The 144179-nt window shown below is 35.3% G+C and overlaps 1 protein-coding gene across 6 annotated transcripts; it reads right to left on the minus strand.

Annotated features, from left to right (window-relative positions):
* Positions 1-50081: 50081 nt before the first annotated feature.
* Positions 50082-116487, minus strand: LOC149556787 (uncharacterized). Of its 6 annotated transcripts, XM_089831320.1 has the most exons (5): positions 116141-116306; positions 111207-111267; positions 68949-69071; positions 54685-54764; positions 50082-52050 (listed from the first exon to the last, which is right to left on the minus strand). In XM_089831320.1, exons 4-5 carry the CDS (start codon positions 54713-54715, stop codon positions 50384-50386), a joined length of 1698 nt encoding a protein of 565 aa, XP_089687446.1. In that variant the 5' UTR covers positions 54716-54764; positions 68949-69071; positions 111207-111267; positions 116141-116306; the 3' UTR covers positions 50082-50383. The 6 variants fall into 6 exon arrangements, with proteins under 6 accessions (XP_089687446.1, XP_089687441.1, XP_089687444.1 ...); XM_089831315.1 differs by lacking the exon at positions 54685-54764 and having other exon boundaries at positions 68949-69081; positions 116141-116487; XM_089831318.1 differs by lacking the exon at positions 54685-54764 and having other exon boundaries at positions 116141-116475.
* Positions 116488-144179: the final 27692 nt, after the last annotated feature.

Consider the following 144179-nt stretch of genomic DNA (forward strand, 5'->3'; position numbering starts at 1 on the left):
GCCTCAGACCAAGTGGTTTCACACAAGAGATATTGGCTTTGTCATAGAAGTTCCATAAGCAAAATAAAAGGAACATATATGGTGAGTGTAAAATCTTGGGGTGATCTAGGTAGACCACTAGGATCGATCCTTGCACCAAGAAGTTGAGTGGAAAAATAGGGTAGCTACTAACCTAGGGTGTTTAGAAAGGGCTTCCATTTGTAATTCTCCTCTTGCACTAAATTAAGGGACATCCCACCTTGTGGTGGGTAATAGACCTCATGGGCACAAGAGCACCTCAAGTGTTCTTGCCTAGTGATCTACTTATGGTTTAAAACCCATAAACAATCACACTAAACGAAGACAAACACTATGTCTACCAATATTTTGTGTCCTAGGTAGCCTTAAGTTTATAGTGGGTTGGAAGAGCTTAGTAATTTTGTTTTCCCCACTTGGTTCATTCCTCTTAGGTTGTCTGAGGGCAAGCCCTCTAAAGGATCGTAACTACCAAAAATGGATACACTCTCAAGGGTCAAGATTTCTAATTCACCTCAAGGGTGATGAGCATAATCTCCTACCTCAATTTATTCCCCCAAACATGCCAAGAAGATTGAATTACCCCCATGCTTTTGAAATTCAAAGGTGGGTCAAGATTTCTGATTCACTGCAAGGGTGAAGAGCATAATGTCCTATTACCAAAGAATCTCAATCACAAGTTTAATGTGCCTAGAAAATGAAACAAGTAGTTGATGCCGCACATGAAAGTGGATTAATCCTCCTAAGTTAGGCTAGATTTTGAAAATGATTGCCAAAATTTAAGCAAAAACAAAATTTTAGGCTTACCTTTTTCGAAGCTAGCAAAGGCTAGGCACATTTTTAAGGGTCTTTGACATGTTTTTTTTTAAGTCTTTAACATGTGTTTATAGAACATGTATAGAAATCCAAATTTTGTATGAAATCTTCTTGGAAACATCCCAAACCTGCAATAAAATATTCAAATTAAACTTCCATGATTTGGGTTATAAGTTTTATTTTATGAAAAATTATAAAGAAATTATTTATGATCATAAAAATTTGAAATTTTAATTGTGAGTTGAATTCAACATCCACAACATGAAAAAAATAAAAATTAGATTAAAATACAACTATTTATGGCCAAAATTAATTTTTTAATGAAAATCATTTTTAAAATTATTAAAAAATAATTGCTGCTTCAAAAAATCTTCTTTTTTTTTTCCATGGCCTAGACATTATCTAAATCTTGCGATAAAAAACACAGCCCAATTCTGCAATAAAAACATCAGAATAAAATTTTAAAAATTTTGAATATTCAAAGAGGCTTTTACAAGCCCCACGGTGGGTGCCAAAAATGTACACTAAAGAAAGTGCACTTCTCTAAACTCTTCTATCCAAGGTTTTCTATAGATTGGAAAGCTTGAGATGTAAGCTTAGAGCTCCCTAGCCATGGAGTGTAAGGGCCATACAAATTAGCACAAAACAAGCCCTTGGCTAAGCCTTAGATACACAACCCTTGCTATTAAACCATGAGATTGGATATTCTTTGAGAAAAAGCAAGAGTGCTAGTGTCAAAGAAATCTTGTGTATGCAACGCAAGAATGAGAGTAACTAAGTTGAAATGCACAATGCAACTAAATTACATCCACACTAATTAGACTATGTGAGCTGAGATATTGTAAAAGAACTACATTAACATGCAACTATGCTAAAATGCTATATGCTAAAATGCCATGGATGAGAGAATGTAGACAAGAAATAGAAGTTCTACACAAGCATAAGTCTTCAATCCTTTAGCATAATGGTAGCAAAAGAGTGGATGTAAGAATTAGACAAGAAGAAAGAGACTCTCCACAAGCAAGAAGGTCTTCAAATCTTGCAGCATAATATTAGCCAAAATGAGATCTTTCTTCCCTCTTGGAATGCCTCCTATTGATAGATTTTTTTCAAAGAGTTTGGGGTAGAGTTTAGGATTTACCATGGTGAGATTTAGATGAATTAAAAATCATTTGTATTAGACACACTTTGAATAGAATATTCATAGTGGGGAATCCAGTAGATTTTATAATTCAAAGTGGGGATCTCACTTTGAATAAAAAAAGTCATAGTGGAGATCCCATTATGATTATCTAGAAGATCAAATTCATATTAGACTTTATAATTCAAAGTGGAGATCCCACTTTGAATAAAAAAGTCATAATGAAGATCCCATTATGATTATCTGGAATATCAAATTCATAGTGGAGAGCCCATTAGAGGTTTATAATTTAAAGTGGGAATCCCACTTTGAATAAAATAGGCATAGTGGAGATGCCATTAGGGATTTTATAATTCAAAGTGGGGATCCCACTTTGAATAGAATAGTCATAGTGGAGATCCCATTAGGGATTTTATAATTCAAAGTGGGGATCCCACTTTGAATAAAATAGTCATAGTGGAGATCCCATTAGGGATTTTATAATTCAAAGTGGTGATCCCACTATGAATAGAATATTCATTTATGGACAGAGGGCCCCTTATCAATATAAATTTGATTTCAAGGATAATTGCTCATTTCTTTTTATTGATAAATTAATATTCAATTGTCATTTGTGAATGGGTTCAAATTTGATTTAAATTAGAATGTCTAAGATTTCAGTAAATTCAAATGTATAGCCCTCCTAGGTATAAATGAGAGATTAATGAGTATGAGCTAGAATTTGATTCAGTGATTGTTCAATTTTTCTTGATTTGATCATAAGAATTGATGAATTTAACAATTTGATTTTGTAGAGCTAATTTTGGGTGATTAAGCTCTTCAAAATCTTTTCATAAATTTTCCATAATGACTATTTTATTCAAAGTGGGATCCCCACTTTGAATTATAAAATCTAATGGATTCCCCACTATGAATATTCTATTCAAAGTGTGTCTCATACAAATGATTTTTAATTCATCTAAATCTCACCATGGTAAATCCTAAACTCTACCCCAAACTCTTTGAAAAAAATCTAAAAATAAGAGGTATTCCAAGAGGGAAACACCATCTTATTTTGGCTAATATTATGCTACAGGATTTGAAGACCTTCTTGCTTGTGGAGAGTCTCTTGCTTCTTGTCTCATTCTTCCATCCACTCTTTTGCTATTGTTATGCTACAGGATTGAAGATTTATGCTTGTGGAGAACTTATATTTCTTGTCTACATTCTCTCATCCATGGTATTTTAGCATATAGCATTTTAGCATAGTTGCATGCTAATGTAGTTCTTTTACAATAGCTTAGGTCACATAGTCTAATTAGTATGGATTGAAAACCTTCATTTGCTTATCTTAGTTGAATTGTGCATTTCATCTTAGTTACTCTCATTCTTGCATTGCATACACATAAGTTCTTTGACACTAGAATTCTTGCTCTTGCTCAAAGAATATCCAATCTCATGGTTTACTAGCAAGGGTTGTGTTTCTAAGGCTCAGTTGAGGGCTTCTTTTGTGCTCATTTGTATGCCCCTTGCACTCCATGACTAAGGAGCTCTAAGCTGACATCTCAAGCTTTCCAATCTATAGAAAACCTTGGATAGAAGGGTTTAGAGAAGTGCACTTTTCTTAGTGTACATTTTTTGGCACCCACCTTGGATAGAAGCCTCTCTTGCATTATATTATCCAAAATGAGATCTTTGTTTCCCTCTTGGAATACCTCCTATTTATAGATTTATTTCAAAGATTTTGGGGTAAAGTTTATGATTTACCATGGTGAGATTTAGATGAATTAAAAATCATTTGTTTGAGATACACTTTTAATAGAATATTCATAGTGGGGAATCCATTAGATTTTATAATTCAAAGTGGGGATCCCACTTTGATTAAAATAGTCATAGTGGAAATCTCATTATGACTATTCAAAATATCAAATTCATAGTGGAGAGTTCGTTAGATTTTATAATTTAAAGTGGGGATCCCACTTTAAATTAAAAAAAGGCCATAGTGGAGATCCCATTAGGATTATTCAGAATATCAAATTCATAGTGGAAAGCCCATTAGAGTTTATAATTCAGAGTGGGAATCCCGCTTTGAATAAAATAGTCATAGTGGAGATCCCATTAGGGATTTTATAATCCAAAGTGGGGATCCCACTTTGAATAAAATAGTCATAGTGGAGATCCCATTGGGGATTTTATAATTCAAAGTGGTGATCCTATTATGAATAAACAATGATATCCTAGATCCCACTATGAATAGAATATTTATTTATGAATAGAGGGCTCCTTATCAATATTAATTTGATTTCAAGGATAATGACTCATTTCCTTTTATTCAAAAATTACTATTCATGTGTCATTTGTGAATGGGTTAAATTTAATTGATTTGTTTGATTTTTTTGAACCTATTCTTTAGAATGTAATTCTACATTTAGAGATGTGACCAATTTTGCATTATTACATTTGCCTCTCTTTGAGTAATGTGTGATCAATAAGGGAACAAATGTGGTCAAAGAATAGTTAAGAAGCTAAGAATTCCTCATCTAATATGTGATCAATATGGGAACACATCAAATGAAGAATCCATGATAGCAAATATATATGTAGTTCTAACTTCAAAGTATGGAGTCATTCTCTAACTAATGTGTGATCGATATGGGAACACATGTAGTCAAAAAACAAAGATACTATAATAGCAATAGCAAGCATTGAGTGATCAGACTGATAGCGATCGTTTAGAACACTAGATAGATCAAGAGCAAATGGAAATGGTCAAGCATATGCCTTTAAAAGAGAACATGTTGCCAAAAAATAGCAATGATAGATTACATATGCCCCCTTGAGATTAAAATCAAAATGATAGAGGAAGTGTAGAAACTAGCAAGATATGATCAATAAAGAACAAGAAAAATTAGCAATGAAATGAAAGTATGCCCCAAGCAAGGATAAAATAGAAGAAACATGATATGAAGTGAAACGATAAGTGAATAGAGAATGCAAGCAATGTGAAAATGAAGAAGTGAAGAAAGGCCCTAGTGAGAATCAAAGATAGGCTCAAGAAAGTCAGTCAACTGTATAAAAAGAAATGGATTTTAAAATGCACTTTTAACCTTAATCTTGAACTCAAATTTCAATTTTGATCCCAAAATGAATCCAGGGTGTCAATTTTAGAAATAGGTGCAAGTAGGTCAAAATAAGAAATTTGAAGTTAGATAGCAAAATGACAAGATTATGAAAGATATGAAAATATGCTCAAGAAGAAGGAAGAAAAGATCAATGCAGCTCACTAACACATCCGCAAAAGATAAAGAGAGAGCTTTCTCAATATGCAAGATTAAACTAAAAATGAACCTATAGTGCAAGCTAACATGCAAAGTGGTTTACCAACAATGAACGCATAAATTTTAAACTCTTATTTCATCAATGAGCATTTATTAGGGACATCATGATATCATACAATCATCACTAGTATAACTATGAGGATATGAATATGATCTATGTTGGATAGAAATGTGGGAATCTAACCTATGCATCAAAGACTAATAGGTCAAGATGACTATGCAGTTGGATTTTTTAAGTTTAATATGGCAAGATTACACCTGTATCAATGAATAAGCACTAGGATAACCCCCAAGTGTGGTCTTACAAAAAAAAAAGTCAAGGATGATACATTTATAAGAAAGTGTCAAATAGGACAAGCATGAATGCTTTCAACACTATAGACCAATAAAGTATACCCACAAGCAGAAATCAAGAAAACATGCCCCATGCCCCCAGTCTTATAGTCAATGACATCCTCAAGAGACTATTAGGGAGGGAACACATAGTAAATAAATCATCATAGACAACACAAAAAGTAGATAAAGATCATCATAGCTCAGTCATTTAAGTTTTTAAGTGCATGTGTGTAAGTCAATTGGCCATTTCTTCCAGACTTAATTTTGATAGTGAGAAATATCATGACATCAGAGATGGTAGGTAAACTATCTGAAATGTGTTGAAAAACACTTGATGTCAAGTTGGGGGGGTGGGAGTTGTTGAAAGATACTATTTTGTGAGGTACCAAAGAAACCCTAATGCACAAGGATATCTTAATAGACTAAATAGCTATGCCCTAGAGATGAGGACAAGAAACAATCCCAAGCTAGGAAATGTGTAGCGAAATGGGTAATTGAGATTGATAGACATAGGTGCAAGGGTCTCAAGCAGCGATTATTTCTAAGTTCTCACCACTTGGTAGATTTTCTTAGGACTTTTTTTTTAAAAATTATATTTTTTATTTTTTTATTTTTTGGTGATACATCAAAGCACCTATTCCTAGGTTTTCACTAAGATGATAATATTTTCAAGACATTCTTTGATTTTTAGGATTTTTTCAGAATCATATATGATTTTTAGGATTTTTAAGAATGATTTAGAGATTACTAGTTCTTAAGAAAGATCACATCATTTTTTCCTAATGTCTAGCAAGGTGTAGGATATTATGGATAAGCAAAGATGGAGAGGCAAGGAGTATGAAGTGAGTGAAAGCGATCCTCAAGGACTGACTCCTCAAGAGTACCAAAGATAGGTAAAGATAGTCATATGGAGCATATTTTGGATAAGTAGTGGAACCAAGGATCAAGAGATAGCATGAGCATAAGCTAATGAGAGGGATAGTGTAGAGGCGTAGAAGCCAATAGCAAGAGCATAATAACAAGACATCATGAAAGCAAGCAGTCAAAAGAGTGAACATGCCAAGAGAGTGTAGTGATCAAGATTAAGGATTCAAGTGGATAGGATAGCAATAAGATAGCAATAGGAGTAATCCTAGATATGAAGGATATGAGTGAATGAGAAATATAGGGTAAGTGATACAAGAAAAAGAAGAAATACAAGAATCCATCTAAAATTGATCACCATGTCTCCTCTAATATACATAGAGGCATAAATTCAAAAGATATATCTAAGAAAAAACTACAAAACAAGTATGGGTTCCAAAATCCATCATTGAAGATATTCTCTCTAAATAATAAAAAAGAACTGAAAAGCATATGGCTATATGGATTCTAAAGTCTCAATTGAAAGAGTCTAATGTTGAGAAACAAGTGAAGTTGGCATTCAAGCTTCCAAAGAATTCCACTTCATCTTCTTACAAAAGCATTCCTCTATTCCATGTGCCTAAACTGGAAACTCTTCTATCGATTCACCATATTCCTTTATGTATTCCTTCATTTACATTTCCTCCATCCTCTCACCACCCTTCAAGGTGTGTGTTGATGTTGATCTTGCCTTCCTTTCTATCTACCCTTTCACAATCCTACCATTCACTATCCATCTACCTTCTATCCTTTTTCCTCATTTTCTTATTCCTCCTATCTTCCAACCTCACTTGCTTTGCATAAAACCTTATCCTCCATTTTTCTCTTCCATCTTCCTTTCCCTATCAACATCATTGAGCATATCATTTTCAATCCTTGGCATATCATGGTTCATCCTTTCAAGTAGCATTATCTAAAAAACTTTCCTTCTTTCTAAAAATTCAAAAAAGCAAGAAGATAAAAATTCTATTAAAAAAAAAGAAAAGAAAATGTGCCTTGGTGAAAACCACTTCTTCTGGCACCTTGGTAGCAAAAATAAAGAGAAATAAAATTCATCCTATGGTGAAAAATACTTCTTGTGGGCACCTTGGATAAGTACCATGATGAAAACATGGTAAATAGGCATCATGTGTAATTCTTCCATCATCCATCTATCCCCTCTTCTCTCTTTGATCTTGACATTGTTGACCTATCCAAGTGCATTGGCTATCTTATCTATCACTCACCCTATATTGCTTGTTCGCTCATATCCTTCATATCTAGCATTATTCCTATTGCTATCTTATCGCTATCATATCCCCTGTATCTTGATCACTAAATTCTCTTGGCATGTTCACTCTTTGGAATTCTTGCTTTCATGATGTCTCGTCATTATGCTCTTTCTTTTGGCTTCTATGCCTCTATATTATCTTTTTCATCATCTTATGTTCATGCTATCTCTTGCTCCTTGCTTCCAATACTTATCTAAAATATGCTTCATATGGCTACCTTTACCTAGCTTGGGTACTTTTGAGGAGTTAGTCCTTGAGGATCACTTTCATTCACTTCATACTCCTTGCCTCTCCATCTTTTCTTATCCATAATATCCTACACCTTGCTAGACATCGAGAAAAAATTGATTTGATTTTACTTGAGAGCTAATAATCTTAAGTCATTCAAAAATTCACAAAAAAAATCATATATGATGCTGAAAAGAATCCAAAAAATTAGAAATTCCTAGTTTCTATACAGTTTCTTGTTTCCCACATTTTCTTCTTTCATTTGCTACTTCCACTTATGCATACGCTCTCACACTATTCAAAAGATGACCTACCAAGTCTAAAGGGTCATATCTTGATGCTTTTTAGGAGTCTCTTGTGCATCAGTCACTAGTTGTTCCAATTTTGTCTGTCTACTATCACCATCTTACTAAAGAGATGCTCTTACTCAAGAATCTCTTGTGCATTAGTCACCAGTTGTTAATTGTGTCTGCCTACTATTGCACTACTACTAATGAGATTTCTACTACTTTAAGTGTTATAAATTCTTGAACACTTTGCATCAATCCAGTCAATGCTATTTGAGCTATGCTAAGCTTTAAATTCAAAAAATCTAAAAAATTACAAAAATGCCTCATAAATATTTAAAAAAATTAAAAAAATCATAACAGTTTCAAAAATACTCATAAAACTCATAAAATTTCAAAAACATCCATAAATTCCATAAAAATTGAAACATTATTTTATTTTCTACCAAGTTAAGTATTCACAGATATTTTCTTTCCAATGATCTAATGTTTTCATATTTTTTTGGTGTCCATTTAGAAGTGCCACCTCCAGATTGGAAGGCCATGTATACCTCAACCAGGTTCATATGAAATCATTGGTGAGGTCCCAAGTTAATATTCTCAAAATACTTCACTACAACAAACCCATATTTTCAGCACATCATATGCCATACAACAAATGTTTTGAGAACAAAAAAAACTATCAATTTTATTTCTTTAATAAATGAGCATTGCTTACAAACCATCCAAATGACAACACAAGAACATCTATTTCCATAACTCCACATAATGAAGAAAAAAAGAAAAAAAACAATAGTGGATCCTCATTGAGCTCCTCCTTATGCAGGTTGGACATTTGGATTTCCAATAGGGGACACACCTGTTTGTGTAGTTTCAGATAATGAAGCTCTTGGTGTCAATCTTACACCTTCCCAAATTATATCTATAGGGATCGAGATATGGCTACGTCTCAACTTAGTGTTCATTTGTGTCATAAACATTCTATCTGAGAAGGATATTCCTCTCCTGTGCTCTGGAGGGGCTACCTAATAATACAATCCCATATAATATATCAGTTCTCATGAAAGCTTCTCTAACCACTCTTGGACTTCATTCATATTTCACTACAATCTCGCTACCCTAGGTAGCATTGTGTCATGATGAGCAATGTCTTTCTTTTGCCTTATCCATGTTTGTAGTCATTTTCTAGGACTCCCTCTCATGCTTCACCTCATGCATTTGATTCATGAAGTGTGTAATCCTTGCATTTGCAACATTTAGTTGATCTTGCGATTGATATGCTATGGCATTCATCTTTGCCATCATTTCTTTGAAAGCTTCCATTGCGCTCACAACAAGATGAATTCATTTTGGATTTTCTCCATCGATGCTCATTCTACAGCTAGAGATGCCTTTGTGGTCTCTACTCATGCTCGCTCTACTAAAAGTATTGCTTCTAAATGCTTGGCCTCCTCAACAACCCCATCCTCTCAATCTCTCTCAATCAAACCTTGAAAGAACTTAGTGTCTTTCATTACATTATTGGCTCACTTTGTCTCTACCACCAATACTTTCTTTAGCTCTGCTTCTATTGCCATGACTACATCATGAACTGGTTGCAAAACAACACTAGGTTGCACTTCTTTAAATGGATGAAATGAAGACTTGACAACACACTTGTGTTCTCCTTGGGTATGCTGATAACACCTCCTAGGATGCTTTTTCCCTACCTCCACAGTGATGCAATTGGCTTTATCACCGATCCTTGCTCCACATCTTGGGAAGGCTCTCTATCAACATTTGCTCCTCTACCTGGCTATATGTAAAGAAGACACACACATTGCTATCTTCTAGTTGTGTCTGCCCACCTAGAGATCTAGTCTCCTCTGCTATCTCATCTTGCCTTGCAATTGGCATTTCACTTTCAGATAACATCTATAGCAGGGTAGGATCCTCCTCATTTTCTTTTCTTGGATCCTGGGGCAGTTCACCTTGACTTGCCTCTATGGCTTCCCATTCACACCGACACACATTTCAATGAGAGAATGTTCCACTCACTTCTTTGCGACTATGTTTTTCTTTTCTCCTCTGCCTCCTCAACCACTTTCCATCCACCAAACTTTCACTATTATCCTCGATCCATCCTTCAGTTCCTACCTCTACTGACTCATGCTTTTGTTGTGCATGCTCTTGTGAGTCTACCATTGCTATTTTCAAATAGACAATTATTTTCTCAAGCTTCTCTTGCATCTATTAATCACTCAAATACACTATGAGTTCAATCGATATCACTCACCTATTTATGGAAACAAACTCTCAATACCTTTTGTTACATACTATCGACTTATTAGGAGCACATGAGTTGTCCACCATCTTTTTCACAAACGATGCGCAATAATGCCTCTCTAATTGATTTTAGCCACTTAAGAATACAATGCCTTTTGATTGTTGCATGACAATACTAATTCTTCCAAAAGACTTTTCCTACCTATCATCCACACATGCTAACACCAAATACACTTTAACAAACACTCTAAATGCAACACCTTTTGTGAGTTGTCATACACTAAATCAAATCCAATGTGCATCCACAAACATATGGATGCTTTAGTGAGGTTGGTTCTTCTCCTTGTCTATTTGAATGAGTTATCTATGCTATAGTACATATTAATACTTGTCCTCTTAGTGAACATATGGGTCACTATGAGTATACTTAGCAAACTTCTATGTCAAGTTATGAATGCAAGGGTCATTGTGGATAGAATACTTCCTAATTACTTAGCATGAGAAGGATCTCTTGTGTATTTGGTGTGCTTCTTTGCAAGAAACATTTTGGTCATCCAAGCCTTTATGCTTTGATGCTTATGTTCCCTTGCTAAATTAAAAGGGATATGTGTTCTGGTCATTCCAACTTCTTGTGCCTTAATGCTTACACCTCATTCCAAAATCTAGATAAGGTCATATTCATATCTTCATAGCTCATGCTAGTGATGATTGTATGATCTTATAAATGCTCAATGATGAAATAAGAGTCTAAACATTATGTGTCCCTTGCTGGTAAACCACTTTGCATGTTAGCCTATATTTTAGGTCCATTCTCTAGCATAGTCTTACATTCCTACATATGTGGAGAACTCTCTCTTCATCTTTTCATGGACATATCAACTAATTGATTTCATATCTTTATTGCTCTCTTCTTGATAATGTCTTTCCATCTTCTTGATCTTCTACTTTCCTATTGTCACATCTATATAACCTTTTGACTCCTGGCTAATTTTGATGTCTTGGATCCATTTTCAGGATCAAAATCAAAATTTGAGTTCATCTTGATAGTCAAAATCACATTTTAAAATTCTACCTTTTTATAAACAGTTAACTACTCTTCTTTGGTCTAAACTTCACATCATCACTGAGGCATTTTAAATTTCTACCTTCTTTTAAGCAGTTAGTTGGTCTTCTTTGGTCTAAACTCCACATCATCACTAGGGCATCTTCATTTTTTCATATCTTCATCATTTATACACTTCATATCTACTTCAATTCATATTTTCATGTCTAAAATCACATTTCTACTCAATTTGACCTAATTTTATGATTTATCCTTCAGGGCCAACTATGGTCAAATTGGGGCATTTTTTCACTTCTTCATTTTCACATTACTTCTATTCTCTTTCCACTTACCATTTAACTTCATATCATGTTTCTTCTATTTCATCCTTGCTTGGGGCATACTTTCATTTCATTGATATTTTTCTTGTTCTTTATTGTTCATATCTTGCTAGTTTCTGTACTTCCTCTATCATTTCAATTTTGATCCCCAAGGGGTAGAAATAATCTATCATTGCTATTTTTTGGCAAAATTTCTCTTTCAAGGGCATATGCTTGACCATTTCTATTTTCTCTTGATATATCTAGTGTTCTAGGCTATCGATATCAATCTGATCACTCAATGCTTGCTATTGCTATTATAGTCTCTTTATTTTTTGACTACATGTGTTCCTATACTGATCACACATTAGTTAGAGAATTATTTCATACTTTTAAGTTAGAGCTATATATCTATTTGCTATCATGGCTTCTTCATTTGATGTGTTCCCATATCGATCACATATTAGATGAGGAATTCTTAGCTTTTTAACTATTCTTTGACCACATGTGTTCCCATATTGATCACACATCAGTCAAAAAGGGGCAAATTTAATCACCCAAAGTTGGCCCTACAAAATCAAATTGCTAAAGTCATCAATTCTTATGATCAAATCAAGCAAAATTGAATAAATACTTAATCAAATTGTAGCTCATACTCATTAAAGTCTCATTTCTACCTAGGATGGCTATACATATGAATTTATTCAAATGTTAGACACTCTAATTTAATTCAAATTTGAACCCCTTTGATAAAAATACATGAATATCCATTTTCAATAAAATCAAAATGAATCATATTTCCAATCAAGTTAAAAACACAATGTGGAATAAGGGAGCTTAATTTGATAATATTCTATTCATGGTGGGATCTAGGATATCATTATTTATTCATAGTGGGATCACCACTTTGAATTATAAAATCCCTAATGGGATCTCCACAATGACTATTTTATTCAAAGTGGGATCCCCACTTTGAATTATAAAATCCCTAATGGGCTCTCCACTATGAATTTGATATTCTAAATAATCATAATGGGATCTCCACTATGACTTTTTTTATTCAAAGTGGGATCCCCACTTTCAATTATAAAATCTAATGGACTCTTCACTATGAATTTGATATTCTAAATAGTCATAATGGGATCTCCGCTATGACTATTTTATTCAAAGTGGGATGTCCACTTTGAATTATAAAATCTAATGGATTCCCCATTATGAATATTCTATTCAAAGTGTGTCTCATACAAATGATTTTTAATTCATCTAAATCTCGCCATGGTAAATCCTAAACTCTACCCCAAACTTTTTGAAAAAAATCTATAAATAGGAGGCATTCCAAGAGGGAAAAAAGATCTCATTTTGGCTAATATTATGCTACAAGATTTGAAGACCTTCTTGCTTGTGGAGAAATTATTTCTTCTTGTCTCATTCTTACATCCACACCCTTGAGTATTTTCATGTTGTAGGTTTTTTATTAGGATTCTTGAGAACCTTTTGTGGAGAACTTCTATTTCTTTTCCACATTTCTTTCGTCCATGACATTTTTTCATATGGAATTCTTGTCTAGTTGCATGTTAATATAGTTCTTTTGCAATAGTTTAGCTCACATAGTCTATATAGTATGGATGTAACACTTGCATATTGCTTAGCATAGTTGTATTTTGCATGCTCATTCTAGCTTAGCTTCTTTTTGTATTGCATCATTGATGAACTCCTTGTGGACATTTGCATTCTTGAATCTCATCTTTGGAACCTCCCATTGCATGGTTTACTAGCAAGAAGTGTATTTCTAAGGCTTAGCTAAGATCCTTCTTATGCTTGATGGATAGGGAGCTCTAATTTGACATCTCAAGCTTTCTAATCTATAGAAAACCTTGGATAGAAGGGTTTAGAGAAGTCCACTTTTCTTAGTGTATAGTACTCAAGGTACATTGACACTAATTAGAGTTAATGTCTTTGGCATGTGTTTTCAAAGAGGGAGAAGTTTACTATCATATCTTTTTGAAATTTTGTAATTCCAAGAAGGAGAAGTTAAGAAGTTCCAATTCATAGAGGGAGAATGCTATAGGAGACCTTTTCTATGTAAAACCAAAGAGGGAGAAACTTTCTCACAAAGGGAGTCTTGTTCTCAAAATTTCATTGTGCTATGACATGTTGTGTTGTCATCAATGCCAAAGAAGGGGATTATTGGATACAATTGAATAATTGTGTGTTTTCTTTGATGTTACACAAATATCATATTAGTTCATAATTAGTGCATGTTGAGCTCACTTGGTCAATGAAGATAGTTTTCTTGTCTACCAAGCATTCCTAAGTCTACTTTATACAAAAGGTAGTATCTACTGAGCTCACTTAGATGTCGAAGGAATTTAAGTGAAAAAGAGTATTAACTGAGTTCACTTGGTTAACAAAGGGAAAATTGAGCAAAGCTAGTATAGACTAAGTTCACTCAGTTACCAAAAGAATTTTGTAAGTTCACAATGTTAACTGAGCTCCTATTGGTTAACATAGGAAATCACTTCAGAATTAGTTTCTACTGAGTTGGGTTGGCTACCAAAGGATTTTCTTATTTTGGCATGTAAAGCTTAATTATTTTACCTATTGATTTTAGACGATTGTGATAATGAATATTGGTTTCTCTAATTTGTATTTGAGCCAACTTGACAATCTGGAAGGTATAAGTAAAAGGTCAATTTGTGATTTCAAAGTATGCAAGTTGAATGAATTTAAGAAATAAGAAGAGAGGAAGCAAACTTGAAGGATAAGCAGGTATCCTTGTGGAGCAAAAAAGTGTTATTCAATAAAAAAGGATCAAGTATAAGCCAAAATAGAGATCTATAATTAAAAATTCAGTTGCATCAAAATTAGGACATTTCATTGTTACTCTCTAACCATTGTAGCAGTGATCTAAAATCTCTTAACAGAGTTGGTTTAATAGCCATTTGTAAATCCTCTAACAAGGTGGAAATTCCATTGAATTGCTTCAAGACCTCTTGCAAGGCCACTCCTAATAGGGTGATTAAATATTTTAACAGGGTCACACCTAACAGTGTGTTTTGTAACCTTTAATAGGGTTGGCTCCTAACAGGGCTCACTTTAGAAGAGTGAAAAATAGTAACTAGTTCCATTTGATGGTTTTTTCTAAATTGGATTTTCATATTAAATCCTTGTGTCATATGTGTTCATGTTATTTCATGCTTGCAAGAAAATTACTGACAATATCTTAAGATCTACTAAGATAAACACATTCCACATTTACCGAGTTACAACAATTTTTATATGCTTACTGAGTATCAGTAATAATCAATTTTATCAGTCTAAATTTTATTTGACATCTAAGGGATCTAGGATTTATTTTAGTAGTAACTGATTCACCCTTCCCCTCTTAGTTACTCCTCTTTTATTTCCAACACACTTAACATCACCTTCCTTAGCTTTAGATTTCAAACAACCAATAGCATGAAAATCTGGTTTAGAGAGCATATGAATAGGATACTTAATACCATGTTCGTTAACTCCAAGTCCTAAACCTTTATAACCTTGTTTAGTTATCATATTATATCATGTAGTGTACATATCATGTAAATATTCTATAGGAGGTGATTGTTTATCATGCTTATAAGAAAAGGTTGTATAAGGTGAAATAATAGGTTTAGATGAAGTGTCTTTACCCTTTCCTTTAATATTATCATGAATTAGAGGAGAAGGTAAATCAAAGAAGTCATGCACAACTGCATCTTGAACTATAGCTTGAATTCCATCATAAGTATGGAAGAACGAGGATTAACAGATAGAGATCTAAGCATCAGATTAGGAATAACATGATTCAGATTAGACAGATTAAGAGATAGTGTATCATCTATCAAATCCTTCACATAATCCAAAAGAATAATAATTCTACCACATGAATCTTTAATGAAATTTTTGAATGTAGGAAGACTAGTATCAGTTAAATTCACAAAAGCATAAGTGAGAATAAAATGAAAGATCATGAACACAATAAAATGAATGATACTCTCATAAACATCATAATTATGGTAAAGAGATGCTAAATGAAGGGTAATAAGGAACATAACCACACACCAAAGTATCTTCATAATCTTCATAGTAAATGAAATGCAAGAAATGTTTTTGTATTTTATTGAATATATAGATTTTCTATATTTTTTAATTTAAAATACAAGAGCATAAACTAAATCTAATATTAATGCAAGAAAAAACCTAACAAATATGAAATGAAATTTAAGCAACAAAATAGGACATCTAATGTTGGAAATAAAATAGGGAAAGAAAACTCTAAGAGTTGGGGGGGAGGGGTGAATCAGTCCTTCAAAACTTTAACCATAAAATCATTCACCACACAACCATCTCACAATGTATGCATGTAAACTGAAATAGCTAGCTAAACATATTCATCTATAGTATGAAAGCAAATAACATTCAACACATGTATGACACAAGATATTTGGTTACCTAAAAACCTCCAATGAGAAGGTAAAACTGGGGTGGGGATGACACCCACAAGCCACTACTACAGTAATAAAGTGCATCCAATTAAGGTTAATACAATGTTTGATCATGAAACATGATCTACTATCTAAAAGGTCTACCTTGTTAAAGGCTTACAAGATTCTTAGATCTTACCCTGTTAAAGGATTTCAACACCCTATTAGAAGTGTGTCATGTTAGAGGACTTTAACTTACAATGAAGTAAGCAACCTATTAAATGATTTACAATAGCCTATTAAGACTACTCTATTAAGACATTTAACTAATTCAACTATTATAATGTCTTAGCAATGATCCTCCAGTTAGCACTCTACTGCTAGATAATATATCACATCTTTCTTGATGTGTACCTGATCCTCACTGATCAGATGTATCTCTTATGTCCTTTAACCTTCTTTCCTCTATTCTCCTCTAACTCATTCTGCAATGTATCTCAATTCACAATACCTTAGTCACCATGAATGCTTTGTTTACACATGCAAACTTCTCTCTTTCCTCCTTCTTCATACATAAAAAGTTTAGGGTTTTTCCTCCTTAAGAAGACCTAGGTGACTTTGGGTTAGGTATGAATCAACAACTGTGATTCACCCTTATTGTCACTTAATCCTTCTCTTTTTTTTGTTGGCTACATGTACTACATAGGGATTCTCAATAGATATTTTTCCTTATCATCTAGGATCACAAAAAAATCCTCAAGTCAGCTCCAAAATGGTTTACATAGTAGTTTGTACCATTACAAATAACTATGTCAAAAATGTATTACTCAACACTTGAAGTGTCTGATGCTCAGCATCCATTATCTCTTCAATGTTGTAACTAGGCTTCTAAATAATTAGCATCCATTGATCAATTGGCATCTAAACGATGTGGCACTTACTATCTCCTTGGCACTTGAGTGACTCAACACTTACTAAATACTCAGCATAAACTGTATATATCTCTTTCTTGACATATACTATTTGAAAACTTATGCTTGGCATACATTACTTGTTTGGTATGAACTAAGTAAATGACTTAAGTATATTGTCACTCATATGTCAAAACCAATCTGAGATTAACAATCTCCCCCTCTAACATGAGTGGAAAAATACTTGGTCATGCATGAATAACTGTAGCCTTTCAAGCATAACCCAGATAATATCCATTAAGTATTTTTCTTACATACAAAATTTCAAAAAAATCAAAATTTTGCAAAATTGATGACTCGTCAATCATACCTCAAATGTCAATAACTCCTACTCAGTTGATTATTGTTTTGTGCATTCTAAACTAAAACTGAATACTCCTGCTTAATAGATCTATTGTGTTGACTTTGTCTATTTGGCTTGCCCCAAAAATTATCTCTCCTTTCATGCATTCTCCCCCTTTCTTCATTCTCTCCCTTCATTTATTCTCCCCCTTTTGACACTTATGTCATGGGTTGTACATGAATTGTGTGTTTTTCAAAGAAAGTTTTATGGACTTCAAGTATTATCTTCAGAGCTACATTCCAGTTATCACAAGCTACCTCCAATGATTTGATTTGGATGGCTAACTCGACAACAAAATGAACTAAGTTTTCAAGTGTAGAAAGATGGGGATCTTTCTACATTAATGTCTCTACAAAGGCTAGCTCCTTATGAACTATTTCCATGTGTGGGGTCAACATGGATTGGATGCTTATCAGTGTAGCCCAAATATTTGTATCTTGACATGCATGGCTGCTACTTGACCTCGGGAATTCACCAAATTCTTGAAGTTCCTTCTGACTCTGAGCCAAAGAATTAAGTATAGTTGTACCTATTTTCTTCATATCTCCCTCCAAATTGTCAATATGGTGTTACACTTCTTGTGTGAATAGGGTTGTTTCACATGACTTGGTGTAAAGTAAGAAAATATTCTCTAAGACTTTCTTTACACTTTCAATCTTGGTTGCTAACTCAACCAGACTAAGTGCAATAGCACTTGATATCTTTTCACTAATTTTTCCTTGAAATTTTCTTTTAGACCATTCAATTAATTTTACATTGGAATCTAGGTCTACATCATTGATCTATTCTACAATGTTTACCAACTACTCTATGATAGGCTTGTCTTCTTCAAGTGTTGGGAAGTTTAATGCATCAAGAAATATATCCTTGATGTCATGCAATGTTTGCTTCTACCTGTGCTCCCTTTTGAGTAGTTCTTGATGCTTTTTCCTTGCAGGTGCATCTTGTAGTATGCTCATTTGTTCAATAGTGATTGTTGCAAGGTCAAACTTTGGTAAAACAATCACTTCATCCAAGTTGACATCACCAAATAATGTAACCTTGTCTACCTTGGGTGTACTAGGACTAGGCCTTGATGACTATAGTGATGTAGCTTCTACACTCAACTTGTGAAATGCTTGACTCAAAGGAGTAGCAATTGTTGGCAAAGTAACCAATATTTGTATTGCTAATTGATCCTCAAACTTTTTAGTCAAGACTAACTCTTTAGTCCTATCCCTCTTCTTCTCTTTGATCTCTTCACCATCTTGTACTTGTGGTGAAGGTGTAGGACTGGCTTCCTAACCTATTTGAATTGGTGTCCTTTCTTTTTCAATAATTATAATTGCAAGTACCTTGGTGCAAATCCATGAAGGTATGGTGTCCTTCCTGTGGTATACTACCATATGCATGGTAGATTGTACCTCTATAGATTGAGAAGGGGCATTTGATGATGCTTGAGTTTTCTCCCCTACAAATGCCAATTTTTCCTTCTCAACCTCATCCACACTCACCAACACAGGATGACTGGATAATTGTTCCTTAGTGGTAGAATCAATCAGTATGTTATGTATATCCTCCTTTGTAAGGGGATTGATGTTCTGAGTCACATTGTTAGAAACATCCTTGATCTTTATAATTTTAGTGTCTACTTTTGTCACATGTTGTAGACTAGCACTCAACATCTGTATATCTAGTATACTATGTTTTGTTTGTTGCTCATTTTCAGTTATTTCTTGTGTATCTACATTTTTCTTAGTGCCTTCCACATGTGCATATTTCCTAGTATCAACTTTAGTAACCTTAGTTAGTTCTTGTTCACCTTTTTCATCACCTACCTCAACAGGTGTTTGCTCAATTGCCTTAGGTGTTTTCAGCCCATAAATTACCTTCCATATTTGGGTACTCTATTGAACAACATCTTCAATCTTGTTTTCTAAAATGTTAAAAGCTTGTTAATTTGGAGAAAATTTCCCTGTGTACTTCTTAATAGCATTTATCATCTCATAGTTATCTAAATCTAGCATCACTCTTGCAAGTGTAGCTTCTCTTATATTTCTCTCTATTGTGAGAATATATTTCCATCTTTGCTCAACACTGTCATATAAGTTCTTTGGTAGAGAGTTGGAAACCTCAATTGGATTCATGTTAAATGTTTCCATCATGCCATATACTGACTCTTCTATCTTATCCATTTCTAGCTTTCCAAGATTATCAAATTCAATATGTGAAAATCCACTTAAATTTGCATTATTCTTTACATTTTCACATAGATTATCCAAATCAGAAGAAGGACTATGACTTACCATTTTGAATTAGCTATTATCATTAGATTTTTTCCTTTGTCTTTTCTCAGGTTCATCATCTTGTATAGCTTTCCTGGCCCTCTTTTCTTTTGGCTTTACCACTTCTTGAGCTTTCTTAGCAGTCGCTCTTGTGTTGGTTCTGGTAGATGGAACTGTAGGCTTTGATTTTAGAACCTTCTTTGGTTTGTTGAATGTTGGAGATTTAGATTTCCTCTTCTTCTTCTTCTTTGTGGCTATAGGTGCTTCACTAGCTTCCTCTCCCTTAACACCTTCTTCAAGCTCAGCTTCCTCTTCACCTTGATCTTCTCCTTAACCTTGGGTTAGGGCTAGTGGTGCTTGAGCAAGGACTTCTTCATCATCATCATCTTCATTGTATTCCTCTTCTTCATCTTTGTCTACTTATTCACCAAAATTTTCTTTAAGCTTCTTAACAATTTTGTTATTGTTTCTTATTACTGATGTTGTCTTCAAGTCCATAGTTATCTTTGATTTTCCAACATCATAATTACCAAAGGAAATAGTCTTATTATATACTTTTTCTGCAAGAAAAGCTATAATTTTTGTGGATGCCTCATCCACATTAGTCTCACATCCTTGAGGTCTAAGCCATCTCACCCTTGGAAGAGTAGCTTTAATATATGTGAAATCAGGATCAACTAGAAATCAAACATCATTAAAATGTTTCTCAACTAGTGACATTGGAATCCTATGTCTTTGTTCCATTGACTTCTTAAAGTCCTCAAAGTAACTAGTCATAATAGACTCAATATTATCTCCCATTTATTCAATGAATTCACCTATTTGTAATGCACCTAATCTATTTTTCTTCCAAGATACTTTATCAAAGGAAGGAAATGTGTTCTGCACATAGAAAAATATATATATAAGTATTGAATCAAAATTTCATTATGCGCTCTTGGTTTTCCTTATGGCTCCCAAGTTTTTTGATAATTGTTGCAACCGTAGCTTGACAAGGTCATAAGTATTGTCCTTCTTTACTATCTTGTAGCCTATGTCAACAATAATACATGGTATATTGTTCAACATGCTTGATTGAAAGAATTTGTGTGCAATAATCCTTAAGACAAAAGAAATTAGGGGATCTATGATGGTATCAATTGTCATTCCTCTCTTGTTCCACATTACTCTTGTATTTTTCTCAATAACCTCTTTTGCATCACTTCTCATGGTTTTGCGGTTGTCTAGGGTTGGATACCCTATTACCCTCTTAACAATATTCCTAGTAATCTTGATAGGTCCATCTTCTAACCATACAGATTTATCATGAATTCTTCTCAAAACAATCTTTATCCACTCTATCTTTAAAATGTTGGGGAAATCTAGGGCACAAGTTAACCCTTTTCTCTCTATAATATTGTATTCCTCCTTCATTATTCTATTTTTAAATAGTTTTCCATATAGGTCTTTCATTTCCATGTCACCTATGCTACCCAACTTTCATGTGTAACAACATCTCACATCCTGAATCATTAAGGTTTCTGATGGTATCATGGATAACGCATCAGACAAGTCTTGTTTATAAGTGATGTCAAGAATTGCCTTGAAATTTGGTTGTCTTATCTCATTGTTTATTAATTGAACATTTAAAACTTCCTTTCCCTCTTTGACCTTAATAACAAAAGAACTAGATGTCATATTTAATACCTAGGGCTTACATGAATTCAAACAGTGTAGCTTGGCACATGATAAATACCTTCACAAATATGATGAATGGTGTCGAGTAGTGGTTGAATTCAGTTTGCAAACACATAAATCCTTATTTCCAATTTTCTTTCATCTCTGTGTGCTCTCTTCAAATTTGAATGATGTCAAATGAATCAAAAATTGATCATATAGACCTTGAAATTTTGTAATTAATGCTTAGTGCTTACATAGTTGTAAGCTTGGCTTGAATAGAAATTTCAACTCACTTGGCTCATGTGTAGTTTTTCTTTACACTTGGAAACTACTATGAGCTTGGCCAACACTATCACTTACAATAGATTGGAATTAACTAGATTTCACTTGGCAACCACGGTGAAACTTTTCATGCTTGGTAGCAACATGAAAACTTATAGATTTCTTCTAAGTTCTATCCGATACTTTTCATCTTACTTCATGCATATATGATCTTTTTAGAACTCAATCCTTGGAGCTGATGTATAATTGAACTTTGAAATATCAATCTCGTACATACCTCTTGATTGCCTAGTTGGGGATGGTGTGATCACCTAATCCATTGGATAAAGTGATCCCATCTGAACTTGATGTGTTGTAATCTTTCTTCTTCTTCCATGTCTTGTTCATGTGTAACTTGACTTCTTCAACATCTATCTTTCCTTTGCCTTTTTTGAACTCGCTACTTGGTGCTTTTGACTTTGTTGGATAGTATCTACTTATGTGACCAATCTTTAAGCAACTAAAACATGTAGTTTGACTCAACCATCTTTTGTAGTCACTTCTGAAATGTGTTCTTATGCAATTCTCAGGAACATGTCCATACTCTAGACAATAATGACAGTTATTCCTAGTATTATAATCCCAATTATAAGATTTTCCATTAAGCTTTACCTTTTTTTTCTTGTTTGATGACTACTTAGACTTGGATTTGCATTCATATTCTCTATGTCCATACTTCTGATAGTTATAATAGCATCCTTCAAATCTTTGTGTGCCTATGGTCTTGGTTTTGCATTAATGTGTCTAATGTCCTTGCTTGTTGCACTTGTGGTAGTGATCCACGAATTTCTACTTAAGATTTCGATGTGCAATCTTGCTCCTGAAAACTTTAGCAGTATGACCTATCTTACCACAATTATGACAAGTAGGTTTGGAGTTCTTATGATTTACATTCCTTTGTTCACCACTTTTAGATGATCCTCCTTCTTTAGTACTAGTGTAACCCAATCTAGTAGTATCACTATTGGATCTAGGAGATCTCATCAACTGTTCAAAATATTTGATGGCTTCACTAGGTCTATTGAAACTTTTAGCAAATTCTTTCTGTCTTTTTAGATCATTTCTTAGTTGTTCATTCTGCAACTTCACTGTTGTGATCTCAATATCTTTTCCATTCAATGCATGATTGGCAATCATCATTTGATTCAATATTTCTAGTTGCATGTAAGTAATCCTATTCACCTCTAATGTCTTCTCTTCAATTCTATTGGTCAATATCCTTTTGTCATCTTCAATCATTAATTTTTCTTCTTTGGCTTTCTTTCTCTACTTGGTCACTTTACATAGCAATATCGATTGGACGTCTTGTTCTATCTTGACATTTCTGACCTCTTTAGTTAGGGCCCCATTCTTTTCCATTAGATCTGCAACTGCTGCATCAAATTCACTTGTGTTTCCATCTACAAATAATCCAATAGTGTCAATCTCTTGGTAATGTGTGTCATTCTCTTCAATAGCTCTGTCTTTTCCTCTCTTCAACTCATCTCTTGCTTCATTTAGTTGATGTAAGGAAAGTTGTATTTTAATCTACTGGTTCTTAATAGTCTTTCCCAACTTATAAACTTCTATCTTCAAGGTCTTTCCTCAAAGCTACAAAGATTTCCTTTCTAGGGAACCCAAGCTTCGATACCAATTGTTGGAAATACAATAGGAAAAGTAAACTCTGAGAGAGGGGGGAGGGGTGGGTGAATCAATCCTTCAAAAATTTAACCATAAAATCATAATATATGCATGTAAACTAAAATAGCTAGCTAAACATATTCATTCATTGTATGAAAAAAAATAACATTCAATACATGTATGACATAAGATATTTGATTACCCAGAAACCCTCTAATGAGAAGATAAAACTGGGGTGGGGATGACACCCACAAATCTCCACTTCTATACTAATAAAGTGTATCCAATGAAGGTTACAATGTTTGATATTTGATAATGAAACATGATCTACCCTATGAAAGGTTTTCCCTATTAAAGGCTTACAAGATTGTTAGATCTTACCGTGTTAAAGGATTTCAACACCCTATTAGAAGTGTGCCTTGTTAGAGGACTTTAACTTACAATGAAGTAAGCACTTTATTAAAGAATTTACAATAGCTTGTTAAGACTACTCTATTAAGAGATTTAACTAATTCACCTATTAGAATGTCTTAGCAATGATCCTTTGGTTAGCACTCTACTGCTAGATAATATTTCACCTCTTTCCTAACGTGTACTTCATCCTCACTGATTAGATGTATCTCTTATGTCCTCTAACCTTCTTTATTCTATTCTCCTCTAACTAATTATGAAATGTATCTCAATTCAAAATACCTTAGTCACCATGAATGCTCTGTTTGCATATGCAAACTTATCTCTTTTCTCCTTCTTCATACATAAAATTTTTAGGGTTTGTCCTCTTTAAGAAGACCTAGATGGCTTAGGTTTAGGTATGAATTAACAACTATGATTCACCCATATTGCTACTTAATCCTTCCCTTTTTTTGATTGGTTGCATGTACTATATAGGTATTCTCAATAAAGATTCATCCTTATCATCTAGGATCGCAAAACAATATATATATCCCTCCTTATATATATTATTATATATTATGATAGTATAACACATATGCTTCATATACACATGCACATAAACATATATTAATTGTTATATACTATAGGTTTGATTGCAACATTTTTATTATATAATTATTTGTCTGTGCATAGTTTTTTATGTTTTAAGGATTCGTTAGTTGTGTCGTTGGATTGGTTTTTTACTTTTCCTCAATTTCCTACATTTAATTGATTTATTTCCTTTATCCTCACCTTGATTTCTCATGTTCCTTCTTTTGTGTTGTTTGTGGAGTGTGTCCTTGATGGTTCCTTGTCCAACCATCTTTCTTCCTTTACTTCCAACTTTGGTTAGCATGCAATCTCTCTTCCATTGATCCCTATATCTTTTGAGTTAGTCAACTTCTACAACTTATTTTGTTTTGCATCTCTTGCTCTCTTTTCATCCTGATGATGGATCACGTAGTGTGATTTGAAACATTGATGGTAAAAATCTCTACACAATCAAATCCAAAAACAAATATATCATGCAATGGATTGTGGAAATTTGATCTCTTTATTAAAAATCCTCAAGTTAGTTGCAAAATGGTTTACATGGAAGTTTGTGGCATTACAAACAACAATATCAAAACTATATTACTCAGCACTTGAAGTGTCTAATGCTCGAGATCCACTGTCTCTTCAATATTGTAACTCGACCTCTAAATAACTCGACATCCACTAATCACTCAGCATATAAATGACTCAACACTAACTATCTGCTTGACACTTGAGTGACTTGGTACTTACTAGTTACTCGGCATAAATTGTATCTCTCTTGCTTGGCATATACTATCTGATAACTTCTTGGCATACATTACTTTTTCAACATGAAATAAGTATGTTGTCACTCATATGTCAAAACCAATTTGAGATTAACATCTAATTCCACAAAATATAGGGGGTAAGCATGTTGGGTTCACCAAAATGAATAGGAAGAAAATAGGACCTATTCTCAATCCAAATTCCCAAAAGGAATGATCCACAAGAAAGTGATCAATGCGCAAATGGATCAAGACAATGGAGAATAGGGAGAAAGGAGACCATATGGTCTTTCTATTTCAGAATTATGTGTTTAAATCCTAAAATAGATAAAAGACAAATACTAATCTTGAAGTAGGATAAATCTAGAAAATATTGATTTCTGATGCCAGTGTACAATTTTGGGGAATTCATCAACCTATTTCGGACTGGATATGTCAAGATGAAGAAAAAAATTGTCCTTTTGAAGGGAGGTCAGCCTTGACCTAGATAGAGAGGGGCACAATTGTACCCCAAAAAATTGACCTTGACCTGCAAAACTCTGACGAAATTTATGTCTGCAGATCCCACAAGTTTGATGAAAATGGTATCCAAATCTTTACTTTAATTTATTATTCCACATCTGTATTTGTAAGAAAAATTGTTTTTTTGTTTAGATGAGGGGTTTTCCTTAGTCAAACCCCTATTTGGAATCAACCTTAATAATGAAATTGAAATACGGAATGCTAGCAAGTAGTATAAGTAAATCTAACAATGAAGCTATGATATTCAATAGATATGCAATTGTATTTGAAATGTAAATAAGTATATTGATATGAATGCTTGAACATAACATTAAAAAATGTAAATAAAAACCTCCATGATTGTATGCTTAGAATCCGCCTTGATAGAAGAATTAATAGATCTTCAAGATTAACAAAGGATCTTGAAGGAAGATCACACCACCATGATGACTAGATCTAGGGTTTGAATTATGAATCTTGAATTCTTGATAATATCTCCTTATGAAAAGTAGTTAATTTCTCATTGTAAGTAGATATTTTTTCGTGTGTGATAGATTATGGATGTGAAAATGAGGGAACAAGGCTTCCTTATATAGAGATCTAGGGCACAATCTCCTAGAGAAGGCTGACATGGGAGCATTAAATCCCAATTAACCTTAACCCCTATAAATGGACCTAGATTAAATGCAATTTAAGAGTCTACCATTCTAAAACCTGAAACAACCCACCCAAAAGTAGGAAAAATAAACTTTCCAAAGCCTAATATCTTGGAACTTTTGGAAATTGAAAATTTGGACCTAGGGTCAAGGATGAGGTTGATGTTGCCCTAGGTTAGGGTTGAGGTCATCCTTGACCTAGGTTAGGGTCAAGGTTGACCTTGACCTAAAAGGTTGTCCTTGATCGAGAAAGTTAAATTCCTCAGTTTCATAGAGAAAGTTGTCAAAAATAGGCTGGAAATAAAGAGAGAGAAGCAGAATAGGGGAAAATACCCAAATCCATGCAAAAACTTACTCAAGGCACTTGACATGACCCCAAACCACTTACTCGAAGGGATAAACACTCTTAACATGGAAGTGCTTCTATTTTAAGATGATACAATTACAATGCTTCATTTTCATAACCATTACAATGCTGAATTTGTATAACCATATTATGGTGGGAACTAAGAAGACCAAAGACATCTAGTTGTATGAATCAACGACTGTGATTCACCCTTATTGCTGCTTAATCCTTCCCTTTTTTTGATTGGTTGCATGTACAGTGTAGGGATTCTCAATAAATATTCATCCTTATCATCTAGGATCACAAAAAAATCCTCAAGTCAGCTCCAAAATGGTTTACATAGTAGTTTGTGCCATTACAAACAACAATATCAAAACTATATTACTCGACACTTAAAGGTTTGATGCTTAGCATCCACTATCTCTTCAATGTTGTAACTCAACCTTTTAATGACTTGGCATCCATTGATCACTCGACATCTAAATGACTCAGCACTTACTATCTGCTCGACACTTGAGTGACTCGGTACTTACTAGTTACTCAGCATAAATTGTATATCTCTTGCTCAGCATATACTATCTAATAACTTATGCTTGACATACATTACTTGTTCAACATCAACTAAGTATGTTGTCACTCATATGTCAAAACTAGTCTGAGATTAACATCTTATTCCATAAAAGATAGGGATAAGTGTGTTAGGTTCACAAAAATGAGTAGGAAGAAGATAGGACCTATTCTCAATCCAAATTCCAAAAGGAATGATCCACAAGAAAGTGATCAATGCACAAATGGATCAAGACAATGGAGAATAGGGAGAAAGGAGACCCTATGGTCTTTCTATTTGAGAAGTATGTGGTTGAATTCTGAAATACATAAAATACAAATACTAACCTTGAAGTAAGATAAATCTAGAAAATGTTGATTTCTAAATGTTTGTGTACAGTTTGGGGGAATTTTGCAACTTGTTTCGGATGAGAAATGTCAAGACAGAGAAAATTTGTGTCCTTCTGAAGGGAGGTAAACCTTGACCCATATAGAGGGGCACAATTGTACCCCAAAAAATTGACCTTGACCTACACAGCTCTGACGAAATTTATGTGCATGGATCCCCAAGGTTTGATGAAAAGGGTATCCAAATCTTCACTTTAATTCATTGTTCCACATATGTATTTGCAAGAAAAATTGTTTTTTTGTTTGGATGAAGCATTTTCCTTGGTCAAACCCTTATTTGGAATCAACCTTAATAATGGAATTGAAATAAGGAATGCTATCAAGTAGTAGAAGTAAATCTAACAACGAAGTTATGATATTCAATAGATATGTAATTGTATTTGAAATGTAAACAAGTATATTGATATGAATGCTTGAACATAACATTAACAAATGTAAATAAAAACCTCCATGATTATATGCTTAAAATCCACCTTGATAGAAGAATGAATAGATCTTTGAAGATAAACAAACGATCTTGAAGGAAGATCACACCACCACGATGACTAGATCTAGGGTTTGAATTATGAATCTTGAATGTTTGATAATATCTCCTTATGAAAAGTAGGTAATTGCTCATAGTAAGTAGATTATCATTTGTGTGTGATAGATCTTGGATGTAAAAATGAGGGAGCAAGGCTTCTTTATATAGAGATCTACGACACAATCTCCTAGAGAAGGCTGACATGGGAGCATTAAATTCCAATTAACCTTAACCCCTAGAAATGGACCTAGATTAAATGCAATTTAAGAGTCTTCAATTCTAAAACCTGAAATAGGCCACCTAGAAGTGGGAAAAAGAAAATTTCCAAAACCTAACATCTTGGAACTCCTAGAAATTAAAAATTTGGACCTGGGGTCAAGGACGAGGTAGACCCTTCCCTAGGTCAGGGTTGAGGTCATCCTTAACCTAGGTTAGGGTCAAGGTTGACCTTGACCTAAAAGGCCATCCTTGACCCAGAAAGTTAAAGTCCTCAGTTTCATAGAAAAAATTGTCAAAAATAGGTTGGAAATAAAGATAGAGAAGCAGAATAGGGGGAAAATAAGTAGATCCATGCAAAAACCTACTCAAGGCACTTGACATGACCCAAAACCACTTACTGGGAGGGCTAAACACTCTTAACATGGAAGTGCTTCTATTTTAAGATGATATAATTACAATGCTTCATTTTCATTTGCATAACCATATTATGGTGGGAACTAAGAAGACCAAAGATATCTAGTTTTATGTGGAGGTAATTCATGGTTTCAAGGGTCTGTTAAGCTAATACCATAAGGTAATGAGCATCTATCAAAATACAAAGAGATCTTAAAATTTTATAATTGCAAGATATGTATGTTGCAACATGTATTAATAGAAGGATTCATCATCAAATGAAATCCCTAAAGCTTTAATATATTTAAGCCACATGTACTGACCTAGCCTCCTGCTACTCTCACGGGCCCTAAATGTTGTTGTATGTACACTACCTATAGTACGTTGTGTATACAAAACCATTCCTTTTCCTTTTTGTTTTATTCCTTTTCCATTGAAAAATATCACAGTAAAGACATGGATAAGAAGGGGAAGATTGTGTTATAACACAATCAATCAAAATTTAATAACTTTTAGTTTCCTTAGCATTCTCCCAACTCAGCAAAATGACGAAGTTACCTTGAACAATGCTAAGAAGATCATTGACATGCTTAGGAACAGTATCGAACCCTCTCACCCACACTTTTTTGCATGAATATAAAATGAAGTTTTACTTCTTCTTTTTTCTTTATACCCAAACAACGTCAAAATTCTGACGATAAACTTAAGTGTCATCAAAAATTTAGGTAAAAAATGCAACCCAAATGTACTAATGAATCATCCAAAACGTTTTGAACCCTGCAATACACTTCAGTCTTCTTAAGCCAATTATCTATTTTTTCTACATCCCATTTACGACTATGTATAGGCAAATCAAATTTTACATCAAGCTTTAAGAAGGATGTCTTTATAGATTTCTTTTTAGAAGTAGAAAAAGAAGATGAAGAAGATGGGGATGGAGGTTCAGGAGGGTCACTACCACCTCCTACTCATTTTCCTTTTAGCTTGCTCCTTCTTCCTATCCTCGTCTTCCTTTCTCAACTTTTGTTCATGCCTCTCTAGGAGAAGAATGTCCACCAATGCCTTCATTTCCACATAATCTCTTTGGAAGGCTTATGCATCAAACTTGAGAAGATTTTGTTCAGATGCCATTACTCGTGGAAAAGTTCTTTTTCCAAACTCTAGATTGAACTATAAAAGTTTGTTTTAACCTCAACTTGGTTAAAATTTACCACCTACAATTCCCTACTAAATGGGCTCTAATACTAGATTTGATCTTAAACTAGGATTTATAAGTTTTATAACTTAATCCAAAATATAGATTTAATCCTAGATCTAGGCAATAATTATATGGCTATGTATTTTTAACCATTGAAATTACAGGAGTTATGTTTTAAACACTTAATTTAACTATGTTTAATTACATAAAAGTGATCAATAAAAAAAACATAAAGAAATGAGAGAATAAGAGAAAGGAAGAAAAATAGACACAAACAATTTTATAACAGAGTTCACTCTATCAAGACTATGTCTCTAAGTCTACTTTTCAATTTGGGGACCTCTTTATTAAATTTGCCAAGCAAAATTTACCTTGTTATGAATTCCAAGCTTCAAATCCTCCTTCAAAGCCTCTCTCTCTTATGCAGTTAAGACAGTATCCAATGCCTTCATGCTTAAAAAATCTCTCACAAGGTAAAAACTCTCTCTCCCTAAGTTACAAAAATTCTCTCCAATAAATTCCTCCAATGCAATATTGATTCCTCCATGGTTTTAATTACAACTTAATTTAATTATTTCTTCAAGTCCCACTTAGCTTCAAGTACCCAAACTCATCCCCTTTATCTACAATTACATGGGCTATAATATGATTAACCATAAAATTTCAAAAATTCCCCATATATCCTATATAGAGTAAAAATATATGAAAATCCCTCATAATCACAACTATAAGACCAAAATCCTTTAAAATAATTACAAAGCCGTATAAAATTCTTATCTAATTAGCTTTAAAAAATAATGAATATAACTTGGGAATTTTGGTTTAAACTAAACTCCCTTCTTTCACTCTTTTCCCCCAATGGATTAAGTTAAATAAAGAAAAGCCAACCTTAATCCCTAAAGAAGCACATGGATTATTGGTTGAGCAGTTTGGTGCAAAATGGGAAGTTGCAAGTTCAATTCTTGTGACTTTCACTTTTGACTTATTCTTGTTTTGTCATTTCTTCACAAAATCAAACAAAAAATAACTCTTTCCATTTAATTTGAGTTGAATGCAAGTGGTATAATGGTAGACAAAGTGATTTTTAAAGGAGAAGTTTTGAGATCAAACCTTAAGACTCATTTTCCAGAATTATTCAACCATGTCGAGGTGTCACGTAACACCAACTTATTTACCCACATACATACACATGGAAACATACCAATGGTCCATTTACCACCTCATCATGCATATATACCTTTCATGTCATCAGTTTGACTACCATGTCATTTATTTGATTGTCACATGTTGCTATAGGCTTGGTGTTGATATAAGATTGTTTTGAAGTGAAGAACATATAATGGAACAATCAGTATTTTGTCAATGATGTCAAACCTATAACCTACTAGTGAAACAATTGCTTTTTGGTTTAAAAGCTACCATTTAGTTGATTAATGAAGAGGATTTGAAAAAAGGAGATAACAATAGCACCTAGAGAAAGGTTTAGTTATTTGGTATGAAAATAAGCACTAGTACCAAGTAATAAATTGATACTATAGTGTATTGTCTATCTACTTAAAGTCTAAAATGAAAGATTACTTAAGTCAAGACTAGAAGAAGATCAAGTATGAAAAGTATCTGTGAAGCCTTGCCAAGCAATCAGTGCAAGCCTAGTAGAAATTAGTAGAAGTCGAGTGAAAATCAAGAGGTGCCAAGCAAAGATGAAAAATAGTTCAAGTTGAGTGACCTATCAATATATGCCAAATAAAGTTTAGTTGATGTCGAGCATTAGTAAACTTTAGTGTTTGTCAAGCAAGCTAGTGTTGGCCGAGTGAAAGAACAGTATAGAAGCCGAGTGATAGCATGTTGATATTGAGTACTAGTATTTATGTTAAATCAAATATTTTACAAATCTAAGCTTACTATTTTATTTTCTTGAATTGTGTGAAGCGTGTGGAAGATAACTATGATGAGCTGGTGGCATAGAATTCAAGGTAAACCATTTTGAGATGAATTCAAGGAAGATTGTAAAAGAAGTTTCTAGAGGAACCAAATAGAAAAGTGGGTAGATTCATTGTATCCTACCTAATCCTACCTAACCCTAAAATGGAGGATTGTGGTTAAGCAAAAAAAATTAATTTAATTCTCTATTTATAGAGAGAGTTGGTCAAAAGAAAAGGTTGTCATGTGCGAGAACCTAAGGAAGAAAAAGATTCTAGGGTATTGCTTCATTTGGTGGCCGAATAGAAGAGACTACAATTGGCATGCAAAGAAAGAAGGCTTAAGAGTATGAATTTTTGAAGGGTGAACAAGCTATTAGAGTTGAAGTGTGTGAAAGCCAAGCAGAATGGAGGACTAAAATAGAGATATGTAATCTATAAGTGAGTTGTAATTTTTTATCAGATCAAGCCTTACTATTACTTTCTAATCATTGTATTAGTCTAGGTAAATTCTTTGAATTAAGGTTGACCTAATAGTCATTTTTAAATCCTTTAATGAAGTGAAATTATAATCGACTGATCTGAATTCCTATAACAAGGCTCACTCCTAATAGGGTGATTGAAATCCTTTAACCAGGTCACATTTAATAGTGTTTATTGTAACCTTTAACAAGGTTGGCCTTTCATAAGGTGTCACTTCAGAAGAGTGAGAATTAGTAGCATGTTATTGGTGGCTTTTCCCAAATTGGGTTTCCACGTAAAATCCTTGTGTCAAATATGTTATTAAACATGTTATGTTTCATGTTTACATTTTTGCAAAGTTGGTTTGACCTAGGATAGTAACCTACAAAGTTTAAGTATTGTATGATCTAATGGATGCATGCATGACAAGGTTTTATGGATATGGGTCTACTAAGCATTGAAATTTTTTATTTATACATCTGGACTTTGGATAACTAATTCACACCCCCCCCCCCCCCCCCCAGTTATTCTAAATAATTCCAACAATTGGTATCAGAGTGCCATAGTGCTTAAGAGGACTAGTTTGAAGGTACTAGAAGCAAAAGATCAAGATATCTAAAAGAGAGGTACGCAAGCTTAATAAGGAGAACTTCCTTGCATAGAAAAGTTTGATCAAGCTACACCTAGGAGGTCTTGGGGACCATGCATAATCTACCATCACCAGTGAGCATGTTAATCCTGCTAAAGCTTCAACTATTGATAATCTAAAAAAGAAGAAAGAACATAATCAACCAGTGTTGGAGATCACCTCTACACTAATTTATTATGAGTTTGATGACATCAAAGGTTGTCATATTGCAAAGAAGATGTGGGATGATCTTCACACTATTTATGGAGGAGACACAAATGTTTGAGAGCCAAATCTGAAAGTCTTAGAGGTAAGTTAGATGACATGAGGATGCAAGAAGGTGAGAACATTGCTCAATATTGCTCTAGAATAAAAGATGTTTTTAATGCTATAAGAGGAGATAATGGTAAGATAGATGATGAGATCGTATTAAGAAAAGTATTGAGAAAACTTCTGCCCATTTACGTTATTAGAGTTTCTACCATACAAGAATTAAGATGTACACTAGGTCCTAATCTGACTTTTGAAGGTTTGGTAGGTAGGCTCACTACCTTTGAACTCTCTAATTTTGATAACCGCAAATCTAAGAATGATGAACCTACTTTCAAAGTTAAACTATCATTAAAGAAACCTAAAGAGAAGAGGAAAAAGGTAAAATGTTTTTTTAGTGACAGTGATATAGATAAGGAGGATGTAGAACAACTTGAAGCATTGCTAGCAAGGAGATTTCATAGAGGCAAAGGAAAATTCAAAGTTAAGTTACCTATCATATGTTTTAATTGTAATGAGGTTGGTCATATTGATAATAGATGTCCAGAGAAGAAGAACAATAGTAGTGGAGACAAATACATAAGTAAAAGGGATGAGGATAGCAAAGATTACAAAGACAAAAGTAAGAAGTCTTGCTAAATTGTAGAAGAGGAAACCAAAGATGGATCTAGCGACCATGATGATGAAGTGGTGTATGTTGCAATGAAGGATGATTCTTATGAGGATGAGGCAACTACACTAGTGTCTTATGTGAACAAAAATGACAAATGGATCATTGACAGTGGATGTTCACATCACATGACTAGAGATAAAAGTAAGTTCATTACCCTGAATTATTATGATGAAAATAGTGTAAGGTTTGGTAATGATGCACCATATCTGATAAAAGGAAAAGGATCTATCAAACTCGCATAAAAGGTTATGTGTGACAATGTTTATTATGTAGAAGGACTTAACTATAATTTGTTGAGCTTGTCACAACTGAATAGTTTAGGTTGCAAAGTTGAGTTTGAGAACAAGATAGAAAAAATCGATGACACTAATGGGAAATTAATTGGGAAAGGTGATCACATTGGAGGTAATCTATTTTATCTTCATATGAATGATGCTACTTATCTTGTTGTAGAATTTGATGATGTATGGTTATAGCACAAGAGGCTATGTCATGTTAATTTTGATAACTTAGTCAGTATCAATAACATGAATAGAGTCAAAGGTTTTCCTAAATTGAAGAAACCTGACAATATAATTTGCAAACAATGTCAGTTAGACAAGATGACAAAATCTAGTTTTAAGAGTAAGACTCACACCTCTATAGAAATTCTTGAGATTGTTCATACTAATTTGTGCGGATCAATTGATGTGCAAAGCTACAAAGGTGACAAGTACATTATCGTATTTGTTGATGATTATTCTAGGATGATGAAAATTATGTTTCTAAAAAAGAAATCTTATGCTTTCCAAATTTTTAATTGGTACTTAGCTAGAGTTAAAAAGGAGACAGAAAAATGCTTGAAATGTCTAAGATCTGACAAAGGTGGAGAATTTACATCAAATGAGTTTGAAATGTTCTATGATGATAGAGGAATCAAAAGACAGACATCTACACCTAGGACCCCTCCACAAAATGGAATTGTTGAAAGGGGAATAGATTTGTAATGCATTGTGTTAGGACACTCATGATGGAGAAGAAAGTTGCTTTGAAATACTACAGAGGTTGTAAGTATAGTTGTTTATACCTTGAACCATGTGCAAGTCAAGAAAGGTACTCATTGAACACCTTTTGAATTATGGTATGGATACTCACCGAATGTAATATATTTTAAGGTATTTGGAAGCAAGTGCTATATTCTTAAGGATATTAGGAATGGTAAATTAGATGTTAAAAGTGAAGAAGGTATATTCCTTGGATACTCCACAAGAAGCAAAGCTTATAAGTCCTTAAATACTAACATTAACAAAGTTGTGAAAGTGCAAATGTGAAGTTTGATGAATATATAGAGGTACATGAGGCTGAACCTATGAAGGAACTTGAGGAGTAAAAATCTTTTGTATATTTTTATGAAGGTATGCTTTCTGATGAAGATGTTGTAAACCAAGTTGCAAATCAATAGCAATTTTTAGTGACTGCTGAATCACACACAATGAATGTTGAGTTGCATTTAGGAACTGAGTTATAGTCAAGTGTTGAGTTACATTCAAGAGCCGAGTTGTAGATAGAAGTTGAGGCACATTTTGATTCTAAGATTAGTGAACATGAATGAGATGTTAAATTACCTAATAGAGAAGTGCATAGTGATTCAAAATTTGACAAACCTAATGAGGAAAGAAGAGCAGAACCAAGATTGTCAAAGTATGTCAAAAGACATCGCCCTACTGAATAAATTATTGGAGATAAAGATGCTAGATCAATGACAAGAAGCAGGCTAAGAAGTGATATATTTTTGTTGAGCATGCATGAGCTTAAGATAGTGAAAGATGCTTTAGAAAATGAGGACTAGAGTAAAACCATGAAAGAAGAGATTGAGAAAACTAAGAAGAACAAGACATGGACTCTAGTTCCCAAACTAGGGGACAAGAATGTGATTGGAACCAAAAGGGTGTACAGAAACAAGTTAGATGAAAATGATGAAGTCACCAGAAATAAGGCAAGATTAGTTTGCAAGGGATATGCACAAGAAGAAGGAATAGATTATGGAGAAACATTTTTCCATGTTGCAAGATTGGAAGGAGTACGAACTCTGCTTGTTTACTCTACATACAAAGGTTTCAAAGTTTATCAAATGAATGTGAAGTCATCATTTTTGAATGGCATATTAGAAGAAGAGGTTTATATAGAATAGCCAAAAGGATTTTTTGATGATAACAACAAGAACATGGTATGTAGACTCCACAAAGCTTTATATAGTTTAAAGAAATCCCCAAAATCATGATATGAAAGGCTTCACAATTACCTTTTGAAGATTGGTTTTAAGAAGACTAATGATAACAACAATTTGTATTTGAAGATAGAAGGAGGTAAAGGTATTTTACCGGATGATTTTTTTTTTTTATGATATCATATTTGGAGGTCAAGATACTTTATGTAAGATATTTGCAAATGAAATGAAGAAAGAATTTGAGATGTGTATGTTTGGAGAGATCAAGTTCTTTGTTAATTTGTAAGTATATCCGATAAAATATGGTATATACATCACCCGGTCTAAGTATGTGAAGGAAATATTGAAATTTTTTGGATTAGAAGATTCTAAACTAGTTAGCACACCTATGGTGAAAGGACACAAGTTGTCAAAGAATGATGATTCGGTTGATGTGAATCAAACATTGTATAGGTCTATGATTGGTAAATTGCAATATGTAGTGCATAGAAGACCTAACATTGCATTATTTGTTGGGATTGTTACAAGATTCTTTGCTAATCCTAAGGAGAATCATTTGATGGTTGTTAAGAGAATTATGAGATAGCTAAAAGGAATAGAAGACTATGGTATATACTACAAGAAAAATAAAAAATTTGAGTTGAGAGCCTACAATGATGTTGATGGGGATGGAAATATTAATGACAGAAAGAGCACAAGCGGTGGAGCATTTTTCGTAAGAAAGAGATTGGTCACCTAGACTAGCAAGAAACAAAATTTCATATCTCAATCTACTATTGAAGTTGAATATGTGGTTGCTACAATAAATTGTACAAATAGTGCATGGATCAAACAACTACTGAAAGGTATGAAGGAGAAAATCATTGAACCTATGGTACTTTATTGTGATAATACAAGTGCTATAAATATATCAAAGAACCCTATGATGCACACAAATACTACACACATTGCAATCAAGTATCATTACTTGAGAGAGTTAGTTCAAGACAAAGAAGTGAGGATTGAATATATGAATACAAAATAGCAGATAGTTGATAGCTTCACAAAAGCTTTACCTAAGGATGTTCATCAGTATCTAAGAGGTAAACTAGGGATGATACCCCTATCTAAAGCTACTTAAGAAGCATGAGTAGTGTCCTGCATCAACTGAGATGAATGTTGTATCTTACAACTTGATGTAGTGGATATTACTTTAGGAGCTACCTAAAGAAATGAAGGAGCTGAATTAGAAAATTTACAAAGAAATCATCTAGAATTTGGTTATATCTACATACAGAGATGGCAGGTCTTTGGTGTCAAAGAGGGAGAAATAAGCCTAAAGGAAATGAAATATATATCTATCTAGTAAGAGGGAGAAGATGCAATAAAGGAACTTGACAAAGCTCACATTACCCTACATAGAGGAAGGACATATACTACACTAATAAAGGGAGAAATTTCAAATATTTATTTTCTTTTTGGTATTGTTGTTGGTATTGGTTTGTCATCAATGCCAAAGAGAGAGATTTTTGATATGAGATTCTTTAGAAGTGAAGAACTTGTAATGGAACAATCATTATTTTTTCAATGATGTCAAACCTACTAGTGAGACAATTGCTTTTTGGTTTGAAATCTATCATTTAGTTAATTGATGAAGAGGATTTAAAAAGAGAAGATAACAATAGCACTTAGAGAAAGGTTTAGTTATTTGGTATGAAAAAAAGCACTAAGACCAAGTAAGACATTGATACTATAGTGTATTGTTTATCTACTTAAAGTCTAAAATGAAAGATTACTCAAGTTAAGACTGGAAGAAGATCAATAATGAAATGTATCTTCCAAGCCTTACCGAGCAATCAATGCAAGTTGAGCAAAAATCAGTAGAAGCCGAGTGAAAATCAAGAGGTGTCAAGTAAAGATGAAAAATAGTTCAAGTCAAGTGATTGTCAGTATATGCTGAGTAAAGTTTAGTTGATGTCGAGCATCAATAAAATTTAGTGTTCACCGAGTGAACTAGTGTTGGCCGAGTGAAAGAACAGTATAGGAGCCGAGTGACAACATGTTGATGCCAAGTGCTAGTATTTATGTTAAATTGAAGATTTGATGAATCTACACCAACTATTTTGTTTTCTTGAATTTTGTGAAGCATGTGGAAGATAAGTATGATGAGATGTTGGCACAAAATTCAAGGTAAATTTTTGAGGAGAATTCAAGGAAGATTGTAGAAGAAGTTTCTAGAGAAACCAAATGGAAAAGTGGGTAGATTAATTATATCCTACCTAATCCTACCTAACCCTAAAATGGATGATTGTGGTTAAGTGGAAAAAGATCTTAATTCTCTATTTATAGAGGGAGTTGGTCAGAAGAAAAAGTTTTCATGTGTGAGAACCTAAGGAAGACAAGGAGTCTATGGTATTGCTTCATTTGGCAGTCAAACATAAGAGATTGCAGTTAGCATGCAAAGCAAGAAGGCTTAAGAGTATGAATGCTTGAAGGGTGAACAAGCTATTAGAGTTGAAGTGTGTGAAAGCCAAGTAGAATGGAGGACTAAAACAGAGATTTGTAATCTACAAGTGAGTTGTAATTTTTAATCAGATCAAACCTTACTGTTACTTTCTAATCATTGTATTAGTCTAGGGTAAATCTTTTGGATTAAGGTTGACGTAATGGTCATTTGTAAATCCTTTAACCAAGTGACATTCTAATGGAATGGTCTAAAGTCCTCTAACAAGGATCACTTCTAATAGGGTGATTGAAATCCTTTAACCAAGTCACATTTAACAATGTGTATTGTAATCTTTAACGGGGTTGACCTTTTATAGGGCATCACTTCAGAAGAGTGAGAATTAGTGGCATGTTACTGGTGGTTTTTTCCAAATTGGGTTTCCACATAAAATCCTTGTATCAAATGTGTTATTGAATCTGTTATGTTTCATGTTTACATTTCTACAAATGTTTTGACCTAGGACAGTAACCTACAAAGTTTAAGTATTGTATGATCTAATGGATTCATGCATGACAAGGTTTTATGGATATGGGTCTACTAAGCATTGAAAAGTTTTATTTGTACATCTGGACCTTGGATAACTGATTCAATCCCCACCCCTCTCAGTTATTCTAAAGAATTCCAACACTTGGGTGAAGATCCTGACTAGGCTATTGATGTCATCTGGTCAACCATTTCCCTAGGTAACTTTGACCAGCTATAAATTCTTCATATGGACTCAATTTCTTAAATTCTTCATATGGACTCAATTTCTTAAACCAAAAATAATTCTTGAGTTATCATGATGAGAAATACAACTTGGCATAGATTTTGTATGGATTTGAGAGAATTAAAAATTTTCCTTTTTTTAGTCAACTTCTAGTTCACCATTCTAACCAGACCTTTGACCATGTTGTCTTGCATTTTGTCACCACAAAATGTAGGTAGCAATGTGAAACTTTTCCAACTTAGTTTCCTTTTTTCTTTGAGTTCGTTCAGTTATTTAATTAGATAACATTGATCAATCAATCGAACCCAATCGATCTAATGAATTCTTTTACTGAAAGTTTTCATTAATTCTTTTTAGGTTTTTTGTTTGTTGAGCCTATGCTTGATTTTTGAAGCCTTCATCGTCCTTTTTCTCATTTTTGAGTGTGTGTTTGTTATTTTTTGGTCTTTTGATTTTGCTCAAATCATTGATTTTGGTTTTCCCTTCGATTTGATCTATCTTATGACTTGAATAGAGTTGGAAACGAAAAGATATGATCATTTTAGTACCCAAAAAGTGGACTCTCTAAGTACAACTACACGATTTAAAATATCATGTCATACGTTAAAGTTGACATTCACTTTTTGAGAAATATAACATAAATCCACTTTATGTTATGTTTTTAAGTTACTTTATCACTTAAATTATCACTTAAGTGACTATAGTGCACTTTATGTTATATTTTCATATTGAGTTGCTTTTCAAATTTCTCACTTAAGTGGCTATATTAACTATATAGCTTGATTTATTTTATGAGTATTAATTCAAAACATCTCAATAAATATTCTTTTTTGAATGATATTTGTACACCATATATTAAACTATATAGTTTAAATTTTATTTATGACCTAATTAAGTGATATTTCTTCAAAAATCAATTAAACATGTCCTTAATTGGTCATTTAAGTTGTGAAAACATGTCTTTTAACCAAATTGCATGAAAATATGCAAAGGCTCCTAGAGAATGCATTTTGAACTAAAGGTATGTAAATGTCTTAAACTTAAAATGTGCAATGATCCTTCTAGAGTGAGCAATGCATATTCAAGTTCTTAAAATGTGCAATCAACCTCATAGAGTGCATTTTGCACTAAATGACCTATCAACTTCACACTTCAAAAATATGCAATGCTCCTCCAAGAGTGTGTTTTGCACCTTGAGGTCATATGGCATATTTTAAAATGTATAATGGCACTCTTAGAATGCATTTTACATAGGCAAGTGATTTGCATGTTTTTAAAACATGTAACAGCACTCCAACAGTGCATTTTAAACCAAATATATGTTTTTAAAACATGCAAACACCTCTAGAGAGTGTGGTTTACATGAGAAAGCCAAAAGACATATTTTAAAACATGTATTGCCTCTCCAAAAATGTGTTTGGACTCCTAATCCATTCATTTGCATCTTGAGTCCACGTTTTGCTTCCAAGAGCAAAAACTTTCATGCTTGCGCCCTTGAAGAACATGTTTTTGCCAAGATTGTTCAGATTTGTTCCTCCCATGGCATGAAATCACTTCCATAAGGGGCGTTTTGAAATTTCCATGCTTTTCCATGCTTAAACCATTGAATCCCCTTGCAAAAATGTTGTTTCTCATGGTGATTTGGAGCCACACTTTTGCAAAAAATGCCTAGATTTGGGCATTTTAAAGAATTTTTTTGCTTGTAAGGGAGGCATTTTTACATACCAAGGCATATCATTTCTATCTTAGATCACATTATTTACCTTCAATGGTAAAATTGATTCATGTAATGGCGGATTAAGACCATGGTTTTGTCAAAAAATGGTGTTTCCTATGAGTTTTGGGTAAAAATGTGACATGCACAAGTGATCTTTAACCATTTTTTTGGAACACCCATGCCAAGTTTAACCATTCATTTCTCATTAATCATTCCTAATTGCAAGTTTGAAAGAATCTAAATAAGTTGTTTGTGGATTTGAATTTGGAGGAGAATTGGTCTTCAAATCTATAAACTTTCCACATTTGGCTACTTAATCTTCAAGTAAGTGGACATTTTCAATCTTGCTCATTAATTTGTGTTTATGTTTCTATTCCAGTGCATATTTTACCTTGATGTTGCACACTTATCCAAAATCATGTGTGGAATAGTGCATTCTCCTTTAAATATGATGAAAATTTTCATTTTCACACATTTGGATTTTCCCCAAACTTCAAATTCAAAATTGCACTTGAAAGTAACTTGCTTGTTGACATGTTTGAGTCTAAGACCAAAGGTATGTGTTTGCTTTGTGCTTTTTTTTGTTGGTTGTTTGTTTTCTTTTTTATTTTTCTTCTCATTGAAGAAATTGCAAGTTCTTTCTCAAGAATTCTTAAGAGTTTTTCCCGCCATTCCATCTTTTCACCCTTTTCATGCAAGTGCATCATTTCATTCTACCTCCATCATTACATGTCATAGCACATTGCATCTCATTCTCCACATGTGATTACATGTAATCTCACACTCCATCCATATTTACATACAAACTCATCCTTTGTTCCCATTTACACGTTTTTCCATCTTACAAACCTAAATGCATGTTCATTTTACATGTTATTTATTTTACATGTAATGACATCCGAAGAACCCATTATTGACTAAAGGTCACACTTTTAAAGTTAAAAGTTATCATGTGCACGCATTCACATGCACCTAGCCTTCTTTCGTCAAGGCATATTCATAAGAACTCATCCTTTTTCCCATATGCATTTACATGTCATCCATCTTCCTAAGCCTCATTTTAGCCCTCTGCATGTACTTTCCATATCACATCCAATTCATTCCATATGTTCCATGAGTATCTAATCAATACTCTGAATATAATGTTCCTTAGAGATCCATTTTGCCAATATTCTCATGGAATCAGGATCCATATCTTCCAATGATGGATTCAATCCCATTGAAACTTTCATGTTGCAGCAAGTCAAGATATGCTAGAATTTTTATAAAGAATGAATAAATCAAGTGAAGGTGTGTTTCGAATCAAGGAAGTAGTAATTCATTTGGTCTCCATTTTCCCAATGGTTGTCTAAGAACCTAAGTTTGTGTTGGAATGCGGCAAGAACTTTTCTTCAAAAAAAATGTTAAAAGTGTTGGTGGAAAGTTGTTTTGAGTTTACATCTAAACACTATCGAAAAGGTCTTCAAAGTGTCAGAGACTCCATAATGTGCCAATCTACAAAGGAGAATTGACAACAACTCAAATGAGAAAAAGCTTGATCACATCAAGTTTTCAAATGACAACGAACAATCCATCAAAAAGAGTTAGAGGTTATCAAAAGATGCAACACCATGGTTATCAAGGTGAATGGAGTGGTACAAATTATAGGAACTCTCGACCCTATGATTATCCGGGATTGCATCGCCAAGTACAAGGCCCTTCAAAACAATCCCTAGGATTGTTTCAATTCTCTTTCGTCTTCTTCCTTCTTTAGTTTTCATGTTTGTAGATTGGAGACAATGTATTACATGAAAATGTGTAATTACTTGTGATACAATTTACATGTCCTTATGACGTGTAATCCAATAATTTATGTTGTTTCTTAAACTGGGTCAAAGTTGGTTTAGTTGCTCCCACTTTTTTCTCAACTTCTTTGCCTATATAAAGAAGTTCCCCCTCATTGTAAATATCATCTTTTATTGTATGCAAGAGAGCTCTGGAGAAATTGTGCAAGCATAACTTTGATTGTGTAGTGCTAGTTTGAAAGAAGAGTGAATACAAAGAAATAATTGAACTTGAACTTTGATTGAGTGAAATTTCTAGATCCATCTAGATCAAATAGCCTCTTCTTCTCCTTCTTCCATTGACAAACACCAAAATTAAACTACTTAGTGATCAGCACAAGCTTTGATACCAATATGATGAGGAGGCAATAAACAAGACAATGAATTATTAAACTATGATCCCTCTAACATGCAAAATGGGTGAGGTGAATCCTAGTTCTTCTTGGAACTAAAAAAGATACCACTACTTCCTAGAGCCTTTTGATAGATTACAAGACTCGCATTTAAGCCTAAACTCTCAAAACATTTGTGTGACAAGGTCCAATAAATTATCACCTTGTACTCACACACTCCCTTTTCAAATAGCTCGCATAAGGAAACTAACAAGTTTGATGTAGGCAGACTCATATGAATTCCTCTTGACTTGTTTGGAATGCAACTATCAAGATTTGAAAGCCCATGTTCACTTAGGTTAGGTTCTACAATTTAGGCCTAGAGGAGACCCAATTCCAATTGACCCTCCAAACACAGTCTTTCCTCCTTAATTCAAAATTTCTCAAAAAAATTACACATTCTAGTACCCTATGGGATTACTTTGAAATTCCATAGAGTTGGATTTTGGTTCCTCTTTTGGTTAGGTTAACCTTTATTGGTGTGAATAGTCCTAGCTAGGCCTAATTAGGCATTTTACAAAGCAACTACCCTTCTTTCTTCATACACCTCCAAGCCAATGCTTAGGAAAGTGTTTCCACACTTTGAGATCACCTAAGGTACCCTTAAAAGAGGTCTACCTATGTCTCTTTCACTTTTGTGATTAGTTTTGCATCAATTTCCAACTAGTCACATGGAGATGTCTAGCTAAGGCTAGTTGGTTCTCCTAGCTCCATTAGGATTTCTACACCAAATCTTTGGCAACATGAAGAAGACTTCCTCTACTCATGTTCCCCTAATGGTTGTTGGATTCCAATGGTGAAAACAGAAGTTAGAGGAATTTTAGTTTGCAAACCCTATCAAGACTACAGTTTCAAACCCAATCTTACCAAAATGAGTCTAACTCCCTTCAGTTTGCACCAAATGAAAATTAATCAAGTTCAAACGTTAGCTAACACATTTTTCCACACTATCTAATTCGTTTCAATTAGTCATGAATCCGTGCAAGCAATTGACAAATCGTAGAATACCAAAAGTTGTGAAAAAAATGCAATAAAATGTATTCATTTATCAACTCCACGACAACATCATAGCGCCAAATTAAATAAAAACATCTTTAAATGTCCTCCTATCAACTTCTCCAACAATCTTTTGAGCTTCTATGGTCCTTGGATGAAGTTGTCTCTTAAACTTCCAAAAGTTGTCAATTTTGCCAAAATATTGTAACTTTGTCCATTTGCACACTAGGACTCCAAACTTGAGCAAAATTGTTCACAAATGACTCAAAACACTCAAAGACCCTATCGACCTCCTTTCTATGCCATCTAGGACCTATTGACCAAGTTTGACCATGATGGCTTAAACATGCCTATCATGTCAATGGTCTCACAAAATGGGTATTATTACATCAATATTTGGTCCTTAAGACCTTATACTATTCCAACATATCCCTATTACATGTCTATTACTCATGGCATATGAGCCTTTAAATGCTTTCTTGGTCTTCATGAGGTGCTCTTGCACCTATGTCAAGTAATGAACCTTCTACTCAAGTTGGTTTAGGATTTGTATTCTTCTCAAGGGGTTGTTCATCCCCACCTCCCATTGAATTTGTTGATGATGGTGTATATGTAACAATAACAATAAGGTTTTGAAGGTCGTTTATCTCTAGATAGTCACAAAAAATCTTTGGCATTAGTTGGAATAAAAGTCTACAAATGCATTGCTCATAAAGTTGTTTGTTTCATTATTTCAACGCACGATTTCTCCCATTTGAGCTTACCAATATCCTCCAACATGAGATCAAGGCAATGGGTCACACATTAAGACCCAAAAAAAATTAGGTGCCTCTCCATCAAAAGTTTACTTGCAATGATTTTAAATTAATTAGAAATTTAGATGTGTTTTTTAAAAAATTAAATAATTTCATAGATAAGCCCTCTCCATCAAAAATTGAAAAGTAAAAAGTTCACCTGCGGCAACATAACTTGTTGCATTATTTGTCACCACTTGCATCACATTTTCTTCCCCAGCCTTTTATATGACTTCCTCAATAGTCTCACATAAGTATGTGGCATTTTTCACATGTGAAAAAACATCAATAAACTTCAAGGACATGGTAGATCCTAAAAATAGAACGAAATAATTATCAATTACCATGGACCAATCAACAAATAAAAATTTTAATTATTTAATCCATTTAAGGAATTAGAATGTTCAATCACCTCCGTAGGAAACAAAACAAAATAGGAGTGTTATATTCCTTCTATCTATCCATCCATATGTCATGATGGTGCAACCCTTTTGGCTCCAAGACTATCAATGGTCATCTAGCACAACTTTCATATTATCAACTATTTCTAACAAGAGGGAGCCACTTAACTCAACATCAATGGGGGTTTCAAACCTCACATAACAAATGGTTATAGCATCTACCATGCCTTGTCAATAAGGAGATTCGTCATAAAATAGATTATGATTACTCATTAAACAAAGTAGATTTCAACCTTTAAGTTTCAAATTCAAACTACAAATTTAAAATTTGCTTTTTGACATACAACAATCATATCAAAAGAATTATTTCGCTGCAATAAATGGAATGTTGCAAAAGTACCAAAACTTGCAAAAAAAATAAATTGTGTAGCATCATGAATCTCCTTGTTCAAACTCGTGCTCTCAAGCGAGGATTGTGTCAAGAATATTGCATGGCACAAAAAAAATCTATGGTCAAAGATAACAATGCCACTAACAGGAGCAAAAGCACTAGAATGAAAAGGAGGTTTGGTAGAACCCTCTCCACCACAACCTGTGGATGTGAGCGTGGTTACAGATGTGGATGAATGGGAGCCAATAGCATGTAATTCATCCATTTGTGTCTTCCTAGTATCTTTCTCATGTGCATGTGTTTGTAACTACACAAGAGAAATGTTTTGCCTTGACAATAGCATGAATGGGAGCCAATAGCATGTAATTCATCCACTTGTGTCTTCCTAGTATCTTTCTCATTTGCATGTGTTTGTAACTACACAAGAGAAATGTTTTGCCTTGGCACAAAAAAAATCTATGGTCAAAGATAACAGTGCCACTAACAGGGGCAAAAGCACTAGAATGAAAAGGAGGTTTGGTAGAACCCTCTCCACCACAACCTGTGGATATGAGCATGGCTGTAGATGTGGATGAATGGGAGCCAATAGCATGTAATTCATCCATTTGTGTCTTCCTAGTATCTTTCTCATGTGCATGTGTTTGTAACTACACAAGAGAAATGTTTTGCCTTGACAATTTGTTTTTTACATATCTCAATATCATGGCCTGGTATGGCGGCAGTATGACATTTAAATGTATTGATGCTGTCAAAATTGATTTCTTTACAACAAAGAAAAAAATTATTTGATTTTTTATCTTCCATAAAATTGGTAGTATATTTCCAAACCACCTCCTTTCTAGGCATTGTGAAAAAAATGAATGTTTTTAAAACACGAAGGCTGCTGCAATAAGAAAAATTGATGAAGTTATAAATATAAATTAACAGAAAAAATTAGCAAACCCTACATTTTTTTCAAGAAAATTTGTAAATACATTTTTTTAAAAAATGTAAGGTTTGCACTTTTCGTACATGTGAGCAAGCTGAACCTAGAGACTAGAAATGGGATCGAACCCCCCTAAAATTCTATGGGCACCAGCCTTTGTTCGTGCCATTTATCTAACCTAAGCATCTCTCCCGCATCCAAGTATCTCTTCCTGAATCTGCAACTATATAAAAAAGGCACTCTCAAATGGCCTTCCGGTACACCGATAGATAGCTATGAGACTCCATGAACCCTACCCGTGATTATGCATGCAGAGTTTCGATAGGGAGGGACCACTCCCCCACCCCCGCTGTTATTCTACTTCTCCCATTAAGTATACAATTTATATTTTAATAGAAAACACTCAAAGATTTTGAATGTTAAACTAAAAATAACAAAAAAAAAAAAAGTCTATTGATATAGCACAAAAATCAACAAAATCCACAAAGTTTAACACTTAACCCTTTCAAATTTGTTGGGAAGTCTTGCTATGGACTCCTATATACTCTCAATGCAAGCCTATGGCCTCCTCGAAGTGATTTGTGGTCTCCTTGATACTCTTCTTCCCTGCTGGTTGCAAAGCTAGGGCTTCTTGTTTTCCTCCTCCTATCTAGTTTTATCGCTCCTCTACAACTAGCAATTAGAAGACCTTTTATGGCTAAAAGAAAAATAAAAACCAAGAAAATGGGAAAAAGCATTCTTTATAAGTTTTTTTGCAAAGCAAATTTGTTGTCCGCCAGCACTCGGACTCAGCTAGTTTTGTCATTGCTGACTTGTTTAGCCATGCGAGTTGCAAAACTCGCCAAGTCAAGCTGTTGAATCATCAAAACTTGCCAAAACTTCCTCAGCTCACAACCTCAGCACGCTCACCTGACTCACAGTGAGTTTGGGTTCTCTAGTTTTATTTCCATACCTTTCATTCCTGCAGACACCTGCTTTCTGTGTTCAAACACTATCAAGTTTGAACACATAGGAAGAACACTGTCAAAGGTGATTGAGTTTAGTTTCAAATCAGACAGCTGCATTTGTATAAAAAAAGCTTCAGGCACTCTTCAAATGTCCCATTGTCTGCATATCCAGCAGTCATTGCTTTCTACAAAGCCATAATTCTCTCAGTCGTCCATTGCCTCATCAAAATACCCATTATGTGCATAACCAACAATTGTGGTGCCCCAGGCAATAATGTCTCGTTAAGGCATCTCCTCATGCAACTTTTGAGCCTCTTCAAAGACTCCATTATGTACACATCCTCCCATTAGTGCATTCCATGTGGTAAATTTTCTTTCTGGCATTTTGCCAAACACCTTTCACACATCATCCAAGCACTAAAGCTTCTCAAACAGGGGTCCAAAAAAAATCCAAACCTATTCTAAGAACAACGTAGACATTCAGATCACATTTATAACAGTATACACAGCGCTGATTATTTTATTTCCCCAAAAACTAGTTCAGGGTGTACTTGATTCCCTCGAATAAGTAGTTAAAATGTTTGTTTCTCCTTAAAGTGAGTTGCTCCCATTGTGACAACCTTGACTTCGCTTATTATATTTATCCTACATTGTAGAGGATAAATGTGTTGTTGCATATAAATTGGAAAGAATACAGTCCTGCTTCAATTATCTATTTATTGTACGCTACATCCTTTGGCTTTGTCAGTCAGCAATCTTTGCATTCTAGTCCCTGCACCTTGGCTATTTGTTGGGCAAAATCTAATCCATTTGATCATGAAGCTCATCAGTAAGATTATATTTGTAGCTGCAATTTTTATCTGTATTTCCTCTAATTTCCAGGGATGTATCAACAGTAACATATCCTACACAGTATAATACAGTGAGATTCAACGAGGGTATCAACAATCTTTGGGGTCCTGAGCGTGAAACAGTGTCGCAAGACCAATCTGAGATGGCTATCTGGCTTAATAGGTAATAAGGTAATCCTTTGATTGTTTTAATTTTCATATGCTTGCCTTCAAACCTTTCACGTTTTGCAATAGTTGATTGATATTGCTTAAAAAAATTATCTTTCATTCAATGCAGGAAGCAAGTTCAAGTCTTAAAAGGCTAAGTGCAAGCATAAACTGCAGACTGGCAACACTACAGGAGTTAACAATGCCTTCTAAGTTATCGTTTTTGTGTTACCTCATTTCCCACCTTTTTCCTTTTTTCTTCAGAGTTGGGGATATTTCTGTCAAATTTTCACTTATCTAAATGGCATTGTGTTCTTCTAAGTTATGCTTGATAATTTTGTTAAATTACATAGTTCAGCTAAAAGGAGATTGCTTGTTTTCAGTTTCTTCTCCTTAATGGCCCCAAGTACAGCTAGTATGCACGATTGTAGATTTATTTAACATTTTTGTTTTATGCACTTTAAGTATAGCAGCAGAGGAAGTTCACATGGAAGATACTAATATAGATTACAGATGTGTAGCATCTCATCTCATGTATTAACAATGCAGAAAACATATAAAGTGGGATAGAGAAGAGAACTGTGCTTAAAAGTGGGAAAAATCACAATTTAATAGTTAATGATACCACTTATTGAGCTATATATTTCTATGAAGCTGCAAATTTGTTACAAGCATTCAGAAATGGATCTACATCATGCATTTCTGTCTTCTAATCTACAACTTAGAATGCAAACTAATTCAGATTTACTTTGTAAATGTTTTGGAATACTTAAACAGAAATGATATGGAATTTCGCTTCTATGAATTTTCCACGGACCAGGTCAGCTAGAAATTGAACAATATGTTCTACCACAAAGCTTCTGTAGTGTTCAACTTCCACAAACCAGGTCAGACAATCAAAACTGCAAACCTCTTGACTGTTCAGTTTCCATGAACTGGGTAAGAGAATCCAAACTGCAAAACTCTCAGCAATTGAAGAAAACCTACACGGGTAAAAACTCTGGGAAGGGAATGCTACCAGCATTGCATTGCCAAACAGAAATGCCAGTAAATGGTGAGAGAGAAAACAATGATATCTTTGATCTACCACAACACAACCATTTTCTACATCGTAATAGACTATTTCCTCCCTCAAAGGTTTTAAACACACAGAAAATCTCCTATTTCCCGACAGAAGGCAGGGACTCCAGCTGTATTGCAGCTCCTGTTAAGTCTTGCTAAAAGCAACATATTCTGTAAATAAGTGAAGAGAAACAAATTTGATAAACTCTCTCAACTGCTAATCATTTCAAAAAGGGTGTTCAAAAATAATTACATAGAAGGATCAGATCAGAGGGGGCATCCATCCAAAGATGCATGAATTTATAATTAATGTCCCCATCTATGCTGGACATGGAAAACAATGTATTGAAGTGAGGAATATGTACAGTTGTCTGCTTGAACAAAACTCAAATAACTCCATGTTTTCCTTAGTAATGAAATAATACATGTGAAAACTAAATTTAGCAAAGTGTTCAACTGCACACTCTTGAAGATGTTCACCTAGGGTTCAGACCAGTTTTATTTACTCCCCTGCTGCAAACCAGCAGAGAAATCTGGAACATAACCATGAGGCATGTACATTCTGGTATCTGGCCATGATTCTTCAACTACAAATCCTCTGCTTGCTTCAATCCAAATGCCTTCTGATTGAGCTTGAGATTCCATAGAATATAAGAAATCAGCTTCCCAGCAAACTTCTGCAACCATAAAACGCCGCTTCCGAGGAATCTCTGCCAAAGCAGCTTCTTCAGCAACTTTGGCAGCCACAGCCAAAAATTCTTGCAATGTCAGTATCTTTGCACAACCTTCTAAATCAGACCCACTTATGATAACCGGTGAAAGCCATTCTTGCTTTGGAACAATGTACCACCTGCTTTTTTCACAAGCAACATGCTCTGCAAACTTGGTGAATTTATCAATATGAATCCACCATCCCATAAAATGCTTTGGATTAAGTTTTGACTCTGATTTAAAACAAGCACATTGGAAATGGTAGTTGGTTTCCTGTGAAGCAGATGCATCCGCATTAGAGCAAGTTTCAATGATGGCATGAGGATCCATGACCCACTCCTGTTTTGAAGAGTTTGCAGTGAATGTAGAACAAAGGCCACAGATATTGAATGGTCTATCTCTTCTTCTTGATCCCCTCAAAAGTTGCCATAGTTCATACTCATAAAACAGAAAACCTTTCAACAGTGCACCAGGGACAATTTCCACAGCAGACATATTTTCTGTGAACATAATTTTTTTAATTTCTTCAGTAGTGTGTTTATCAGAAGAATGCCCAGCATTGACAACCTGCTCTGGTAATTCTGAAATTCCGTAAGTCTGGCGAAGAAATGAAGCAGCTGATGAATTTTGTGAGAGAGAGAGTTGATTTTGCAGCCGACATTTTCTGTCAAAGAGAGTCTCTCCTACATGCGGGCCAAGAAAACAGCCTAAAAACTCATTATTTGCCAAAGAAAACTTTAATAGATTTGGTGGATTTGCAGCAGGACTACATTGTTTTTGATGCTCATACATGAAACCTTCCTCAGGAGCACCATTAAGCCTCTTCAGTCTCCATGTGGCATTGCCTGGTGATTCAAATCCAAATGCCTCCCAGGGACCTGCATACAACAGAAATTTAACAGAAGCTTCCCAGTGGTGCACTTCTTCCTCATACATAATCTTGTGTCGAAATTCTGATTCTAAAGCATCTTGATTTATATTCCCAAAGCCATCTGCATATCGTTTTCTGTTATCTGTAAATTTGGATGCTTTGGGATCAAAATGAGGGCAACGAAACAAGAAGTCAAATTCACCAATTGTACGAATCTCAGTTTTGCTAGATTTCATTCTTCTCTTTTTGTTGAGCAATCTTTTCTGTTTATGAATTCCAACAGATGAAGCAACATTACCATTCACTTCTGCCATCAATGGGTCACTAAAATCACCTATGCTCATTTGCGAAAAATTGAGCTCTGGTAAATCTGTCCTATTTGTTGAAGTTTTGGACCATTCTGATTGCTGAGAAGCAGGTTCCAGAGTGTTGCTTTCAAACCCTGTCCCATTATTTTGACAAAATGACTGCATACCAGCAGAGGGCACTTGTTGCATTACTTGCTGAGAAATAACAAGCTGTTCAACTTGCACAACAGGTGAGAATCGTAATACATATTCAATGCATGCAGCAAAATGATCTCCTGGGGATCAAAAAGGATATAGATCAGTTATTGGATCATGTGAAAGAACGTCATTGTAGAGGAACAACTAAAATAACAAGTGACCCATTTCTTATGCATTGATACTGTAATTATACTGTTGCAGAGAGCATGTAGATGAACACAAGCCTGAGTGTATTTAGAAAATAAAGTCACCAGTTTTGCAATCCATAACAACTAATAAAGAATTTCAATTTCATTTCAAATTTTGGCAGAGGTCAGACACGTTAGTTGGCAAACTAAAATCAACTATGTCCCAGGATAAACTCTATGGAAAACCAAACATCTAAACGATCAAATGATGATTTAGTGCATTATCTTAGTTTAGAAATGCATGTCCATGAAAAATAAATGTTGGAGAAAATAGTTGGATATTGTTTGGAAACCTCCACATCAAGCAGATCGAATGATGATTTACTGCATTGTCTTAGTTTAAAAATGTCTCTGTTCAAGAAAAATAAATGTAGGAGAAAATACTTGGACACTGTTTTGAAACCTCCATGCACTTCCAGCAATTATGTTTCTTTAGAATTTTCAATGTGCTATTTTTACTTTCGCACAACAACGTGTATTGAGTCAGCTTTCCTCTGAGTTAGAAAAAAACAAGGAGTGGTCAATGTTTTGGGGATGTTAAAAATTCCATATTTTGGGATACCAGAGGACTGCCTATTTTAGTGACATATAAACAAAATTAATATTTAATTTTTTTTTAAAACAAATAAATTAAAAACACTTAAAAATCACATAAGTAAAATAGCAACTAATTGATTCCATAATCCATTTAAAAGGACTTGTAACCTCAGACATAATTTAAAACTTTCGTGAATAATTTATATTGAGAGATGCTAAAAAAAGAAATGTTGCATCCTGCATGGTACATAGGTACATTGAGTGACAAGCTCATAACTTGGACTTGTTGGTTCCCAAAACCGCAGATTGGAATCCTACGAGTCTTGCCAACTCGATGCTGGGTTATCCAATCGGTTATGGCCAACGTAACAAGATCAATCAGTTTGATCTTCTGCACTTCTGGCTCTGCAAGGCCAAGGCGGGTGCACTTGATCCTGAACAAAACACCTAGGTCCAAGATGCTTATAGCAAGATCAATTTCAATACGAATGCAACAAAAGTTTCGTAGATGGCGAGAAATACATAAACTTTCAATTTGCACAAAAATGCAAAAATTGCTGAAGTAATGCCAACTTTGCAACTTCAATGATGACTTCACAAAGTAAAAGCTTCAAACTTATAGATTCTGAATTGAAAACAAAATAAATGATTATATGAATGTGAGAGTATTTAAAATAAAGAATAATTATGAATTATTGAAATAAATGAATATACTAATTTTTCAAAGGAAAGATATGAAATAATTGCCAGCACATAGATTATGAATCATGAGTAATATAAAGCCCAGTGCCAAAATTTAAAGGATAATAGAGTCAGTATTACAAGATTATAACGTACAACTTAAAAAATTCTAGGCACTTCAACTATAAACAATTTAATAATCAAGATGCGACAGATCAAATATATGCATGTGTGTGCGCGCGCGCAATTTTAAACTAGTCTAGATTGTGCTTTAACTCCTAAGATATGGAGACAAACTAGACACAAATACGGAAATAATTAAATATTTCACCATATCTATGATAATCGAGTTTAAAATGCTATAAATGATCCTATCCACTTATCTGATATTTAAATTATTTACAGAATTTTAAAAATTACTTATAAAGGACAAATCTCTATAATATTTTCGACTCTAAAGCTTTGTGCAAATAAATAAAATAAATATGCCTAGTGGTTATGCCAGAGACAAAAATGCAATGAAGACAGATGATTGATCCACTGCAATTCGATCCAAAATCACATATAAAAATTTACTCAATGATTCAATATCCACAAGCTTTCTTCAATATTCAATCTTTAACAATGAAAGAATATCATATATCAAGAGTGCATATATAGCTTTAGTATGCAGATAGTCCTTTTTTTTAAAGAATGTATCAATTGTCCCTTTTGTTTGATTTATATCTTCTATTTATAAACTAAGCAAGGGGTGTCAGTTGTCTTTCCAAGCATCACACCTTCTAATAACAAATAACTTAGCAACTCGAACCTTTAACATAGCTTTAATTTAGCAATTTTATGATTTCATATCTTATGCTTTAAATGATGAGCAAACATGATTTGGATGGTTTGTTCGAATAGTGGAATAAGACGGAATTCCATGCTCCATATCTGCATAGCCTCCTTTGCACACAGTATCAACATCTTCTTTAAGTTGGCGTTTTTACTTTAATCCTTGGAACCATACTTAGTCACTGACACGCATATAGATATTATCCCTACTTCAGTCAGGCCCTTAATATTCACTTTGCCAGTATTAGATATGCCAATTGAAATTGCAGACTTGAAGTTGCAGAAATGTATTATAGAAATTCCACTTCTTATTTGTTGTCGATAGCCTATTCATGGAATGTTTCATTTTAATTATTATAAGAAAAAATTTATCCCTCAGATCTGACAGCTCCCCAACATATGAAAGAAGCATTGTTTGTAGTACATGTAGATTTGGTAGTCCATGATTTCACATCAATACATGATACACACCAGCTTTGTTTGAAAAAGCGGTTATCATCATTTGCTCCACGGTGCATAGGCTCTTCCTCTTTCGCGCGTACTCTTTAAACCTACAAGCATGTATTATCATTAGATACAAATTATTAGATAAAACTATACAACTCCTGTCGTCTCTCCCAAATTAAGAAAGGCCATGAGTGGCGTGACTTCAACATAAAAAGACTTCTAATGATACCCAATACTTAGTTTTGAATTTCCAGCTCCTAAGCATATCCCTGCTCTTACAATTTCAATTTCTTCTCTATATACTTTTACAGAAAACATTAGTTATCTGGTGCTAAGATGGAATTATATTTGGATATACAATTCATATCTGTGATTGACTTTTCAGCATTCTTCGTTTTATTAATATGTTTTGAATTCCTGTGTATTTCCCTCTGATTATATGAATGTGAAAGTATTTAAAATAAAGAATAATTATGAATTATTGAAATAAATGAATATACTAATTTTTCAAAAGAAAGATATGAAACAATTGCCAGCACATAGATTATGAATCACGAGTAATATAAAGACCAATGCCAAAATTTAAAGGACAATAGAATCAATATTACAAGCTTATAACGTACAACTTATAAAATTCTAGGCACTTCAACTATAAACAATTTAGTAATCAAGATGCGATCAAATATATATGTGTGCAATTTTAAACTAGTCTAGATTGTGCTCTAACTCATAAGATATGGAGACAAACTAGACACAGATACGGAAATAATTAAATATTTCACTATATCTATGATAATCGAGTTTAAAATACTATAAATGATCCTATCCACTTATCTGATATTTAAATTATTTACAGAATTTTAAAAATTACTTATAAAGGACAAATCTCTATAATATTTTCGACTCTAAAGCTTTGTGCAAATAAATAAAATAAATATGCTTAGTGGTTATGCCAGAGACAAAGATGCAATGAAGACAGATGATCAATCCACTGCAATTCGATCCAAAATTGAATATAAAAATTTACTCAATGATCCAATATCCACAAGCTTTCTTCAATATTCAATCTTTAACAATGAAAGAATATCATATATCAAGAGTGCATATATAGCTTTAGTATGCAGATAGTCCCTTTTTTTAAAGAATGTATCAATTGTCCCTTTTGTTTGATTTATATCTTCTATTTATAAACTAAGCAAGGGGTGTCGGTTGTCTTTCCAAGCATCACACCTTCTAATAACAAATAACTAATCAACTCAAAGCTTTAATATAGCTTTAATTTAGCAATTTTATGATTTCATATCTTATGCTTTAAATGATGAGCAAACTTGATTTGGATGGTTTGTTCGATAGTGGAATAAGACGGCATTCCATGCTCCATATCCGCATAGCCTCCTTTGCACATGGCATCAACGTCTTCTTTAAGTTGGCATTTTTACTTTAATCCTTGGAACCATACTTAATCACTGACATGCATATAGATACTATCCCTACTTTAGTCGGGCCCTTAATATTCACTTTGCCAGTATTAGATATGCCAATTGAAATCGCTGACTTGAAGTTGCAGAAATGTATTATAGAAATTCCACTTCTTATTTGTTGTCAATAGCCTATGCATGGAATGTTTCATTTTAATTATTATAAGAAAAAAATTATCCCTCAGATCTGACAGCTCCCCGAGATATGAAAGAAGCATTGTTTGTTGTATATGTAGATTTGATAGTCCATGATTTCACATCAATATATGATACACACTAGCTTTGTTTGAAAAAGCGGTTATCATCATTTGCTCCACGGTGCATAGGCTCTTCCTCTTTCGCGCGTACTCTTTAAATCTACAAGCAAGTACGTATTATCATTAGATGCAAATTATTAGATAAGACTCGAGTCAATGATTGGTAATAGACAATATACAACTCCTGTCATCTGTCCCAGATTAAGAAAGGCCATGAGTGGCGTGACTTCAACATAAAAAGACTTTTAATGATGCCCAATACTTAGTTTTGAATTTCCAACTCCTAAGCATATCCCTGCTCTTACAATTTCAATTTCTTCTCTATATACTTTTAGTGATCTGGTGCTAAGACGGAATTATATTTGGATATACAATTCATATCTATGATTGACTTTTCAGCATTCTTCATTTTATTGATATGTTTTGAATTCCTATGTATTTCCCTCTGTTCGAATATGTTATAATTAATGCGTATGGAACAAAAAAAATTATATTTCTTATCAGGGATGTTCAAGTTACCTCATTGGTGATTTCACCATCAGTCAACATCCACTCCACCTTACAGATAAGAAGTCACCAAACTGGAACATCTGGACTATGGTGTACTCAACAACTTACTGTAAAGAATACTCCCCATAAAAAAAAATTCTGCTGCAATGTCAGCAACTGTCTTTGTAACCGATTTGAAAAATCTCCATGACATGTCTGATATCAAATGATCCTATGATTTCTACCTTTATTTCCCACATAATCAAAACCAAGAGTATGTTAGACAGAATGATTTATATTAGTATGGTAAGAAAGTAATGATCTTTTGATGCCTGGTTAATGGACAACAGTAATTAGAGACATAATACTACACATAGGATAAATGATTAGAAATAGTGCAGAAATGAAAGCCCTCTTTTTTGCGAAAATTAGGGCTCCATCAGTGGCTCTTGTTGGGGACATATGTCGTTTGTGAGCATAATGAGTATCCCAGCTATCTCTGGGTGAAGCAGGCCTACAAGAAAACAATAAAAAACAATTTAATAATACAATTGTATCAAAACAAACAAGTATAAAAATTTGCAAAGAAGAAGATAGTAGAGTCAAAGAAAAACCTCCTTGAGTGTCCTTTTAGAAGCATAATGGGATCAGGTGACCTCAAGCGTGTCAAAAAAGTGACTACTCTTTCCTCTGTCAAACACCACATTATGATCCTGCAATAACTCATTCCTTCTTATCATGTTATCATATCCTTCCTTTGCACGGTTAGCTTTTCGAGCCAAATGCATAGATAAACCATTGCATACTCTATCGTAAGTCCTTGTCAAATGCTCATTTGAATACTGACCGAGGAAACCTAATGCTTGAGTGCATCTACTTTCTTTTGCAACCTTGTAATAAACATCAACATACATGTGCTTTTCCTTCATCACTTGTTTAGGATTAGAATTTACCTTTGCCTTATCAACAGCATCATTTGAAAAGAAATAAATTTCATTATCATTTAATCCAAACATCTGATCTCTTGCTTTACTCATTTGATCAGTATAAATAAAAGAAAAATCCTCAAAAGAATTATGATGAAAACTTAAAAGCATTTCCTAAGGATACTCGTAACAAATATTATCACAGAATCTTTAGGGATACTTACCTCAGTATGCTGCTTATACTTCATACCTATATCAAATGCATCACCCTTATGAGCAATACTTCTAGCTCTGCTTCATCAATGCAATCCTTGGCATCTAACTTTTGTTTAGCCTTTGAAAAATCATCAGGTGCACTACGGTCTTTACTGAATGGAAGATCCCTATGGTCATGCTTTTGATCAATCACACAAGCATCTAGATAATTTTGCTCTGCTTGGATGTCTTCTAGTGTACAATTTGTTTGATCTCCATACTCCAGATGTTGATTTTCTTCACAAAAAGGTTTTGAAAATAGCTCATATTCAAGAAATACAACTTTACTTTGATCAAGACTCTAATCAAATATGACACTTGGGAAATTTTCAGAACCATGCTTCAACACACTCTTCTCATTGTGCTTGTCTGATTTCATCTCATCTTCACATATCTGATATAACTCCTGCTCATAGGATGAGCTGAAAAATATCTCACCTTCTGAATGCTTATCATTAGTTTTATCATTATCATTAGGCTTGTTATCATCATTGCGATGCATGTAATTATCCTATGCGGGGTATGATATTTCTTCCACTGTGTCTTTACAACATGGATTAATCTCACAAAGTAATCTGTTTCCCAAAAATTATACATAATGCATCGTAGGGAATAAATTTGAAAAACTCTCAAGATCAATTCAATTCTAGGTTCAACAAATATTTTACCTTCTTGGGATTTATCAATCACCCTAATGTGTGTTGATCCACTATTATGTTTTGAGAAAAAAATTGGGCCATTTGTCTCAATATATATTTTATATTCCATGTCTAATAAGGCTGAAATATCATCCACGCTGAGAGAATCCTCTTCCTCATTTTCATATTTCCTACAGTTTAATTCCTTACCAATCTCATCATGATCGGATTCTTCTTCACTTTGGCCCAAAACTTCTTCTACACCTAAATCTGAAACATCATCTGATTCTTGTTTCACTTTGGTATTTCATTCTTCATTTTCATCAGCTTCTTCTAATATCTGAAAAAAAAGCTTCACGTCAGGGTCCTTTGGCAAAATTCTCAACTCAAGAATTTTGTTTAGAAAGTCCTCATATGGAGGTATAAGGTTTCTGTAATGCTTTAGCAGTCGACCAACTGTGTGTGCATTAGCATAGTTCTACATGGCATCGAGGGCTAACAAAGGGTTTAAAGGGATCTTAGAGTGTTTGGGCCAAAACAAAGTTGATTTACTCAATTTCAGGCATACTTACTATTTTTTAAACTAATAAAACCAGTAAACGAACTGCAGATGACCAAGTTACAAGATCAGTTCAAGAGGGTTTGGGAGGCTAGTGGACAGGAATTTCAGATGGATATTTCCCTCAGAGATTATATGGACTTAAGGATGAGACACATGCCTAGAGCAGGAGGGAGAAATCAAAACTTTGAGCTGCCAACTTTCTTTACCTTATTATGATGCCTCAAGGAAGATGACTGCACGAGCTTAGGTGTAGAAGTTAGATACATACTTCCAGCTGAATCCAATGCCTGAGGAGGAGGCTCTCAAGTATGCAACTATTCATTTGGATGGCCTAGCACATGAGTGGTGGCACCATGGCATGGTAACCTTGGGGCATAATCAAATCACATCTTACGAGGAGTTCACGGAGAGACTCATAGAGAGATTTGATACCGAAGATCCTGAGTTACAGTTTAAAGAGTTGGCACAGCTCAAGCAGTGGAGATCAGTTGAGACATACATCAGTGAATTTCAGAGGTTAGTTGTGTTGGTTACAGATATTTCAGAGAGGAGATTAGTAGTGTTATTTATGATGGACTCTCAGATCCCTTGAGGGGTTGGGTCAAGGGGCATGACCTCGCTACATTACAGGAGGCCACTAAGAAGGCTCGTGACTTGGCACTTTTTTCTTTTAAGAGCAAATTTCAGCCTAGGGATTCACATACAAAGAAGGATAAGGATAAGGACAAAAAACCTTTTTACTGGGATTCACAACGAAAAGGGGATAATAGGAAGTTGGATAATGACACCCTAAATGAGTTGAGGAGGAAGAAGTTGTGTTTTCATTATAGAAAGTCCTGGGACTTATCTCATTAGTGCCCTCTCAAGGCTAAGGCAAATCAAATGGAGTATTTTTCAGCGGAGGAGTCATAGTCAGAGGAGGAGGATCAGCACTTTCATTCGGATGAGATTAGCACTCCAGAGGAGAACATCATTCCTAAGGATGATAGGTCGTTGGCATGATTGACAGGGGCTCAAAACGTGATCACATTTAGGGTCGAGGGTACTATCCAGGGGCAAAAAGTGATCTCTTCCATTGACACTAGGGCTACACATAACTTCGTAGATGCACGGTTAGTAGCCACAAGAGGTTTACAGACTAAGGAGCATGTTGGGTTTAGAGTCATGGTAGCTAATGGTGACATTATTATGCACTCGGAAGATACCTAATCTTCACATCAAGTTTGGAGATGGCTATGAGTTGGAGGATGAATTCTATGTAGTAGACATGGGAGACTACGATGTCATCCTCGGCATGACATGGATGGCCTCACTAGTTGAGTTCATACTCAACCTAGCAAAACTAGAGATGAGATTCCGACATGAGGGAAGAACTATTGTACTCAGAGGACTTTTGGATGGGAGTTGTAGAGTAGTCTCCCTAAGGAGAATGCAAAGACTTTTTCAACATAATGACATAGAGTGGGCACCAAAGTGTTTCATCATGCCAGCTCCAAAGGAGCCATAGGTAAAGAGTCATCCACCGGATACCCAGGAGATACTTGACAGACATGCCAAAGTATTTGGCAATATTCCGCATGGGGTTCCTCCTGATAGGGGAGTAGAGCATGTTATTGAGCTTGAGGAGGGAGCCAAACCGGTCATGATTACCCCCTATCGTCATCCTAAGAAACACAAGGATGAGATAGAGAAGGCAATTAAGGAGCTATTGGAGATGGGGCACATTAGGTCTAGCAAAAGCCCTTTTTGCTTCAGCAATAGTTCTAGTGAAGAAGGATGGGACAATGTGCATGTTCATCGATTATAGGGCACTAAATTAAAAATAGGTATCCCATTCCTAGGATTGATAAGTTGCATGGTGCATGCCTCTTCACCAAATCAATTTACGATCTGGATACCACCAGATTAGGATGAGAGCAGAGGACACTAAGAAGACAGTCTTCCGATGTCACTATGGTCACTTCGAGTTTATGGTTATGCCATTTGGGCTAACCAATGCACCTACCACATTTCAAAGTTGTATGAACCAGGTGTTTAGGGGGCAATTGAGGAGGTTCGTCTTGGTCTTGTTTGATGACATCTTGATCTTCAGTAAGACCTGGGAGGAGCACTTGCAGCATTTGGAGGTGTTATCTATTCTGGATAGAGAGTCATTGTATGCCAAGGAATCAAAATGCGAGTTTGACACGACCGAGCTCCTTTATCTTGGGCATATCACTAGTGCCAATGGTGTTCAGGTTGATCCTGAAAAGATTAGAATTATTGTGGATTGACCTACTCCCACAAACCTCACACAGCTTAAGGGGTTCTTTGGTTTATGTGGTTTTTACAGGAGGGTCGTAAGGGGATTCTCACAGATTGCCGCACCTTTGACAAATCTTACTAAGGAGCCTTCACATGGACAAAGGCAATGCAGAGATGTTTTGACCACTTCAAACAGGTGATGTCATCTTGTCCAGTTCTAGCTCTACTTGATTTCACGAAGCCATTTGAGCTTCAATGTGATGCTTCAGGAGATGTGATTGCATTTGAGAGTAGGAAGCTCCAAGGAATTGAGAGGAGTTATTCTATCTATGACAGGGAAATGTTGGCCATAATGCATGTGTTGGCCAAATTCCGATCATATTTGGTAGGTGCGCATTTTGTGATAAAAAATGATCACAATAGTACTAAATACTTCATGAGCCAGCGCGATCTTAATGATCGAAAGCAGAAATGGGTTACTAAATTGCAAGCTTATGACTTTGATATAGAGTTTGTCAAAAGTAAGAAAAATGTGGTGGCTGATGCTTTATCTCGGAGACCTCATTTATGTGCTTTGGCAGAGGTTTTAGGAGATTGGAGAGATCGAATTGCCGCAGAGTATGCAAGAGATGATTGGGCTTCTGGGATAGTTACGAGCATCATTCAGGATGACAGGTATGCGGTGTTGGATGGGTTGATCACATTTCAAGATAGGGTTTATTTGATCCCTACATCACAATTTAGAGAGGAGATTCTAAGGGCATTTCATGATGCACCTACAGCTGAGCATCCAAGAGTCTTCAAGACCTATAGGCAAATCTGAGAGCAGTTCTCATGGAGAGGGCTCAAGGATGATATTCAGAAGTATGTTAGGGAGTGTGCAGTTTGTCAACAAAATAAGGGAGAGCACACATTTCCTGCAACTGTACTGCAGCCCTTGCCCATTCCGGACAAAAAATGGAAAAGTATTTCTATGGACTTCATCATTGGTTTACCATGAGTGTAGGGAAGAGATTGTATTTATGTGGTGGTAGAAAAATTAACAAAGTTCGCTCACTTCTTTGCTATTCCTTCTACTTATATAGCAGCACAGGTTGCAGATTTATTCTTCAAAGAGGTCTTTAGGTTGCATGGGGTACCAAGATTTATTGTTAGTGACAGGGATAGCAAGTTCATGAGCGCCTTTTGGCAAGAGTTGTTCAGGAGTGTAGTACAGATCTTACACCTAGTACGAGTTACCACCCTCGGACAAATGGGCAGACGGAAATAGTAAATAAATGGGTGGAAGGTTATTTGTGGAACTATGTGACTATGCAGCAGAGAGCGTGGATCAAGTGGTTATACATGGGGGAGTATTGTTACAATACCACATATCAAATGACCATCAGGATGACTCCATTTATGGTATTATACGGTATGAAGCACCCAGCTTCATGGATTTAGTTTTGGGGAACAGCCGAGTGCCCAAAGCCAAAGACCTATTGCAAGATAGTTAGGATACCCTGAGAGCACTCAAGGAGAACATACGACAGACTCAAAATCAGCAGAAGTTGTATGTTGATCAGCACAGGGTAGAGCGCAATTTCAAGGTAGGGGATATGGTGTATTTGAGGCTACAACCATATAGGCAGTCATTGCTCAAGAGAAGCGGAGCAAAGAAGCTAAAGCCTAGATTTTATGGTCCCTACAGGGTGATTCCCAGAGTGGGAGAAGTCGCCTATAAGCTTGAGCTTCCAGAGGCCAGTTGAGTGCCCAATGTATTTCATGTGTCGAGGCTTAAGAAAGCAATTGGTCAGAGTGTAGTTCCTTGTACAGATTTACCCCCCTTCGATGAAGAGGGGAAGCTCGTGTTAGTACCTGAGGCCATTTTGGACACCCGAGAGAGGAAACTCAGAACCAAGATAGTGAAGGAGTATTTGTTCAAATGGAAAGACCTGCCAGAGGAAGATGCTACATGGGAGAGTGAGCGGGTTATTCAGCAAGTTGGACTAAGATTGCTTGAGGTCAAGCAATTTCAAGGGGGGCGGACTGTAATGTCCCCACTTTAGCAGTCGACCAAGTGTGTGTGTGTTAGCCTAGTTCTACAATGTCCCGAGGGCTGACAAAGGGTTTAAAGGGATCTTAGAGTGTTTTGGCCCATTTTGGCCCAGTCATCTTCAGTTTGGGCAAAACCAAGTTGATTTACTCAGTTTCAGGCATACTTATTATTTTTAGTAAATCGGCAAGACATAGGGGAGGCTAGTTTTGGTGATTGAATTTGATATTCCACGGTGAGAGCTTTCCGACGAGCTATCACTCATGCTATTTGGAGCCCAATAGCTAATATATTTTTGTGCCTAAAGTTTTATTAAAGTAACAATTAATTTAGTTGTAAAATATTAAAGTAATTGTTACTTTAATATTAAATTTTATGGGAATGTGTGCAAATCAAAAGGGGCGCCTAAGGGAGACATAAGTGATTATTTTACTATGTTTTATATCGCACATCTTTTATCCCACATTGCTTATGTGAGTAGAAATGGACCCTTGGAGAAAGAATAAAAAGGAGCGTTAGTGGCTTCATTCGGCAGATTGAATATGAGAAGAAAATTGATGTGTGAGTTGTAGATCCATTCTTGGCATTAGAGGATGTCTATACTCTCTTGTGACATTCTAGATGTCATTCCCTTGGGGTTTGGCATTTGGAATTCATTGCTATCAGCTTCATTAATAGGCAGATTGGGCGCATTTCCATCTATAGGGGGATTGGGTGTTTGCTCATATCATTCTCGCTTCTTGTTCGATGCTTATGCCATTGTGAAGGGATCATTTTTATAAGATTCATGGACTGATTGAAGACTGATTTTACTGTAGCAGCATTGTAGCATGGCACTATTCATATTACTGCAATAGCAAGATGGGAAGTCATTAATGGAATGTTATGTTATAATGCTGGAGTAATTAGTGAGTTGAAACGTCTGCTATGTATTTGGTTTTATTAGTTTGAAAATTAATATTATTTCAGCAGTAGTTCAATCTTTAATTTGCATATTATTATAAATTCTTTCTTGTTCATGTTGTGTGGTTGCAAATCTATGCAAAGAGATAAAAACAAACAAACGTTTTATATCCGGAGCCATAAAGGGGTTTAAACATTTAACAAAGAAATTAAGCATTGGATGCAAATTATTTGACTAAACTCCTATCAGCAATTGGTTCAATTTTTGGGCATTTCTAGGGTGTCCATTACAGTTTGATGGTATCTCATGATAAATGTTTACCATCCTTATGAATAAATGTGTCAATGTCTCGCCTTTGTATCTTTCTAGATTGAAAAGGGCATCAAGTGGAGACATGTTAAGATCCTCTTCCATGCTGCAACTTTGGTCTTCATACCGTACACAACACATGTTTTCTTCCTCGCTTGCATTATGAAATTCACATAAGAACCATTGTTCAAAATCCTTCCAAGATGAGATACATTGTGTAGGTAATGATTCATGTACTTTTTTGGCATTGTCTTTTAACGTCCTGACGAATAGCTTCATCATCTGATCTTCTATAAAAACCTCATAATCTTCTATGAATGTATAAAATGCATCCAAGCATTGAAGTGTTGATTCATCCAATTCTCCATGGATCTTTGGTACAAGTTGTGAAATTTTTGCGGATAACTTGCTAGGTTCATAATCAAAATTGTGGAAATCCAATGGCCTGATGCCATCTGGAATAAAAGGCTTTCTTTGAAATGATCAATACATTTGAAAAAACTATCCACCATCTCCTTTTGAGTCTTCTCCCTCAGTAAAGCTACCAACTAAAAATTGTATTGAATAGAGTTGCCACCTCTTTCAAGGAATGAATCAATTTTCTGATCCTCTTGGTTCTTGCTTCCAGCAAAGTGCACTTGGAAACTAGTCTACGAAACTGGAGTTTCTAAGTAACTGCACAATAGGAATTGCGAGCAACTCTTTTTAGTAGAGTCGCCAATCTATTGGTTCCTAAAACTACAGATTGGAATCTTACGAATCTTGCCAACTCGATGCTAGGATATCCAATCGGTTATGGCCAACGTAACAAGATCAATTAGTTTGATCTTCTGCACTTTTGGCTTTGCAAGGCCAAGGCGGGTGCACCTAATCCTAAACAAAATTTAGGTCCAAGATGCTTATAGAAAATCAATTTGAATATGAATGCAACAAAAGTTTCCTAGATGGCAAGAAATATAGAAAACTTTCAATTTGCATAAAAATGCGAAAATTACTGAAGTAATACCAACTTTGCAACTTCAATGATGTAGCCCATGAGGATCAGAGGAAAAATAGTAGGCAGCCCTCATGATGTAAATTCTCGAAAGCTCTTGAATGAGCTTTGTCTAAAATCTCGATGCACTAGAAGGATCCCAAATCTAAACAAGAGCTTGCTAAGAAGAGCATTCTCAAACTTATGTTGCTCAACACTAAACTCAACTATACCATGCCCAAAGAAGTGAATTCAATCGATGAGACCCACCTACATGGTATAATATAGATGGTTGACAAAACAAGAAAAAACAAAGAAAATGCAATCATAATAGCATATGTAGGTGTAAGTTAAATCCACATAAGAAAAGACATATTATGAGCAGATGCGAATTGAAACACAAATCACCTAATATTTTACATGTTCAAAAGAAAAATACAATTCAATAGTAACCCTTTTCTTATCTTGTTATGCATGATCTTCAAGCAAAAAATGTTCATTTTCAATAATTATTTATAAATAGTGTAACCACGAGCACTAGGGGACATTGGAACAGGTATCCAAGACAAGGAAAAGGGCACTTCAATTTGGGGATTGTGGGGATGGTGAGAGGACGATAGTGAGAGAGTGAGGGTGTTGTAATATACTATACATATAACTTGAAATGCTAGTTATGGAATGATGTATTGTAATGTCCCCCTTTAGCCAGTGTCAAAGGACAAGTTATTAACCTACTATTGTGTCCCTCATAGGCTAAATATTGTGGGTAGAGGAACTTATGAGGCAGAGGGTCTTGTCTTCTTCACAATTGAGTATGTTCCAGTTTGGTCTTGGTTTGGCTCAGATTGGACTTAATTTGGGTTTAGTTTCATGTACTTGCTATTTATGGTAAGTTTTGTGATGATTGAGAGGGACCTTTTCTATTTTTGGAGTGCATTTGGTCATGTGGGGAAATAATAGGTGTGACTCCTATTTTAGACAGCCTATTTAAAGGATAAGTATTTTGGGAGCTATTATTATTTTGGTGGCCAAATTATTATTAAAACATTAAATGGCTTATTGTAAAGTTATAATTTGACTTTGTAATTTCACTTGAGGTTGAGTCATCATTGGAAGGGAGCTATTTATTCAATTAATTCATGGAAGCTTAACCCAAGGTATTATTTAAAGTATTGAAGTAAATGAATTATAAAAAGGGAAAAAGTATGTCTATTTATCCCAGATTGGCTGGAAAAATGTGTGAGTCCTCCTACAAAAGTTATAAAAGACTCAAATGAGTTCTTTTTCATTATACTGCTTATGCTTTTTGAAATTGGTGAAGTTTATTAGAAGAAACCAGGTTTTTGACATCAACCATTGGAGAGAAGGGATTCTTCAATTAAGCAATTATTTGAGGAAGTAAAATAACTTATGTTATGCTTACGATTTGCTCTTGCGTTAGGTGGGATCGGGGCTCCGTGCCTGGTCGGTCGACTATGGGTGTATTTTGCCCTATATTTTAAGGGCAGACTCTCCAGTGCTTCAAGAGCAGATTAGACACGTAATAAATCGTGCTTCTCGTGGTTAGCCAAATTTGATCTTCTAAGAGGGTTTCAAGATGGAGGCTCTAGTTGTGGTTCAAATGATGATTCAAATGCGAGGTGAATTTAAATCAGAATTCACCAATGGATTAAATGGCAGATTTTGGTGAGCATATATTATTTTGGTATCAAATAACAGTCATATTATGGCAGCAGATCATTCATAGGGCAGATTTATATAGTGTTGGGTGTGACTTTTGGTTGGAGCATCAATATTATATCTCAATTTGGACATCTACAGAAGCAAATAACAGTAATATTATGGCAGCAGATCATTCATAGGGCAGAATTACATAGTGTTGGGTGTGAATTTTGGTTTGAGCATCAATATTATATCTCAATTTGGACATCTACAGAAGTGGTCCACTCTCAAACTTTTCTGTGAATGTTGGGACAGAATCTATGGTATCTAACTAGGCGTCAATCTCCATCAAGCCGCTGTGAGGTCTGGGCATGGTCTCATTTCGAATTTGCAGGTACAGGTGCAGCTTTTCATTGTGCAAAATAAAACTTGTATCTGATTCTTGAGCGCCTGGTTTGCTGGTTAGTTTGTTAGGTGTTTCATGCTATTGAATCTACGTGGCCAAGTAATCAGTTATTGTATTTGGTTTAAATCTGAACTGACATTCTTAATCATGGTGCTTCACAGCAAAACTCAGAACTCGGAGCTTATACAGTTGTTGGACAAGTGTTTGTCATATGTCTTGTGTGATGCCATAAATATCATCATAGTGCCTGCAAATTTTTATTTAATGTTAGTATCTCATGATTATCGATTTCAGACTTTCTATATGTTGCCAATATATTTCCTATGACAGCATGATGAAGTAATCTTCTTACTTAGACATGACAAGTGTTTGAGAATATTCCTTGAGATCAAGCTTCAACAGGATAAGCATAAAAATCAGAGTTTACAAAGTTGTTGAAGTTAGAACCGACGGGGGTTCTTACATGTATAATTGTATAAGAACTAAATAATTATAATACCAAACACTTGAACATAGCAAAATTGCAACATGAATGTCAAATATATTATAAGGATGATAAGAATGAGTAGCATGATATCAAAACAAGTACAAAATCATGTACATACACTCATAAAGACACATATGTAGTCTGTGTGTGTGTGTGTGACAGTGACCATTACAGTAGCTAGTAAACCCCCTTTCTATCACAGGTGCCGCAGCTGCAACTGTTGCTTGCAGAAACCCCTGGCAGCAAGATGGTGGCACAAAAGCAGAGGTGGGGACACTTGGGAATGCCAAGTCCCCAACCCAGATGGGGGATAGGGGAGGGGGTCCTGTGTTACACTATATATAAATTAATTTGACAATCACCAAACAGGGTAGAACTTGAATACCTAAGAAAAAGAAGGGGAAATTCCAAACATACAACATACAATCATAACACCATGTCCAGGGATGATTTGAATGCACATAAATAAGAATGAAATATTTTGAGGAAAATGCAAAGCAAAACGCAAAAGGATATAATAATAAAGGAAAATGAACTACTGTACAACAAGAATTGTAGAGAAAAAGAATCAACGGAGACTATTTCTTGACCTTTCTAATCCCAAAACACGCTTACTAATATTCAAGGTGATAATCACAAGTAATGGGAATTTCCATAACATACCTAATCTTCTTACACGCTTTCGAGCTTCAAACCAATCAGTTACATGCTGAAAATTCAACATCTTCAGCCATTCTTTAGACTCATTCCACTTCAGTGTGTCTCCGCCCAGCATTTCCATGCTCACTGTTGGTAACTTTGGAAGAATAAATTATGCTCAATTTAAAAAAGATTCATTAAGACAATTTATTAAAATCTAACATCAAATAACATATAGATTAATAGCAAAGAGATCAACAGTCCAAGGATCAATACTATTAATGTACTAAAAAACAATATGCATCTTATAGAAAAAAATCTTATTTCCCATTCACTGATGTGCTCAAAATTGTTGGCTTAGAATAAAAGTATCATCATGCATTGTAATGTCCCCACTGAAAAATTTCAACTTTTTCCAACTTAGCTAACAGGTATTTAGTCAAACAGTTGGTGCAGCACTGAATACTAATTCATATTTCTGAACATAATGATTAACAATAGCTGAAACTGTTATCTTGAACACTTCAACAAACAGTTGACATGCATTAACCTTTCATTAACAATTTCACAAATAGTTGGCTACGCAGATCTCAAATAAAGCTGATTTAATAAATCACTGTATGTACTATGTATAGATCAGAATTTCCATTCCTAAACAATGTTCTCACTGTAAGAACCTCAATGGTTCCATCTCTTAGAGAGATTGTTTTCGCAAGTTTTATAATTTTTTTGTGTTTTTGCAGAGTATGTGCTTTCTTGGGGGTTTTTTGACAATATTTGAAGCAAATAACAATGCTTGAAAACAAACTAATTACAATGCAACTGTTCACTAGCAACTTTATTCACATTTCCCAAAAAGGAATATTTGTGATTGCAAAGACAATGCATGAGAAATCTATTTGAAAATTATTGAAGAAAACTTTTAACTGATAGCATGAAATTATAGTCATCCAAGAATGTATCGCAGCTTTCTAATTATGACCATAAATTGATGCCACAGCCTGCAAACTATAAGTGGAGACTCTAAACAGACAAACATGCCCCAGACACTGTCTACCGCTGCCTCTAATGTTTAAATTGCAGACCCCAAATGAATGTTGCTGCCTGTAGGGGAATAGTGGCTTCCAAAACTCCAAATGCAGACCTCTCTGATCACTGTGATCTGCAATCAAAATCAACTTCAAGCCTTGCAAATATATGTGGGATAGATTGGGGCAGTTTATTGATGATTGCTGCAAACTAGGAAACCTTCTTGGCCTATGGATGAAGCCAAAGCTTTTGCACAATTCGTTGGGTGTTTCACCAATTCAAAGTGCTGAAACTTGGAAGAATTTGACAAATTCTCTAAGCCTGACACTCAAACCATTGTTTCGTGCTCTTCAACCAAAAGCAACCAAAAAGAATGCACAGGTCATGAATGAATCGATTTTCACAAATAATGGCTTTTATAGTTGCCAAGAGAAAGTTCACCAAAAGGCTTCACTTTCACACTTTTCATAACTTAAATCCATACTTAGCTTTAATTTGAAATTGCTTTCAATAGTTTGAAATATAATATTCAATTATATTTACTCCAACACTTAGGCACCCAAACAACACTTCAGTAAATAACCATTTAATGAAGTTGCCATTTTACAATAAGAATTTAATTATTAATTAAGTGTAACTTATTTAATAATCATTAATTAAGCCAATAGCTTATTAATTCCTTTAGATGAATAACTCGCAATCCAGATTCTCATCGCCTAAGTGTTTTGCCAAAGATAGCAACTGGCTAAAACTGTCTTTGTATAAATAGTAAGTTTTAGAATGAAAGCTCTGGCAAAGTCACCATATCTCCATGCTGCTACCAATTATTGAGGTGTAATGCTAAGGATAGTAACCATGAATTTCCCAAAATAGTCATCATTATTAATAGTAGTGTGCCAATCTGTCTCAAACATAGACCAATCCTGAACATCCCTGACCTATGCAGTGGGGAATTAACCTATGGCTTAACCGAGACCCCCTATCCAACTGATTAGCCTACGAGGGCCACTGATAGGCTAATCTGAACCACTATCCATGGTGAGAGAAAAAGAGGACATTAAAATAACCTTCATAGTCAAATGTATGCCATCTTTTACAAAATCAGAAACTCGTGATATAACTAAATATGTATCAGCTGGCAAAGTTTCAATACTATATAATAAATTATAATATATGCAAATGTACCTAAATAGCCAATCCTGATTCTGGTTCGGATTTAGATTGGGGGGTTCGGCAAATAAAATAGCCAGATCCTAATTCAGCAGGTATATCTATAGATATTTTCGGAATATATATATGTATGTATGTATATGTATATGTGTATGTATGTGTGTATGTATGTTCACAGACAACATGTCAATGCTTATTCATCATTAGTTCAAAACTTCAGCCATGTAGTTGCTTCTTTTTTCCTGCTATTTATTCCATAACATAGTTGTTGTTTCAAGGTAATTAGTTTTGGGATTGCATCAGGTTTCCTGCTATGCATTTAGGTTTTATCTATAGTGGATATAAATCTGCAAATTACACTGTTATCTTGGTCTATATATTTTAGAACTTTACATTTGTAAATCATAGAAGAAAAGTTCTACTGGAGGAAAATTTAGCAAACTAAAAGATTATCATTTTTATAAACAATGATTAAAAAACTGTGCATTTATATATATTTTAGATCTCTACAATTGTATATCATAGCAGAAAATTCTACTGGGAAAAAATCCTCTTGGATCCCTCTCGGATCTAGACAATGGAAGGAGAATCGAGTAGCTTACCCCTTGACTAGGTGAAAACACATTTCTGCTGTCATAACAATAAATGTTGGACTTAAGGAACAGGTGCTTCAGAAATTACCAAGGGATGATTTCTATAAACAAGTATGTCTAGCCCTCCAAAATGATCCATGTGATGTCAAATACGAAGGCTGCCAATTAGAAGCAAATGGACTCTTAAAGAGATGAGGGTGCAACTTGAGACAAAAATGAACACAACAGAAAAGAAATTTCTATATCTGAAATGAGAAGTTACTACATGCATTACAGTAAAAATAGACCCAACTACATGCCCTATGGGCTACAATATTATCAAATTCTAGAGAAAAAACCCTTCTCCAAGTACCTTTTTCCAAACTCCACCAAAAACTACCTTTACACCTCAATGATGGGCCTTAAATAGCCTGTCCTAGGTTTAGGGTTAGGAATACAATTTACATTTTGACATTTGGGTACCAATGTCAAAACAGAGCTTCTAGAATTCAAATTAGAATTTGTTGTGAATAGAAGGTTCCAGAAAAAGTAGTCCAACTTCTAGGAGGCATAACTTTTAATCTGAGACTTTGTTTGACGAACCATTTACATTTCTAAAAAGCTCTCTAAGCGCTCTATAGCCTTAAATATTGCCAACGAGCACCCCCATTTTTCAAGGTTGTATGAGGCTATTTAGTGCCTCAAATCTGACTCTGAAGTGTTCCTAGGAGGTCTCCGACCAAATTAAAACTACCATAACTTTCAAACCATGAAACATTTTGACCTAATTCTTTTTTTTGGAGCGCTCGAAATTTCAATTACAACCTTACCTCCAACTTACACCCTCTAACTCTTCATAATTATGGTTCATAACAAAATAACCCAATTTCTACATTTGCACATATCCTGAGGTGTGCAAAAACAATAACTCATAAAAATAACAATGGATATTTGAGTTTTCGAATCTTTATTTTGCCCAAATGGGTATCCAAAAATGCAAACACATCAAGCATAAACTATATCTAAACATATTTTTGGGTGATACGTGATCTTACACCGTTGGATACTCCTACATCAGACACACAAGGTAAATTGAAAAGTGACCCTGTTATTTCTAAGCTAGTTGAGGAAAACCCAACTAGTCAACCTCCACTTTAGATAACCAAGTTGAGTCTTCCACAGGTCGTCCTTTCCACTTCACAAGATACTCCTCATACTGCCTATTTCTAGTACTCCTTCCCACACGACTATCTAAGAATTCTTCAATCTCCTTCTCAGAGGTACGAATTGGACATTATTCAAATATCAGTTCCTCATCTATACCATCTTCATTATACTCTATCAAATCTACAACATTGAAAACAGGAGAATTGTGGATTCCATCAAGCAACTCCCTCTCATATGCATTCCCTGAATCATGTTTCTTCAAAATCTTGTAGGGACCAAATTTTTTCATCTTCAGCTTGTTGTAGGTGCCAACTAGATATCGTTCTTTTCTCAAGTACACCATAACCTGATCCCCAACTTGGAATTCCTTATGCCTCCTCTTTTCATTTGCTCTAGCCTTATACTACATGATCATCCAGGTGATATGCTCATGCACTTCCTTGTGTAGGTTCTTGACATATTCAACAAAGTCCTCTACCTTAGCACCAATTTTGCCTCCTTGCTCCATCATACTTAATTTTGGTGTAGTCCTTGGACTATTCCCATACACAATTTGGAATGGTGGCCTACCAGTACTCATGTTCACAGAATTATTGTAAGAAAATTCTATTTGTGGTATAATTAAATACCATCCCTTGAGCTTATCACCTACTAAACATCTCAGCAGATTACTCTATTGCCCATGTTTTAGTCTCCTATCATTTTACATGAATCAGCTTGTCTCAGTCGAGAGCCCCAAAATGTCTAAGTCAAAGTCTTGAAGTCTAGTCTCTTCTCATAAGGATTTAGGATTTTCCCTTCTCCCCTTGCATTTTTTGGTTGTGTTGTATGAGTTGGATCAAAAGTCTGCATGCAAGTCACTCACGCGGGTCTCAAGTATAGCGGGGTAGGACAAGTCCTTAGGGTCACCCCCGATGAGAAGTAGAATAAGTCAAGTATGTTTTCGTCATTTTCGAGAAGTCAAAATTTATATGTTCGAGCTTCCACTGCGATCGGAAAAGTATTGGAACAGCTTTGCACCCACAAATGCAAACTTTACTTGGGTCGTAGAAGACTAAGTTGGTGCGCAAGGATATTCCTTAGAGATTCTGTTGGCACACCTTGCAGTTCGGAAAAATGGTTGGTGAAGTGCGATTATGCATGTTAAAGATATAGCAGACCCCGCAAGAAGTCAAAGGGGAAATGGATCTAAAAAAATACTTGAGGGCAAATTCTCGAGAAAACACTTCTCCTTTTGCGATGTCATAAAACAAGTGGAGAAGGTGTGAAACAAGGCTTGCAGAAAGTTAGTGAATGACTTCCACGGCACAACCACTTCACCTAAGAAATCCAAGTTCAAGATCGGGATCCTACATAATCAAAGAATGCTAGTGACTTAGAGGGTAAAGTTGAAGTTGGAAAAGTAAACAAGCTACTGCTCTCGTGTTAAAGAAGAAAAGCAAAGCAAAAATTTAATTCTCAGGATATGAACTATGAATGATGTGACATGATGGCATCTGGTGCAAGAGCACCTAAAGTACTAGAACATGAGAAAGTTAATATTCCTTATATGAGATATTTAAATCTATCTGAGTCATGTATATTGTATTTGGGTCAAGTTGTAAATGCTATGAAGCCATTTTGTCAAAAATGTAAAAGTTGTAAAATGCAACATTGAGAAAGTTGCCAACAATACAAAAAATGATGTAAAAAAGTATATGGTTGGTCTTGGGGGTAGTTAGGAAGATTTATAACTATCAAATGGATATAAATACCATTGTATGGTCGAACCAAATCAATTTTTGAGAAGAGGAAATATTTTGATACATTTTTGGTGCATTCTATTGTTGTTGTTTTGATTGGTGCTTTAGTTTTAGTGTTGTTTCCAGGCCTTGTATGGCTACGTACAGCCTAGAAACCATATAATATGGTAATGAATAGATAGAATGATAAATCCTCCTCATGCTTTTGGTTTGGTTCACTTTTATAAAGAAATGAATAAGTTATGAGCATTTTGGTGAAAATGGGTATTTGCAGATTTGAGATTCCCTGAATACAGTCATATTGCAGCATGTGGTGCGGACACATTTTGGAGACTCAAGACCTCTAAAAATATTCGTTGGAAAGATATGTGAACCATCTTTCATTTCCAATTCGTTTGAATCATTTTCATTTAGATTTGTGAAAGTTATGAAGATTTGAGTGAAAATTGGTTTTTAAATGCCTTCAATGGTGTTGCAGACAAAGATTTGATCTTATATAATGATTTATGGATGGGAAAATAAATGGCTTACAGATTTGGAAACTAGACTCACAAATGGATACTGTGGAATTGGTTTGGTGTTATTTGAATTTGTTTTGTGAAATATATTTGATGCCTTAGATAGGGTTACTGTTTTTACTTCTGGTTTATGACAGAGAAAATAGTTCTTGATACAAAGACCATAACTTGTAATTGGTTTATTGGATGGGTACAATGTTTGAATATGTTCTATTATTCCTAATTTGGAACAATTCCTCCAAAGGGTTTGGCAAGAAAAGTTCAGGAATGAAAGTTATTAATAATGTAATCAAACATAGAAATCTGACTGTGTGAACGTAGATGTTGTCTTTATTGGTGTATAATGTTAGGGTTCTTTGTTGAAAACTTTGAGACATTCTTGGTTTCTTGAGGGTGTACCAACCTATTGTGAATCCCTTGAGTTGAACTAAGATTCCTTGCAGGTAAATAGAGAGGGCTCTGCAACAAATTGGTATCAGAGCTTGAAGATCTTGAGCGTGTGAGTAGAGCGCCGAGGGAGGCAATCCACACCAGGACCTTAGAGATTTGATATTTGTTTTGTTGATGAGTTTTGGTTGGAGGGTTCTTATCCATCAAAGATGTAGTAAGAAAGTGTGTGTGTGGAAGACCTAAGAAGGGGTCTTAATATTGTCTCAATCAAGATGAAGCTGAGTAGAAGGTGTAAAGAGAGAAACCACTAAGAGAGGGTGGTAGTGCATCTTCCAAGGTCTTGGATGGGCAAGATGGCAATAGGTTGGTAGTTGTGTAGCAGCAAGAGGAATGGTGGATTTATGGAAACCTTATATGACAACCATTAATGCTCCACTAGTAGGAGTATTTGAGAAGGTGATTTTGAGGGCAGTCCTATGTCCTTAAAGGACGAGGCAAAGGTGAAGGTGAAGATTTTTGGTCTGATTTTTTTTGCAGGTTATTGGTTCCATGTTTCCAAGAGACTTGGAAACTTTTCAAGGTTGGGAATATGGTGCAGGAGCACCTAAAGTACTAGAACATAAGAAAGTTAATATTCCTTATATGAGATATTTAAATCTATTTCATTTATGTATATTATATTTGGGTCAAGTTGTAAATGCTATGAAGCCATTTTGTCAAAAAGGTAAAAGTTGCATAAAAAGTTGTAAAATGCAACATTGAAAAAGTTGCTAACAATACAAAAATGATGTAAAAAGGTATATGGTTGGTCTTGGCGGTAGTTAGGAAGGTTTATAACTATCAAATGGATATAAATACCATTGTATGGTCGAACCAAATCAATTTTTGAGAAGAGGAAATATTTTGATACATTTTTGATGCATTCTATTATTGTTGTTTTGATTGGTGTTTTAGTTTTAGTGTTGTTTTCAGGCCTTGTATGGCCATGTACAGCCTAGAAAAAATGTAATATAGTAATGAATAGATAGAATGATGAATCCTCCTTCTCATGCTTTTGGTTTGGTTCACTTTTAAAAAGAAATGAATAAGTTATGAGCATTTTGGTGAAAATGGATATTTGCAGATTTGAGATTTCCTGAATACAGTCATATTGCAGCGTGTGGTATGGACACATTTTGGAGACTTAGAACCTCTAATAATATTCATTGGAAAGATATGTGAACTATCTTTCATTTCCAATTGGTATGAATCATTTTCATTTAGATTTGTGAAAGTTATGAAGATTTGAGTGAAAACTGGTTTTTAAATGTCTTCAATGGTGTTGCAAACAAAAATTTGATCTTATACAATGATTTATGGATGGGAAAATAAATGGCTTACAGATTTGGAAACTAGACTCACAAATGAATACTGTGGAATTGGTTTGGTGTTATTTGAATTTGTTTTGTGAAATATATTTGATGCCCTAGATAGGGTTACTGTTTTTACTTTTGGTTTATGACAGAGAAAATGGGTCTTGATACAAAGACCATAACTTGTAATTGGTTTATTGGATGGGTATCATCTTTGAATATGTTCTATTATTCCTAATTTGGAACAATTCCTCCAAAGGGTTTGACAAGAAAAGTTCAAGAATGAAAGTTATAAATAATGTAATCAGACAGAGAAATCTGATTGTGTGAATGTAGATGTTGTCTTTATTGGTGTATAATGTTAGGGTTCTTTGTTGAAAACTTTGAGATGTTCTTGGTTTCTTAAGGGTGTACCAGCCTATTGTGAATCCCTTGAGTTGAACTAAGATTCCTTGAAGGTAAATATAGAGGGCTCTACATCAGCGTCACTTTCCACTCGTTAAACACTAGGCAATAAATGCAATTTTGATCCTTAAACAAAGGGTTCGCTTCCCATTTAATGCAAATTCCTTTCATTTGTGCAGCGTGGAAAATTTGAGCTAGAACCTCATAAAGGAAAGTTTATAAAACAAATATAAGGAAATCTCGTCATCGTTGTTTCTCAAACGGGCATTTTTTATTTTCGCAACGAAGAAAAGTTATCTCAATTTGCTATAAGTTCTGAGATATGGCAACCAAGTTTGCAAGGTACGACAATTTGAATGGGATTAATAGTGAGTTGAAGAACATAAGTGATTCCCTGTTGCGGTTCTCAACTTGGGGGGTCTGCATAGAAGATTGAACTCCAAATCTCTGCACCCAATTACCTGGAAGCTTAAGGACAGTGTTCTTGTGGAAGCCCCAAGGTTCCAAGTGATTGTATAGGCTCTAAAGTTGATTCTCGAGTGTATTGCTCGATACGATCCATCTACTCATCAAATTAGGATGCCTAACAAGGAAGTGTTGCTTACCATAGACAAGCACACCATGCAGAACTATTTCTGAATGCCTGCTCGCCAAGTGTTTAACAAAATGGATTTTTGGAATTCCACTTCGAGTTACAATGAGAAGAAGACCGTAAATAAGGGGAACATGCTAGACACATGGTTCTAGACGCCGAAGGGGAGCAACAACAAGTTGTCAAAGACCCTGTATGGCACTAACCTGATGTGGGAGATTGTAGACATCTTGGTTTTGTTGCATCGGTTAAAAGGCAACGATGATGCCTTAAACTTTGTTGAACATTATTAATACTTAGTGCAAGTATTTTGCATGGAAAATGAATATGTGGATTGGGCACAAATTCTCACTTAGCCTCATGGTTGCAAACTACTAAAGTTCAAAGGCAATTTTTCATGTCGAAATTTTTTATTTATGCTTTGGCTACCATCCAATTATGGCCTAGTCTACCCCATGTCGAAGAGTTCGATGATGAGAGGTATATAATTTTTACCCCAACCTCCAGCTTCATAAGAGCTACGTGTTTGCAAGGGTGAATGATGCCTTCACCATGAGGCTATGTAGAGAGCTACAAGGTTGTCCAGAAAGGAGACTATCCCTTGAAGCCATTTTTGCAGTCACCCGGTATGGCAGCGGATTCATACAATTGCCACAATACCCAAATGACAAAATCCTCTTGGTGGAGCTGATCCAGCATGAAGTGAATACTCTATGCGTTGATGTGCAGAAGGCAGACATTCCTTTCCCTGTCACTGTTGGAGCCTATTCATGTGTGTTGATGTCAAATAGCAAGAATATGTTGAAGGCATCTGAGGAGAAATACAAGATGGAATCTTACGAGGTGTTGAGACTAAGATTTGACCCCGTAAATTATGTCAAGGATAATCTACAGCTATGGTCGAGCTTTAGGCATGTCCCTAAGCTCAAAGACTACTAGGTAGATTGCAGCACAAAGTTGGTGAGCAGAGAAAGATTTTACTCAAGGCTTACAATTCAACAAGTGAAGATGTATTATGTGAATATGAGGTAGAACGGGTCGAAGACAACAAATGATATATGCAATTGTCTACATATTTAAAGGAGATCAAGGACACCCCAATCGATTCTTCCCCACCTTTAGAGCTCACAGCTCAAACCATGGACAAGTTGATGGTCGGAATTATTCAAAGGATAGATAAGTGGGTAGAATGGACTAGGGCAAGAAAGAAGAGAACTGGAGCCTTGCCCTCGACCTCCAATCCTACACAAGCCTCCCTTGCTGTAGCTATCCCCAATTCTACAACCACCTCATCTATCACACCCAGCGCCGCACAAACTACTGGCGAAGGAGATCAGCCTCCCAAAAAGAACATTCTCATCCAGCCTACATGCGGAGGTGGTCCAGCTCCAAATGTAGGAGTAGTCAGAGAAGTAGAGAAGGACAAAGAAGGAGACAAGGGGAAAGACAAGGAGCCAAAGAAAGACAATGGTGTGCAAGTCATCAACCTAGATGGCTTTGATGGTAGCCAACCTTTGATGGAGGCAACAGCGACACACAGCAGCAAGAGACATCACAAAACCCAAGCAATCAAGGTAATGCTCTTGCTACTAGTATTTCAACTAAAACCGTTGTTTTTTCCCTTCCCTTCCAAGAAGAAGCAGACACTTCCTGAAGCAAGGAAGTTGTTAGATGCAGACGCCCTCCAGTCCTCACTCAACATCCTAGTCGCACAATCATGGCTAGAGGGTACCTTGGAGAAGAAAGGGAAAAGAGCAGAGGAGAGTACCCCTGCCAAGGATCTAATCCCTCAAGCTACACAGCCCTCCGCCCCAATCCATAATGCAAAGAAACCGTGCACCCTAGCTGCCCTTGGAAGAGATGTCAACATCGAGCACGTTGTTATGGAGAAAGCCCAGGCCCAAAAAGGAGATTCAGCATCTCTCTCTCCTGCGAATTTCAGTGTGCAAACACAGATGGGCCTCACCCAACATGACACCATGGTTGGGATGTGGAAGTTTACTAATCAGCATATAAAGGAGGAGCTTGAGGAGCTGAAAGTATCGAAATCTTGCCTAAAGGCTTCCAACAAAGAACTTTCAGACTACATCCAGCAACTATTCACTCAAATGGTGTTCCTCCCGGGAGACTCTTCTATTGCCAAGTCCTTCAATTCATTTGCAGAGGAGAACAAAGCCTTAATTTCCAGATCGCAGTAGGAAAGATATTTTGGTCAAATTGGGCACAGGTGGGTCAAAGATATGAAGATCAAGGTTTACCCTTGATTGAGAAGTTGGCTGCCCTTTGTAAAAGGGTTGTGAAATTGAATGAGATTATGTTCACAAATCTCGAAGCTCTCAAAACAAATGTGGAGAAATACAAAGACTCCATGTCTCTACTACATGAAATCATGAGTTTGAAGATTGAGAATGCCATCAACTTGGGAATCCTGGAGAATGGTGACAAAACTTTGTCTCGTTGGATGTGATCTCTCGAATTCAAAAGAGAGAGTATGGTCAAGATTGAGAAACAATTGAAGAAAGTACATCAGTTGGTGAAAAAGGTAGAAGAAACCATTTTTGGGTATCTTTGGGAGTTGCACACAAAGTCCCATGTGAGCAAGGAGATGCTGGAAAAAAGTGTCAGAGAAGTTGCAAGTTCGGGTTGATACTGTTGACGAGTTAGCCACAGACCACGACTTTTGGATGATTCAGATGGATAATGTACAAATTCCTGATGTTGAAGATCTTGCAATCATTATAGGGGCTATGAAAAGACGCAAAGTGAGTCAAGAAAGTAACTAGTCGGCTACTGATGTAAGCTGAAACGCTCCAACTTCCTAAGATTAAATATTGTTCTGTTCTAAAACGACAGGTGTCATTTCCCCCAATTTGGGGGCTTCTCTTCTACCTTCTTGAAAATATTATCTTTGTAACAGTTGGAAGTTAAAGGGCCTATATGTAATACTTTGACAATTAATGGAATGGATTGACAATTTTTTGGTGTGAAATTCTCCCCCTATTGCTAAGACAACTGAGTGAGTTTCGAGAGTTTTATTTTGTTTATTGTTCAAATAGTTAGTCATCTTTTATTTCTGCATTCGGTGAACGGATATGAATTGAATTGAATGGTTTAGAATTTGAAGTAAAGCTGAGACTTTTCTTTAAATCCGGAACTAATACTAGGCAAAGTGTTGCTGTAATTTTATTTTGTTCCTTTGATTACTCATTTGCATGCATAGAAATTAATTAAACATTAGTCAAATCATGAATATGGGGATGTTATAGTTGCATGCTTAGTTAGAGGGAGATTTAGGAAATTCAACTCGTTCATAGTTATATGTGGGCTGAAATTCAATTACAAACCATTTTTTCCCCAAATCTTTTGTGGGCACGAAGGATTTGGGAACAACCTTTTTTGCTCTCGGGTTAAGAGCATACCTATGTTGATTAGGATCCAAACAAGATTCATTGCATATCTCATACATAAGGGAGTTGTACCTTATAATTCAAAGGTAAGCCTAACAGTACAGTCTAGGCTTTCCAACTATTGAGGAACAAGTTGTTTTCCCACTATTTGGGCATCAGAGCGGAACACAAGAAATATTGAAGGGAACAATCTGTTAACCAACATACCCAAAAGTCTATTCACTACTTAAGTTTACCCATCAGTTTGTGGGTGATGTGTAGAACGGAACTTCAACTCTGTTTTCAGCTTCTTCCACAAAGTTCTCCAAAAGTACCCAAGAAACTTTGTATCTCCGTCTGAAACAATACACTTTCGAAGACCATGTAACCTCACCACCTCTCTAAAGAACAAATTTGCAATGTGAACCGCATCATGAATCTTGTGGCAAGGAATGAAATGAGCCATCTCCTAAAACCCATCAGCGACCATAAATATTGAATTCATCACCCTTTGTGTCCTTGGCAATCCAAGACAAAAGCATACTTATGTCTTCCCTGAGCCTTGATGGAACATGTAATGGCTGATAGAGTCTTGTATTTTGACTGACTCCTTTAGATATTTGACAAACTCAACAACTCTACAAAAAATTCTTCACATCTTGTGACAATTAAGGCCAAAAATAATGCTCACTGACAATGCCAATGGTCTTATCCTGGCCGAAGTGTCATGTCATTCCTCCACCATCTTTCTCCTTGATCAAGTTCTCCCTCATGGAACTCCTCAAAATGCACAACTAACTCCCGTTCAAAAACATACCATCTTCGATCATGTAATCTAGTCACCTTGGCCTATCTATAGTAACAGGTTCCTTGCAAGCCTTCCAAGCCTTTGCAATGTCAGGATCCTAAAGGTACAAAGTCTTGAGTTCATTAAACCCAACCACCTCAACCTACGTTTCTGTTAGTAATATTTGTCTCCTACTTAGTGCATCTACAACCCTATTAGAACGTCCACTTCTATGATTCAATACAAATGTATAGTTCTGCAAGAACTCTACCCATTTCAAGTGCCTATGATTCAATTTACCCTGTCTATTTAGGTACTATAATGCTTGATGATCAATATACAAAACAAATTCTTTTGGCTACAAATAATGCCTCCATTTCTTTGATGTCTGAACTATTGCATAGAATTACTGATCATAAATATAATACTTCGTTGCATCATTCAATTTCTCACTGAAATATGCAATAGGCTTACCTTCTTGGCTCAATACAACTCCAAGGGCACTATCATTGGCATTATAATCCACTTGGAACACCTTGTTAAAATCAGGGAGTGCTAACATGGGTTGCCATGTCACCTTCTTCTTCAAAAACTCAAAACTCCTTGCAGCTCCACTTAAACTTCTTCAGTACCTCATTCATAAGCCGCATGAAGATGCCCGGTGCGTTGGTTAGCCCAAAGGGCATGACTAACCACTCACATAGACCCTCCTCCATTCATCACCCTCTCTGATCTATATATGGAGATAACCACTCTTAAGGTCTATCTTTGTGAAGTACTAAACTCCACTCAAGCAGTCCATAAGATCATCCATCCTTGGCAAAGGAAACCTATACTTGATGATTATCTTGTTTATGGCCCTAGAGTCTGTACACAATTTCCATTCTCCATCCTTCTTTGGTCCTAGTACTGCAAGTACTGCACATGGAATTAGGCTCTCTCGAATAAGGTCTTTCCTCAACAGTTCCTGAACTTGTCTGTTCAACTCCTCAATCTCAGTAGGAGTCATCCTATGAGCAACCTTGTTAGACAAACTGGCTCCAAGGACTAAATCTATTTGATGACTGATTTACCTTACTGGTGGCAAACCTTCAGGGACATTATCAGCTATAATATCTTCAAACTCATTTAACAAACTTCAAACCTCTACTGGAATTTCTCTATTACCTTCTTTACCCACCCTAGGAATTTAAGCTCCAGTGTTGATGTTTCATACCATTAACAAGACATACCCTAGCACTGTCGCATACCTTTTCTTATTCCTTCATTAGGAGTTTGAGCTTGTGACAAATTCTATGCTTCGTCAAGGAATAGGTGTTTGCATGACCATCATATGCAGCACGCCTGTCATATTGCCACGGCCTTTCCAACAACATATGACATGCATCCATCGGTATAATGTCATAGAGTACCTCATCATGGTTGTAAAAACCCAAGCTGGCTATATCCTTAACAATCATCAATTTTCCTTTGCTAATCAATAGTCTAACATTTCGTCAAACATTTAGCAATAGTTACTATTTTTGTTGCAAATTTGATAATCTGATTTTTGAAATTATACTAGAGAATGCAATTGGGCACTTACAATTTCAAATCAATTTAATACTTAAGAAGTTTGTATGAATGTCAACATTAATTCATAACTCTGCCCTATGAACTGTGCAATTATATAATAATTATAAAAGACAAAGGATTTGCTCCAGTTTTAATTCATTATCAACAATGATTCAAACAAATAATAGCAACAATAATATTTAAAATGCCAAGAACCTGGACATATAGATTGGCTTTGTAGTGCCTCTCGTGTTTGTAATCTGTACCTTGTCTATTTTGATTCGAGAGATACTTGATACTCTTATTGTTATTTGTATTTTGAGATGACTTAAGCGTCGGATGTTATACTTTGATTCAGTACCATAGATGCTTTACTGCGATGCTGTTTAGTTTATCATATTTGCATGTTGATGCCATTTTGAGATGATAGTAGATCTATGATGATATCTGATTATCTGGTATTTGGACATACTTCTGATTATGTTATGTGATTGATTTTATGCTATGGTTATTTACTTCATTCTTGTATCTTTACGTTTTCTGCGAACGTGAGTGATGTAAATGGATTAATTAGGTAATTAATGCATTTTGCTTTGGCCACGATATTATTATGCAATTGCACTTGATCGTGTGTTTTAGTGTGCAGGAATTATATCCCTGGCAGTGGCACATGGAGTTAGTGATTCAGCTATTCATATTTACCTAAGTTACACGGGTACCCCTCCCCCCCCTCTGGACCTCGAACTGGTTCGAACCGGTTCGAGATTCGGGTCCGGTTCGCCCAAGGTTCGATTTTCGAATCCTGGTTCGAACCATGGGCGGACCAGGCTGGGAAAATCGAACAAGGTTCGAACCCAGCCAAGAACCCGCCCACGGACGCGAAATTAAAGTTATTTATTTGCATTTTTTAATAATTTTTGGGGTCCACGTACCCTAAAAAGCTGTTATGAATTGGTTTTTTGCTCTCTCATAGTCATTTGTTGTTTCTAAATAGGTTGTTTTGCCTTGAAGGAGAGCACATAAGTTTTTGAGCAAGCATCTGGTTGTGCAAGGAGGAGTTTGAAGATTGACTTGTTGGTGTTCTTGAAGTGTTTGTGCATCATTTATACACATTTGCAAACTTGCAATGGCTGGAAAAGGACCAAGAGGTAAGATCTTATTCCATTTACTATTGTTTTGTTCTAGTTTTTCCATTTTTTTTTCATTTCTCTTTCAATCTTCATATGTTCTAAGTTCTTGAATCTTTTCCATTATTTCAAAATTCGTCATTTTCTTGCATATAGATTATGAACATATATCTAATTAGTAATTTATTGCCATAGGGAAAGGTTCGAAAGTAATGTCATCTACCTCTTCATCAATAGGCAACACCGAACAAATAATGGAAACCAACTATGATTCTCCTCTATGGAAGTATGTAGACATTATAAAACCCATTCCAGGAGGTGGTGCATTTCGTTGGAGATGTCGAGGATGTGATGTAGAAAGAAATAGTTCTTATTATCGTGTGGTAGGCCATCTATGTGGTTATACTGGAAGAGGAGTCAAGAAATGCCCTGGCAAAAATGGTGTCCCTATACCAAATCACACCGTGTTAAAATATATTGAAGAGCATGAGGCAGCAGAAGAGAGAGGACACAGGGCAATAGAACTCGGTATTAGTAGCAATAAAAGTAAAAAAGCTAAGGGAATGCAGCCCCCCTCAGATGTTATTGTACAAGACCATCCCTTCTTCAATACTACAATGGACACTGACACTGAATCTGTCCCCATTGTACACAAAAGAAAGGGGCCAATAGAAACTTCTTTTCAAAACAAGGCTCAGGATATTGCTGACATTAAGGTGGGAAGATGCCTCTATGCAAATGGGTTGTCTTTTAATGTTGTCCGCTCTCCGTTTTGGAAGGACATGTTGAGGGGTGCCAATGAAGCTCCAAAAGGGTATTGTGGCCCCGGTTATGAGAAAGTGCGCAATACCTTGTTGGATGATGAGGTCCAACGGGTTGAAAATCAATTGAAGCCCATAAGGGACTCATGGGTTGAGACAGGGGTGACAATTGTTTCAGATGGCTGGAAGGATTCTAGGAACCGTCCCTTGATCAATGTCCTTGCGGTGTCCCCTAAAGGGGCAATGTTTCTGAAAGCGGTGGATTGTGAGGGCAAAGTAAAAGATGGGCCATTTATTGCTGATATCTTAATTGAGGCCATTGAACAAGTGGGTGCAAGAAACGTTGTCCAAGTCATAACGGACAACGCAAAGAATTGTAGAGCAGCAGGTTTGTTGGTTGAATCACGATATCCACATATCTTTTGGACACCTTGTGCAGTCCATTCACTCAATCTTATGCTACAAAAGATTGGGAACCAAATTGAGTGGATCAAAACAGTGTATGAAGAGGCTGAGGACATACAAATGTTTGTCACAAACCACCACATGACTCAATCTCTTTTCAGGAACTACTCAAAATTGGAGCTATTGAAGGTAAATGAACTTGAACTCAAATTAGTAATTTAATTTTTAATATTTGACAATTTCTGATTTTTCATATTTTACTTGTGCAATTGCCAATGTGTATACTTTTCTTAGTTTTCTAAAATATGTATCTAATAGTTGTTTTTTGCTCTAATTTATGTCACAGGTTGCTGAGACCCGTTTTGCATCACATATAATCGTCTTAAGACGACTTGTGCAAGTGAAAGATGCACTTCAAGGTATGGTAATCAGCAACAATTGGGGTGTATGGAAGCAGAAGAACACTGAAAGGGCAAACAAAATAAAGGATAGGCTATTGGCTGACTCATGGTGGGAACGTGTGGAATATCTCCTTAAGATCACCGAGCCCATTATGAGCATGCTTAGGTACACTGACATGGATAGGCCTTGCCTTGGAGAGATCTATGATGGCATAGACTCAATGATTGAGAAGATCAGGCAAGTTATAAATGAGCAGGAGCAAGATCCGCAAGAGACCTTTTTCAAACAAGTGCAAAAAATTATTGATGAAAGATGGAACAAAATGACCACTCCATTACATTTGCTTGCCTATGCCTTGACCCCCAAATACTATAGCTCACAATATTGTGATCTACCAGGAAGGTTGCCACCATACAGAGATATGGAAGTGTCTGACGGGTACCAAGCAGCATTTAGAAGAATATTTCCTGATGATGATATAAGAGATGTAATCATGGATGAGTTCATAGCATTTGTCAATGCTACAGGTCTAAGTAATGATGCTCTTCGTCATCGGTTCAAGAAGCATGCTCATGGTTGGTGGTACCTCCATGGCCAAAAATTCCGAACATTGCAGCCCCTTGCAATCAAAGTTATATCACAAGTAAGTTTTATTTTTTTTTAAATTAGCTCACTTTATCTTCAAAAGAATTTTTTAATAAGATTGAATTAATTCCTTTTTAATTGCCTACCCTATGTTGTCTTTATAGGTTGCTAGTTCTTCTGCATCAGAAAAAAATTGGAGCACCTATTCTTTCATCCACTCGGTGAAGCGCAATAGGTTGCAATCAAAAAAAGCCGAGAACCTGGTATTTGTGCATAACAACTTGCGCCTTCTTTCACACAAGAGTCAAGAATACAAAGAAGGGGAGACAAAGAAGTGGGATGTAGATGCAGAGATTGCGGACTTGGATGCTTCCACTGCTGTGCTTACAATTGATGATTTTGATAACTTTGATGCCAATACCATTGTTGATTCTGCTGCTGATCCCATTGGCCTTGGTGCAAGTAATAGCGTAGGCGAAGGAGGAGATGAAGAAGAAGATGAAGAAGAAGAAGATGAATATGAAGAAGATGAAGGTGAAGAATAAAGAACTTAGAACTAGAAATTCAGAATTTTAATAGATTTTCATTCTATTAGTTACTGTTAAACATTGAACATGAAACAATGACACTTGAACTTGATATTTTAAATGTTTTGAATCTTTCATCTTTGATGTTGAAGTTGATCGAATTATGTTACTATATGATGGTATGCTCACCATGATACATTGATATGTTATTGTTTATGCTGTTTTAAAGTTTTAAATGTGTTTATGGTACTATGCTACATTCTAATTTTAACTCATGCTTCATAAAAATGTATATATATATATATATATATATATATATTTATAATTTTTACATGTTTTTGTACTAACGAACCCAAACGAACCCAAACCCCTTTCCAAAATTTCGTCGAACCAGCGAACCGATTCTCGAACCCAAACCCGGAACCGAACCACGAACCGGCAACTTAGATATTTACCAATGCCGTCCCTGTATGGTCGACGTATCCTTATTTTAATTGTTTTAAATTAAAACCTTTCGGTGATTTTTAAGTTCGAACTCATCTGCATTATGTGATTAGACTAGTAAGCGTGTCTGTGCATTTAGAGGTTCACATTGTCGCGAAAGTTGTTTAGTGATTTTCTGTGATTTTGGGTTTTTGGGCTTTAAATCTTTTCGAATTTAATTTCTGGTAGCTTTGCCTTAGGTGAATTCTCATTACAAGCAATAACCTGTTTTTGTTTGGGTCGATTCAAAGTTTAGCTACTCTAGTTGGCTATTTTCCCTAATCGACTATTCACTCGAAAAGTGAATAAGTATTGAAAAAGTGTTTTTATTATTCACTTCTCACTTTTTGAAAAAGGAAATTTGAGAGCTCTTTTGAGAATCCTCTTCTGAAGGATTCGATTTCTATTTGTTCTAGGAGCTTTGAGCGTGGGTTTTTCACAATATCAGTCTCGTTGGATCCGGCTCGGGAAGTTCTTGTTTTGACGTCACTTTCAACAAATTTTGAAGGTTATTTATTTTATTCTATGGGTTTCAGTTTCTACCCTTTTGCTGTCAAGTAGGGCCTTCCCATTTTATTGTTTTCGTTTTGTTTTAACTTATGTTTCTTGTAGCAGTATGTTAGGAGGTTGAGAACTACTGTTCCCCTCCATTTCTATTTGTTAGTTCTACTTGGTTGGTCAAGTATGAACATTTTTCCTATTTTCGCGATGAGGGTTTGGGGTTTTGAGCCGTTATGCTAGCCGTTTTTGCATACGGTGTCCGAACTCATTTATTTTTGGATTTTCAGAGTTTTTACACCCAAAGGTCAAATGGGTTTTAATTTTGGAATTTTTTCAAATTTTGGGGTTTTTGCCTTGTTTTACTTGCCGCCCTATTTTCTCGAGTTTCCTTGGCACAATGTGGGTCATGGACCTAGATGGTCCATTTGGATATCAGTCAGAGCCCTACTGCACTTTTATGTTGTATTGGGATGTGTGCCGCATCCATCCTTCCGAGTCTGTTTTCAGTTGAGTGACTTTCTGCATTGTTTTCTCATCCAGTCCTTGTGTTATGATCTTCGTGATGGTGATGAGCCACACACGAGTACGTGCGCATACATCTTTCAGGTGACTTGCAGGGCCCGATCTTCTGTGGTACTTCCGAAATTTATGATCATTGGGGTTGGGTTGGGAATTTGCATGCCTACAGGCTCTCATCGTTGGATAAGCATGGGTAGGGTAGGGTAGCATATGGAGGGGGCTTCTATCTCCACAACCCGGTGTCTATTTCCTGAGGGTTGGTGTGTAGAAGCTTTGTAAACAAGTGATAACTAAGCTTAAACATGGGGTGGTAATAAAACGTAAAGATAATAAAAATGATTCGGAATGTGCTCCTTCCGTTGGGTAGTGGAGAGTTGCCAGTACTAGCTTGGGCTTGTCGATGCCAGGCGACTCTCTATGATGTTAGCCCCTACTTAGTAGCCCATTGAGTTGTCTGACCAGGACCTGTAGTTTATGCATTGTCTATGTCTTGGATTTAGTCATCATACTGTCTGGCATGTGTGTTAGCCATGGATGTTGTTTTGTGTGTGTTTGTGGTTGGATCTTTATCTCCATCAGCACGGCGAGTGTGGACCTACCGGTGCCGCGTGGTTGGGAGGTGTAGCTACCTATACCACTACTAGGGACTAGTGTATAGAGACGGCCTTTCATCCTAGTGCGACCATTGTTGGATGTGTTCACTTGGAGCTTTGAGTTCCGGAGTATGCTTTTTGGTGATTTATGCTTTCACTGAGATGTTTGTACATCATGTTTAGATGATGTTATTTATTGACGCATTTCCTTACTATGATGATTAGCAGGTGATAGGTGATGTTATCTACTTGTAGGATTATCTTATGCTTTACTTCTAGCATGTTAGATTTTCTTATGCTTATGTTGCAGCATGTTTGGTAGTGACGTCCCTGTTATGATAGCACCGATGATCTGATTGGTGGCTTGGAATGTTATGCGCGGGGGATGGCTAGGGCCCACGATGGTCTTATGATGCTATTGACGGTTGGGAGGAACCGCATATTTAGTTTGTTTGTATTGCTCATTACGATGTTATTCCATTTACTACAATGTTGCTTTCAGTACTCTACGATGTTTCCCTTCTGTTCTTTTCCTTCGTTGTGCAATTAGATGGTTAGATGTGGTTTCTAGTTTTGCGTCTTTTAGATACTGTTCGAGTGTTCTTGCCTCGAAATGTGGATCCAGTACTCCCCGGTGTGGAGGTTTTGAACTCTGTTTAACTTTTTTTTGTTGTCCTTATGTGTTTTCTTGTTTTTCCTGGGCAACCATGTGTTAGCATGGGGTGACATAATTTTGTCACATGCCCATTAGGATTCCATCATGCAATATTGGAAAGTATTGCACCCCTTAGGAAGAAATATCGTGCGATAGTGGAAAGTATCGCACCCTCTTTGGTGAAGTGTCATACGATACTAGTAAAGTATTGCACGCCCTTAAGAGTTGTGTCGCCTAATCCCTCAAAGTGTTGCCCAGCTTCTTTAGAAATATCGCACAATATTGGAAAGTATCGCCCAGTGCTGATTTAAAGTATCACCTAGAAATTGCAAAAACCTGTGCGGGCGGGCAGCGAGCACCTTTTAGTAAGACCCGAACTTTTCGGAAAGTGTTTAGGGTACCCTCTTAAGTGTTGTTCAATCCTTTAGTATCGCATTCTGAATTAGGTATGTTTTGATTCGAATTCAATTGTGCATCTTCAGTTGTCAGTAGTTTTGGTCAGTAGTAGCATTTGGAGATCCGTTGGTGTCTAGATGTTTGGATAGTCTTCCATTGCGATCTTTGTGATCCTTGTATGTTGATTGTTGTGTGCATCTATAATTGTTTTTTTAAAAAAAAAATCTTGCTTATATTTCATCCTTGTTCCAAGGAACTCCAGGCCGTGCATTACAGGCTTTGACTTTTAATTTGCAGTCCAATGTGAATCTATAGCAGCCCCAATAATATATATCGCAAGCCATATAAATTGAACACAGCTCTTGAAAATTGTAACACGGCCCCTCAGAATTGTCACACAAACCCTCTTTAGGTGAACATGACCCTGCAATTGATAAACTGCTACCTTATAGTGAAACGAGAGCCCTGCAACATTCAAATTGAACTCCCAGCCAGGACGTAGAAGCATAAAATTAATAATTCAGCCTTCAATTCGCTCTCCAGAATCTAGTCTTTAACACTTGTTCAATCAACTTCTCAACAACAGTAGATACAGTAGAGAAGCAATCACAATTTGCTTTACCTCAATAGCAAATTGCAAGATAAACTCAGAATCTAACCCTTATACTTCAGCAAAGGCACAAAACCACAGACTTAGAATTGTCACAAAGACAACAAGCAAAGAGATAAACAAATAATCGAATGCTTTACTCATCAAATGGGCTCATATTTATAATCTCCAAATGACACAAAGTTTCCCAAATGAACGTCACTTAAGAAGCTTCCCACACACAACATTACAATATAATAAAACGCCACTATAATCTGATTTATTAATTGTTTTTGGCTCCGAAAATGACCTTTTCCACCATAACTTAAAATTCTGACATGTAAGGCCACTGTTTCTTGTTCCCATGATTTAGAACTTTTCGTTCCGGTTCCAATGAGCTATGATACTAATGTGACCAACCGACAACACTATCAAAAATCGCAACCTCAGCGTATTTATATAAATAATAATAATTCAACCGTCTTGTGAAAACAACTAAAGAGGCATTAGAATCAAAATTTGACAACACTAAACTGATCCTGATGATGAAAGATGATGAATGAACCTGACGAGGTGACTTACTATAAATAGACGCTCCCTCCAAGATTCTTGGAGCTAAAATTGGAAGCCCGAAATAAAAACTGAGAGCATCCTCCAACTTCTCTAACCCAACTGAGCTCATCGAAACCAACAGATTGACTTACTATAAATAGTAAGTCTCTCAAACAGAGCCAAAACACACCATAGGCTACTAGAAAGCCTATAACCACAGAACTAAGACCCTCAAATCCTATTGTCAGCTCACGAGGGTCACGATGGTGAACTGACCTAGCTAACTACAGGAAACTACTAAAAATGGGGACATTACAGTCCTCCATCCCTAAAGATTATTTGTCCCCAAGCAATCCTGGAGCAAAATGGACATCACAATCCACCTAGATCCCAAAGGTAGAACTGCGTACTATCCTTGCTGTGTACAAACAACTCATGTGGCACCAACACCTGAATAATGGACATCAACATCAAAATCATTTGAAAATTGACTCGAGGCGCTGATGAAGGTAACAACTCATCGGAACTCAACGCAACAAAAATACCAACTCTGTCCACACTTGAGTTCTCATTAAACTGATAATCACACCCAACTACACTGTGGAAATGGTAACAACCATAGGTACCTGAATCACTAACACCAACTCCAACCTTGGCCAAAATGTCTGAGGTGTGTAGATACTGCAAGCAGCTATAAATCCCATCTGCAAAAGATGGTGCTAACCCATCCCGTAATGGATGGTATGAAACTAGAGCCAACCCACACCGACGTGAAACCAAGTCCTCTAACCCAAATAAGCTCATCAAAACCAACAGATTGACTTACTATAAATAGTAAGTTCCTCAAACGGAGCCAAAACACACCATAGGTTGCTGGAAAGCCAATAACCACACAACTAAGACCCTCAAATCCTATTGTCAACTCACGAGGGTCGCAACGATGAACTGACCTGGCCAACTACAAGAACCTGCTAAAAATGGGGACATTACAGTGGTAGCTTCCAATCTTGAATTTCACCAAGCATTTTTCACTAACTAGGACCTTGTGATCATCTTGCACCTAGGCAATCCGGTATAGATGTGGGTGTTTCTCTGTTGAGCTTTAATTCGTGACCATTTCATCTGACACCAAATTGTTAACACTCCCACCATCAATAATCACATCACAACATTTACCCTCACACTTTCACCCAGTACGAAACAAACTCCTTTGTTCAGGTTCATTTACACCACTCAACAAGACTCTTTTGTTAATTTGGACTTCTCCTCTTTCAACATCTTATGAATGTGATGACTTGGCATCTTGATCCACATGTGCAACCCTTGCTTGGCCTTCAACTCTCATATTTGTCCTTCCTTGGCATTGAGGGCATTCATAAGCTCGATGGCCTTCTCCACAGTGAAAACATGTGCCACAGAAGCCTCCTCTTCTTGGGCCTTGTCCTCTTCCTCTTCTTCGTCCTTGTTGGTATCCATAATTTTGATCACGAGAGTGATTAAAACCCTCATTCCTCTAGTTTCGGTTGGTACCCACCTCTTCATTTTTCTTTTGGTCCTCATTTTGGCTTCCAAAAGACCTACCACTGCAACTTCCTCCTTGGCCTTGTCCTCTTTGTTTTTCATCAATCTTCTTGTTCAACTTCTCCTCAACCCTCAAGGCAATAGTATGCCTCTTCAATGCTAGTCATTCTAACTAGACTTAGCTCCTCCTGTATGTTTTGTCTTAACACATTAAGGTAACGAGCGACCTCCTTGTTAGCTTCTACATGCCCTATCCTGATACAAACTCAATAGAACCCCTTTGTATATTCCTGGACAAATTTGTCCTACTTGCTTTATACCTTGCACCTTCTTGAACAAATCAAGCTCATAGTTAACAAGAATGAACTGCTTCTTTACTTTATCCACCATTTGATACGCCCTTGTGATTTTGTCCTTTCCCCTTCTATTTATCTCCAGTTGAATCACGTACCACCAGATTTCTACATGACCCTTCAATTTGGCCTTTGCAAACTTGACCCTATTAAGATTCTCAATATCTTCATACTAAAAATATTCCTCTAATTAATTGAACTAGCTGATTAACTCCTTTGAGTTAAGATTTCCCGAAAATGTGAGGACCTCAAGCTTACGTCTTTTCCCAATCTTGGAAAGGGCCTTAAAAAACCTTTCCTCCTCTTAGTTCAAGACTTCACCTTCTCCTTAGTGCAAAACATTTACTTCCTCCTCGACTTCATCCTCACTTTCATCTCTTAGGGCAAGATTCACCCCTCTATGAATCTCTTCTTGCAATGCTCACACTTGTCTCTAGAGCGCACTAACCTCAAGTGGAACACTTCCAGCTCTTCCACCATTTTCTCTTCGTGGAGGCTTTTTCTCACTCTCTCACAACCCACAACCCAGTCTTGGTGCAAACTGCCTCACAATCAGTGATCTGTCTACACACTCAGGAACTCTTGCTCTAATGCCATTTAATGAGGCCACAACTTGAGACAAAAATGAACACAATAGAAAAAGGAGATTTCTATTATCTGAAATGAGAAGTTACTACATGCATTTCAATTAAAACAGGCCGGACTACATGCCCTATGGGCTACAATATCATCAAATTCTAGAAAAGAAACTCTTCTTACAACACCTTCTCAACCAAAAAATGCCTTTACACCTCCCTCAAGGATGGGCCTTAAATAGCATGTCTTAGATTCAAGGTTAGGAATACAATTTACATTTTGACATTTGACAACCAGCACCAAAACAGAGCTTCTACAATTCAAATTAGAAGTTGGTGCAAAAATAAAAGCTTCCAAATAAAGTGTTCTAATTTTTGAGAGGGGTAACATTTGATCTAGGACTACAATCACTGAACCATTTACATTTCTAGAAAACAATCTCCGCCTAAAGTCGCCCTCAACCATTTAGTGCCTCAAATTTGACTCTGAAGTGTTCCTAGGATGTCTTTGAGCAACTTAAAAGTGCCATAACTTTCAAACCATGAAACCTTTTGACTTGATTATTTTTCTGGAGCGCTTGAAATTTTAATTACAACCTTCCCTCCAACTTACACCCTCTAACTTTTTTATAATTATGGCTCTATAACAAAATAATTGATAGTTTGCATTTGCACGTATCCTGAGGTGTACAAAAATACTAACCCAAAATAATAACAATTGACATATGAGACTTGGAATCTCTATTTTTCCCAAATGGGTATCCAAAAATGCAAAAACGTCAAATAGAAACTATCTCTAAACATATTTTTGAGTGATACAAGATTGCTTTTACACCACTTTGTCCATTGGGGCACGTGGCATTCTTTTATTACCTCAAGGATGGGCCCCTAGCCCCACTACTAAACCTACCTTCTTCCCAATAGAAAAAGTGAAACCTTGGCGTAAAATGAGTTTTGTGAATTGGTGAGGCATTGTTAATTTGCAAAGATGTGAAGTCTACCTTTGTTGAATGTTACGAAATGGCGATGAGCCATTCACATTGCTATGTTGGTAAAACGGTAAAGGGGGTCAGTTGCACTATGTTGATTAGTGGCATTGACCAATCACTGTAAGTGATTATGACTAACCCAAGCTGGTCAACTCTATTTTATAACATAAAGTGTCAATGTTAGATAACCCCAAGGGTTTAAAAGGGTTTTATAGAGAATTCGAAGGCATTTTGGTCCTTTTCTTGTTTTAAAACATCTGTAATCATATGCAAATCAACTGCAAATAAAACTTGTGATTTGATACCTCTAATTCTGATGGTGAGTAAAATAATCAACAATTACCATGGACTATTGAGAATAAAAATAGCAACGCTTTAATATGTCGATTTGTTTGTGTATCATCATATGCATGTGCACAAACCAACATCAGATTCATTTGTAAACTCAATTGTTCAATATTACCATGGCATATTGACCATACTACAACATATTGACAACCATAACTTGCTAAATCTAGAATAACAAAAACTAACTTTTATGATATAAGCAATTACTTTTTTATGGAGTTCTTAGGATCATTCAAGATAGTTTTATTTTTCTAATAGTCAACTAGTGTAATTTGGGTGGGACTCATTGTGGTCAAATAAATAGGAAAAAAGTAGAATTTTTTGACCTAAGAATAGGAGATGTCTAAGAAACATGATGTCTACATAAACATTTCAAGATTCCCTAGCATTGTCAGAAATATGGGAAGCATTTTGTTGGGTGGATATTTTAAAACTGACAATTTGTTAAAATTCAATCACAAAATAGGTGGACCAGCCACTATGTATGAGATAGTCTCTCCTACCTTTAAGGAAAGGCTCCCCCTTCTCATTGTTTCTTGGATCAATTCAAGGTAAGCAAGAAGTTGAGAGGTTTTGAAAGGGTGTTACTAAGATTCTTTCCTCTTAACTTTCAAGAAAGAATCCACTTACCCACAAAGCGAGTAATGGGCAAGATGAAATCTCTAACAACACTTCTATCCAATAGTTGGAAACGGCGATACCAATAAACCAACACCAACTCAAAGGCTGATTGAAAGCATATTGGTTTGGCTCTAAGTCTTGTTCTAATCTATTCTATAAGAATATCCTCTACCATTGCGGCACAAAGGCTTCCAGAAGTAGGGAATTCTAACTATTTTGTGGAATTGAGAAGGTAATACAAGCTATAGTCAAAGCTTCAAGTCTATGTATTACCGCAATCACTCCCAATCAAGCTTCAGCTCCAATTGCTTCTTAACTCTTTTAAACTCAATTATTTAAACACACAACAATAACATGAATCAAAGATAACATATGCAAACCACAGTCAGAGCTTCCAATTTGCACTATCACAATTGCACTCAATCAAAGTTCCAACTGCAAATGCTTCTTTGTATTCACTTTCATTAAAACAGTACTACACAATCAAAGTTATGCTTGCACAATTCTTCAGAGCTTTCTTGCATACAACAAAAGATTATTTTTACAATGAGAGAGGCACTCCTTTTCTAAGAAAATAAGTGAGAAAAGGGAGAAAAAAGTGGGAGCAACTCAACCAACTTTGACCTAGTAAAACTAGGTGAGAAGAATTACATGTCATGAGGACATGCAATCGAATTACATGTAATTGCATCGCATGCAATTCATCTTCTCCAACTACAAACATGAAAAAACAAAAAATTGAAGGAAGAATAGAGAAAAAGTTGAATCAATCCTAAAGATTGTTTTGAAAAGCCTTATGTTTGGCGACACAATCATGAAACGTAGGAAGATTTGGGATCTCCATTGTCATCAAGATAGCTTAAATTCTGACTACATCCGCATGTGCTGATTTTACAATTTCGTATTTTTCTGCAAGAGAATCCCACAAGTGTTTTGCTACAAATTTATACGTAGCGAACATGTTCATTGCGTGAAATCTGAATTCCTCATAATCAATATCAGCATTGACTCTGCTAGTATATTTTGTGGTCATTTCTTCTATAAATAGGTTGTCATGTTCAATAAGGACATTGCATCCCATTTTCTCTAGATCGCACATGATCTTTGTTTCCACTTAATGACAACCTTCTAAAGCTTCATGTAACTTTGTTAGAAGTTTTCCAAGTACCTCCACCTTATGACCCATGAGTCCCTAATATATGTAGAACATATTAGATGGGATGACGTCAAATGCAATCAAGGTATCAAGGTCAACGTTTGTCATTTGATTCCACACACCCAAAATTTCTTTCAAGGTGTTGGTTTCTTGATTTAAAAAGGCAATCATGCCATGTATCTCCTCAACACCTCTAATGCGTTCAAGAACTTTTACCGCATCCTTGATGGATTGAACTCCTTCAGAGATCACTTCTTTGAACCAAGCCTTTGTTGCTCCGGCTTTTCGATTCTCTTGAGTTTTCTAAAGGTGTGATGACTACAGGCTATGAAAACTGTTGACGGATGACATCATTAAGACAAGCAACCTCCTGCTTCAGTTGATTCTTCTTCTCCCAAAGCTCGTGATTGCTCTTTGAAAAATTGGCAAGTGCATCTTGGGTATCTTGTAAATACCCCAGCCATGATTGTTTACCAAGTTCAACTTTGGTGAACTTGTAATCTTAATGGTTGAGCTCCTCAGCTGGTTCATCTACCAAAGGCTCTGCGACCTCGGCATACTTGATTTTCTCAAAATCAACAACAATCCTTGAAATGACCTTGGCTTTCGAAGATTTAGACTTAGGTTGGAGTCCCATGGAGGGAGGCTTCCTTAAAAATGAAGCGGGTGGCAGTTGAGAGTTTTTAGGAAAATTTAAACGTGAACGGTCCCCTGAATTTTTTAAATTTGTTTCAGCTTTAAAATTTTAGCTCCTTAATATAAGGAAGTTAGTCGTCCCATGAATATCACTTTAAAAAATTTAAATAGATTGTTGACATGTGGCAGAAAAAACTCCTAAGTTGGTCAAGATTAATCTAGCCCCAACCCATTTTCACCCACTCAAATTGAGAGGGCTAAAAAGTCAAAGCTCTTATTTTGTAGGAAAAGATTCCAAGTAAACCTTTAGCCCCCTACAAAATATTACCATGGAGCTACCCACTCCACAAAATAGAGCCCAAGACCCTCCCATGGGACCCCTACCTTAGTCTTTTTGACATGAAAATTGTCTAGAGGTACTACAACCTTCCTTCTCTTCATAGTAATATTTCCCAACCACGCAGGCAAGCTAAAACCTTCATTTGTTGGAATAGGGTCAGTGGCTACAACAGACATTGATCATGATTGTATTTCTGTTGTAATTGTGCATGCTTTAGTTTGCATGGCCAAAACCATGGGTGTCTTCTGAGATGACTTTGTCATGAACATCTCAAACCCTGCAACTGAAGTATCAAGTTGGGAAACTTGATCTTTTGTGAGAGTTGGAAAAACTTCAAACACATTTCCCAAGTTCTCACACTACGCTGCTATGAGGATAGGAGGAGTTGCCAAAGAGATGGGAAGTGTTGACATGTTCACTTCCAAGATGGAAATAGTAGGTGCAAAAACAGTGGAGAATGAGTCCACATCGTTGTCTATGGTATCCAAGAAGGGTCTTTCCTAAATGGATGGATCATGATTTCTTGTTGATCATGGGGGAGATATGATCATGATCTCTCCCTCTTCCCCTTCATCTTGTTCATCAATTTCTTCCTCTGATTCTTGAGGTTGTGTGGATGCTTGAGAAGATTCTAGAGGTGGTTTTGATCTTTTTCTGCCTTTAAGCTTGAATTTGAGAGTTTTAGCCAACACTGAAGAGGGAAAACAGTCCTTGCTTGTAATTTCCAGACGAGATGTTCTTCCAATAGGTCTAAAATGATTACAATTTAACCCCAGTTTTGAATGTACTCTTTTGAGGCCTTGGATTTTCAGCCACTTATTGGTATTTACTAAGATAGATTGGAATCTATCAAAGATGGAATTGCCTTCCTTCTGTTGGCATTGAATAGGAAATGGACAATGCTTGTCAAAACCAGCCATATGATATTTTGGATCTAGGATGACGCCATCATCTTCAACCTAAAAAACTGGTGGAATCTCAACCATGTTGAGGTCAATGATTTGTTGCAACGTGAGCCTGCAATAGTCTATCTTCATGATGTCCACCTCTGTGTGCAAATCAATCCATAGATCCTCCATGTGATGAACATGGATGAATGCTCTTTTGATTCTTGAATACATTCTTTGATAATTGAAGTTGAACCTAATTTTGAATTTCTTCAAGGTGATAAGTTGAAGTTCTACTTACATTGCCTTTGATTTGTATACCGAATTGAGCATATACTGACCAATTAATGGAGGTTTAGCAGTGGTAATGTTGAATCCTAGCCTGTGCTAACTGTTGGTACGATTGCACCTCCATGAGTTGTTTGGCCAACTCCATCAGAATAATCCTATCAGTAGGATATCTTGGTAAGGTATATAGTTCCATTTGAAAATAACCAACTCTCAAATAGGTGAAAGTTGGAAATTGCAAAAAGATGCATCTGAACTGATTTACCCTCTCCTAGGCTTTATCTAATACACTTCTAATTACCAACCCTTTGTCAAATTGACACCTAAAATGTCCAAAAATTGCGTCTTGGACTCTCCTGTAATGATATTGCTTTGTCAATGTGATCTGATCATAATAGTCCCAGATAGGAAATATTGTCCGTTGGTGGACAATCCTGAGAACATTCTCATGGCTGTAGCAATGTATACCAAGTATAAATTCATGTAGAAAGGTCTTGGTGTTCCCACATTAACCAACCGCTCACATAGCAATGTACTTATAAGTTCTCCTCAGTAGATAGGTTCCTTGTTATCAAAAATCTAAAGAATAAACTTATACATCCATGGTTTAAAATCACAAGATTCCTTGAGGTCACAAATTCTATTGAGAAGAGTTATTAAATCCTTAACTTATGGTTTGAAGTCAGATCTATGTACTGTTTTGGGCAGCGCTATAGGACTTAGCAAGCCAAGCAAAACGAGCCAAATTGCCTCTGGCCGAATCCCGTCAACCTGACTTAGCCAGCAGGCAGCGTCTAAAAGGGACAAAAAACATTTTTTTAATGTCCCGAGTGTTACTAAACAGATTGTCTTTCTATTTATATGATAATAATTTACTCTATGCCAAAGATTTGGAAAGTACAAAAGTGTTCACAATAGCTGAGAAAACTTCATGTTATTTGTTCTCTCTGTATTTATAGGTATAGCTCCCTTTGAAAGATTTATCAATGAATCCAAAATTAGTTTCGCACTTTTTTCAAAAAGCGCATAAGGACTTTCACATACTCTTGCGTAGTGAGGTAACAATCCATTCATGCAATAAAGGAAAAACAATTCACAAACTTTCTCCGAAAACACTTATTCAAAGAAAGGAATTATATAACAACTTAATAAAATCATTCAGAAAATTCAGCTAAAATAAACCACGACAGAAACAGCAACAGATGCCTCCAATCAATAAATCAAAGCTCACAAAGTAACAATGATTTAAACACTTCGAACACCAAGTTTCAAAGCAGGATCCAAGATGATATGTATATATTTATAAAACTTTCTTCATGCACACAATCATTCAAAAGCAAACATATATATGCTATCTGTTGATTACTGTTAAAGTATCTACTTATCAAAATATTTTCTAGCTATCTTTTCTAACCCCTAATTAGTTCAATGCCCCAGCATTTATAGTTTCATTACAAATCCGAAAGGCCTCCATTAAAGCCTAGCCATTTCGGTTCAAACAGTTGAGATATGAATATTAAAAAAAAAATTTAAACGGTTGCCAAAATATGACCAAAAGTAACTATCCCAATCAAACTTCATCGCCGGTCTTTTCTTCTTTGCCCACGGTTTGCCTCACCAATTTCCAGCTTCTGAAGGTGTTCATGAATTCTTGCATCGCATGGGAATGGGGGTTCTTCAAACTCAACAGCTTAGCCCTACACACATCCTTTTGCCATTTGAATTCCTTGATTTTCAAGCTCTAACGTTGCATGAGATTCCTATTCAAACATAACATGGATTTGATATTTGTTAGTGTGGTGAAATCACTAGCAATAGGTGCTTCATTATCTTTGATCTTTTCAACAGCATCATTGAAGCTCTTTGTTAATGCTTCAGAATCCATGTTCCCATCATCAAATTGTAGAATTCTTGTAGGGTTTACTATGTTCATGTCCTTAAGAAGCTCCTCATGCATCCCAGCAATCTTGCTTTCAATGGATGGCATTTCTTTAATTGCTTCTTTATAAATCGATTCTTTGCAACCCATGTTATTTTTCATGATGAACAACATATAGGAATCCACATTTTTCATCGGATTCTCACTTAGAAACTTAAACACTCCAAATCTTTCAACTTCAGTCACCTAAAATACAACTACCTGGCACCGGCTCCATTTGGTTTCCCATCCTGGAATCAGAGTTTGAATCTCTCCTAAGAGCATTTCTCCTTCAGCATACACAGTGCTGAATTCTAGGATAAACTTGTTACCTTCTTTGATAATAGCATTCACCCAATCTTGCATTGCATCTGAGAGCAGCTTTCCCTTTTGCATCTATTTTACCAATTGTTGGTTGTCTACAGAATTGGGGTCAAAGGATTAAGGAGCTTGAACAACCAGTAAGGCTCCGAGACTCATCAAAGAATCAATATAAGCAGCCATAGTCACCACTAAGGCCTCGAGTTCCTTTTGCTCCCTGCTATCCTTTTCAAACTGGGTTAACATATGATCAGCAGAAAATTTAAAGAAATTATTGCCTGTATTTCTATTGATGGTTCCAAGTTCAACCGAAGTAACTTTGAAGCATTCGTTGTCAATCTCTCTAGTTTCAAACTTCTGCTTATATGTAGCTAGCTCTACTATGATTTTCCCAGTTACTGGGTCTTTGATTAAATGGGCATCAGTTTTCATCTTTTTAACTTTGGAACCACATGCTGCATATTTTGTTACAATGTCTTTCATAGGCGTGCATACTGGCTGCAAATTTATTTTCTTACTGACTGAGCTCGACAACCAGGGTGAGACAATGGGGGTAGTGGAGATTGATTGGGTATCCCGTGTAGGAGTTATGAATTTAGGCTGGTGTGCCCTAGGAGCGTCAATAAACTGCACGTCGCCATCAGGATTGTCTGAGAAACCGAAACCATCACCCGAATCCTGTCCTTGAGTCAACATCCTTTCCTTCTGAACTTCTTGCTGCATGAGGGCTTCGGACATAGTTTTAGATCTAGTTTGAGGAATCGTGTTCTGTGTAAGTGGTGGCGTCTTTTTCTGCTTGTTGAGAGTTGACACACCTGCAACAGGAGATGAAACTTGGATGTCAGAGGTCAGTGGTTCAGAAAAAGAAACCGTTTTTGGAGACGGTTCATTGACTACTTTCATGCTCTACCTCCTAATTCAGTTGTTTGTATGAGTGAGGATGGATCTAGTTCTCAAATTTATATCGTCTTCTTCTCCTTGGTTCCAATCCACTTCTAATTGTCTTAACTCGCTGGCTTCCTCCCACCCAGGTTCAATAATATCTGAACCATCTTCAATTACTCCTTCAAGTTGAAATTTCAATTTGAGGAAATTGATTTGTTGAAGCATTAATCTTGAATTGTCCTTTTTTAACACTTCTTCTTCATTCTTACAATCCTGCCATAAATCCTCCAGATGTGGAATTGTGGACAACTGACCCTTCAGACCAAGAACTCGAGCTGCAAATCCCTTACTATCAAAATCCCTTCTCCCTTGATAAGACCCAAAACCAAAGCCGAGCAAATTGCTTCCTATAACTGAAGTGTTGATCATGCTGCTACAAGTCAAAGGGCCAAGCTTGATAGGAAACACCAACTCCCAATTTTCTTGCGAGAGATTATCCTTAATAATAGAGAACAGCTGCTTGCAGAACTTGGCTAAAACAAAACAGTCAAGTGTATAGCGCGGTAACCTTATGGGCTCATCTTTGAATCCACCTATCCTCAAATAGGTGAACTTCGGGAACTATATGTAATAGCTTCCATAATTTTGAATTAGTTTTTGAGCTTCTGGGGATAGCCTGGGCATGGGTGACTTTTTCCGAGATAAATGTACACTTTCTATCAATACATCGTGCACCTTTCTAAAATTTTCCAACACTTTATCTTTTTACAATAGGGGACAATATTGATAGATTGTTATCTCTTCACTCCAAATCTCATGGGGTAGGGAAGTGAGATTACTAACACAAGCTATGCAGTATGTAAGGTAAGAAGCCATGTAGAAATTCTCCTTGGTTTCCTTAGCATGTCTAAGTTGTGTTCTTAAAGAGCTAGCAATTATTTCTGCCCAATCTATCCATTGTTCTCCCTTTAAAATAATTTCAACATAATAGAACATCCATTCCTCAAAAAGGAGGACATCAGCTCAACCCTTAACTCTATGTAACATCACTACAAGATCATGAATATGGGGCTTTAGGTGATCCTTTGTGACTATCTTGGGTAGTCTTGAACCTCCACCATAATTAGTCGTCCACTTTCTGGCAAGGATGTTACAATATTCTCTTGGGATTTCTTGGTATTCAGCTAGGGATTGGATGGGAGAAAATGCAGCAAATGTACTTTATGGTAGTCGCAGTACTGAGGCGATGGTCTCCCTAGATATTGATAGAACAGGTTCTGCATCCTTATTTAGGATACTCTTACTCCTTACATCATAATGGTCAATACAAAGCTGGAGCAATTCAGGGCTTAACAGGGAAGGAGGGAAGGCTGCAGCTTCAATCAGGCCACTAGTCAGAATTTCCATACAACCATTTAATTCATCAGCCTGCTCAAGGAAATTCGACTGTAATTTTTCCAGCCTAACACCTTCTAAATTCGTATCACAAATAACGGGTCTTTTGCACTCCAGACTTGACACATTACCAAAGAAATGCAATACGGATTTCATCTTAAACAAGGAAAACAAGGTTCGAACTGATTTTATTTTTGAAATGCACATAAACGGTAGAACAAAGGAAGGCTTTTTTGTGTTCTCACCTGCAACTCGCTGAGAAAATACCTTCTTTTCCTATCTCTTAGCAGCTCCTCCAAATTTCCTTTTCGCATGGTAAACAAAAAGAAAGACTATGCTCTTTTTAAGAAAAAGAAAACTTACATGCGAAAATACAGCCTTGTAATGAGGCATTCATGATAGATCAATTAAGGCTAAGTTCACACATTCGAAATCTTTCAACGTGACCTTTTTATTAAATAGGTCCTTTTTTGCGGCTATCCTGACAATGATTAGCTTTATCTGACACCCAATCTTTCCTTTAGCGAAAAGATTTTTCACTTTAAGTCATGATGGCATTTTCCCATGCTCGAAATTAAGGCACCCCCTTTTTATGATTACCTCCTGACGTCATAATTCATGCCACATGAACCTGGCGATTTCACCAACCCACAATCAATTTTGTCGAAGGGCCTTAGTTATAGAATTGCTTTGAACTGCTTCGAACCAAGCTTCAAAGGGGTTCGAAGTGGTTCAAATGAACATACCGGAGTCTTGTGTGAATTACCTGCAGGAAACAAAGGTCAGCATAAAAACCTTCGGCTGAACTACTTTGAACTAAGGTTCAAAGTGGTTCAAAGAGGTTCAGACAAAGACGAGAAAAGACATGAAGCTTCGGGTGACTTTGTGCAATGTTTTTGATGATCGGGAGAACATGAAATGACAATGAGAAGCTTCAATGACTAGATAGGCAACCTAGGAAAAGTTCAAATTACGGCGACTCATAATATGGCTAACACCGAGCCACTCTTTACAACACAAAATGAAACATTTTGATGACTAGAGTCCAAAAACTGTGACTTATAAACAATAATCAGGAAACTTTAATCATTTTTAACATCATCTTCAATTATTATTCTCCAAGTAAGTATACTTATGGATTTTATATGTTCTTTTTGGAACTCCATGTATTCTTTTATACATTTTTCATCCAGTATCCTAATATTGTGCGGCCACAAATGTGTATTCTTAAATTCTTTCTTGACAACAACAGATCCTTCATTTAAGATCTTTATAATTTGTCCGTGAGGATCTACATAATCATTGTAACTTGGGAAATAATTTCAAAATAAATGAATCTTCTAGAAAACCATTCTTGTTATCTCATCCCTACGTATCTCCTAAAAATAAAGGTCAAATGCTTCTTGGAAAACTGCATTAAAAAAGTCCAGACTAGTTTCGAACACATTGCAATCATGGAGACTAGGGGTGAAGAACTAAAATCAGTCCAAAAAACACTAACAACAAACTTTTTAATATGCAAGAAACATCTAAAATAGGTACTTTTTGACTCAATACAGACTCTTTTTGACTCAATACAATTGCACCGAGCTGTTTAAGAGGAGGAACCATTGTATAGAATCAATGTTTAGGTTCCTTTTAACTTTGACATTGACTAGGACATCTTGGGAACCAATTAGTTAGTCATACAACCTCTTTCATTAATGCTTTAAAAAGAAGAACCATCCTACCAGCTATTTTTTTCAATAATTTCCTCATTAATATTGATGCTAGCTAAAAATTTAACATTGTACAGGGGTACTTTTAAATTGAGGACATTAGGCTCGACATCTACATCTAGAGTCTTCCATGACGTATCTTACACGTACTCGGAGGAAGACATAGGCTACTATGAGCATTTCTTTTGATATATGTTTTGAACTTTTGATTCCATGGATTGCATATTCCATGGATATTGTAGACATTTGATAGTTACACTATATTTCAGATTTCTATTATGTTATTCAGTTTAACTTTAAGTAATTTCTTTCAAAAATTCGAATTTATATTTACGTGATCTATGAAAAGTTGTGTATGTGCAAAGTAGCTTCTATTTAAAAAGTACTGAGTTTTCTGGATTAGATTGTGTTTGTTTATTTCATCAACGTTTCGGATCACACTACATGATCCATCATCAGGATAAGAAAGTGCAGGGTAGTAAGATATGCAGACTGGACCTTTCTCAAGAATTATAAGAAGAGAAGGGGGAAGCTCGTAAAACCAAGCAAAGCTAAAAATAGAAAAAATAGAAAAAATAGCAAAAAAGGGGGGTATCCCCACCAAAAAGTATAAGAAAGAAGAAAAAATGAAAGAAAAAGGTTTAAAAGAAGGAAACTAAACAGAAAAAATAGCTCCATATATATAGAAACAACAATTAACATATATCCTGCCTTTATATATATATATATATATATATATATATATATATATATATACGCAAAATAGCTATTAATATCTAGGCTATTATATAATAAAATAGCTATATGGGTAATGTATAGCTATGTAACCACTTACAATAGCTAAAGGATCAAAATATAGTTATGTACAAGAAAAATACGATATACTATGAAAGAAATATATAACTAAATAAGAAATATTTAGGAAATATATGCCAATATATATATATGTCTATATGCGATATAAGTAAAATGTACTAGACATATATATATATATATATATATATATATATATAAAGGGTTGAAAAAAAAAAAAAAAAAAAAAAAAAAAAAAAACCAACAATCTATATGTATACCAATTCCTTCTTATTTATTTTTACTCAATTCTCTTTGCAGTTTTGGTCAATTTCACTTTCTTGTTTTCTTAAAATTGGTATACATATAGATTGTTGGTTTTTTTTTTTTTTTTTTTTTTTTTTTTTTTTTTCAACCCTTTATATATATATATATGTCTAGTACATTTTACTTATATCGCATATAGACATATATATATATTGGCATATATTTCCTAAATATTTCTTATTTAGTTATATATTTCTTTCATAGTATATCGTATTTTTCTTGTACATAACTATATTTTGATCCTTTAGCTATTGTAAGTGGTTACATAGCTATACATTACCCATATAGCTATTTTATTATATAATAGCCTAGATATTAATAGCTATTTTGCGTATATATATATATATATATATATAAAGGCAGGATATATGTTAATTGTTGTTTCTATATATATGGAGCTATTTTTTCTGTTTAGTTTCCTTCTTTTAAACCTTTTTCTTTCATTTTTTCTTCTTTCTTATACTTTTTGGTGGGGATACCCCCCTTTTTTGCTATTTTTTCTATTTTTTCTATTTTTAGCTTTGCTTGGTTTTACGAGCTTCCCCCTTCTCTTCTTATAATTCTTGAGAAAGGTCCAGTCTGCATATCTTACTACCCTGCACTTTCTTATCCTGATGATGGATCATGTAGTGTGATCCGAAACGTTGATGAAATAAACAAACACAATCTAATCCAGAAAACTCAGTACTTTACAAATGGATTGTGGAAATCTGTTACTGTTAAGCTTCTATTTATCTCAATTATTGTGTATTTGATGTTAATTAGCTAAATGATGCATAAAAAAAACTTAAAATCCTTAAAAATCTTTAAATTTCTTGGGTTTTTTAATTTCCCGAGTCCTTACTAAGTCTGGCTACTAAGTTCGAGTCCGAGCCCAATTTGGGCTTGACCAAGTCCGAGGCTGGTAACACTAGTTTCGGGCCACCTAAAAAAATTAGTTCTCTTATTATCCAACCAATATGTATTCATGTGCCTTTGATAATCCAATTTGGTATGATTCCATAGCTTTGAATTTTGAGGAACTTTGAAGATTTTCTCAATGATGTTTGGATCTAGAGTAATGATGACCTTGTCATCCACATTCTTGATTGTTTTTGTCTTAGGGCTGAAATGTTGAGCACATCCCGAGACAAACTCAGGTTCCAAGGCAGCCATGGGAAAAGTAGACACCAGATGAATATTGCTTCTTTTGACATGTTTCATCTCTCTATTAGCAAGGGCTTCAATCCTTTGTAGGAAATCAGTCATGTCTACATGCCCAATCTCTATATTTGATACTTGATCCAAAGGAGATGAGACAAGTGATGTGGTTGCATAAGCCAGCTCCTTATCAAACTAGTATTCATCTTCCCTTTGAATTTTGTTGGCATGGACATGTCTTGTGCTGCAACATGGAAATTCCAAAGTAAATACATCATCTAAAGGGATTGGCTCCATGAAGTTGTTAGTCTTTGATTGGCAAAGGCAGATCTATGAAGAACAAGGTATTTGGAGTATTCATTAGATACTCATGGAACACTTGATGGCGGGAAATGATCCGGAAAGAATATGTATTTGGACAAATTGGGACTTAGAAGGATGGATTGCATGTGGGTAATGATGGATTTTCATTTGTATGGCCAATACTATAATCTAGGTGCATAAGGATGTGTGCAAATGACGACTATGCTATTTAAAAGAGTGACCTGTTACCGAAATCAGGTTCTCAAGCGCTGATTACATGTAGTAATTATTTGAAGTACGCATGTAATCAGGTTAAGAGAATGCAATTGCATGTGTACGAAAAATGGATGGAATATGCATTGCCATGAAAATATGGAAGGTAAAAAGATGTAGATGTACTTGCATTCTTGGGAAGGAATCTGCAACTTTCTTCTAATAAAGGAAACCAAAAGAAGCAAAGAAACAAACAAGAAAACTAAGCACAAAACAAAAACATACCTCTCGCTATTGACTTGGACATGACAAACTACAAGATTTTCTTCTACGTGCAATTTCGTTTTTGGAGTTTGGAGGATTTTCAAGCATTTGAAATGAGAAGATTTCATCTTATTTAAAGAGAAAATGCAAAAGATATGGCATGTTTTTTAACAAATGGATAAAGATGAGCCAAACAATGCAACATAATAGCAAAGTAAGCAAAGTTGAAATCTTCTACTTACTTGGAGCTGAAAGAGTCAAATGTGGAGGAAAGAGAAGTTGAAATGAAAAAGTTTTCTCCAAAATCAAACTCTCCAAGTGTATTTGCATACAACAACTTGATAGCTTTGGACCATTTCAAACTTGCAAATGTAAATCTCCATGCTCAAATACTTGATCATTTTTGCATGTTGAAGGCAAAATACAAGTTACAAAACTATGTAATGCAAAAATGTTTTTGATGTAATGCATCAATTGGGATGTTTTCGAATAAAAACCTGCCCTTCAAATGCACAAGTATGGGTCATTTTTTATGCCTTTGGCAAAAAATGTAAATCTTAAATGCCAAAGTTTGCATCAAAATGCAAAAACACCTTCTCCAATACCAAACACATGAGCTGGAAGTGTTGATTTCTGGGCATTTTTGACAAAAACGTGCCCTTTTAGTGCCAATACAGGTGTTTTTGCCTTAGGAATCCAAAAACATGGCTGGAAATGTGGAGTTTGTGGCTTCCAAATGCAAATTTCTGGGCATTTTTAACAAAAATATGCCCATGGAATGCATATGGTTGAGGTGTTTTTGAAAGAAAATGCCCAAAAACGTGTTCTTCAAAGGCATTTGCATGAGTTTTTATGCATGGACGGACTGTAAACATGCATTTGCATGTTTTATTTTGCCTTGGAAAGCCAACGTTTTGGCTGGAAATGTATAGTCGGACTCTAGGCATGCATTTGTGTGTTTTATTTTCCCTTCGCATTTACAAGCTAAGTCAAACATATTCCTCCTAATGCAAAATCGCATTCTATGGGCGTATTGCATATATTATTTTTCCTCCTAAGTGCAAATCGTACTCCAAAAGAGGCATTGCATATCACATGTTGGCTTGGAAAAGCCATTTACATGCAAATCGGACTCTAGGAAGGTGATTGCATGTGTTAAAAACTCACTTTTTTATTTGCTCAAGTCCACAAATTGCTTTCCTAGTGCAAATCGGACTCTCAAAATGCTATTACATGTAATGCTTTTTGCATGTAGAGGGAAGTTTTCATGTAAATGGACTCTTAGAAGTTCGTTACATATTTAAAATATGCACTTTTAGGCCAAAACTGGACTCTACTTATGCATTTGCATGTAAACATGTAAAAAGATATGTTACTGAGTTTGCAAAACTTAAGTGACCAATTAAGCACAGGTCTTATTAATTTTTGAGTTAATATCACTTAAAGGGGTCAAAAATAATATTTACATTATATAGCTTATATATCATTTGCAAATTTTATTCAAAAAGTAATTTTTAACTTATAGATGTTTTAAAATAAAACATAAAGTAAAACTCGAATATATTAAAACTATACAGTGTGATAAAGTCACTTAAGTAATAAAGTAACTTTAAAACATAACATAAAGTCAATTTATGTTATATTTTTCAAAAAGTGAATGTCAACATTAAAATCTAACATGATATTTTAAATATGCAATTGCATCTGGAGAGTCCACTTTTTGGGCACTTCAATGATCATATCTTTTGACGACCAAGTCCGATTGAGCCCTAAGATATACTGACTCGAAGGGAAAACCAAATGCAAAGAGATTGGATGAAACCAAAAGACTAAAAGCAACTAAACACACACTCAAAAACATGAAAAAGGATGTTGAAGGCTTCAAAAATCAAGCATAAGCTTAATAAAATGAAAAACGAAAAGGACTTGATGAAAGCCTTCAATAAAAGGGTTCATTATGTGAATTGGGGTCAATTGGTTGATCAATGTTTGCCAACTAAATAATGAATTATCTCATAGAAATGTGAAACTAAGTTGAAAAAGTTTCATACTGTTAAAGGTACATTGTGGTGACAAAATGTAGGACAACACATTAATTTCACAAAAATAAAAGAGTGGTGTGCTAGGTAACAAAAACCCATGGAAGTTATAAAACAGTATTCGGAATCAAGAATTTTCTATTTAAAACACTGAAACTGACCCAACATAAATAATTCAAATAAAATGAAAGTACCCTAATTTGATCAAAAATATTATAAAGAATCCAATCAAAAAGTACATAATGTGTCTTTGGCTAGTAGAAGAGCCAAAATTCCTCCAAGTATTTAAAGGATTAGCAAAAACTAATGATTCCATGGAGAGTTAAAAGTGAAATGAAAAAATTAAGGTGAAAATTATAATGGAGATTCAAAATCAAGAAATGGCAAAATATAGAGAAATGTCATATTTAAGCATAAACCAAGTGCCAGTAATCAAAATGTTTGAACAGAAGCTAACCATAAAGGAAGTATCAAGGGGTTGGTTGATTTCTAACCTCCTTAGAAGCCAACAGTAAGTCTGGACTTGCAATGACAAAGGCAACATCCCTTATAAGTCTGCATAAAAATTTTAAAAAATAAGCTATATTTATGAAACAATTTGCCATCACTACACATAAGCTACCAACATCAATTTTCTCTTTTCTTTTTTTAACCTTTAATATTCCTACTCTTTTTTTCTCTTTAAGAGCATGTGGGTTGACTTTGTGCAAGTGTGCAATTTTTGCAATAACAATTTAACAATTTCAAATTCTAGCAAAAGCATATTTAAATTTTTTAGGCAAGACATATAAACTCAAGCAAAGGAAATATCTAAGCCATAGTTTAAAAAATTCCTAACTCAGCAAAATTTCCAAACATAAAAACTCACACATTAACAAAGGACGTGGCTATCCTCCAGACAAAATGCACCTTTGATCAAAATTGAAAAAATCGAAAACACAACGGATTTTGTTGAAATTTTCAGCATTTGTTCTTCATGATCTGTATGTTCTGTAATCGAAAACAGAAAAAAAATAAAGAAAAAATCACTGTGTTTTATCCAATCTTGACTATGCATCTCATAAACCATTTGGTTCATGTTCTTATCCAATCTATCTTGCCTTCTTTCTTGTCTGGTCATTCTGTCCTGATAACTAACTTTCTCCATCAATATATAATTAGTTTCCTCTTTCTCCTTTCTGCACACGCCTGCCCCGGTCTGCACACGCTTTCCACTGTAAACTGTTTCTCCAAAGGGCAAAACTGTCACCAATATATTTTTGACCTGATGCTCCAGCATCAATAAGACCCAAAGAAGAAAGAATAGCAGAATGACTTTATGTCAAGTTCAACTAAGGCAATTAACGTCAAAGAGCGACTATCAAATGAGTTGGAAGATTTGGGAAAAGATCTTTTAGCCCCTTCATTTGTTCATGCAAGAGGAAATGTTCAAACAATTTCTCCAATTGATTAGCCAATCCAAGACTGTACAGCCAAAGATAAGATGAACAAAGCAGTTATGAGCAGATATCAACTATTCTTTGGGAAGAAAACAGCAGGACACATGGAGGTTGCACTAAAAAGTAAAAGGACAAAGTTACCAAAGCAAAGTCAAAGGGAAACTACCAATGACCTCATTGATTGACAATGAAGATCAAAAAGGTGAGATGGAAATTTCAGATGGAGCTGAAGGAAGTGTGGGACCTACAAAGCTCGATTAGTGCCTACAAAGAGTAATATCTCCGCAACTTATCCACATAAGCAGCTCTCCAATCCCTAAAACAACAGTGGTAGTCCTCCTTGCTCCAACTCTAATTCAACTGGAAGTAGTTCTTAAAGTTCTCAAGTCTCGTATGCATACTTCACCTCCAATGATGTAGCCCATTGAAGAACTTACAGCCATGGAGGTGGAATTTCTAATATTAAGTAAGAGCAACACAAAGTGGGCTCAAGAAACTTTGAACAAAAAGAGAACGGTATAGCACCACCCTTGAACTTGGAAGCAATTTTGAACCTTATTACGAAAGAAAAGACAAAGAAAGTTAAAAGATAGATGCATTACAAGAAGAATGAAGTAGGACATCTGATTGTTGAGATTGGCTATCTCCCTATTGATAAAAATATTCATTTAAGTGTAAGTTGATTTCAAATTTTCTAAAAGAGAAGAGAAATTAGTTTATCGTATTTGGCGACTGAAAATGTTGAAGAGATTATGGAGAAAGATAGTGAGGTAAAGGCAAAATTGACAGCAAAATATAGGGAAATGACTGCATACATTGCTCATCTTGCAAATCTAGTGTCTGAAGTAGGAATGCATTCACTGCAAAAATTGGAAGAGGCACCACAAAGGAAACAACTTGATCGGTTGGTATCACATGGAAGAACAATTTGGCAGGAATTTGTGTGCAGATAACTTCACAATAGTTGGGGCCCGTTTGGCAACGGGAATAGGAATAGGGGAATAGGAATAGCTATTCTGGAATACTTATTCTGGAATAGAAAATGGGGGTACGTATTCCTATTCTCTGTTTGGTTCAGCCAGAATTTGATGGGGAATTCGTGGACCCAAAAACTTATGTTTTCTAAAATAAATAAAACTGGAATAGGAATATGTATTCCAATTCCACCTATTTAGGTGGACTTGCAAAACCTCATTTTTGGGCCAAAATTGGAATACGTATTCCTATTTTATTTCGTATTCCAATTCCGATTTGGTGCATCCAAACGAAGAATTCAAAATTTTAAGAATTTAAATATGCCCATTCCACTTGTATTCCCGTTGCCAAACGGGCCCTTGATGATTTATTCAATTCATTGAAGTAAACTCCGGGCACCATTTAAATGTCTATTGAGTTAGAATGTTCCATGGGAACCATTATTTCAGCATGTAGTAGCATACTGACAAGCTTAAAGCCCATGGAATTTTGGAGTGTTGATGAAATGATGAGACAAAATTATAGCTGCTCCAAAAAGTAATTAAATTCAATGACGAATTCCCACTTGACAAATGCCACTTGAGTAGCAAGAACCCACCCTATTGACAGTTACGAATATAGAGAACTTAAAGATCACAAAAAGAGATATTTTCTATTTTTGACATTTGTACACCTTTGCTTTTCAGATTTACTAAAGATGACCAAGATGCACTAAAGATTAATTTCAAAAGGTTAGTCCTATCCCATTATGAGGAGCACCCTCCAATATCAACTCTACGAATAAATTGGTGAAGATTGCATTGAGAATTGCAGGATACAGACTCAAGTTGCCACATTACCAAAAATTGTACATTAGCAACAGAAGTTCCTTGCAATGGCAATTGGATACGGAAAATTTAGCTTGGAAATCTCTAATCATTGAAATTAGGTAACTTTCGGATAAAGTTTGATTGGCAAGAGGATAAAGCAATACACCATCACCAAAATTGCACGATCATTCAAATGACTAAATTTAGATAGAAAGATTAAGATAATGTTGTAGAATAATTATTTAGAATTATTTTCCATTTTTTAATTATATTTAAATTTGAGCAAAAATTGCCAATAGTAGCATGTTGTGATGGTTAAGTTGTTGAGTTGTTATCCTTGCCATCAAGGTTCAAATCTCATGGGGATGAGGTCCCCCGTTTGTGGCCTCACTAGTTCATAGCTCTAGGTCAAAAGCATTTACCCCTCTTTAAAAAAAAAAAGTTTGAGCAAAAATAAGAGCCTCTTTTAGTCAAAATGTATTTATTTAATTCTTTTTCAATTAATTTTCTTAAGAAATGTTTTATTTCCTTACTTTAGAAGAAGGGATAAAATTTGTTTTCAAGCTCTAAAATAGTAGTATTATTTCTTAGAAGCCTTTTTAAAGAGCTTATAAGGTTCCTGTGCACATCGAAAAAAAATAGGAAACGGGAGTTTATGTCAGGGCTTATGCTGCAGAAGTTCAGTCAAAGTTGAAGGGTTAGATTATTGTGTTTTAGGTTTAAAAATTCATCAAGTTATCAGTAAAGACGAAGGGTTTGTCTTAAACTTTGGATGATAGGGGCTGCTTGGGCATGACTTACTGATTTTTCTCGTCGTACAGAGCTGGCCCAGCTATCTCCTCTTCTGTCGGTCGGAGCCATCTATTATGTATGGTATAGGGACAGCTTTAATTTAGATTCCTCTGATACAATCAGTCATATCACGTATATTACAGATGAGGCTTCTAGAATTTGAGTTGTTTAACTGCTACTGGGATATTGAGATCTGGATTAAACACAAGAATATTCCATTCAAGCCTCATCACGAGGTAAGATCTTCAAACCCCCCTGGATGGGGTACTCTCCATCTCCTCCCAAAGAATGGAACAGTCTATCAGGGCTTCCCGCAATTCGGTTTTGAACAGATGGCTTCTTTGGGATGAAATCTCTATCCGGGAGGGGGTCTGGAGCTGCTCTGGGAGCAACTGGGTTGACTCCTCAAGCTCTTTTTTTGGGTTTTCTGTTGAAGAAGTTGGGTTTGGCTGTTGTAGCAGTTGCTCTCGTTGTCCCCTCCGGAGGAATTGCTGCTCTGTGAGCTGGCTGCATTTGGAGTAGCTTTTAAATTTTTGGGTTATTAATCCTTCTCAATCTCATATTCTGTTCGTTGTTCTCATTGATATTGTTTCCTTTGTTCAAATCCGATGTTTATGTTAATGTATTTGGTGATATCTATGTCAATCAGTCGATAGCATTGTAATTTGGTTGCATAAATATTAAAAACTCATGAAAAATGAAATGCTTCAATCTTGTACTCCCACCTCTGACTAAAATAATAGGTGCAGATCATCTTTCAATATCTTGTTTACATACAAAACCTCCAGAAAACAAATCGTACAGTATGCATTAGTAACAATCTATTTTGATTGTTTTTTACAAGTATGTTAAATGTGGCAACTTTCCATACTAGTTTTGAAGAGAAGATTTCCTCGCACAATGTTTCATTTTGTGTTGACATAAAAGTGACAAATTAAAATGCTACAAACTTCAGCCACAATCATAATTAATAAACGTACCTCTAAATGAAGAGAGAGGCGATTTCAAGATGGACAAACTCTAGCCACGCAATGAAATGTCTTGTCTGTAAAATGCTACAGCAATTGATGAGGAGGAAGAGGATGAAAAGATGCCAATCAGACTCCTTTGGGTCTCACTAAATAAAGGGGGAGTTAATATTACAAGTGCTCAAAGATTGGTTTTTATATTGATGGCCCATAGGATACCAAGCTATGTGATGTCCAGTTATTGTATATTTATATCTTTCTGCCAATTTTACTATTAAACATGGTTATTGTAAATTCCTATACCTTGTTGCTGCACTTATTAGACATTTAGAAGCTTTAAGTCTTCTGCGGTCAGAAAATATCAAATTTAACAAATTATGTTAACCAGATACATATACCAATTGTTTTACAATAACATGGGGTGGAAAGGTCTTGAAAATATTACTTGTGTGGAAGTGTCTTGAGGAATTCCCATCTGCCTGAAAAATCGTCCTCCTCATCGTCTTCCTCCAACGATATCTTCTCTGGTCTCGAAATTGCATTGACATTTGCCGCTAACGACATTGTTTTCGGAATATGAAACAAGCCCTTGTTTCCAGGTCGAGATTGACGGTGCAGCTTTGAAAGAGGTGTTGATGTTATTGCTTTCACAGTGAGGGCGTACATCCCAGTGGTGCCTTGTAGATGTGAAATTTCTATTTCTAAGTACAAACGAATGCAGACAGCGAAATGGTTATGCAGGGGCCAAATTGTATTTGTTAAATAAATATAAACTCGAACTAGTAGGATTCAATAAATATAAACTCGAACTATTAGGATTCAATAAATATAAACTCGAACCGTCAGGATTCAATTTTACTGTGAGAATGAATAGAACATTCATCGAGAAGAACTTTGTAATTTTGTAAACAGTTGAAAATAGGTCTTAAACCAAAAAAAACATTATAAAATTAATTTAGTTAAAATAGAAAACATGAGCGTATGATTGAGAACATTGTTTTTTATATAATTATTCATAATTCTAATATGTTGTTTCATTTTGATCACTAGAAAATTAAAATTGACATTTCTTAATTCTTTAATTGTGAATTATACATTAAAACGTGCTAATTGTATTAATTGGAAAAGTAGGATGAATCTATATAAAGATGAAATAAACTCTTCTAATGGTTGATATTTGTTCTTAAACACTTTTGAAATGATGAAATGTCCAATCAAAATCTTTACTTATAAAAAATAGTGTATATATGCAAATGAGGAAAAAAATTAATTTGATTTTTTTAAAATATAATTTATTTATTTTAATGAAATTTGTCATTTACTCTTCTAATTTGCATTCATTTTCTTCTTGGAATATTTTAATTTGATTTTTTAAAATTTAATGTATTTATTTTAATGAAATTTGTCATTTACTCTTCTAATTCGCATTCCTTTTCTTCTTGGAATATTTTTTTATAATTGTAATTTATTATTATATAGATAAATTAGATAATTTATATAATAATAAACAAAATAATTTATCTAAACATTTTTTTAGAAAGAAATAATTTAAAGAAAGTGAAAAACTCAGCGCATGAAGAAGTTTCATGATTAACAAGTGGATCATAGAGTGGCTAGTGTTTTAGAAATAGTATATATGTATCTTGGAAATAGTATATACCATTCGATTGACATCTTCTTTTTCTCTTATGTCCCCATCTAGAGGATATTGTGTTGAATCTTTTCAAGTTTGTCTGCCATGACTCTCAAAATTTTGAAAAGTGATAGAAAGTAATCTGGTATGCTCTGAAGAGGATTTTAGCACCTGATGTTTTCCCACATGGCTTAGAAGTTTACCTTTCCACCCCATGAGCTTCTTTTGAGAGTGTTCCAAAATAGTAGACCAAAAATCAACTTTGACCTCTTTGACAATAAGGGCGGGTGGGGGGCGGGGGGGTGGTGGGCCTTAAGTAGGTAGAGGGGAGGTTAGTTGATTGATAAACTAGGATTCTAACAAACTATGTTATATATTAATGTCAGTATGAAGAAGAATATTTTGCTCTTTGGAAAGTTAATAATTTGTCCAGAAGAAGTAGTATATCTATCCAATAGGAGCTTTCATTCCCTAGCCTCCACCACAAAGGAGTCGCCAAAGAAGAAAGTATCTTCCATAGACTGTTGGATCACAAGGGGGGAGGGTCGAAGTCAATTTTGATACCTTTGATTCTTCTTTGGTCGACTAGATTTTGCATATACCTACCTAGGACCTACGCAAATAGTAGGAATAGGTAGAGGAAGAGGGAGTCACCTTGTCGCAAACCATTTTTTTAGGGAGAAGAGCTCACCTAGGGTGCGATTGCAATAACAGAGTAGTTAATAGTTTTTACACATTGTTTAATTATAGTGATGAATTTATCATTGAACCCCAAATAAGAAAGAACTTTTGTAAAGAAAGGATCAATTAACATTATCATAAGCTTTGGGTGTGTCAAGTTTAAGAGCCATACCAACATTTCTTCTTCTTCTCATAGAGTGTATAATTTCATGTGTGGAGATTGAAGCGTCCAAAAAATTTCAGCCCAAAATAAAACCTTTTTTATTTTGGTTGATAATTTACCCAATAGTGGCTTAATCATATTCGCCATAATTTTGGAGATTATTTTGTAGAAGGTTGTGCATAGTTTGATGGGTCCAAAGTCACTTATGATCTTGGGGCTATGTGTTTGGGGACCAGCACAATAAAGGTTTTGTTATGATGTTGAAGAATTTTACCCATCCCCATGAAGTCTCTTGCATCCTTGGAGACATCGTGCCTAATAATGTACCATAATTCCTAAAATAATGTCATAGGGAAGCCATCTAGACTCAGGGCTTTGTAGGCATTCGTAGAAATCACAACTCCTTTTACCTCTTCTTGAAAAATAGACCAAGAAGAAATTCAGTATCCCCTATCATGACCAAAAGGTGGCACAGGAGGGGGTTCTTAAACCTATTGTTATCCCTTCCCATGGAAGAGTAAAAGTTTTTTAAGGAATGAGTAACAAGAAGACCAAGCAACATCTTGTCTTTAATGGTTTCCCCCATTTCATTTTGAAGAGAGTCAATACTATTTCTTATATGATTGATCACAACTCAGTGGAAGAAGGACATGCTATGATCACCCTCTCTTAGCCATTGCACCCAAGATCTTTGCTTCTAGTAAGTTTCCTCCTTATCCATGAATTGCTTACATTCTTGTCAGCACTTTTCTTCCTTGTCTTGCACATCCAAAGGTGTGTCCCCCATTGCTAGCTAGGTTTTTATGTGTTCCAAGGTGCTAGAGAGGTTTTTTTTCTTAACAAAGAAATCCTTGTGTTACTCCATCCCTTAACTTCATACCTGATAATACCCAATTTGGCAGTAACCATGTACATACCACAACCTGTGATTGGCCCACCATATTTTGACCATATACCTGAAGGCAAGGTGAGATGTCTACATTATATTTCATATCTAAAGGAGGGGACCATGGTGAGGTAAGTCCATCCATCTAAAGATGAGTGGGTTATAGTTAGAGGCCATTCTATGAAAGGAATTGAGGTGTGTGTTAGTAGTCTCTTCCTAGGTTGAGGAAGCAAGGAACCTATCCAACTTGACCTAGACCAAGTGACTTCCTTTTCTATTATTAAACCAGGTTACATAAGGGTTGCCTGGAAGATTAATATCCACTATATTAGAAACATTCACGAAGTTGGTCAAGTCACCCATACTATCATTGTAATTAGATAAACCACCAAACTTCTCTGAGGGGTATAGGGGGAGTTGAAATCACCACCCAAAAGGAAGTTTTTAGAAGGGTTTGACACCATTCTACTACAACATTTGGGGTCAAATTGTGACGGTAATTTGTGATGGCAGTGTGAATTGTTTGTGATTTTTATTTTTATTTTGCAAGTCTGCACAACGTCATCGTTATATTGACATTGGTGTCATAATTGCGATGTTGGCATGATTATAAATAAATAAAAAAGAAAACATGACATTAATCATTCCCCATTTTTTTGATCGATTGTGAAGACTTGCGTGCGAAAGAGGGTGGAGAGCTCTTAACGTTGGTGGAGATAAGTGGAGATCTAGGATTTCATTGTCGTGCCCTTGTGATCACTACATTTCGTTGTCATGCCCTTGTGATCACTACATTTCATTGTTGTGCCCTTGTGATCACTGCATTTTGTTGGCGTGCCCTTGTGATCACTACATTTCATTGTTGTGCCCTTGTGATCTATGTGCCCTTGGTCTACAATTTCATTTTCGTGTCATGCCCTTGTGATCTCTGTGCCCCTTCTCTATGATTTTCTTCAAGGGGAGAAGAGATACCTATGTAAATGTTCTTTTCTTTTCCTTCTAAGTATATATCTCTTTATATTTCCCCCAACAAGTGATTAGAGAAGCTTTTCTTTCTCTTGGGGTCCTAAGTCAAAGATTTGTTCTCGATGGTGCTTGAAATTATGCATATCGTTTCCTTTTGGGAAATCAAATTGACAACTTTCATAGTCATCAAAATGTCTGGCTTGGGGTCATTCATCATAGCTATCAGATTTCCACAATCCATAAATACTGTCATATTTGATTTTTAGGCATGATTGTGTGAGCTTTTTTGTCATCAATGTTTCGGATCATACTACTCCTTGATTCTCTTGCATCCTGATGATGGATCATGTAGTATGATATAAAACATTGATGACAAAAAAGCTCACACAATCATGCCTAGAAATCAAATATGACAGTCATTCATCATGCCAATTAGAAATCATGTGGGTAAATCATTTTTAGCTACTAGGTTTTTTTATCACATAATGGAAGTTTGTGATGTTTAACAGAGTGTTATCAACATAAGTAATGCTTCCTCCATTGCCCCCACCCCCTCCCAATGCACAGTTCCAAAGTACTGGTGCTCTACCAAACTCATTTGCATAAGATCCTTTTCTTTAACAGATTTACAATACATTGGCAGTCATCCTGATTTCGTAAAGATCTTGACTTAACAAGAACATTAACATTTTGCCTTCCATATTTAAGATTCTAAATTTCTAAAAGTTGTAAAAAAAATCACCCAACTAACAATTTTGATCCAAAGAGAACACTCATTTTAATAACAAAAGATGGGTTCAAAATTTAGGTGGGTTGTTCTTTCTACTAGAATTCAATCATTTTCCCCAAATCTATACTTCATATTAAATAATTTCAAATTTATTGTAAATATGACCTCCAAAACATTTAGTTATTTGTTTAATTAGATCCAACCCTCTAAAATAAAAAAACACTTAACTACATAGTTGAAACACAAGTGACACTTCTATTTGTTACTTATACTAACACGTCTTATCATGGATTCTAAACCATTTTATGAATTAAACTAACTTCATTAATCTAAAACCCATAGCGTCTCAATATCATCACAATAAAGGTACAACCACATGATTTAAAAACTTGTAGCTAAACTCAAATGCCTCATCTTCAATAGTTAGGGGATTTCAAAAATATGATTTAAAACTTAATTTAAATAAATTTAATATAAATACATGCATGCATACATACATACATACATGCATACATACATACATATATATAATATATACATACATACACGCACATACACACATGATACATCATATGTATGTATGTATATATGTACGTATATGTGTGTGTGTGTGTGTGTGTGTGTGTGTGTGTGTGTGTGTGTGTGTGTGTGTGTGTGTGTGTGTGTGTGTGTACATACATATATGTGTGTCTATATATGTATGTATGTATGTATACCAAGAGATCCTTTTTAAGGTGCTTATCACATCTTAGCACAATAGAAAAATTGATCAAGTTGCATACACATTCTTGAATCCAAATAATAAAATAATAAAACTCACTCAACCCGTGCTAAGTGACTTACCTCAAGATCCTGCACAAAAATAATGCAGACCAAGAAAAATGGGCATAGTTCACAAATTTTTTTACAAAAATATATAGTTGAAACACAAGTGACATTTCTATTTGTTACTTATACTAACACATCTTATCATGGATTCTAAACCATTTTATGAATTACACTAACTTCATTAATCTAAAACCAATAGCATCTCAATATCATCACAATAAAGGTACAACCACATGATTTAAAAACTTGTAACTAAACCCAAATGCCTCATCTTCAATAGTTAGGGGATTTCAAAAATATGATTTAAAACTTAATTTAATTAAATTTAATATAAATACATGCATGCATACATACATGCATGCATGCATGCATACATACATATATATAATATATACATAAATACACACACATACACACATGATACGTCATATGTATGTATATGTGTGTGTATGTGTGTATGTATGTATGTATGTATGTATACATATTTATGTATGTATATATACATATATATACAAATATATATGTATATATACATACATATATGTGTGTCTACATACCAAGAGATCCTTTTTAAGGTGCTTATCACATCTTAGCACAATAGAAAAATTGATCAAGCTACATACACATTCTTGAATCCAAATAATAAAATAATAAAACTCACTCAACCCGTGCTAAGTGACTTACCTCAAGATCCTACAAAAAAATAATGCAGACCAGGAAAAATGGGCATAGTTCATAAGAAATTTTACAAAAATATATCATAGCAGATATCTTTAGAAAGAAACAAGTCATAACTTAGTTAAATTGGTCTAGTTGCTAGTTAGCTTGGTTGATTACAAATTCCTATAGAACTGTCATCAGATTAGGTACAATAAAATGAATAATCAATTGCTCCCAACTAGCAAGATCAAATACAGTTTTCCAAGGTGATAAAATTACATATGCAGATGCATCACTTGCATGCCAAGCATGAAGCGCATTCCCCAACTTATAACGAATGGTTGGATAAAGGCTTCATATGGTTTCCCAATAATGGAAGCCAAGGATGTAACCATGCATGTATTGGCATAGCCTCCCTATGAGGATCCCAAGTATCTACTATTTCTATTAATTTAGGCATCACTATACGATCCAGAATGTTATGAAGTAGTGACTTCTCTCATGTCTCTAGAAAATGTAGCATAGGTTTAGGGTCCCTTGGCTCCCATGGATTTGTAGCATCTATTCTCATTGTTGGAAGAATAACTTCAGTGAAGAGTTGAGTGTAAGGAGTTGAAGAAGCAAGCTATGTTTATGTATAAATGCCATAATTACAAGGCTCATTCCCTTGCAAAAGCCTCTACCACAATGACATAACCTCTAAACCATGAAAATGATGTTGAAGTGGTTCGCAACCTTGAAACACTGTTATAAGAAATGGCAAAGTGAATGGAAATGCAATACATGACAAATTGCACAACTTGTAGTCCTCCCAATATTTGGATTGTAAATTCTCAAAGACACTTGTATGTGATTCCAATGTCATAGCACCTATCGCAACACTTTCTTGGATTCTATCCAATGCTCCCATAATATCCTCTATGTTGTCTACCTATTGTTTCTACCATGCAATCTCTTTCTGAAGCCACTCTTTCTCCTTCTAGTATATTGCCATAGACTCTCTCTCTCGTTCCCTAAATTATGATCAAACTTCTAAATATTTGTGTAACGCCCCACTCGGGAACCCAGGAGAAATAAACCTAACATGTTACAATGTTTATTGAACTATTTTTTTTAAAAAAGTTTAAACAACATCAAGATAACATTAATGCGGAAGCAATAAGAACATACACATCAAATACACATTTGCAATTACAGATACAGTTTCAATTCCTCAAGGGTTCCTTTACGTTGAGTCACATTTAATAATTTAAAATTAATTAGTTTAAGTTCCAAGTACAATGTCTCAAGATCATAAAGAAATAACAGATACATAATTGCATAAGCAAAGCATAAGTATATCTAATACAATGAATGTACATTCACTAAATAACATCCACTGCACATGTCGCAGGGTATGTGAAAATAGATACAATACATTAGAATACATGATAACATATATACATCATCTGAAAAGAAGTCTCTGAGATAAGAAATAAGAATGATGAAGGTACATCTTCTACAACAAACATCCAACAGCTGACAATGTAAGGGGAAACCCAAATGGTAAGAAGACACTACCTCTTGACTACGTGGTTACCTAGTCAGGCTTCCACTCCCACCATGTAGGGAAGATAATGAACAATCCACATACGGCTAATCAAACATAAAACATTCCTAGGCAAGGAATCCCTAATAGCCAAACTACCTCAAAGGTAACACATGCTACTCAAGAATATAAGACAATCCCAAAAGAAAGAACACTCAATCCGATACCGACACAACATAACCAAACATCATACATGAACCAAGTATAAATCAAATACCAAGATCGTAAGATAAAGTCAACAAAGTATAATCACCTCAAGTCAAAAACCACATATCAAGAGTACATCATCCATGAATCACCAATCATCATCAATGAAAGTAATAACCACAATAAACACATCCAACAATAAGTACACCACCAGAGGTACACACAAAATCTACAGAGGAGACTCAGGCTACATACTAGGGAGTGTCATCACATGGCTACTTGAGTTACCCTAGACTGATCTCTTAATAGACCCCGGACCCTCAAGTGTTGAGTTACCTAGACTGGTTACTCTGAACCCCAGACCCTCAACATCACACATGTAGAAACTAAAAAGCCCTCTCAAGAAGACGAGGCACTCATCCCATTCCATCCTTAGTCTATACAAGCACTCAAGGCATGGTTGGGTCAAATATCTCTAACTTATCTTTTTAGTGTGTTTCCCCCCAAAAGTTTTAATTACTAGATTGTCACTTATTACATAACTTGCATTAGGTTACCCTGGCACTAACCACTTTGGGTCCCGGACCCCTACTGCAAGCCACTCCCAAGTCACGTACCTAGACAACCTCTCCTAATCACATAAATCCACAGTTGTGTCCCATACCACAACACTCATAATGATCAAACTCGGTTCCTTAACAGGCAACCTGATAATAAGATGGTTCTCCCATCCAAGTACACATAAATGCTCCACAAGTAAATCTCATAAATATAATCTCAGTTTGAATCACAAAACACATCATGACATCCAGCCATGTAAATGGTATAACAGAAATCTCACAAACCTCTGGTGCACATCCTAGACTAGTCAACATCTAAACAACCCGCAAATCCCAAAGCATAGACAATACAAGCAAAACAGTACAGTTCATAGTTTGGTTTTGATTTGATAATACACAATAAAGTCAAAAGTAAAGTTTCAATTGCATTTCAAAGAACGTTTTATGTGTATAAGATTTTCAATTTATTAAGGTCGTTATTATCAATAATTTAAATAAGTTCAATACTTGATTCAAATATCTTTCTTTTATTGATTAACCTTAGTTAAATAAGGCTTTAACTAAATCAATTAATACACATATTATTAAACAAAAACCATTCTAATTTTATTTAATTATTATTTACTAAGTAATATTAATGACAATACTTATTAATTAATTATAAAAAATTATAAATTTTAATAATGTTTATTAATCAAATTCATTAATTAAAAATTCGCTAAATTTAATTATAATTAAAAATAAATTTAATAATAAAATTTTAATAATTAACAATATAAAATTATTAATAAAATTATTAATAATTAATAATATTAATTTAATTTAATTTAAAACTTAATAAATAAATTTTAAAAAACCAATTTTAAAATCATTCACATCCATTAACTTATGTAAAAGCGCTTTGCTTTAAAAAAAACAAGCGCAAGCCTAAGAAGGCTTTGCTGCCGTGCGGCAGGCTTGCTAATGTAGGGCCTGCAACAGATCATATGTGCAGTACTTACGTCAGCAGAGACTGCCGACGGTTGTACGTCGCAGGTGGGGGGGGCCAAACCCCATACAAAATTTATTTTTTATATTATTATTTTTTAATAAAGAAACTTACTTATAATATATTCTTTTTAAAATTTTATAATTATGTGTTATAAATTTTAATTTGTATAAAGGTTGACAAAATTAATAAAACTTTTCTTTCTAAAATCTTTTTAAATATATGCATATATTTATTTTTTAATAACATGTACATTATTACACTGATAGGAAAACCAAATTTAACCAATCAATTTTCTAATTAAAAATTTTCTTTTTAAGTCTCAAATACTCTCTAGATTAAATTTCTCGCTTCCAATTTTAATTCAAACCCCAAATCTCGATTTAATACTAATTTCTTTCAATGTAGAACGAAGTTTCCTAAGTAGTTTTTTTTTTTCAAACTCGATTTCCAGAAAAAAAATCAAATAGCAAAGGATTCAGAAGAAAGGGTAGCAAGATTCATTCAATAAAATTTGAGAGGGCAATTTTCAACAAGCATGAAGAAGACATAGATCCGAATGTATTCCTACAATGGTTCACAAACCCTATTTTGATCTGATGCTAACAATCTGGTGAAACCCTTGCTAATCCAAACCCTTCAAAGCTTCCAAAGATTTCTTTGTTCCCCTTCCAAAAGTGTGTTCCTTGAAACTTGTGTGTGCAATAATGACCCGAAAACCATCTAATATAGAATCTAATTACATTTTAGGGTTTCTGTCACCCCCACTTCTAAATTACAATTATTTAATTTAATTAATTCTTTAATGCACAATTAATTTGCTTTTTAATTAAGATATTATTTATCTTTAATTTAATCTTTTCATGCACATCAAGTGAATTATTAAATTACTTTATTTAATTTTTTTCACTTGACTTCTATTTTAATTAGTTTATAACTTTTAATCTCATTAAAATATCTTCATCGAGTTCACATATTTTATCTTTTAAATTAATTTCCTATATTTTAAACTCATACATGCATCATGTGAACTTAAAACATTTTCATAATTTAATTTCTTTTCACTTTTTAATTTACTTTTGAACGTTTAATTTGATAAATATTTATTAACTTAAATAACAATAATATTTAGCATTTACTTAAAAATGAACTCTAAATATATTATTATTAAATTGAATAAATATCATCACGTTCTAAATTTATTCTTATAACTTTTATCTTCGAATTTCATTCTTTTTATTTAATTAATTTCTTAATTAATTAAATATAATTAAATATTCAAAATGTCATAATAATTTTTCATTAAATTAAATCATTAATTTAATCCTTTAATTAGACTTAATTAATAGAAATTCATCAAAGAGTCATAAAATAACATACACAAAAATACTCACGGGTTTTAAAAAGGGTAGATAGTCTGTTACGAGTCCTCCTTGTAGGACAAGTATTTTAGGCTATTGGCTAGGATTGGACCTGATCATTATCTTCCCATTCTCACCATTTGAGTATTTGTAATTGGGCACACTCATCCTGGCAATTCAGGGAAGTCGATGCCCGGTACCTGCATCCTGCATAAAAGACGAGCATGTACATGTATATAATATATCTAAACTAAACAGGCAATGGTGGGGAGTGGTTCATCATGTAGATCATGACTAGAAAGTGACTACAACTCCCTTCCTTAACCACATCAAACACATCAGACAGAAAGATAAAACAAACACGCGCACCATACACATGCAAGTATGGGGTAAGTATCATAAAAATCACAAGTCTAACATCAAATGTCTAGGTATAATAATGCACCTCTATCAATAAAATATAATAATCATTAAAGTCATCACATTAACATTGTTATGGAAGAAAACACATTTATTAATTAGGAATCATCAAGACATCATTAACAATACGTGAAAAGAAATCAACTAAGCAATTATAATCGATATATTTGTAATCCAAGACATGAAATAATATCATAATATTGTAAATCCAATATCTCTAAACTAATCAATCCACAAAATCGGCCTAAAGAATTTGACAATGATAACAGAAATGCGATATAGGGGCAGGCACTACATCCACCCCCCTTAGAATTAGGCTTACTCCTGGAAGCCCATTACTAAGAGACATGAATCAAACTTAGAAAACTCAAAACTAAGGTCCACGATCAGGGCAATTGGTCGCTCTATGACCATATTGTCCACAAAAGTAGCAATCTCCACTAAAGCCTCCTTGAGCTCCAGGTGCACGCAACTGATCAAAACTACCAACACTAGCATCCTGACTGTAACCTTGAAGAACTCGATCCAACCTGTTGTGCATACTATGCTTCCAGTTGCAACAGTTCCCTGATTGTGAACCACCACTGTTACCATGGAAGAATTTCCTTCTCGGCTTCTCCTGATTATCTTTAGAGAAGTTAGGAGAATTTTTAGAATTCCAACTCCTTGAGACTGGTTATCCCTAAATGATCCTGAATAAAGTGACCCTCTAGCTTGAACACCTGGTAGGCCACCTTTGTATATGAGTCATGTTAGTATGCTAATAGAAACCAAATTTAAATAAAGCTTCTACAAACTAAACAAAATTCATAAACTTCAAGATAGACTAAGATGAGCTCTCAATTGAGAATATGAGCCATTAATGGAGTCTCTCAATAAGAAGCTCTCTTGTTGAGTAGCTTTATCTAAATGGATAGGATGTATGCTCAATATGCTTCCAAAGGCTTCAATGGATGATTGTGGATTTTTGGTGTGGATAGATGGCTTTAGTATGGATTTGGCTCTCAAAATAGCATTATAACTTTACTTCATGGATTGTGTTATTTTGCAAAGGGGAAGGATCCAATTTATAGGCAAGAGGCTTGAGGGATTGAGGGCTAAGATGCAAGGATGGAAAAAAGCTTATGGAGGGCTCAGATTGCATGAGAGGAGAGCACATGGATTGTGCTTCCTTATAGCCAATCAAGGAGTGACACATGTCACATGGTGAGAGGATGGAGGAAAGGGGAAGGATGAGTCAACAAAGGAGGCTCAAGGGATAAAATCTTCATAAAGACCCTCATAATGACTTGTAAGAGCAATAAAAAGGCTTGTAAGAGTCATTTATGACCTAGTGGACTTCATAAAGTTTTATGGTTGAGATATTTTGAGGGTGATGAGAGAAATTTCGACTTGGGCTTGATTAGGAAGGTTCTAAGCTTGCTTAGGCTTGTGCAAATGATTAGAGGATGGATTAGGATGGTTTAGGATTAGCTTAGGGATAGGCAAGTGGATGGCATTTAATGAGGGTGGGTGAAGGAGAAGATATTTGTTAACTTTGGCTTGAGTTAGTAAGTTTTAGCCCATGTTTAGGGAATGTGACAAGGTTAGGAGGGGATTAGGATTAGGTTTAAAGACATCTTCTAGAAGAGTCTAGATTTTGGATGAGGATAAAGACTTTCTAGAATAGTCTAGAATTTCCTAGGATGAGGATGAAGACTTTCTAGAAGAGTCTAGAACTTCTTAGGATGAGGATAAATTAGATTTTTAGGAAATAAATAAAGTTTTATTTATTTCAAGGGTTTGGGTTGAGGAGATATTTATTAAAACTTTTTTAATAAACATGAGGATTAATATTTAATCTTAATTAAATATTTTGAGTTGGGATTAGGGGTAGGAAATGATGGGATTAGCCTTTAATCAAAATTAAAGAAGGATTAGAAGATTTTGAAAGAGGTTAGTGGTCTTAAGGAAATTGGTCAAGTTTTGGGCAAAAAATAAATTTTTTAATTTATTTTAGGATTTTTGGTCAATTTATTAATTAAATAATTAATAAATAAGAAAATAATGTTTAAATAAGATTTAAACATTTTTGGGAGGGATTCCTTAATTAAATATTTTTAATTAAGATAAAGAGATTTAATGGCATAAAAATTAATTAATTAATTAAATAATTAATTAATTAATAAATGATGATGTCATCAAGACTTTTTCAGAAAATAAAAATACTTTATTTTCTAAAGGTTTTTTGGTGTGTACATTTTGCCCCTCTTTGATGTGATGCCGCAAGTGGCATGGCATCAAAGATAAGAAAATAAGATGCCCAAGGCTAGAGCAGAAGAGGAGAGAATGGACTGTGAGATGCCCCCTCAAGAAGGCGACGGGGAGAGAAAGCGAGGCTCGATGACTTCTTGAAAAGTACAAGAATCCGAGATGAGCAAAAAGACTTAGATTGGCTTAAGAAAAGAGGCTGAATTAGCTCAAACTCTCACTATGGGAGAATGATAAAGGAGAATCAGATGCACAAGAGGAAGCAAGCTTAAGACTTTAGGGAAGGTGGAGGATGAAGGAGCAGAGCGCTATAAAAAGGAATCCAGGATAGGGAGATGGATGAGGGGATTATAAAGCTAATGCAACAAGATTTCAAAGAGTCAGATTGGTGGAAGATGGGTTTCGGATATCCCTAGGACTAGGATTGTGGATCTCGAAAGATGAGGCTCGGTGGATTGATTTGGATTGGTGGATCCCTAAGACTAGGATTGTGGATCCCTAAAGCTAAGAGTGATGAGTGATTCAAAGAGATACTGATGCATAAGCTGGGGTAGGAGAGACAGATGCTGGATATGGATGGAGATGAAGGAAAACCATTGAAGCTTTTTGAGCAGGGGGATACTTCAAAGAGAAGTACCACCATGTAGTTGAGCACTAGATTTGCTATAGGACTGTTGGTTAATTGCCAAGGTTACCAAGAACATCAAGGCCTTTTCACCAACTGTCCAGAGGACTGACGGACTGACTCAAAATAAACACGCAAGGATTGCCCCAGCATCACACATGATTCCTAGAGGAAGCAGCATGGAAACGACATTGGAGAACCCACAAGCAAAAAAGAAAAACAAATGAAAGACCTGATCAAGACCTTATGCTCTAATTGCCCCATTCGTAGCATACCATGATATGGAAGATCGTGGCAACCTTGAGGAGGGAACAAGGAGATTGCTTGGAAAAGATACTTCAAGACCCAAAAGGGAAGATCCCAAATCAAAAGAAAGTGAAAATCCAAAAGAGAGTCGTTTGCCAACGAGATGGGTAGGACAAGGTACTAACGGACCAAGATCAGACATGAGGAAAGCTATATCCTGCAAGGACCTATCGGAGAGCACCGAAGCTAGTGGATTTGGATGAGTGATGCATCTGGCAAGCTGAACTAAGAAAGATAACACTTTGGTGATAGGAAATCTAGCTAAAGGATGCATTGGAATAGCTAACCAAGATGTGCGATGGGTGCAAGATGTTGATCAAGGAGGAACTGACACAAAAGCTGGATAGATACAATGGTACTAAGCTAAAGAGGATGTACAAGCTGACAGACCAAGATATTTACAAGTGAGCTAATCAAGATATGGTACAAGCTAATAGACCAATGATAGGTATGATACAGATGGATAAAAAGCTCAGGATGAGAGGATAGCGGGATGGTTCAAGTTGGTGCAAGATGCAGAAGCTAAGGATGAGTTCATAGCAAAAGATATGGATTTGGCAGGATGTGTCCAATGATGATGATAGATTTTGTGACCAAAGATAGCTAGAGGAGCAGGATGAGATGGCTAGATAGGATGGTAGATAGCTAGGATTATGATGGATATAAAGAGATGACATTGGGTTTGCATGAGGATAGCCTAGAGCTAGATACCAATGACAAGGGAGGATGGACAAGACAAGATCTCCAAGGAATATAGTGCCCCCAATCAGAAGATAACATGTGGAAGGAGGTCTTATGATGGATGTGATAGGATTGAAGCTAGGATGGAAAAAGTTGAAGGGGATAGGGAGATGGATGATAGCTGAGATGATTGGCTAAAGCTACAGGAGATAAGTGGATGGTGTGAGATGGAAGATGGAGGGTGGAGGATAGGTGGATAGATTGGAAGATGGAGTTGGATGTCAAGAGATGACCAAAAGCATGAGGGTGATAGGCTAAGCTGGGGATGGAGGGATTACGCATGATGCTTGTTTGCCAAGTTTTCATCATGGTACTTGTCCAAGGCGCTTGAATTGCCAAGTTTTCGCCAGTGGACGCTTTATTTTTCTTTTCTTTTTTGACTTTTTGACTTTGGACTTAGCTGGAATGATTTGGCTTTCTTCAGCTATTTTGGCTTTTTTTGGATTTTTCACTGGCTATTGGAATGTTCAATTTTGTTGCTAGCTGTTGGTACACCGGATGTGTGATTTATGCAATAGATCAGATTAGATGGGATTGATGGTAGGAGATGGAGGGATGAAAATGCTAGAAAGGAGCATGAGATGGGGATGCTTGCAAGAGCAACATTGGCACATGTTGGAACGGGTGTGAAAAGAGCATATGGGGGATAGATGGTAGATGCGGGCGTGATGGAGGATTTTTGGAAGCGTGCTTGGGGATATAGGCACCCAAGATGGAGTTAGGAGATGGGGGACATGAGTCACTAGATGGGGGATTAGCAATGGTGGATGCCATTATGCATTGGGTTTCAACTTTTTTCTTGGGGATCCACATGGTTTTGGATTTTCTTTTCATAGGCTTTTGCATTGTTTTGCATTCTTTGATTGGATTTTGCCTTTTTGGAGTATGTCTTTTAGAATAGACATATGATTGCCTAGGATGTGGATTTTTAGCTTTATGCATTTTGAAGTTGGCATTCACATTGCTGTGGTAAGCTTTGGGAAGATGGTTAGGAGAAGCTTTGTGAGATGGAGAGGATATGAAAGAGCATGTAGGGGGATGATGATGGATGATGTGCCCTGATATGTTCCTTTGTTGATCTTGCATAGGAATGGATGGAATAGGATTTTTATGATGGCTAATAGGAGGATAAAGGATGGTAGATTTTGGGACATAGGGACCCAAAATGGATTTAGCAGATGAAGGGGGGATATGGTAGGTTGTTTTGGGTTGCAAAGATGGTGGAGGGGGGATGACATAAAATTTCTTGAAGGAGTGATGGGAGGCTGGCATGGTGGGCTTGGAGATAGGCTTGGTTTGGGGGTGTGGTGTACCAACACCTTTAGATGGTGAGCCTTTGGATACATATCCAAGACCATGAAATCCTATATTTTTTTGTGCAATAATAGGCTCTCTGATTCCTTGCTCTTGTGGTCCTAAACCTTGACCTTGATAATGCCATCGATTGAGCATTTGAACAAGTTGAGGAAACATTTTGCTTGCAGAAAATGGTAGAAGTGATTTATTAGGTGTATTGCAATGGGGAGATATTGTTCTTAATTCTTCTGCTGAGAGAGGGCCACCGTGGATGAATGTAAGTGAACCAAGAGGGTAGATTATAGATGGTGGAATAGCTTGGATAGGTGGTAAGATGGAAGAATGGAGTGGGGGAGATGGAAGGATAGGATCTTGATGTAGCTGGTGGGATGACAAGATATCTTGTAGTGGAGGAGATATGACTTGAGGTTTTGGAGATGGAGGAGATAGTGACTGCACTATGGATGGAAGAAATGGTACAATGATATCTTCGTTTATGCTTTTGGGGATGTCAACATGCTTTTGGGTAGGATCTTGATAGGATTGGATTGGAGTGGATGGTGCGATAGGAGGTGAAGGGATGGATTCTTCAAAGGCAGCGGATGGATAGATGGGAGATTCAGTAGTGGAGATGGGTGAGTAGAAGATGGATGCATAAGGGTCATTACGAGAGATTTGGGAAATGCTTGGAGGCGATGTGGATAGGATTTGGAGGGATTTGATAGGTGGTGGGATTTTGATGCTTGCGGGAAGTGGAAGGATTTTAAGCAATTTGATGGATGGTATGGGGATGATAGCTATGGGAGATGGAGGTGATATTATAGATGGGGAAGCTTCATCACTGACTACTTCACATGGTTGGATTAGATGACATGGCTTATCGACTGTTGGAGGCGACTTTTCTTGTATTTCCTCTAGGAGATTCCTTGGAGACTCGTGTGTCGAAGGTGGAGGTGGATTGACAGGAATAGCTAGTGTGATGGGGGTGGAAGATTGGAAGCTTGGTTGATGGGGTGATGGAGGGGAAGCTGGAATATCAGATGGCATGACTAGATAGTTTGGAATAACTCTTGGATTTTGGGGGATGCTTGGGGGAATGTTTCTAAGGCTTTCAATGTACCCATCATAGTCAACAAGATTTTCATCATCATTGGAATAGGAGGTGGCGGGAGCAAGGACAATGCGACCAAACACATCATGATAGGATTGGTACTTCATGCTTTGATGATGAGTTTGATGGGGATGGGGTCTTGCGTATGGATGAACACGGAAGCTCATGGTTGGATTTGGGTTAAGCACAGATTTTGGATTAGCTGATGAAAGATTTCCTAGGGAGAGTCAAAGTTGCATGACAGACCTAAGGAGGATTGGCTAGAGATTTTTGGCTGTCTTGTGGGTGGGAGACTTCAAGGGTATGCTGTCAAAAAGTGAGAGTTTTGCTTTCCTATGCGCTGGATTGGTGGTGGCTGTGTCAACTTGAGGATAGACTAATGATCCTATGGGCATGACACGAGATTGACCACTTGTGGATCCCAACCTTTAGCTCAAGGTGATGAGGGATGCAAGTGACAAAGCTAGATTACCCTAGACAATGCTCTATCAGAGGGATAACCTTGGTGAGATTGGTTGGTTGGTAGGATAGATTGATTGGATAGCAAATTTTGGCAAAGTGACAACAACTCTTTAAAGGCTTGGGTGATTTTGGATTGGGTTGCTAGCTGGCTAGGGGGATGATTTGGATGGACTTTGGATTTGGGATTGTTCTAAGGCAAAGAACTAGATAGATTTGGTTGCAACGGGGGAGCTTGGATGATTTTCTGATAAGGCAGTGACTACGCTAAGTATGCCTTGAGCTAGGAGATTTCTACTTTTTTGGGATTTTGACCAAAATTGGCAAACATTCATTCAAAAGCTATGAACAAACAAGCAGACAAAAGTTTTGAGCAAGAACGTCAAATACACCAACATCCTAGGAAGCTTTCTACAAGGATGAAATTTGGTTTAGCTAGGGAGTCCTCGATATACGCAAGGTACGTGAGGCCCAAATCCGTAGATAAAACCAAAAAGATGTCACACAGCTGAGAGGAGCGGTAACCCACTTCTCCTCTTTCACTTCTCAAGGGTATAAAGTTCCTTGAGGCTTAGCCCGAGTGACAAAATTTTGATCCCAAGAGAGGTGTCTTTGGATTCACCTCCCGATCTTTATACTCCGCCGGAACGCTAGAGTTGAGGTCGTCCCAAGGGGTGATGAAATCCCCAAGCAGGCCTCCTAAAAAGTGTAAAACAAGACCACATACATGATCTTGGGCTTTAAAAGACACGCGTTCATTCCAATTGATGATTTAAATTTTGTAAGCTATGATTGAAGACACTTGTGATTATGGCATACAATGTTCATTCCAATTTGACAATGTCATTAGCATAATGAAAGTCGAGAGATCGTCAACATAAGAAATGCGAGCGCCATTGAAAATGTGTCAAAACCATGCGATGTTCATTGATTTTTAGGCATTCAAGATTGATTGCGAGTTTATTTTAAGCCCAAAACAAAGATGTGTGAAACTCGATTGCCAAGCGCGCGCCCGGAGGCCCTCCACGTCAAGATTTGTCCAATTTTTATGCCCAAATGAAGTGTGAGCGAGATTAATGCGCATTCAAGGAATTTTCTAACTTAGAAAAACCACTAAAAACCCAAGTGAGTGGAGTTTGATTTGCGTGGAGCACTTAACACCCTCTTAGGTGGACCCATCCCCATAGATGGCACTGAGATTTCAACCAATGGTTAAATTGATGGGTGATTAAAGAGGGTGAGTCCAACGACAAACTCACTCAAAGCATTTTTATTTGTTTTTATAACTTAAAAGATTACAAAAATGTAGATTCTTTTTATGCTCCAAAAGATGATTATTTGATCTATGGCATTCAAGATTGGATTTGTTGTTTTAATCATGCATTAATAAAAAAACAAACTTTGATTTTAATCCATGGCACTCAAGAGTGATTTTAGCAACATGCATTCAAAGACAAGTAGTTAAACATTCAAGTGTTTTCTTTTGAGCATTCAAGATTGAGATTTTGTGTGTTGTTTTAAGAACTTTGAAGTGCTTTGTTTTAACCTTAGATCATTCAAGATTTTTTTGGACTCAAAAGTGAAAATGACTCTTTGGACTTTGGTTTTCATTCAAGATTTTGTGTTCTAGTTTGCATGTTTTAAGCCCAAAAATGATATTCCTAGATTGTTTTGATGCATGAAAAACCTAAGAAACATTCAAGATTTTGCAATAAGACATTTGTTTGGAACAAATAACAAAGCTTTTAGGATAATTTTTGGCAACCATTTAGGACTCTTAGTTTTCATGAGATTTTTTAAAAGAACTTTAGTGTGCACTTAGTGTTGATTTTGAACCTTTTGAAATGGAAACTTGAAGTTCTTTTTAAATTCCCAAAAATGAAGTGTTCCTAATTTTGCATGAATGCATCTAAAACCTTGATGTTGCAAGGATGCAAATGATTAGATTGGTTTAGTTTTTTTGTTTTTTACAAATTTTTAATTTTTTAATGGATTTAAGTATGATTTGGGGGTTCATTTTAAGCACTAAAAAGAAGCGTGTATGATTTTTCTTCCTTAAAAAAAAAATGGCCAAGATCTCCCACAAGAAGAAGAAGAAGAAGTAGATGGAATAAGAAGAATATAGACAACAAGAGGAAGAAGAATTCCAAGTGCTTTGTCCACCTATAAGCTTGAAAAATCTGCAAATACTATTGGATAAACTATGAGTTCCTTTGTCTTCTTCATGCTCATGTGGACCTACAAAACCAATTTATACAATCCTACCAATCACAAAAACAAGCAAAATTAGCCAAAATCAGCAAATGACATACAAAACTTGACTAAAAAAGCTAATGAAGATGACCCATGCGGGGTCCCACCGAGCGTGCCAAAATGTATATGAGCCATGTTAGTATGCTAATAGAAACCAAATTTAAATAAAGCTTCTACAAACTAAACAAAATTCATAAACTTCAAGATAGACTAAGATGAGCTCTCAATTGAGAATATGAGCCATTAATGGAGTCTCTCAATAAGAAGCTCTCTTGTTGAGTAGCTTTATCTAAATGGATAGGATGTATGCTCAATATGCTTCCAAAGGCTTCAATGGATGATTGTGGATTTTTGGTGTGGATAGATGGCTTTAGTATGGATTTGGCTCTCAAAATAGCATTATAACTTTACTTCATGGATTGTGTTATTTTGCAAAGGGGAAGGATCCAATTTATAGGCAAGAGGCTTGAGGGATTGAGGGCTAAGATGCAAGGATGGGAAAAAGCTTATGGAGGGCTCAGATTGCATGAGAGGAGAGCACATGGATTGTGCTTCCTTATAGCCAATCAAGGAGTGACACATGTCACATGGTGAGAGGATGGAGGAAAGGGGAAGGATGAGTCAACAAAGGAGGCTCAAGGGATAAAATCTTCATAAAGACCCTCATAATGACTTGTAAGAGCAATAAAAAGGCTTGTAAGAGTCATTTATGACCTAGTGGACTTCATAAAGTTTTATGGTTGAGATATTTTGAGGGTGATGAGAGAAATTTCGACTTGGGCTTGATTAGGAAGGTTCTAAGCTTGCTTAGGCTTGTGAAAATGATTAGAGGATGGATTAGGATGGTTTAGGATTAGCTTAGGGATAGGCAAGTGGATGGTATTTAATGAGGGTGGGTGAAGGAGAAGATATTTGTTAACTTTGGCTTGAGTTAGTAAGTTTTAGCCCATGTTTAGGGAATGTGACAAGGTTAGGAGGGGATTAGGATTAGGTTTAAAGACATCTTCTAGAAGAGTCTAGATTTTGGATGAGGATAAAGACTTTCTAGAATACTCTAGAATTTCCTAGGATGAGGATGAAGACTTTCTAGAAGAGTCTAGAACTTCTTAGGATGAGGATAAATTAGATTTTTAGGAAATAAATAAAGTTTTATTTATTTCAAGGGTTTGGGTTGAAGAGATATTTATTAAAACTTTTTTAATAAACATGAGGATTAATATTTAATCTTAATTAAATATTTTGAGTTGGGATTAGGGGTAGGAAATGATGGGATTAGCCTTTAATCAAAATTAAAGAAGGATTAGAAGATTTTGGAAGAGGTTAGTGGTCTTAAGGAAATTGGTCAAGTTTTGGGCAAAAAATAAATTTTTTAATTTATTTTAGGATTTTTGGTCAATTTATTAATTAAATAATTAATAAATAAGAAAATAATGTTTAAATAAGATTTAAACATTTTTGGGAGGGATTCCTTAATTAAATATTTTTAATTAAGATAAAGGGATTTAATGGCATAAAAATTAATTAATTAATTAAATAATTAATTAATTAATAAATGATGATGTCATCAGGACTTTTTCAGAAAATAAAAATACTTTATTTTCTAAAGGTTTTTTGGTGTCTACAACCTTGACCCGAAGTCATAATCATCTCAACCAAAGTAGCTCGCAATATTGCATCCTTAAGGGTTTTAGGTTGGAAAACCTTAACACCCCCAATGATGTTAGCATTAAGTCCTCTAATGAAATGTTGGACCATCAATGGTGAACTATCACTAACTCCTGCATAAGACATAAACTCGAAGAACTTACGCTCATACTCCACCACAGTCTTGGTACCCTATCTCAACTCATGAAACTCATCTACCCTTTGTAGTTGCTATTGCTCTAATAGAAATCGCTCACGGAAGTGTTCATGGAACAACTCCCATGTGAAAATTTGCATATTAATCCCAAGTTTCTTCTCCTCTATATTCCACCAAATCGCTGTGAAGTGCTCTAAGTGGGTGATGACATATCTTTCTTTGATGTTGGAGTCAAAGTCTTGCATGGAAAAACATCTATCTAGTGCAATCAACCAATTCTCAGCATCATATCCAGTACCTTCTCCGTTAAAAGGTTTGATCTTGACCCGTAATAGGTCCTTCATCTGGATGGACTGGCTAAACCGCCTTATGCTCTCTAGGTTCCTCCCTCTAGGACTCATGGACCTATCTCTATCTCCATGCTCTAAATGATGAGCTCTATCTTGCAAGGGTAGGCGTGCTAGGATCTCCTTGACCAAGTCTCTAGTAACTGATCCTTCAATCTCAACATCTTGCTTAACACTATCATCCTCTCTAACCTCTTCCTGAATAGGGTCCCCTAAATGGACCAAGGAAGGGATACGGTGACTAACTCTCCCATGACTTCTACCATGTCCTGAGCTACGACCCCTAGCAATGGATCTAGAACCAGAAGTCATCTCTCCTACAACACCCAAACACAACAACAACATCTAAGAATCCATCATAACCATAGGGTCATAACTTACACACATAAAGCAATAATCCAAAAAGTTTTATAAGTTTTCTAGTTCCATGTTAAGAATTTGTATTATTTCAGAGTTTGTTGTTCAACAGTTTGGTTTTCAAGTTTGATCTCAATATAAGTTTGTTGTTAAAATAAGTTGCAAGTTTACAAATTGCTCAAGTGATGGCGCACATAATGCCCAGAGTTCCCAATCTTGAAACCCAGACTCTGATACTAGATGTAACGCCCCGCTCGGGAACCCAAGAGAAATAAACCTAACATGTTACAATGTTTATTGAACTATTTTAAAAAAAAAAATTAAACAACATCAAGATAACATTAATGCGAAAGCATTAAGAACATACACATCAAATACACATTTGCAATTACAGATACAGTTTCAATTCCTCAAGGGTTCCTTTACGTTGAGTCACATTTAATAATTTAAATTAATTAGTTTAAGTTCCAAGTACAATGTCTCAAGATCATAAAGAAATAACAGATACATAATCGCATAAGCAAAGCATAAGTATATCTAATACAATGAAAGTACATCCACTAAATAACATCCACTGCACATGTTGCAGGGTATGTGAAAATAGATATAATACATCAGAATACATGATAACATATATACATCATCTGAAAAGAAGTCTTTGAGATAAGAAATAAGAATGATGAAGGTACATCTTCTACAATGAACATCCAACAACTAGCAATGTGAGGGGAAACCCAAATGGTAAGAAGACACTACCTCTCGACCGCGTGGTTACCTAGTCATGCTTCCATTTCCACCGTGCAGGGAAGATAATGAATGATCCACATACGACTAATCAAACATAAAACATTCCTAAGCAAGGAATCCCTAATAGCCAAACTACCTCAAAGGTAACACATGCTACTCAAGAATATAAGACAATCCCAAAAGAAAGAACACTCAATCCAATACTGACACCACATAACCAAACATCATACACAAACCAAGTATAAATCAAATACCAAGATCGTAAGATAAAGTCAACGAAAGATAATCACCTCAAGTCAAAAACCACATATCAAGAGTACATCATCCATGAATCACCAATCATCATCAATGAAAGTAATAACCACAATAAACACATCCAACAATAAGTACACCACCAGAGGTACACACAAATCTACAAAGGAGACTTAGGCTACATACTAGGGAGTGTCATCACATGGCTACTTGAGCTACCCTGGACTGATCTCTTAATAGACCCCGGACCCTCAAGCGTTGAGTTACCCTGGACTGGTTACTTTGAACCCCGAACCCTCAACATCACACATGTGGAAACCAGAAAGCCCTCTCAAGAAGATGAGGCACTCATCCCATTCCATCCTTAGTCTATACAAGCACTCAAGGCATGGTTGGGTCAAATATCTCTAACTTATCTTTTTAGTGCATTTCCCTCCAAAAGTTTTATTTACTAGATTATCACTTATTACATTACTTGCATTAGGTTACCTTGGCACTAACCGCTTTGGGTCCTAAACCCCTACTGCAAGCCACTCCCAAGTCACATACCTAGACAACCTCTCCTAATCACATAAATCCATAGCTGTGTCCCATACCACAACACTCATAATGATCAAACTCGATTCCTTAACAGGCAACTTGATAATAAGATGGTTCTCCCATCCAAGTACACATAAATGCTCCACAAGTAAATCTCATATATATAGTCTCAATTTGAATCACAAAACACATCATGACATCCAGCCACGTAAATGGTATAACAAAAATCTCACAAACCTTTTGTGTACATCCTAGATTGGTCAACATCTAAACAACTCGCAAATCCCAAAGCATAGAAAATACAAGTAAAACATTACAGTTCATAGTTTGGGTTTGATTTGATAATACACAATAAAGTCAAAAGTAAAGTTTCAATTGCATTTCAAAGAACGTTTTATGTGTATAAGATTTTCAATTTATTAAAGTCGTTATTATCGATAATTTAAATAAGTTCAATACTTGATTCAAATATCTTTCTTTTATTAATTAACCTTAGTTAAATAAGGCTTTAACTAAATCAATTAATACACATATTTTTAAACAAAAACCATTCCAATATTATTTAATTATTATTTACTAAGTAATATTAATGACAAAACTTATTAATTAATTATAAAAAATTATAAATATTAATAACATTTATTAATCAAATTCATTAATTAAAAATTCGCTAAATTTAATTATAATTAAAAATAAATTTAATAATAAAATTTTAATAATTAACAATATAAATTTATTAATAAAATTATTAATAATTAATAATATTAATTTAATTTAATTTAAAACTTAATAAATAAATTTTAAAAAACAATTTTAAAATCATTCACATCCATTAACTTATGTAAAAGCGCTTTGCTTTTAAAAAAAACAAGCGCAAGCCTAAGAAGGCTTTGCTGCCGTGTGATAGGCCTGCTAATGCAAGGCCTGTGGCAGCTCGTTTGCGCAGTACCTGTGTCAGCAGAGACTGCCGACGACTGTACGTCGCAGGTGGAGGGGGCAGACCCCATACAAAATTTATTTTTTATATTATTATTTTTAAATAAAGAAACTTATAATATATTCTTTTTAAAATTTTAAAATTATGTGTTATAAATTTTAATTTATATAAAGTTTAACAAAATTAATAAAACTTTTCTTTCCAAAATCTTTTTAAATATATGCATATATTTATTTTTTAATAACATGTACATTATTACACTGATAGGAAAACCAAATTTAACCAATCAATTTTCTAATTAAAATTTTTCTTTTTAAGTCTCAAATCCTCTCTAGATTAAATTTCTCGCTTCCAATTTTAATTCAAACCCCAAATCTCGATTTAATACTAATTTCTTTCAATGTAGAATGAAGTTTCCTAAGTAGTTTTTTTTTTTCAAACTTGATTTCTGAAAAAAAAAAAAAAAAATCAGATAGCAAAGGATTCAGAAGAAAGGGTAGCAAGATTCATTCAATAAAATTTGAGAGGGCAATTTTCAACAAGCACAAAGAAGACATAGATCCGAATGTATTCCTACAATGATTCACAAACCCTACCTTGATCTGATGCTAACAATCTGGTGAAACCCTTGCTAATCCAAACCCTTCAAAGCTTCCAAAGATTTCTGTGTTCCCCTTTCAAAAGTGTGTTCCCTAAAACCTGTGTGTGCAATAATGACCCGAAAGCCATCTAATATAGAATCTAATTACCTTTTAGGGTTTCTGTCACCCTCACTTCTAAATTACAATTATTTAATTTAATTAATTCTTTAATGCACAATTAATTTGCTTTTTAATTAAGATGTTATTTATCTTTAATTTAATCTTTTCATGCATGTCAAGTGAATTATTAAATTACTTTATTTAATTTTTTTCACTTGACTTCTATTTTAATTAATTTATAACTTTTAATCTCATTAAAATATCTTCATCGAGTTCACATATTTTATCTTTTAAATTAATTTCCTATATTTTAAACTCATACACACATCATGCAAACTTAAAACATTTTCATAATTTAATTTCTTTTCACTTTTTAATTTACTTTTGAACGTTTAATTTGATAAATATTTATTAACTTAAATAACAATAATATTTAGCATTTACTTAAAAATGAACTCTAAATATATTATTATTAAATTGAATAAATATCATCACGTTCTAAATTTATTCTTATAACTTTTATCTTCGAATTCCATTATTTTTATTTAATTAATTTCTTAATTAATTAAATATAATTAAATATTCGAAATGTCATAATAATTTTCCATTAAATTAAATCATTAATTTAATCCTTTAATTAGACTTAATTAATAGAAATTCATCAAAGTCTCATAAAACAACATACACACAAAATACTCATGGGTTTTAAAAAGGGTAGATAGTCTATTAGCAGTCCTCCTTGTAGGACAAGTATTTTAGGCTATTGGCTAGGATTGGACCTGATCATTATCTTCCCATTCTCACCATTTGAGTATTTGTAATTGGGCACACTCATCCTGGCAAATCAGGGAAGTCGATGCCTGGTACCTGCATCTTGCATAAAAGACGAGTATGTACATGTATATAATATATCTAAACTAAACAGGGAATAGTGGGGAGTGGTTCATTGTGTAGATCTCGACTAGCAGGTGACTACAACTCCTTCCCTTAACCACATCAAACATGTCAGACAGAAAGACAAAACAAACACGCGCACCATACACATGCAAGTATGGGGTAAGTATCATAAAAATCACAAGTCTAACATCAAATGTTCAGGTATAATAATGCACCTCTATCAATAAAACATAATAATCATTAAAGACATCACGTTAACATTGTTATGGAAGAAAACACATTTACTAATTAGGAATCTTCAAGACATCATTAACAACACGTGAAAAGAAATCAACTAAGCAATTATAACCGATATATTTGTAATCCAAGACATTAAATAATATCATAATATTGTAAATCTAATATCTCTAAACTAATCAATGCACAAAATCAGCCTAAAGAATTTGATAATGATAACATAAATGCGATCTAGGGTCAGGCACTACAATTTACCTCTACCATATGTAAAATCAACTTCACACTGTGTTGTAACTCTGGCATAGATGTTTGATCCTTAATAGCTTTCATTTCAGCATTCAAGTTTCTAAGATTGGTCAACACCCTCACTTGCAAACCTCTCATGTCAAGCACTTTCTGTATTGTTTCAACACCATATTCTTGCTTCTGACCTAACAGTTCTTCAGGTGCATTTTCTTGTGAAACATTAATTTTGTTGAATAATTATAAGCTCTTAGAAAGTGCATTATTGTTTTCTATTAGCATTGACGGGCTCCCCTTGAACAAAATCAAAATGAAGAGGCATAAATGAAACACAAATTATGACATTTTCTTCATTACACCCATATCTTCTCTTTATGTCCCTAAGCTAGACAATAATATCTATTGGTTCTCATCAACAACTAAGATAATTAGTTCTCTATGACTATCAAAACTTATCAATGGGAGAAAGATAGTCCAAATAAGTAATCAATATGAAATGGGAGTTGTGTTGATGTGGTAGATGGAGATATAATTGGAGTGTATTTATAGGGGTGAGATGGGTCAATCATTGGGTGATAAATGTGATGAATGGGGATGAAGTGCAAAGGTGGGTTGTTGAAAAGGAATAATCAAGAGTGTTAGCTCAATTGGCATCGATTCAACCTTAGACTTCTCAAATACAACAAAGAGAGGATGAGTTGATGCACCTAGTTGAGACTTATACAGTAAGTATTAATGTAGTTTTTAATTATAAGAAAAGTTCAATAATGGTT

Source organism: Cupressus sempervirens, chromosome 5 (assembly GCF_028749045.1).
Source record: "Cupressus sempervirens isolate cs-2001-9-10 chromosome 5, ASM2874904v1, whole genome shotgun sequence".
NCBI classification, from domain to species: Eukaryota; Viridiplantae; Streptophyta; class Pinopsida; order Cupressales; family Cupressaceae; genus Cupressus; species Cupressus sempervirens.

What these genes read in the sequence shown, in the direction of transcription:
- LOC149556787 (XM_089831315.1), bottom strand. Translation starts at nt 116,361, where the DNA reads ATGTACGCCCTCACTGTGAAAGCAATAACATCAACACCTCTTTCAAAG. An exon ending in CTCAAGACACTTCCACACAA is followed by an intron (nt 111,268 to 116,140) that starts GTAATATTTTCA and finishes ATTTTTATGCAG; the next exon opens with ACTTATAAGGGATGTTGCCT. An exon ending in AAAGCGTGTAAGAAGATTAG is followed by an intron (nt 52,051 to 68,948) that starts GTATGTTATGGA and finishes TTTGATCCCCAG; the next exon opens with GAGATCATTTTGCTGCATGC.